The 131,112-nt window shown below is 33.7% G+C and overlaps 7 protein-coding genes and 2 long non-coding RNA genes across 23 annotated transcripts in view; 6 read left to right on the forward strand and 3 right to left on the reverse strand.

The window, feature by feature from the left end:
- Nucleotides 1-886, reverse strand: part of LOC112282090 (uncharacterized) — a 2,485-nt gene extending 1,599 nt beyond the window's left edge. Inside the window, exons 1-2 of one of the 4 annotated variants that reach the window (XM_090250205.1) lie at nucleotides 594-886; nucleotides 1-323 (exon numbers count right to left, since the gene is read on the reverse strand). The exon at nucleotides 1-323 is cut by the window's left edge and continues 46 nt beyond it. In XM_090250205.1, the coding sequence (XP_090106331.1) occupies nucleotides 1-288 (288 nt within the window). In that variant the 5' untranslated portion in view covers nucleotides 289-323; nucleotides 594-886. The other 3 variants (XM_024519291.3, XM_024519292.3, XM_024519290.3) reach the window with 3 other exon arrangements.
- A 54,763-nt stretch (nucleotides 887-55,649) lies between these two features.
- Nucleotides 55,650-61,063, reverse strand: LOC112282567 (MA3 DOMAIN-CONTAINING TRANSLATION REGULATORY FACTOR 4). 6 transcript variants are annotated; one of them, XM_024520309.3, is made up of 6 exons: nucleotides 60,613-61,063; nucleotides 58,880-59,200; nucleotides 58,517-58,611; nucleotides 57,402-58,252; nucleotides 57,033-57,269; nucleotides 55,650-56,817 (listed from the first exon to the last, which is right to left on the reverse strand). In XM_024520309.3, exons 2-6 carry the CDS (start codon nucleotides 59,121-59,123, stop codon nucleotides 56,094-56,096), a joined length of 2,151 nt encoding a protein of 716 aa, XP_024376077.1. In that variant the 5' UTR covers nucleotides 59,124-59,200; nucleotides 60,613-61,063; the 3' UTR covers nucleotides 55,650-56,093. The 6 variants fall into 6 exon arrangements, with proteins under 6 accessions (XP_024376077.1, XP_024376076.1, XP_024376080.1 ...); XM_024520308.3 differs by having other exon boundaries at nucleotides 58,880-59,205; XM_024520312.3 differs by having other exon boundaries at nucleotides 60,609-61,063.
- A 1,889-nt stretch (nucleotides 61,064-62,952) lies between these two features.
- On the reverse strand, nucleotides 62,953-64,113 carry LOC149989219 (uncharacterized). The gene is made up of 2 exons (XR_016502814.1): nucleotides 63,978-64,113; nucleotides 62,953-63,395 (listed from the first exon to the last, which is right to left on the reverse strand). It is a non-coding gene; the product is annotated as an uncharacterized LOC149989219 (long non-coding RNA).
- Nucleotides 64,114-65,887: 1,774 nt separating this feature from the next.
- Nucleotides 65,888-71,482, forward strand: LOC112282220 (scarecrow-like protein 32). 4 transcript variants are annotated; one of them, XM_090250207.1, is made up of 8 exons: nucleotides 66,628-66,768; nucleotides 67,219-67,335; nucleotides 67,561-67,777; nucleotides 67,901-67,957; nucleotides 68,074-68,277; nucleotides 68,414-68,503; nucleotides 68,632-70,239; nucleotides 70,403-71,482. In XM_090250207.1, the coding sequence occupies exons 3-8, from the start codon at nucleotides 67,772-67,774 to the stop codon at nucleotides 70,994-70,996; spliced, it is 2,559 nt and encodes an 852-aa protein (XP_090106333.1). In that variant the 5' UTR covers nucleotides 66,628-66,768; nucleotides 67,219-67,335; nucleotides 67,561-67,771; the 3' UTR covers nucleotides 70,997-71,482. The 4 variants fall into 4 exon arrangements, with proteins under 4 accessions (XP_024375360.1, XP_090106332.1, XP_024375363.1 ...); XM_024519592.3 differs by lacking the exon at nucleotides 67,219-67,335 and having other exon boundaries at nucleotides 65,888-66,768; XM_090250206.1 differs by lacking the exon at nucleotides 67,219-67,335 and having other exon boundaries at nucleotides 66,047-66,773.
- An 8,045-nt stretch (nucleotides 71,483-79,527) lies between these two features.
- Nucleotides 79,528-83,948, forward strand: LOC112282356 (uncharacterized). Of its 3 annotated transcripts, none has more exons than XM_024519863.3 (7): nucleotides 79,528-79,704; nucleotides 80,595-81,092; nucleotides 81,277-82,304; nucleotides 82,420-82,548; nucleotides 82,713-82,913; nucleotides 83,047-83,250; nucleotides 83,390-83,948. In XM_024519863.3, exons 2-7 carry the CDS (start codon nucleotides 80,834-80,836, stop codon nucleotides 83,525-83,527), a joined length of 1,959 nt encoding a protein of 652 aa, XP_024375631.1. In that variant the 5' UTR covers nucleotides 79,528-79,704; nucleotides 80,595-80,833; the 3' UTR covers nucleotides 83,528-83,948. The 3 variants fall into 3 exon arrangements, with proteins under 3 accessions (XP_024375631.1, XP_024375630.1, XP_024375632.1); XM_024519862.3 differs by having other exon boundaries at nucleotides 79,528-79,688; XM_024519864.3 differs by lacking the exon at nucleotides 79,528-79,704 and adding an exon at nucleotides 79,711-80,031.
- Nucleotides 83,949-84,343: 395 nt separating this feature from the next.
- LOC112282357 (uncharacterized) lies at nucleotides 84,344-86,885 on the forward strand. 2 transcript variants are annotated; one of them, XR_012217553.2, is made up of 3 exons: nucleotides 84,344-84,635; nucleotides 85,111-85,996; nucleotides 86,212-86,885. XR_012217553.2 is itself a non-coding variant. In XM_024519865.3 (2 exons), the coding sequence occupies exon 2, from the start codon at nucleotides 85,162-85,164 to the stop codon at nucleotides 85,648-85,650; it is 489 nt and encodes a 162-aa protein (XP_024375633.1). In that variant the 5' UTR covers nucleotides 84,494-84,635; nucleotides 85,111-85,161; the 3' UTR covers nucleotides 85,651-86,885. The 2 variants fall into 2 exon arrangements, 1 of the variants encoding a protein (XP_024375633.1); XM_024519865.3 differs by having other exon boundaries at nucleotides 84,494-84,635; nucleotides 85,111-86,885.
- Nucleotides 86,886-88,103: 1,218 nt separating this feature from the next.
- LOC149989220 (uncharacterized) lies at nucleotides 88,104-90,085 on the forward strand. Its single transcript, XR_016502815.1, has 2 exons — nucleotides 88,104-89,071; nucleotides 89,280-90,085. It is a non-coding gene; the product is annotated as an uncharacterized LOC149989220 (long non-coding RNA).
- Nucleotides 90,086-92,327: 2,242 nt separating this feature from the next.
- LOC112282758 (histone H2A-III) lies at nucleotides 92,328-93,165 on the forward strand. Its single transcript, XM_024520813.3, has 2 exons — nucleotides 92,328-92,608; nucleotides 92,722-93,165. The coding sequence occupies exons 1-2, from the start codon at nucleotides 92,420-92,422 to the stop codon at nucleotides 92,977-92,979; spliced, it is 447 nt and encodes a 148-aa protein (XP_024376581.1). The 5' UTR covers nucleotides 92,328-92,419; the 3' UTR covers nucleotides 92,980-93,165.
- A 955-nt stretch (nucleotides 93,166-94,120) lies between these two features.
- LOC112282757 (histone H2A-III) lies at nucleotides 94,121-95,110 on the forward strand. Its single transcript, XM_024520812.3, has 2 exons — nucleotides 94,121-94,381; nucleotides 94,504-95,110. The coding sequence occupies exons 1-2, from the start codon at nucleotides 94,193-94,195 to the stop codon at nucleotides 94,759-94,761; spliced, it is 447 nt and encodes a 148-aa protein (XP_024376580.1). The 5' UTR covers nucleotides 94,121-94,192; the 3' UTR covers nucleotides 94,762-95,110.
- The last annotated feature ends 36,002 nt before the right edge of the window (nucleotides 95,111-131,112 follow it).

The following is a 131,112-nucleotide window of genomic DNA, read 5'->3' on the forward strand; positions in this document are numbered from 1 at the left end:
CCAGAAGGACAGGGGGCGACCAGTTCTATCGTGTCCTTGAATGAAGAACTTATTCGCCGCAATCTCATCCTTAATCTCGTCTTCTTGAGCGTGGCCCAGAGGGAAATACTCGCGTCGCCATTTCTGGTGCTGTGCAAACATCTTGGACGCTTTCTTAACGTCCATGGACCTCGCCCGCATCAGCTTCAGAACCTCAATTTCCTTGGCACTGCGCTCTTTCGATTCGACAACATGACTGCCGTTCTGGGCAGAGTCTTGGTGATCATCCAGCCCATTTGTCACAGCCATTGCAAACTTCCCCTCTCACTTAGGAGCTGTCAATCCTGGAAGTCAAAATGCAGAAACCACAAATCCTGCAGCCTCAGGACGAGCACAACCACCTTCAAGAACCCCAACACCTCCTCAACATCCCAAAATCTCTCTCATTAGAGAATTTCATCAAAGAATCTATGTTCACTCCTCCCACCACCGCCACGAACAACAAAAACAACAATCCTGCAAACCCGATCAGCGCCGAACTAGAAACCTGATTCTAGACTTCCACAACAACCAGTCCAGTAAGACAGACACTTCGACGACGCACTGAAACCTACTGTAGTCAGGCGTCGAAATAGAAAAATCTGGCCCAGTCTCGAAGGAGAGTTTGAAGATTCGTTCAGCGTGCAATATCTGCGCCAACAATAAGAGGGCAGAAACGCCGAGTCGGTTGACGAATGAGAATTACGCAATAATCAGTACCACTATTTCCGCTACCTACAGGATCTCTCCGCGGTCCTTTGATGCAGTCATCGGTTGAATGTTTCCAGCAGCCAGGGGAATCTAGCTGCGCGAAAGCAGGACTGTATCCATCAAAACTGGCTTCCAATGAAGCTTTTGGCTCGCTGCAATCGAAAGACCGGGCTCTTCACTTACTAGGATGCTGTTTGGGCATCATCGCTCGCCACCCACCCCTCCCTCGAAAGCACCCCCAAAGTTACCGCCTCTCTCGCCGGAAATACTCAACAACGAGAGGACAAGATCTGTATTCTCCTATTATTCTTATTTTTATTAGTTTTCTGCTGTTGGCACAAACAGGAAAATACTAGTGCGGAGATCGATAAGGAAAGCTTACAATCTACAATGTGTTTGAAGGTGTGGATCAATGGAAGCTCCGCACGACGCTGCACCAACGCCTCGTTTCAGTTTTGTTTTTTTTTTAATGAACTATCATGCCTGATTCCATTCTATTCACTTTTGAACTTTGCTTTGCAAATTCTAAAATTTGATTGTCATTGTGAAGTACTCATCTTCACTTAGAGTGATCAAGTCTTGGATGAGGATTTTGTAGAAATTAAGATTAGAACTATGACTAGCTTTCTCCTATCTGTAAATGGCACACCGATTTGGTTAGGGTCTTGAACATAGGAGTTGGCTAGCTTCCACTCTTACCAACCACCCACAATAAATCTACACAAAGTTAGTCTTTTAAAAAATTAATACTCCATTCCTATTCACCTAGTTTCACCTAGTTTTGAAGAGGTCCATTGCAACACAATTGAAATGGAGTGTTTGATGTTGATGTAATATTATTAAATAAGAAATGGATTACCTACAAAAAAAAATTGGAGTTATTGCTAAATTTGGGAAGATAAAAAATATTTCATTTAATGTTTGGACAATGGTTGTTCCAATTGCAATATAAGACTAGCTATATTTTTTGAAATTTTAGATATCTTACATTAAAACCAACAACCTAAAAAAAATTATAATACTATAATTACTAAATCTGTAAATTTTATTATTAAATATATATCTTTTAAAAGTAGAATTTGTCTATAATTCTTTTGTCTTTGTAAAGATACAATGACATTTGCATTATTATTTTAAAAAACAAATTATACAAATTTTAAATTTTAAAAAGTTATCAATAAAATAAAATTTGACTTAGAAGAATACAAGTAATGCTTGGATTCTACCAATTTCAAAATTATGTTTTGCTAACAACTTAACTTTTTATTCTTGATGAATTAATCTGATTATGGAAAGTATTTGAAATCCTCATAAATTGCTACTTTTTAACAATTAAATGCAAATATTGTTTAGATAATTATTATGAAATAAAAGATTATCTTGATCTCAGATAAACTTTGCATTATATATGCAATTTAGTATCATATTTAGAAATATCTAATTATCTATTCTAACTTATTAATAGATTAAATTATATTATTGAAGACAACTTAAAAATTATATGTTGTGATACTTATTAACACAATAAAATATAATATAGACATAAATCATTGAGAATTTGGTTCAAAATATATGTAACATATCTAATGAAATATTGATTAAAATTCATACATCGAATTTTTACCTAATTACATAAGTTATCAAATATAGAAGAGACCTTTGGAAGGATAGAAAATAATAATAATAATAATAATAATAATAATCAAATTAAAGATCTATAATTATAATAATATTATAAAATTTTATTTATATATAGATATATACATCATTTTGAATTGAATCACATAAAATATTAATTTAGTGTATTTAACAATAAATCGTTTTTATAAATTAATGGTCTTTTTTGCAATAAATAATGAGCTAATTAGAATCTTTGAATTTTTTCTAAAAAAAGATAATAATACATGAAATAATCTTCTTTGTAAATAAGCTAACTACTACAAGCAATTCTAATAATTATTATGATTGATAAAGACAATTTCAATGGAATTATAAGATATTAGATTATGTAAAAATTAAATAATCATCTAATCAATAATAAAATATTTAATATAATATACCTTATACTAAATAATATTTGTTATTTTTATTTATTTTAGACACACCATCATATTTTATCCTACACACATAAAGTATTAATTTAACAATCTAATGCTAATTTCTTCAATAGTTATAGTTAAGATTCAATAGTTAAGAATTGAAGTTGTTGAAGCACCAATTCAAGAGTAATTCAATTTTATGTATATCTATATATGTAATAAAAATTAAATTAAATTAAATTAAATTTCTATACTTATTTAATATTACTTGAAATTCTTATTATACTTGTTAACCATGCAATATTAAATAATTTGTCTTATCGAAAAGAAATAAATGAAAATTCAACATCAAATAAATCAGTAATTTGAAATAGAATTATCTTTGCAAATAAAAAGTCAAAGCTTTTTTTTTCTTAATTTAATAATTATAATTATAAAATTAATATTCAATTATCTTTTCCTACATATCAATTCAAATAAAGCTCTTTGTATAGTGTAGTCAATCAATAATAACAAAAAAAGTATAAAATTATTATTTTTATTTTTTTCATTAAATCTCTTTTAAATAGACAAAATATTAAGGATATGAATTTCAAAGAAAGAAATCTTCAATGCACTCTTTGTCAAAGACATGAATTAAAAGATAATGCATAAACTAATTTGGAACTCTAGAAACTTGACTAGAAGCAAGAAAGAAGTTGACAAGAGTGAAGAGGGCTTTAGTCTTGTCTCTATATATACTATCTAACTAGGGGCTACGTGACAATGTTCTATAGGACCTCCAATGTGTGTTGACTTTGTAGGATGCATGCCTTAACTTACAAGGCAAGTTTTTCTATGTGTGGGCCACATAGTTAGCTTGGTCTTCAAGCTAACAACATGTGTGGCACATGGCCAATTCGTTGATGACTTTTTTAATCCAAAAAATCAATTATAGATACCTATAAAGTCAAAGTAATGTCTATAAAGCTTCTAAGAAGCTTCTATAGAAGATATTATAAAATTAATTTATTTTTATTTACTTCTACTTACTTCTACATATTTATACAAGTAATTATTGGCTTATATGTATATGTCCATGACATTACCTCCTCTTTTAGAGATGAGTTCCATGAGGAGTGGTGATCATATGTTGAAGAAATCTATGATGCAACGAATTATATTTGTGACATATTCAGATCTTTGTTTTCTTCGAAGATGATTGATATGGCCTCTCAACCATCGATAGTGTCTCATACCATGGAGGAAAGACCACCCTATTATTTGATTGTTGTTGAGACCTTCATAACTTCCTTCAAATAAAATATTTAGAACATTGTCAGGAGTTGTTCTTACCTCTAATAAAATTACTAAACATCAAGAGTCTCTTCCAAGGTCGTGATATCAAATACGTTGTATCTTACCATCTATTCAAGGAAAAACATGTCATTCTTGAGGATTTCTATCTCGATTGCATCATTTTGAAAGTTGTAGCAATTATAATGTCTCATTTGGTAGGTCATCAAATAAAGGCTCTTTAGTCAAATCCACTGGTTGTTGGTTCTCTATCTTTTTAGCATCACAACTACAAAGAAGCTACAAACAAGGATTGAAAATAGAATGTTATCTTGCCTAGATCTTATTTTTTATATATAAAAGATTTTCATCTTGATTTTGATGGATGTCGTTGATAAAAAGCCTCCACCGCTTTTATTGCATTTGCAAGATTCTTTATTGGCTCTCATTTACATTTACTAATATCATATTTGTACTAATACATAAGATATTCTAATTTATTTTGGTACTGCCTTGAATCTAGGACTTCTTCCACTTTCAACTATTCATTATTGTCTACTTCTATAAGAGGAGGTGGAGTTTGTCTTCTTCTTGGTATGTCTATTGTCTTATATGGTTCAAGAAGAGACATGTGAAATATTAGATGGATTTTCATTGATTCTGATAGTTGTAAATGATATGCAACTAAATTGATTTGTGTAGAAATAGGAAATGGTTCAAGCCTATGATAGTCCAACTTATTACAAAGATAAGTGGTCTTGATATTGTGACAAAGCAACCATACCTTGTCACCCATATAAAATAGTGGTTATTTCTTTTAATAGACATCCATATTAATCTTTTATTATTTTTGAGCTTCTTTTAACTATGCCTTCGTTGTTGCATGTAGCTTTGACAAATGATTTGTCAAATCTTTTACATCAGGATTATCAACTTTTAAAAAGTCAAAAGTATCAAGTCATGGATGATAACCATAATTAGCAAAGAAAGTTGTTTGTTTTGTAGAAAAATGTATCGTATTATTATAAGCAAACTCTGCCAATGGCAAAAGAATTGTCCAATCATCTTGTTGATAGTTGATGGTACATCTTAAATATTGTTCCAAAACTTAATTAATACGCTCCGTTTATCCATGAATTTGAGGATGGAATGCTGAAGATAGTTTTATATCCACTTTTAGAATCTTGAAAAGAGTCCACCAAAATCTAGATACAAATTGAATTCTCCTATCAAATATAATATCCTTGGGTAATCCATGATAGCGATAGATGTTGTCAAGAAAGAGTTTAGTTATTTCTTCATCTGTGATAGAATTTATACATAGTACAAAATGTGCCATCTTGGTAAAACCATCTACTACCATGAATATAGAGTCATAAGAACTTGAGATTAGAAGATCCATGATAAAATCCATAGAAACAGAAGACCATAGTTGTTCTGGAATAGGTAATGGTTTAAGAAGTCTATAAGATCAATGATGAAGATTTTTTGATCTTGAACAAATGTTGCATAATTGAAAAAAGTATTTTACATCCTTTCACATTTCTTCCCACTAAAAATCTCTAGATATAAGCTCCAAAGTCTTGTTCTATCCAAAATGTCCTGCTATTAGAAAGTCATGACGTGCTTGAAGAACACGTAATTGTGCATCTCTTTTTGGAACATATAATCAATCTTCAAAATAGAGTAGGTTTTTTTTGAACTCAAACTTAGAAATATCTTGGGACTTAAAAGAAGGATTCTTAATATTATGAATAAGAAGATTAGAAGACATATTTGATTGGATTTATTTCACAAGGATTAAATCAACAATCAATGTTGATTTTATTATCCAAAGATGAAAATGCTCTAGCTTCAAGAGAATTGTTTGTTAATCAAAAGATGCATTTCTTTCTTTTGGTACAAGATAAGAATATCTAGAAAGAACGTTTGACAAACATTATTATTTTTTGGATCGATATGTAATCTTGAAATCAAATCTTGATAAAGACATGCTTCAATGGGCTTAGCGACGATTTAAAACACATGTTGATATGAAGTACTCAAGATTCTTGTGATTTGATATACGATGATTAGATTAGAAGCACCTTCTAAGTGATGATGCCATTCTTGAAATGAATCCATGATTATAAGAAGTTCTTTATTGTGGATTTCATAATTAATCTCGGCTGATGAAATTTTTTTGGAATGAAAGCTATTGGGTGAAGTTTATCATCTATTCTCATTTGAGTTAATACGGCATCCAAAGCAAAGTTTGATGCGTTTGTTTTAATAAAAAAATACCTTAGAAAAGTTGATGCTATGTAAGATTGATGCAAAAATAAAGGCTGACTTAAAAGTTTAAAAAGATGCTTCAACTTATTTGCTCTACTCAAGTTTGTCTTTGCAAATCAAACGTATAAGTGGAGGTGCAACTCGAGAGAAGTCTTTGATGAAGATGCAATAATAATTGGCAAAGCTCAAAAAGCATTGGACATCTCTTACCATTTTTGAAATCTTCCAATCCATAATCATTTGAATTTCCTTAAGATTCATCATAAGTCCATCATTTGAAATGATGTATCCTAAGAAATCAACTTAAGTAGTATAAAATATATACTTTTCTATTTTGGCATAGAATCTTTTATCTCTTAATTTTTATAACACATGATAAATATGAAGTTCATGTTCATCTGTGTTCTTAGAATAAATCAAGATGTTGTCCAGATAATAGACAATAAAATCATTTAAAAACTCTCAAAAAATATCATTCATTAGATGTTGAAAAGTTGTCAGTGCATTTGAAAGTCCAAAAGGCATGACGTCGTATTCAAAATGTTCATACCTAATACAAAATGTAATCTTCTATTCATCTCATTCTTTAATACTTACTAGATTGTATATTCTTTGTAGATCTATTTTTGTATAGATCTTAGCTTGATTCAATTGACCGAGAAGTCTGGATATCAAAAGTAGAGGGTACCTATTCTTGATAGTGATCTTGTTGGATCCTTGATAATCAATATATATTTGCAATGATGTATCTTTCTTCTTCACAAATAAGATAGGAGCTCCTGTTGGTGATTTGGAATGGCATATGAAATTCTTGGCAAGATTTTCTTTAATATATTTCTTGAGTTCAGCTAATTCATTTTGTAATAATCTATAGATTGGTCCAAGTGGCAGTTGTGCTCCTTCTTGAAGGTCAATTAGACAGTTATAGGGATGATGTTCTGGAAGAATATCTGCATTTTTTTTCTCAAATGCAACTTGAAATTTTTAATATTGGCTGAAAATGCCACTTGAAGTCTTTGCATCATTAGAAACAAGTGTGGCATAAATAACACAAGGTGATTCTTCTTTTATAGCATGCAAGAAAGCTCATGTATCTACAAACATAGATTTAATTGTACTAGACTTTTGATTTTCTACTAGATTAATTTCACTCTTAATTATGCTTTTGGAGAAGTCAAAGGTATAAGAAATCCAATCTATATAAGGATTATATTTTTTTAATTATAATATATCTAAAATAATTGGATTAGAAGGAATTCTAATTATATTAAAGATTATGCAACTACTATGACCATTTATTGCTACATCTATAGAAAGTGTTTCATGAGTAACATCTCCAAAAGATAATGCAAGACCATCTATGACTTTCTATATGAATAGATTTGGTTTTATGTATTAATAGTATTTTATGATTTTTAATAAATTCTACGTCTAAGAAATAAGGTAAGGCTCTTGAATCTATTAAGATGGAAGCTTTATAATTATTAGGTTGTAAATACATATCTATTATTAAATAAAGAGAGGATTTTGAGGAGAGGATAGGACCTTTATTAAAAAATGTACAAGATTTCAATAGCATGGTCTTTATTGTAAATGGACAAATTTGTTTTCTGATACATTGTCTTCTTTGATACATAGGCTCTTTATTTTGTGATTTTTTTGCTTCTTTGGATAATGTTGAGCAGTGTGTTTAGGTTCTCTATAATATATGTATTAAGAAAATAAGTACTTAGAAGACACAACACTTAGCATGAGCAAGGTTATACACAAAGAGAGTATGGAGTAAGATATCTCTCACTTCCAACATCCATTACTTATAGGTGGTAGTTGCTGTCCTAAAAGACAATGTCCACTCTTTGACTTTTACACACATGGCCCTAAGATCCTTTTGACATCTCACGAGTCCCAAGAGTATCCTATGTCCAATACTAATTACTCTTACGTCTTACACACATGTTCTTAGGATCCTTTGGCATCTCACGAACTACGAGGGTATCCTATGACATATACTAATGACTCATACTTAGTCTTCGGATATTCCCTTGTTAATACTTTATCCTTTTGATTTTGACTTTTGGTCCATGACTTCGTCCTATATCCATTAGATGCCCTTACCATATACCAAGAGTCAAACTTTTGACCACTAACAACTTATCTAAGGTAATATCCTATACAAGGTAATATTTTCTACTTTTATTTAAACTCTCCTACTTTGCTATTGGTCAAATGCCTTTTAAGCCTAATGCCTTTGTCAACATGTGGTGTCTATCCTTTACTAATGCCTTTGTCAACAAACCAGCAAGCATGTCCTCTGTTGCACAATACTTCATATCAATCACTTCCATTTCAATCTTCTCTCTTATAAAGTGATGTTAAATGTCAATGTGCTTAGTCCTTGAATGATGCTTTGGATTCTTTTCAAATGCAAGACATCTTTGATTGTCACACTTCATTAGAGTTGCTTCCATTTGCACATCTCCAATGTCCTCCAAAAGTTGTTTTAACCATATTGCCTCCATTGCACCTTGGCTTGCTGCCATATACTCCGCCTCCATTGTTGACCTTACAATTATTGGTTGTCTCTTGCAATTCCATGAAATTACTCCCACTCCAACAAAGAATACATAGCCCGTTGTTGATCTTCTATCATTTGCATCTCCAGCCCAATCCGCATCACAATAACCATGCAAACTAATGTTATCACCTCCAAGGCATAATTTGAAGTTCAAAGTACCTTTTAAGTACCTCATGATCCTTTTGATGGTTGTCCAATGGATTGGTCCAGCCTTTGATATGTGTTGACTCACAACTCTCACCGCATACGCAAGATCCACCCTTGTGCCAACCATTGCATATATAAGTGAGCCTACTGCTCCCTTGTATGGAACACCTTGCATTTGACTTTCAACTTCAGTAAATTCTTCATCTGTGAGCTTCATCAACTTCAAGTTTGCCTCCAATGGTGTTCCAATAGGCTTACACTCCTCTATATTGAATCGTTTCAATACTTCTTTAATGCACTTGCTTTGGCTCATTGTAATGGTCTTCTTAGCACGATCTCTTACAAACTCCACTCCTAAACAATAGTGAAGCTCTCCCAAATCACTCATTTCATACTCCTTTTCTAACTTTACCTTCAACCAATCCATCATCTTCAATGTATTGGTTAAGATAATCAAATCATCAACATAGAGGATGACAATTAATATGAACTCATTTGATTGCATCACATATAAAGAATGATCAGCCTCACTCCTTACAAATCCTTCACTCACAAAGAATGTATCAATGCATTGGTACCATGCCCTTCGTCATTGCTTTAGCCCATACAAGGATTTCTTCAACTTACAAACAAGGTGTTGTTTGCCTTTTTCAACAAATCCTTGAAGTTGATCCATGTAGATGTCTTCTTTCAAACTTCCATTCAAGAAAGCTGTCTTCACATCTATTTGATGCATCTCCAAATCCATTGCTGCCTCAATTGCCACAATGGTTCTAATAGTGGTGAATTTGGCCACGGGAACAAATGTCTCATTGAAATCTATACCAGCAACTTGTGAGTAGCGTTTGGCAACCAATCTAAACTTGTATCTCATAAACACCCACTTACAACCAATTGAAGATCGATTTGGTGGAAGTTGAGTCAATGCCCATGTCCTATTGTCCATGAGTGATTTGTATTCTTCTTCCATAGCATTCTCCCACTTCAATGCATCCGTGGACTTCTGTCACGGACACAAAATATAGACTTGAAATCTAATAAGAAGTTCAAGAAGAAGTGGCAAAACTAGATTAAACAGATGAGTACAAGAACAACACCAGAAAGGTGAGCTAGAACTCCAAGAGATGTGTTGTCAAGACTGAAGAACTCTTCAGCCTCGATCCCTATATATACTCCTACTTAGGAATCTTCTCGAGCTACTTCTATTAACTAGGAAGCTTCTAGAAGGTTCCAGAGGCTTCCTTTCTAGAAAGTTCTAGAAACTTCTCGAGCTACTTCTATTAACTAGGAAGCTTCTAGAAAGTTCCAGGGGATTCTTTTCTAGAAGCTTCTAGAAACTTCTCTTCTAGAAGGTTCCAGAGACTTCTTTTCTAGAAGCTTCTAGAAACTTCTCTCTAAAAGGTTCCAGAGGCTTCTCTTCTAGAAGGTTCCAGAGGCTTGTTTTCTAGAAGGTTCTAGAAACTTCTCTCTAGAAAGTTTTAAGGAATATGTCCCTAACATCACCCCCTCCTTTAGCTTTGAGGTCTCTGAGAAGCAATGTTGTTGATCAGTACCAACGCAAGAAAATGAAGATCTATCGCATAACTTCTGCTATGAACTCCAACTGTTGTTCACGAGGCAAGTGGTTCATCGACCCTTGAAGCCAACGGTAGTGGCCCACGCCTTTGGCTTCTGACCAAGCATGAACTTCCGTGTCCTCATTGTGAAATTGTCCTGCAAACACGCCTTCTGGTTGACCATCGTAAGTAGGCTCGATCTCAAATACGATCACCAGTGATCGGTTACTCGGTATCCTCCGTCGTCGTCATGGTACATGTAGTTCTTCATCTCGGGGTTGCCTTTGTGAGCTACTCGGTTGCGATACTCTGACTGGCATAGTATCTATCTCTTGGCTATCTATATCAATAGACCAAACTACGATCTATCTTGGAGAAAATAACTACATCAACTATGAATTTTGCTGGTGCTCTCCCCTTTTCTTATATTGTTGGGAGAACAAGCTTCAGAAAGAAGCTATCATCGAATTGATTTAGGTTTATCGGGATGTCGTTGATGAAACTCCTGTACCTTTTGTGGCGCATTCGCAAGATTTTCAGCTGGCTCCCACGTTCGCTCATTAATGTCATAGCCACACCAATGAACAAGATATTCTAACTTTCTCCACCTTCGCCATGAATCCAATACCTTTTCAACCTCGTATTCTTCGTGGTTCTCGATTTCAATACTAGGTGGCGGACATTGCACTCTTCCAGGAAAAGATGACTCTCGATAAGGTTCCAACAGAGAAACATGAAAGTCTGGATGTACCTTCATAGAAGCCGGTAACTCCAGCCGGTATGCCACTAGATTAATTTGCTTCTGGATGATAAATGGTCCCAATCTTCGATAGTCCAACTTATCACATGGTCGCTTGGTCTTGATATTTCGTCGAAGAAGCCAGGCTTTGTCTCCAACTTTGAAAGTAGGTGCTGGATTCCGAAATCTATCTGCAGACGTCTTATAGGATTCTTGAGCGGATTGTAATTGAAGCTTCAACATAGTTTGAAGCTCTGATAGTTGCTTCGTAAATCCTTCAGCTGCTGGATTGTTATTTGTTGACGGACTCAATAAATCAAGCTTCGGATGATACCCATAGTTGGAAAAGAATGGTGTTTGTTGAGTCGACGCATGGAGGGTGTTGTTATATACAAACTTGGCTAGCGGTAGATATGCAGTCCAATCGTCTTGCTGATAGTTGATGCTGCATCGTAAGTACTGCTCCAAGACTTGGTTCACCCGTTCCGTTTGGCCATCAGTTTGAGGATGAAAAGCTGAAGAAAGCTTGATATCCACCTTCAATATCCCAAAGAGAGATCTCCAAAACTTTGACACGAATTGGGTACCTCGATCTGATATGATATCATCTGGTAGTCCATGATATCGATACACATTATCGAGAAAGAGTCTTGCTGTGACTTCACTAGACGATGTCTTCTTACAAGGAACAAAGTGTGCCATCTTCGTAAGCCGATCTACCACGACAAAGATGTTGTCAAATGAGTTTGATGATGGCAAGTCCGTGATGAAGTCCATAGAAATTGAAGACCATGGTCGACGTAGAATTGGCATTGGCTGTAGAAGTCCGTAAGGGCGATGCCGAGGATTCTTAGATCTTGAACAGATGTCACAAGAGAGGACAAAATCTTTCACATCCTTCCACATTTGGGGCCACCAAAAATCTCGAGAAATAAGCTCCAAGGTCTTGTTGAATCCAAAATGTCCCGCAGCTGGAAAATCATGGCAAGATTGAAGAACTCGGAGTCGTGCTAGTCCTTTTGGAATATATAATCGCTCTTCAAAGTATAAAAGATCTCCCTCTACCTTGAACTTGTCGTCATTGGTACGTTGTTTGATATCAATGGCTATTGAAACTTTAATGGTCATAGCACGTACCTGGTTTAGGAAGTCAGCATCAAATGATACAATAGTAGCACAAAGTTGAAATCTCTTTGGCTTCAATAACATTGTACATTGTTGATCAAACGCTGCTTCTCCAACCTTTGGTGTAAGATACGATCTCCTTGATAAAGCATCGGATAGTCCTTGCTACCTTCCAGGTCGATAAGTGATAACAAAATCGAATCTAGATAGCGACATATTCCACCGAGCTTGACGCCGATTTAAAACTCGAGCCATCATGAAATACTCCAAATTCTTGTGATCCGTATATACGGTTACTGGATGTGCAGCTCCTTCAAAAAAGTGACGCCATTCTTCGAAAGAATCCACTATAGCAAGAAGTTTCTTATCGTGGATCTCATAATTGATTTCAGTAGCAGAGAACTTCCGAGAATAGAATACAACTGGATGGAGCTTCTTATCTTCACTCATTTGTGAAAGTACAGCTCCCACAGCAAAATCTGAAGCATCAGTTTCTAAATAGAAGGCCTTTGTAAAGTCTGGATGTACCAAAATTGGAGTTATAGTAAATGCTGTCTTCAAATCTTGAAATGCCTTCTCCGCCAAAGGTCCCCATTCCAACTTATCTTTGCATGTTAATCGAGTGAGAGGAGCAGCAACTTGAGAATAATTCTTGATGAAGATTCGATAGAAGTTAGCAAAACCAAGAAAGCATTGTACATCTCTAACCGTCTTCAGAACCTCCCAAAATATGATTGCTTCTACTTTCTTGGGATCCATCTTCAAACCTTCTGTAGTCGCAATGAACCCCAAAAATTCCATCTCTGTCTCGTAAAATTAACACTTTTCTAATTTGGCATATAGTCCTCGCTTGCATAGTTTCTCCAAGACCAAACGAACATGCTCCTCATGCTCTTCCTCGTTTTTAGAGAATATTAGAATATCGTCCAAGTAGATGACAACAAAATCGTCGAGGTGTTCTCGAAAGATGTCATTCATCATATGTTGAAAAACCGCTGGAGCATTGGTAAGACCAAAAGGCATGACATTATATTCGAAATGACCATACCTTGTACGGAATGCTGTCTTCCACTCATCTCCTTCCTTGATTTGTACGAGATTATAAGCTCCCCTTAGATCAATTTTTGTAAAGATCTTCGCATGTCTAAGTTGTTCTAAGAGACTAGAAATCAAGGGTAATGGGTAACGATTTTTCTTTATTACCTTGTTGAGGCCTCGATAGTCCACACACATCTGTAATGATCCATCTTTCTTCTTCACAAATAAGATGGGTGCTTCAGCTGATGATTTTGAATGACGAATGAAGTTCTTGGCTAGATTTTCGTCGATGTACTTTCGTAACTCTGCCAACTCCGTTTGCGATAGATTATAGGTTGGACCGAAAGGTGGTTATGCTCCTTCTTGCAAGTCTATGGCACAATCATATGGTCGGTGTTCCGGTAGTATGTCGGCGTTCTTCTTTTGAAACACGTCTTCAAAATCTTTATATTGCTCCGGTATACTTGCTGTTGAGATCTTCTCCTCGGTAGTTGAAGCCGCATAAATGACAAATGGAGTGCCTTCCTTAGATGATCTTATAAACGCTCTTGCTCCAATGAATAAGGATTTCTTTTTTCGAGGTTTTTTACTAGGTTTTTTCTTGGGTGGTTTTGTGAAAAAAGTCATCTTCCACAACCTCCAATCTATCAATAGATTATGTTTTTCCAACCAAGAAAGACCAAGAATAATAGGATTTGATGGGGTTCTAATAATATTAAAAATAATATAACTACTATGATCTTTAAACGTTACTTCTATAGGTTTTGATTCATGGGTGATGCTACCAGACAATAAAGGTCACCCATCTATGACCTCAACATGAACAGGTTTTGATTTTTGTACTAAAGAGATCTTATGACGCTTTGCAAATTCTTCGTCTAAAAAACAAGCAGATGCTCCTGAGTCTAGTAGTGCTAAGGTTCTCAGTTTTTGAGGGCCGATAAACAGAGGGATTGTAAAACAAAGTGCAAGTTGGGCAGAAAGAAAGGAACCTGATTGTTGTTGGGATATTTCATTGTCCAGCCGCACGGTTCCTACTGTGGCTGGGCATCCTCGTTTTCCTGAACAAATACTCCCCTAGTCTTGACTATGCCTCGATTTTGCTTTTTGGGGCAGTTTCCGACTTTGTGGCCTTCTCCACTGCAATATAAGCATAAATTTTCCTCCATACGTCGCTTTTTTTCTTCTATAGTAAGAGATTTGATACGTACCGCATCAATTTGCATGTCTTCCACCTCTGAATGCGAATTCACATCGCTTGCCGACATAGTTGGAGCATGGCGAATTATGTGTTGTCTTGAGCGTTGATCTTGGCGACGTTGGAATAGGCGATTATTGCACTTCACAGCTTGGCTAATGGCTTCATTGAGCGTTCGTGGATCAGGAAGAGTTAACAGCAAATCCTTCACATCATCTCTTAAACCCCAATAGAATTGACTCATCAACGCTTCTTCATCCCAATTGATGTCGTATACTAATTGTTTGAAATCCGAAGCATAGACTGATATAGAACGCATCCCTTGTCGTAGCGACCGGATCTTTGTTGTAGCCCATCGAACCTTATCGTGTTCACCAAATGCTTCCGCAAATGCTTCCAAAAAGGTTTCAAAGTTGTTTAATATGGATGATCGTTTCTCAAACAAAGGAGCAAACCATGATAGAGCTTGTCCCGTAAGTAAGGTTCCAACAAGCCCAACACGTGACTCCTCCGTTGAATATTGTTCGGGCTGTAAAACTGTTATCAACCTGATTTGATTGACGAATCCTCAAAACTTGGAACGTGTTCCATCAAACTTATCTGGAAGGCTAACTCGAGGCTCCTTATGTTGTAGAACTAGTGGTTCTTGTCGAACCTGAGGTAAAATTATTTCTCCAAGTGCCAAAATTTGAGGGTGGTGTAGTTTAGATTGTGCTATCCTAGATACTCCATCATTATGAAGCCTTGCCACTACTCCTTCAATCTCTGCAGTTCTTTGTGATAACGTAGCGAGGGCATTCATAATAGCATCTAACTTAGACTCCGAACTTTCTGTCATACTAATGTCTTGACCTCCGGCCATTCTAAAAGAAGGATAAAAATGACCCTATAAGAGGCAATATTGGTTTATAGGAGGGTAATCTACAACCTATAAAATGCCTTAAGAATTTCAAGAAGAGGGATAATCCACTCTCTCCAAGAAGAATAAGACTCCAGTATTGTAACAGAAGAAGTATCAGTTTAGAGGAGGGTAATCCGCAACCTCTAAAAAATACTAGTATACCTTCAAGTAGAGGGGTAATCCACACTCTACTAAGAAAGAACTAGCTCTGATATCTCATGTTAGTGTAGTCTCGACAAACTATCACAGACACAAAATACAGACTTGAAATCTAATAAGAAGTTCAAGAAGAAGTGGCAGAACTAGATTAAACAGATGAGTACAAGAACAACACCAGAAAGGTGAGCTAGAATTCCAAGAGATGTGTTGTCGAGACTGAAGAACTCTTCAGCCTCGATCCCTATATATACTCCTACTTAGGAAGCTTCTCGAGCTACTTCTATTAACTAGGAAGCTTCTAGAAGGTTCCAGAGGCTTCTTTTCTAGAAGGTTCTAGAAACTTCTCGAGCTACTTCTATTAACTAGGAAGCTTCTAGAAAGTTCCAGGGGATTCTTTTCTAGAAGCTTCTAGAAACTTCTCTTCTAGAAGGTTCCAGAGATTTCTTTTCTAGAAGCTTCTAGAAACTTCTCTCTAAAAGGTTCCAGAGGCTTCTTTTCTAGAAGGTTCCAGAGGCTTGTTTTCTAGAAGGTTCTAGAAACTTCTCTCTAGAAAGTTCTAAGGAATATGTCCCTAACATCTTCATTGCATCACATAAACTCAACGGATCAACAAGAAGTGCAACATTGGCATGTTCTTCACTTACTTGAGGAAAGTTGTGGTCCTTCCACCATTCACTACGTGGTTTTCTTTCTCTCAAAAGATATCTCCTTTCATTTGAAGAAGAGCCTTCTTCTAGCATGCCATCCTTCTTCCTCAATGCTTGTCTTTTTTCACCCAAAGGTTGATATTCTTCATCATCACCATCACCTTCAATATCTTCATTGTCTTCATTGTTAGTTCTAACAATTGAAGGCACACTATGATGTACCTTCTTTGGTACTTGATCTTGACTTCTATTTCTTCCATCCTCATTGTCATCATCATCTTCTTCTTCTTCTTTCTTTGCTGAACTTGAAGATGTGTCCTCAAACACACCTTTACTCCTATTTGGACACTCTTCTAAGTGCTCAAAAGCACTCTTATGCTCCAAAAACTCTACATCACGACTTTTGATGATCTTCTTGGTTTCTAAACACATTATTCTATATGCTTTGGTACCTTCACAATATCCAACAAATACACATTTTGTACTTTTTGCATCAAGTTTGGACCTCATACAATCTGGTACTTTTACATAAGCAATGCATCCAAAAATCCTCATGTGTGAAACACAAGGTTTCTTCCCACTCCAAGCTTCTTGTGGAGTCATTGATGTAAGTGCACTTGTACGGCACCTATTTCTTGTGTACACCGTATTTACTACAACTTCTGCCCAATATTCATGCCCAAGGTTTTGTGTATGAAGCATACTCCTTGCCATCTCCACAATGGTACGATTTGCTCTTTTAGCAACTCCATTTTGTTGTGGAGTATAAGGAGTAGAGGTTTGTCTTACAATACCTTGAATCTTCATGAATTCATCAAAATGCTTTGACATGTATTCACCTCCATTCTCCATTCTCAACACTTTGATCTTGCACTCACATTGTTTCTCTACAAGAGCCTTAAATTCCTTAAACTTTGAAAAACATTCACTCTTAGCTTTAATGATGTAAATCCACACCTTTCTTGAGAAATCATCAATGAATGTAACAAAGTACCTTGCTCCTCCAATTGATGGTGTCTTCATTGGTCCACAAACATCTGAGTGTACAATCTCCAATAATTTTGTTGCACGTGTTGCAACTCCACTTGGAAATGAAGCCCTTTGTTGTTTGCCTTATATACATCCTTCACAAGCAAGTCTCATGGTATTGTGGCTGAATTGACCAAGATCCAAGCCACTTACCATGGATTGGAGCTCCTTCATGCATTTGGCATTCAAATGATCAAGTCGTTGATGCCAAATTCTAAACTTGTCTTGATCTTGTGGAAAATCAGCAAATACCGCCACTTCAACTCCATTCACCTTTTTGCAATTGATGAAGTAGAGATTTCCATCTCTAAGGCCTTTGGCAACATGTTGGCCATCCAATGTCTTGACAAAACATCCATTCATGTCAAATTGAACCTTACAACCATGTGATACAAGTTTACTCATCGAAAGGAGGTTCTTCTTCATTTTTGGTACATGTAGGACTTCTTTCAATCTGATCCTCTTCATTTGGTCCTTCACAACAATCTCCACTACAATGGAACCAATTCCAATGGCTTGTACCATGCCATTGTCTCTCAACTACACTTTTGTTTCTGGAATTTCTTCATAAGTATCAAATGAACACTTGTATGGTGTCATGTGCTTAGTAGCACCTAAATCTATAATCCACTTTGACATGGCAGCCATGGAGGCTCCTTCTTTTGCCATGAAAGCATACATATCTCCACCAAAACTATCACTAGCATTGTTTGGATTCTTCCTATCTCCTTTCATGGCCTTGTAGCAATTTCTAGTAAAATAACCTAGTTTTTTACAAATATAGTAATTCCTCATATTACTTTTTGAATTATCACATTGGTGAGAATAGCTATCTTTGCCTTGTCTTGAAAATAGAGCCGAATCATCACTTGCAAGCTCCTTTTCTTTCCTCTTGGTCACTTCATGGGCAAGTCTTGACGTGACATAGTTCATGATAAGCTCCTTCATATTGATGGACTCCAATACTACAATGAGATAGTTGTAGGATTTGGAAAGGCTCATGAGCAATGTCAATACAATGTCCTTATTATCAACTGGTTTGTCAACAACTGCTAGTTGGTTAGCAAGTGCTTTTACCTTGTTAACATGAGCCATGAGGTCATCTCCTTCTTCCATCTTTACTGTCAAGAACTTCCTTCTTGTCCAAAGGATGTTGGCAAGGTTTTTACTCTCATAGATGTTGCAAAGAATCTTCCATGCTTTCGCTGGTCCATTACAAGCTATAACATGTGAAAATTTGGCATCATCAAGGTTTATTGCAATCATCCCAAAAGCCTTCCTTTCACAACGTTTGTACTCCTTCTTCATTTTGATATCAGTATTGTCACTTGGAGGGTCTTCACTTTCATCAACAATGTCTCAAAAGTCCAATGAAGCCAACAAAAGCTCCATTTTCTTCTTCCAATGGTAAAAGTCGTCACCCCTAAACTTTTCAATCACTCTCAAGCTCTCACGCTCACTTGAAGCCATATCTAAGGAAGGGATGTGTGAAAGAAAATCAAGAAAAGAAGATATAGAACTCTCAAAATCAACAAGAAGGTGTTGTTGCCTTAGAAATCCAAAATGCCCTCTTTTTAAGTAAACAAGTGATTTCACTCTTGTATCACTCTCAACTTCACATATAAGACTTCTCACAAGTCTTACACTCTATCTAAACCTCTTGTATAATCTTTCTTACTCTTCAATCACCCTTCTTTTTTCACAAAATACTTCTAACGTTACAAAATATACTTCTTGTGAAAATAGAATAATCTCTTAAGAAGTTAAGTACATAAAACCACAAAATTAGAACATCAATGATAAGTTTCAGCAAAGAAATATAACACTAGAGTTCTAAAACATCATTATATGGAGTCTAACATCAACAAAGACTATGAGTGCACTTAACAATAAATAAGAGCAAAATTACATCAACAACTAGATGCATAAGAAGGTTTAGAAGATAACAAACTCAAACTTCAGCAATAACCATAAGATTTACTCCTTACAACAAGAAAGAATTCAAAGTACTTCAAAACTCACAAGTAAAGGTGAGTGGGCCCATAACCTATTAAAAAAACAAGTACTTAGAAGACACAACACTTAGCATCAGCAAGGTTGCACAGAAAGAGAGTATGGAATAAGATATCTCTCACTTCCAACATCCATTACTTATAGGTGGTAGTTGCTGCCTTAAAAGACAATGTCCACTCTTTGACTTTTACACACATGGCCCTAGGATCCTTTTGGCATCTCACGAGTCCCAAGAGTATCCTATGTCCAATACTAATTACTCTTACGTCTTACACACATGCTCTTAGGATCCTTTGGCATCTCACAAACTACGAGGGTATCCTATGACACACACTAATGACTCATACTTAGTCTTCAAATATTTCCTTGTTAATACTTTATCCTTTTGATTTTGACTCTTGGTCCATGACTTCGTCCTATATCCATTGGATGCCCTTACCATATACTAAGAATCAAACTTTTGACCACTAGCAACTTACCTAAAGTAATATCCTATACAAGGTAACATTTTCTACTTTTACTTTAATAATATGCAGAATCCTTCTTCACGACAACGAGTCTTTTTTTGCTTAGTAAGAGGTTTAAAACATATTGCATCAATTTGCATATCCTCTATTTTTGAATGTATGTGTTGAAAAGATATTTGTGTTGCCATCAAATTGTAGTAACATTGAGGCCCATTTGTACAACTCTCATATCAAAATTTAAAAATTCGATTGTCATATTTCACAAAAAAGTTAATTGTTTGACTCAATGTTTGAGGATTAGATAAGTTGAACATCAATTTTTTTACTTCATATTGTAATCCATAGAGAAATTGGCTAATAAATGCAACATCATGTCACTTGATATCAATTGTAAATTGTCAAAATTATAAAGCATATAATGTTACAGATCAATTACCTTGTCGTAAAATATGGATCTTATTGGTTGCAATACGAGTTGCATCATATTCTCCATCCATGGACTAGAATTTCACTAAAAATACATCTAGATTATCCAATATTGGATTTCATTGTTCAAGAAAAGATGAAAACCATGATAGTGCTGAACTTGAAAGATGTCTACTAATGAATTTAACTTGTGATTCTGGAGTTGGATAGCTTTGAGGTTGAAGTTCAATTACAAGTTGTACTTGATTGATATATCTTTGAAATTTGGATCTTGTACCATCAAACTTCTCAAGCAAAATAATTCTTAGTTCTCTAACACTTGAAGGATGTTCCACCATGGGTAAAGGGACATGATTTGGTGCAGATGTTGACGTAGCTCTAATCATCTCTATATCTTCACTTCCTACCATTCTCATTGATCCTTATGGTCGTAAGCTAAATTGATGCATCGCAACCATCAACTTCCTCAATTTCTCTTGCATTTGTACCATTCTATTATTCATTTCAACAAGCTTTGTCATAATAACACTCAAAAAAATATCTAATATCACTCAAGATAAGTAGAAGAAAAGACTTGAGGACAAAGAAAATACTAAGAATAATATCAGTTTAAAAGAGGATAATCCACAACTTCTAATATGCTCATGAGAAAGGAGTAATTCACTCTTAATCAAAATAAGACAAAGCTCTGATATTATAAGTGTATTCTTGTCAATCTATCAAGGATATAACCTAAAAGATGATGCAAGAAGCAATAAAATCCATCTCAAAGAAACAGTAACAAAATAGAAATAAAGAAGTACATATATTAAAAAGAAACTAGAATAGTTTATTGCCAAAAGACAAGAAAACTTGAAACTCTTGAAACTAGACCAGAAGCAAGAAAAGAATTAACAAGAGTGAAGAGGGCTTCACTCTTGTCTCTATATATACTATCTAATTAAGGGCTATGTGATAATATTCTATAGGACCTTCAATATGTCTTGACTTTATAGGACACATGCCTTGACTTATAAAGTAAGTTTTTCTATGTGTAGGCCACATATTTAGCTTGGTCTTCAAGCTAATAACATGTGTAGTACATGGCCAACTTGTTGATGACTTTTTAATCCAATGAATCAATTATAGATACCTATAAAGTCAAAGCAGTATCTATAAAGCTTCTAAGAAGTTTCTATAGAAGATATTATAGAATTAATTTATTTTTACTTACTTCTATTTAATTCTACCTATTTATATAGATAATTATTGGCTTTCATGTGTATGTCCGTGGCACTCTAAAAAGTCACTCTAAAATGATATAATATTGAACTAGAATAATTTTTGCCAAAAACAAGAAGATTAGAAAGACTTGAAACAAGATTAAAGACTAAAAAGGCATTTGCAAGAGTGAAGAAGGCTTCACTCTTGCCTCCATATATACTCTTAATTAGGAATTATGTGGCAATGTCTTATAGGACCTCTAAAATGTGTTGACTTTGTAAGATAAGTATCTTAATTTGCAAGGCAAGTTTTTTACATATACGCCACTTAATAAGCTTGTTTTGCAAGCTATCAATACATGATTAACTTCTTGACTAAGTTTCTAATCAACTAATTAATTACAAATACATGTAAAGTCAAAGCAACATCTATGAACTTCTAGGAAGCTTCTCTAGAAGGTATTATGAAATTAACCTACTTTTATTTATTTTTATCTACTTCTACCTAATCATATAGGTATTCACTAAAATACATATGTATATCCATAATATTATCCGCCCTTCTAGAAAAAAGTTTCATAAAGAGCAATCATCATATGTTGATGAAATCCAAGTTGTGGCAAATTATATTTGCCACATATTTTGATCTTTGTTCTCTTTGAAGATGGTAAATAAGCCCTCTCAGCTATTAATAAAGTTCCATACCAAGGCAAGAAGATCACTCTATTATTTGATCATTGTTGAAGCCTTCATAACTCTCTTCAAATAAAACATTTGAAACACCATCAGGACTTGTTCTTACTTCTAATAAAATCACCAAACATTAAGAGTCTCTTCCAAGGTCATGATATCAAACATGTAATATCTCACCATCTATTTGAAGAAAGGTATGTTGTTCTTAAAGATCTTCATCTCAATTACATCATCTTGAAGGTTGTGACAATCGCAATGTCTCACCTAATAAGTCAACAAGTGAAAGCTCTTAAATCAAATCTATTAGTTGTTGGTTTTCCATCTCTTTAGTATTACAAATATATAGAAGCTACAAAAAAAGATAAAAGATAGGATGATATCTTCTTTGGATCTAATTTCATTTATAGCAAAGATTTGCTAGTCTTCATCTTAATTTTGATGGATGTTGTTAATGAAAAGTGTCAACTTTCTTTATTGCATTTGTAAGATTCTTTGTTGGCTTCCATGTGTTTTCAGTAATATCATATCTATGCCAATAAACAAGATATATCAACCTATTTCCATGCCACCTTGAATCTAAGATTTCTTCTATCTCAAATTCTTGATTATTATCCACTTCTATAGAAGGAGGTGGCATTTGTCTTCTTTCTAAGATATTCACTATCTTATATGGCTCAAAAAGAAATACATAAAATGTGGGATAGATCTTCATAGACTTTGATAGAAATAATCAATAAGCAACAATATTGACTTATTTACTAATAAGAAAAGGTCCAAGACTATAATAATCTAACTTATCACAAGGATAAGTAGTCTTGATATTGCAACGAAGTTGCCATACATTATCATTCACATTGAATTATGGTTGTTTCTTGCAATATGCATCTACATTAATCTTTTGTTGTTCTTGAACTCTCTTTAACTGCATCTTCATTGTTGCATGTAGCTTTGACAAACAATTTGCCAAATCATTTGTCATAGGATTATCAACTTTTAAAAAGTTAAAAGTATCAAGTCATAGATAATAACAAAGAAATGTGTTTGTTGAGTGGAAGAATATACCAAATTATTGTATGCAAACTATGCCAATGAGAAAACAATTGTCTAATCATCTTCATGATAATTGATAGTACACTTTAAGTACTACTCCAAAATTTGATTCATCCATTTTATTTGCCCATTAGTTTGAGAATGAAAAGCTAAAGAGAGCTTTAAATCCACTTTTAAAATCTTGAAAAGAGTCCTCCAAAATCTTAATATAAATTGACTCCATCTATCCAATATAATATCTTTAGACAATCCGTGATAGTGATAGATATTATTAAGAAAAAAAAAAAAAAATTACTTAAAATAGATTTTATACATAGTACAAAATGAGCAAACTTGATAAAATATTCTGCTACCATGAATATAAAATCATACAAACTTAAGTCTAGAAGATTCATGATAAAATCCATAGAAACAAAAGACCATAGATGTTTTGAAATAGGTAATGGCTGAAAAAGTCTATAAGGTCAATGGCGAGGAGTTTTGGATCTTAAACAAATATCACATGATTGTACAAAGTCTTTGATTGCCTTCTATATTTCAAGCCATGAAAAATCTCTTGATATTAGCTCCAAAGTCTTATTGTATCTAAAATATCCAGCTGCTAAAAAGTCATAATAAGTTTGAAAAATATATAATTATGCCCTACTTTTTGGAATGTATAATCATCCCTCAAAATAGAGTAGATTGTTTTTGAATTCAAACTTGAAAGTATTATGAAACTGAAAAGAATTATTCTTGATATCATAGATAAGAAGATTAGAGGATATACTTGATTGAGTTTGCTTAACAAAGGTTGAATCAACAATCAATGTTGGTTTTATTACTTGAAGATGAAAATGCTTTAGCTTCAAGAAAATTGTTCTTTGTTAATCAAAAGATGCATCTCCTTCTTTTGGTACAAGATAAGAACATCTAGAAAGGACATCCAACAAACCTTTTTATTTTTGGATCAATAAATAAACTTGAAATTAAATCTTTATAAAGATATGCTCCAAAAAACTTGGCAGCAATTCAAAATATATACCGACATGAAGTAGTCAAGGTTCTTGTAATCTGTATATACGATGTGAAGAGGGCAAGTCTCTTCGAGAGAACATAGGGTTCTTAATTGTAAGTGGATTATAAAAAAGCACAATTTTACTCAAATGAAGTCAAATATATATATATATATATATAAATAAAAAAAATAAAAAAAGATTAAGTACAAAATTTAAACTAATTTTTTTCATGTATGAAGATACATCCAACCCCTAACTCAAATCTTAAATCTAAACCTTGTCTTATTAAAACACCTATAACTCACTTAACATTATTCTAATCTAAGAAAAATTAATCATGTTGAGCTTAATTCAAGCTACAAACTTCAAATTATTAAAGTCCATAAACAAAATCTTGAAATAATCAGATCCAAATCAACAAGAAAAAAAATTGGCTACTTGTTGTAGTCATTGCCTTTAAAACCTCCATCTACGAATTAGTTTGGATTTCTTTTTTCAGAGGTCTTTTTCTTGTGTGCTAAGGCTTATTGAAAAGTTAAAACTGAGCTCTAGCTTTTTTAAAATTCTCAAAATAAAAAAAAATAAAAAAAATCCAGTAAATGGCATAAAAAGTACCAAATGAATCTTAAATTTTGCTGCCTAAAAACTCAAGTAACCTCCTTCTTACAAATTCATAAGAATCTTTCATATTACAGCTCTGCTTATTGCATGAAATAGCTTATTGAAAAGCCAACAACAAGATCCGGATTTTCCTAAAATTTTAAAATAAAAAGATGAAAATTCAGGAAATGCAATAAAAAAACCTCAAACCAATCTTGAATCTTACCACTCAAAAACTTTAGTAACTCCCTTCTCACAAATTTGTTTGGATCTCTTTCTTTATAGCTCTATTTTTTGCATGCTATAGCTTGTTGGAAAGCTAACAATGTGATCTAATTTCTTTCAAAATTTATAAAAAAAAAAGATGAAAATTCCATAAGTAGCTTTCAAAATTACAAAATAAGCTTAAATCTTATCCTTTTCCAAAATTTCCAATGACCCTTCTTTTTATTCCTTTCAATATCCAGCATCCTTTCTCTCCCCCCGTCCTCCTCATTTTAAAAAAAATTAAAATAATTGATGCCAAAAATCCCTATTCCTAATCTTCTTTCAATATCTATCTTGAATCACTATAAAATCGGATATCTATCCTAAAAAAAAATAACTTGAAGCTCAAATAATCCATTTAAGATAATAATTTTATATTCTAAATTCTATTCAAATTTTTAAATATATTAGTATTATATCTTCCCTCTTATAAGTAAAATTAATCATTCTCTAAATATCTTTGATACACTTAAATTAAATGCATGAAAATAATGGTGACTAGACTTGAGGTGCCTTCTAAATAATGATGCCATTTTTGAAATGAATCCACGATTGCAAAAAGCTCTTTGCTGTGGATCTCATAATTAATCTTGATTGCTGAAAAAAATTTAGAATAGAAAGCCATTGGATGGAGTTTTTTATTTACTCTCATTTGTAATAATATTACATCTAAAATAAAGTTTGATACATCCATTTCTATAAAAAATGTCTTGGAGAAGTCAACATAATATAAGATTGATACAAAGATAAATTCTTTTTTTAAAGCATCATATAATGCTTTGGCTTCATTATTCCACTCAAGTTTGTCTTTACAAGTCAAATGTGTAAGTGGATCTCCAACATGAGAAAAAAAATTGATGAAGATCCAATAGTAATTAACAAAGGCCAAAAAACATTCTACATCTCTTATTGTTTTTGAAATCTTCCAATCTATGATAATGCATACTAGATTATATGCTCTTTATAGATCTATTTTTGTATAAATCTTTATTTGATTGAATTGATTAAGAAGTCTTCAAATTAAAGGTCGAAGATACTTATTCTTAATGGTGATCTTATTCAGTCCTCAATAGTCTACACATATCTATAGAGATCCATCTTTTTTCTTCATAAATAAGATAGGAGCCTTGACTATAGGTTAAAAATGGCATATAAAATTCTAAGCCAAGTTTTCATCAATGTATTCCTTCAGTGCACCCAACTTATTTTGTGATAGGCTATAAATTAGTCCAAATGGTGGTTGAGCTCTTTCATAAAGATTCATGGAACAATCTTAAAGACAATGTTTTGAAAAAATATCTAAATTTTACTTTTTAAAAACGTACTTAAAATCTTGATACTAGCTAAGAATACTACTTGACATCTTTTTACCATCAAAAATAGACATTTCATATATAACAAAAGATAAGCATTCTTATGCAACATGCATGAAAGCTCTCACACCTACTAGTAACGGTGTAGATATATTAGACTTATGTATTTCTACTTGACTAACAAGATTTTGGATTAAACTATCAAAAAAATTAAAGTTACAAGAAATCCAATCTATTTGAAGATTGTACTTTTCTAACTAAGATAATCTTAAAATAATTAGATTGGACAAAGATGTTATTACATTAAATATTACTATATTATTATGATCTTTTATTGTTATATCTAAAGGAATAGTTTCATGTCTAATATCTCCAAAAGATAATAAATGACCATCTATGACTTCTACATATATAGGTTTAATTTTCTTAGCTAACAATATCTCTTGTTTTTTAACAAAATCTTTATTTATAAAACAAGCTAAAGCTCTTGAATCTAACAAAGCTAAGACTTTGTGATTTTTTGGTCCTAAATAAACTTCTATTATAAAATAAGGTGAAAGGTCTAAAAAGAGAATATAACTTTTATTAGGATTTTTGTAAGATTTTAACTATATAGTCCTTATTGTAGCTAGAGAAACTCATTTTTAAGCAAATAGTCTTCTTTGGCAACCATGCTTCTCATTTTTTGGTGGCATTGTTTCTTTGGATAATATTGAACAATATGTTTAGCTTCTCTACAATATAAGAATAAGCCCTCTTGATATTGTCGAGTCTTTTTTAATCCCTAAGAGATTTAAAATATACCATATCAATTTGCATTGGATTTGGTCTTAATGAATAAGTTTCTAAAAACCTAGGATTTTTTGTCATTATTTGATTTGTTCCTTTCCAGCCAAGTTTTATTCTTAACGTCTTTTAAATAATTGATTATTACATGTAATAGCATGAATAATAAATTATTTCAAAGATTCTTCTTTTGCCATTGTTAATAACAAATCTTTCATAGTATCCTTCAATCCATATCAAAATTGATTGATAAGAGTTTTGATATTCTAATCCACGTTGCAAGCAAGGTTTTGGAATTTAGCAATATATATGGCGGCTGACCGTAATCCTTACCATAAAGATAAGAGCTTAGTCTCTACTACTCTTTCTTGATCATTTTTTTTGAATGTGGCCATAAACACTTCTAGGAATGAATTCAAATCATAAAGGAGTTACAAATCTTTTTTCATTAAAAGTGCAAATCAAAAGAAAGTACTTCCTAATAGAAGTACACTTACAAATCCAACTTAAGTAAATCCATCAAGGTATTGGTAGAGATGCAATCTTAGATAGAGCTTGACTTGTTGCAAAAATCCTCAAAAATTTTGATCTTCTTCCATCAAACTTCTTAGGCATATTAATCTTTGTTCCCATTATACTTGTAGAAGCAAAACTTCTTAGATTTGGTTGTGAGGTTGATTTATTTGCTTCCTTCAACTATATAAGTTCTTGATGGAAGCTTTGAATTTTTTCTATAAGTATAGGAATAATATTTCTATGATTTACATTGAAAATACATGAGATTTCTATCCTTCGAGTATTGACAAGCTCATGAAGATCTGTAAAAGCTATAAATCTATTCTTATTTCTATTAAGAGTAGCATCAATAATCTTTCCTTCTATATACAAGTCAAAAAAATTAAAAAAGTGAAATTAGAGGAAGGTAATCTTCAACCTCTAATATTAAATAAAAATTTCTAAAAAGAAGGTTAATCTACTCTCTTTTAAGAAAAGATCACTATTAGAAAACAAGATTGTGTGTTTAAAGGTGGATAGTCCACAACCTTCAAAATACAACAATAGAAGTAGGATAATCTATTCACTTATAAAATAAGACAAAAACAATAAGTTAGCATTCTTATCAAACTATCAATGATATGAATCTCAAAGAAAGAAATCTTCAATATATTCTTGTATCATTAAAAAAAACTAGAAAGTCACTTAAAAATGATATAATATTGAACTAAGATGGCTCTTGCCAAAAACAAGAAGAGTAGAAAGTCTTGAAATAAGACTAAAGATTAGAAATGTATTGACAAGAGTGAAGAAGGCTTCACTCTTGCCTCCATATATACCTTAACTAAGAACTACGTTGCAATGTCTTTTAGGACCTCTAAAACATGTTGACTTTGTAAGACATGTATCTTAACTTACAAGGCAAGTTTTCTATATGTATACCACATAGTTCGCTTATTTTACAAGCTACCAACACATGATTAACTTATTGACCCAATTTCTAACCTATTAATCAACTACAAATACAGGTAAATTTAAAGCAATATATAAATATATATATATATATATATATATATATATATATATGAAGCTTCCAAAAAGCTTCTCTAAAAGGTATTATGAAATTATCTTAATTTTATCTATTTTTATTTATTTCTATCTAATTATATAGGTATTTATTAGAGTACATATATATATATATATATATATATATATATATATATAGTTATATATATTCGTGATACAAAAGTCAATAGAAGTCAAGATACATGTATAAAAAGATTTATCTTTTTCAAGAAACATCAAAAGAACTTCTTAAATATGAATTTATTCTTTAAATAGGTCATGTATCTATAATAATTTTCTATATAATTTCTTACTTTTGAACAATAATTGAGATATTTAGTTTGTAAAATATATGGCTCTTAGAAAGCTTCTACAAGGCTATTATGCTAATTAATTTATATTAAATAAAGTCAAATTTATTTTTTATTTTTTTTTAATATTTTTCTTATATTTTAATTTTAATATAAGACTCTTTAATTTCTTTATTGTTGGTATAATAGATGTCCATATTACTAAAAAAATAAAAAAGTGAATAAAAATAAATAGAATAAAATAGAAATATATTAAAAAAAAAAAAAAAAATTCAAAATATTTAAAACATTAGATAATTGGACTTTTATGATATTTTAAAAAAATATTAAATCTTGTTCTATAAGTTTCTTAATTTAAAAAAAAAATGATTTAAAGAAACCTACTATTTAATACTGAAGCCATAAGCTTTAGTCTTATTAATATTTTTAGTATATTCAAGACTTTCTAAGTCATTTTGCATTAGTAATAGCTATTTTAGTTTCTTTTTATTTTAAAAATATCTCTATTTTTTACTTTTTATTTTTTATTTTTTATAGCAATGTAAGAATGTAATGTCTTCTTTTTTTTTTTACTTATATCCTAAATAATTAAATCAATTCTTTCTAAAATCTTTAAATTTTATAAGTAATATATAATTTTATTTTTTAATTTTTTTCTTCAATATATATAAATAGATTATCTTTTTATAAGTATTTTTAAATGCACATCTTTGATATTAATAATAAAAATACTTAATTTTCTTCTATATACCATCTAATAGTTTATAAAAATAATTATTTATATTTTTCTTTTATAAAAATTTTAAAAATTGATTAAAAATAATAATAATAATAATATAATAAATTATATTTTTATTAAAATTAAATAAAATTATTTAATAAACATATATATTTACTAATATATATATATATATATATATATATATTCATACTAGTAGAAATCCGTACCATTAGTCTTTAAAAAGTTTTAATAATATAATTTGTAGTTGCTAAATCAAAAATTGACCACTACTAAAAAAATATTGATAAAGTATATATATATATATATTTCTTTACTATAATTAGAAAATATAATATTTATTTATTATAAAATTTTAAATAACTAAATCAAAAGAACTTTGAGATAAATTACATTTATATTTTCTCATGTTGCTTTTTTTACAACCAATTAAAAGATATCTTAGTCTCATTATGTTAAATCCCAAGTTATCTTATAAATTTTGTAATTTAAATATTTTATATAATAATTTATAATTTTTATTGATTTTTGAATTGAATAGTTTTAATATAACAAAAACTTGATGGTGTTATTGTTATTTCTTTATTTATTGCATAAAATAGACTTGTATCATATTTGACTACATATATCATGTATCATGTATCATGTTTTATGTACTAGATTATTGATTTTTTAACTTTGTTAAAGTCAGTTGATTACAACTCTTTTATATTGAGACTCAACAATTGACTATATCTGCCACATATATAAAGCAATTTGTATTCAAAAAACTTGCAAATTTTTAGTCTGCAATTTTTTTAGAATCGAAGAAATTAAAGACTATTATATAGCAAAAGCAAGAACTTTGATGCAAGAAATAAGTTGTTAAGTGTGTAGTTACACAAAACAAACAATAAATTCACTCATAGTTTTATTTTGAATATGATGTCATAGTAGATTGCACATATTCGACTAATCAACATTATAAATGGGTCACCACATTGACTCATTTTTAATAGTAACATCTTTTAAAAATGATAATATAACTTGGATGAATATAAGATTTTGACCCACAAACGTCATGCATGCATCTACTATTATAGTTTGGATACAAAATAAAACACCACTTTGAGTTTCAAAGAGCTTTTCAAAATTGTAGCATTAGAATTTTCTTCCTATGACTACTCCTTGATATAGACACATAATCATTACATTGATTGCTCTCCACTATATCTTAAATTATATATATACACACACACATCAATCAATTGATGTATCAAATTTGTAATGCTAGGAACTATTAACCACTAAAAAGCCTAAAAAAGAACCATAAAATCAAGTGCATTCTACAAATAAAGCATATTAAAATGTAAAAAAAAACTATATTACAATAAATTCTATAAGCACAATTTGTCAAAGACATGAATTTCAAAGAAAGGAAAACTCAATATACTCTTGTGCCACTTGAAAAGAATAGATATTCACTCAAAAATAGTATAGTTATGAAATTAGAATGGCTATTGCCAAAGACAAGAAGACTAAAAAGTCTTAAAACAAAACCAAGGACTAAAAAAATATTAACAAGTGTAAAGAAGGCTTCATTCTTGCCTCCAAATATATTATCTAGTTTGAAGTTATATGAAAACATTCTATAAGACCTCCAACATGTGTCTAATTTGCAAGACATATGTCATAACTTACAAGAAAAGTTTTCTATATGTGCACCATATTGTTAACTTACACCATAAGCTACTAATACATGCAATACATAGCTAACTTGTTGGCCAAGTTTCTAACCTATCAATCAACTACAAACATGTATAAAATCAAATATAAGCCTATGAAGCTTCTAAAAAGCTTTTTCATAAAATAATATGAAATCTACTTATATTTACCTTCTATCTAACACTTCTTATTTAAACAAATATATATGTCCATGACACAATCACTTGGAGATAGTTGTATATGCCATATGATTACAACAACAAAAAAGTACAAAACATGACTTTTATTCTACAATATGCTAGTAATTAAGTTTTAAAATATAATAATATTTTGGAGTACTATAAGCATACTAATAATGACCTACAAACTTTTAAGAGACTCTATATGGCCAAACTACTATGTTAAAAAGAAGTATTGAATTTAATTTTTAATTAAAATTTATTTAAATTTTAAAATATTATACCTTTAGATCTTTAGCATGAATCTTGCATTGAAGTTATAGCCTTTAACCATAAAAGAAATCTACATCAAAAAACATACTTGTTAAAATCTCAAATGTGGTATTTGTAAACATGGATATTAATCATCTATAAAGAAGCATAAAGATAATAGATACTACTTGGAGACAACATTATCAATCTTCCACATGGTGCATAATCAAATACAAATTATATGAATATTTATGTAGATTTCAAGCAAAAAGGCTCAACTAAGTGCAAAAAAAAAAAAAAAAAAAAAAAAAAAAAAAAACACTTGAAGACGTAAGCTTCATTCTTTTTAGCTTAAGAGCATATAAAAATATGTAAATAAGGCCTCCAAATGCAAAGTAGAGCACACATCAATAAAAACATATAATAAAGCTTTACTATCAAAGCAACTCCAAAATCAAATAGCAAAATAATACATTGTCATATTGTAATACAACTATATGGTAAAAATATAATCAAAAATAAATTTCTAATTAATATTTAATCATCTTGATTCAATAATAATTCGAGATATTTAAACATGGCTTTTATAATAGCCTCTTAGTTTATTTTCTTGTCCTAATAGCAAGTAGATTAAATATTGGTTAGTAATTTTACCTTCTAAACTATAGAATTTCTTTTAGGACCTTAGAAAGACCATAAATTAATAAAAATAGAATAAAAGAGATAAATAATTAATATGGTTGATACTAAGATTAAGTTGAAGGTAGGATTGGGCTAAAAAATCCCTATGATAGATTGAATCAATATCCAAAGGTCGACCTTATATAAGATAGGATCAAAATCAGACTTCTAGCCACTAAAATAGCCACGTAAGATAAAATAAGGATTCATTCAAAGATTGGTAATTGGAGTTTGTAAGTTAGCTTTAAATTTATTTCAAAAGTATAAGGCTTATTCTCATAGGATTTGGAATGAATTTGCAATTTTTATTCAAAATCAAGGTTTGTATTGGTGACTTAGAATTTATGCAATACAATTAGGGCTAGCATTCTTGGCTAGTTTGTGCAATTGGTATTACATCTATAGTTCAAAGTTTGGTAGTGCTTGGTTAATAAGATGTGCTAAATTTGTGTAAAAATTTGTATTCATCTAATAATGCAATTGAGAGATATCTGGGTTTTGGTACAAGAGGGTATCAAAAGTTGGTAGTTTGAAGTTGGATAGGATTTCTATAATATTTAAAATTCTACTTGTTGGATCAAGGTAAAATTTAGCATGATATTAGAATATTTTAAGATCAAGCTATATACAAATTTTGAATTGAAGTTAAAAATTAGAGAAGAAGAAATTACTATTGAAACATCTATATCAACTTTCGAGTTGGTGGCCAAGTGACATCACTACGGTTTTTGGACTTTTTCTCACAATCTATAAGTTGGATTGGAATGAACTTTTCTAAGCACATAGAAGACTTATAGCAAAATTTGCATGCAAAATTTTGAACTTAGTAGATAGTTAGATTAGGAGTTACAACTCACCAAAACTTACTAACTAGGATTAGGGCTTGCAAAGAAAAATCAAAATTGCCTAATTATAAAAGTAATAAGGCAATTGGAGTTAATGTATGGTTGAAATTACTAAGAAGAGTATTTTTGAGTACTTTGTACTAGCTTTAAGCACTTTTGAACTAAAATTCAAATTGTATTCTTCTTATATGGGTGAAATCTATTAAGATTTTCTAGATATTTATAAAACACAACTTCACCTTCTACAGCCAAGTGTTTGATGCATTTCTAAATAAGGCAATATGTATTACAACAATATTAATCTCAAAGATCTCACATGCTCTCTTAGAAATACCCCAAAGCAATAAGATAATCTTAATTATTGTAGAAATTAATTTTTATTTTGGATTATTTTTTATAATCACTTTTGATGAAGATAATAAGGCATATAAGTAATTACGAAGGATATTTATCTCTTCTTATTTGTCTCTTAAGCTATTTTATATAATATATATATATATATATATATATAATTGAAATCTTAAATTTATCATATTTAATAAAATATTTCATTCTTTGGTATATGTTGCTTTTTTTCTTTTATTATTATATTTTTCATAATTACAAATGTATAAGAAACTATATTGATATATATTCATACTTGCAAAAAAAAAAAAAAAAAAAAAAAAAATGATAATTTTTAATGGATAAAATATTTAAATTTATGTATGTTACAAATTTATTTTATTATTGATAAAATATTTAATTTATATATGTTACAAATTTATTTTATTATTGATAAAATATTTAATTTATATATGTTACAAATTATAGAAATTATATAATTTAAAAAATATTTACATTATATTATATACATATATATATATATATATATATATATGTATGTACACTACTAGAAATCTGTGCAGTTGGCCACAAAAATATATGTTGTTTTATAATTAAACTATCCAAGTTACAAATCTCTTCAAAATCTCAACATTATCCTCCTTGTTGGTCTGTGCTTTTTGCCTTTTACATAAAAAACCTAAAAAGAGTTAAAATTGTAATAATTAATAATAAATAATAATAAATAAAATTTCATAGATATCTACATAATACTGAATGATGATACTTGCGGGTTGGAGGTGGCGCTACAATCGAAGTCCGCCTTACCTGAGGACTTGAGCAGTTTTTGGATCTAAAGGTTCCAAACATGATTACTTGTAATTTGACTGTGTCTTGTTTCAGAACAATTATGTTACAGTGTCGCCGGAATACGCTTGTTTTTCCCAAAAATCATGTAATAGATCAGTTTTTAAGTTTGCATCAACGCCGCTTCAAGCCCTCTGCGCGTATTGTTATCTCTGATGAAGTTTTTGTTGGCGTAGACGGGGCAATTCTACTATTTTAACTGGAGCTCGTGTAAAAAAGCTAGGCGTGATCCCAAGAAGCTCATTTGCGAAGCTAACGACATTGTTCGAGAGCACATGCGGGAAGCGCACATTTGTGGAGAATCATCACTTGATCAAATTGACACCACTTCATCGCAGACAGAGGAGAGTGATAAAAATGATGTGAATGGTGATGAACTTGGAAGTTATGTAGAAGATATAACTCCGCACACTGCAACTTGAGTTGTGATCGAATTCAGGGAGATCAGGAGGTCGCAGAGTTGGACGAAGAAAATTGTCCAACATAGAAGAAGAACATCAGTTTCAGCAAGCAGTCAACCCCTTGGAAGGTAAAACCTTTTTTTCTCTCTTTTTTTTCTGCTCTCAGATGTTCCGAAGGTGCAAAAATTGAATTCACTGACACTTGTATCCCACAATTAATCAAATTATAGTGGTCAAACGATCAAACAAATAATCACTCGATCACTCAGTCACTCATTCCCCTGTTTGGTGTTGTGGATCGAGCAAACATCTTCTCACTAATTATCTAGTGGAAAATTCTTGCTCTCCATGATGTGCTGCTCTTTCTAATGTGACCTTGTGAGGACACTTACATATTGTTGCAACGCCCTAAAGACTTCAAATATGTTAACGTGATTTCAAAAGAGTCCGAGAACTTTTGTTTGCTAATCAAAAAATAGAGAAAGAACAGTTTTCAGAGGATTTAGGCAACCAACTACGCAGTCTTCGGTGAGTTGCAAGATGCTAAATCTCCTGTTTGTGTATAGGTGTCATACATGCACCCGGTGATATAGGTGCCATACGTGCACAGGCTTCACACCTTGTGATCAGCTTAGCTTTGCTGCCACTTACATAAAAGCTTACCCGTATGAGTACTACAAAAAGTTGTGCCGACGGGCACAGATTTGTGAATGTTGAGGGCTTGACCTTCTCTTTTTCTCACTTCTACATATGAAACAACGTGCAAAGTAAACTAAATTCAGCATTCCAGAACTTTAGAACAGTGCAAAGTGTAGAAATTTTAGAACGTCGTTGGAAGTGCGAAATAAGTATAGAGAAGCAATTCTAAGAAGGTGAAGAATTACAAACGACATACTCGACGAGGATGGGATTCAGGGTTCGGCAAGACGAGGCATTCTTCCTTAACTGTAGCTGGATAACCTTGGGTGGACTGTGGAATGGGACTAGACGGCATCGACCGCGACTGCTTCAGCTTTGCTGCTTCCAGTTCGTTATGGATGTCATTGATGCGTTGCAGGAGCCCCTTCAGGTACTCAATCGCAACATGGAGGTTCTATCCTTCTGAACTCCACATGCAAACTTGATCTCTCGCAATTGTCGTCCTCGCTATTGTAGTGGACCGTCATCACGGTCATCAAAGTACACATCATGCTTCCATTGTCCTTCGACGTATCTTAGCCTGCATATATTCAATGGAGAACCTGATTTTAAATATCAATTGAGTTCATGAAGAAGCAGCATCCACAGCATGTCTTCGGCTTGCACAAAGAAATGTCTTCCAGTCTTTCTGAAATTTCGCACTTTGACATTTATAGCGACAAATTACCTTTTGGCAGCTGACTATGGTACAGTAAATTCCGGCTCCCGATGAGCTCGAATGTTTTAGATTTACACCATTCTTTGATTGCTGGTATGTTTGTGCATATGTATCTCCTAGAAATATTCGAAGAGAATCATTTAGGATTCATGCCAGTGAAAGCCTCTCACAAAAAAAATGTTCACAATCTCCAGAACTCGACGATATTTTCTGAAGGTTTCTGGAGCACGGCAGTTACTTGGCCTCATATATTGACCAAAGATTTAGTGCTTGTAGTCGCACGATAAAGCTCGTAAGGGGCAGAGTGGAACATACGGTATTTCGGATGAATATTCAAAAAGAAAAGCTTATAACAGCTAAGATGAATTAATATAAACTTTATAGACTGTTTCATCCTAAAGTTAATTATTTTACTATATGTATGTGTGTGTATATGTATATATATATATATAATTCTTTTTAAATGGTGTTTTTACATGTGAGTATTTTAAGCCAAATTTTTATTGAAATGTCTAAATATTAGCATTACATCAATTACGCTTATAAGAATGATATCAAATTCTATTATCAATTAGAATTTTAATCCTATAATTATTGTAAATTATGTTTTATTCAAAACTTAATTTTTTCTTTTTCTAAAAAGTTAAAAATTATTTGGAACCAATTTATTTTTGATATTTGAGTTGTATTTTTATATTCTTGTGTTCTAACTTTATTTTATATATTTTTTAAGTCTTTATAAAGAAAAATATGTGTTATAAAATAAGTATTAAGCTTTCAAATATAAACAAATAAATAATTAAACTTATCATTTAATAGAATAAAGATTGAGAAAAAAAATGAAACCTACTCTATAATTGAAAAAAAAAAAAAAAAAAAAAAAAAAAAACTTCCTTAATTGCTGAAAGTTTTTAAGAAGAAAAGTCTAATATTATTAGTCACAAACACCAAAAATTTAAAATCAAAACAAAGAAATACTCCACTAAATAATTTTCTATCAATTTTTTATTCTATCCATAGTTGGAAAAGAATTGTCAAGTTGTTGGTATTGATGAGACAATAGATGATTGTTGGCATAATTGAATCCTGACTGGTGTTAAAAGAAAATGGTGAATGACTAGTACTTGCTTGAATACTATCATTATAATTAAATTCCAAAGGTATCAAATATTCATTCTAGACATTATAATGAACTACCACAAATGCTTCCAACATATTTTCCAAGATTTGATTTGCATGTTTTGTTTGCCATTTGTCTAATGATCCAAAGCTATAGACATGACAAGTTGTGTATCTAATAACTTGAACAATTCTTGCCAAAAACTTTGCACAAAGCTTAGATCTCAATCTGAAATGATGACACAAGATAATCTATGGTCACAAAAGTTAATATCAAAGAAAATCTATGCAAGCACTAGGGCATTAATATTTAATTGCATCGTGACCAAGTGAAGTTGCTTCAAGAATTGATCCACAAAGATGGCAATCATGGTATGATTATGAAGTGTCCATAGAAAACATGTAATGAAATTCATAGTCACTTACTTCCAACATGCCATAAGTAGTGGAATTGGATATAATAGTGTAAGAAATGCTGCTTTGCATGCTTTATTACGTTGCCATGACTTGCAAGAGTACACAAAAGCTCAAACATGATGATCCAAACTTGCCTAAAATCATGTTCTTGAGATTTTTTCTAGAGTCTTTTGTTACCCTAGATGTTTAGATATTCAGATGACATATTGTCAAGGACAAGAATTTGATGAAAAAACAATTCAGGTAAGTGAGCCTTCACTCAAAGAGAGGTAACAAAATATATGTAAACAAGTATATATATTGATAGAGAAACTGGAATGGCTATTGCCAAAAGACAAGAAAACTAGAGACCCTTGAAACTAGATTAGAAGCAAGAAAGGAGTTGACAAGAGTGAAGAAGCCTTCACTCTTGTCTCTATATATACTCTCTAACTAGGGGCTACGTAGTGACGTTCTATAGGACCTCCAATATGTGTTGACTTTGTAGGGCACATGCCTTGACTTATAAGGCAAGTTTTTCTACATGTGGGCCACATAGTTAGCTTGATCTTCAAGCTAACAACATGTGTGGCACATGGCCAACTTGTTGACCACGTTTCTAATCCAAAAAGTCAATTAAAGACACCTATGAAGTCAAAGTAGCATCTAAGAAGTTTCTAGGAAGCTTCCATATTAAATATTATAGAATTAACTTACTTTTACCTACTTTTACTTACTTCTACCTATTTCTATATGTAATTATTAGCTTACATGATTATGGCCGTGACACATATCCCTCTTGAAGTATGCACGTCCAAAGTATAATATTATCAGGTATATAAATTTACTTTTTGAAATAGAATAAGCTATGATTAATATTATAATCTTCATATTATATATTGTCCATCTTTAACTAATCGCTAACCATCTTATGATCCCTTCAATAACTTCCTTCCATTCTGCCTCTTTGGTTAGGTTTAAAATGACACTACTAATGGTAGCAACTTCAGCTTTCTCGATTTATTTGACCTTCAAGTCTAATCTCTACAATAAGCTATTTAGCGTAATATGTTGTTGTCCTTGTTTATATTCAAGCTAAATATCAAAAAGCTACAATCATTCTTTTCAACAATGATGTCATGATTTCATATTTTTTAGATGTAAATTATGTAGCAAAGATCGATGGTCAATCCAAACAACCACTAGCTTCTCCAATAAATAGTATTGCCACACCTTTGTGGTGTGTACAATTGCTTATTGCTCTCGATCACATATAGAATAATTTTGCTCTATCTTTTTGAGCTAATATGATTCATACGCCACATGTTGAAGGCTTCTATCAAAGTCTTATTGAAAGACCATTCTAATATTAAAGTTAAAAGCATCAATGTCAAGCGTATAAAGAATATTAGAATCATACGGTTGCAATATTGGAGTAGTAATGAATGTCTCCTTCAATCTATTAAAGGTGCTTTGCTGTCCTAGTTTCTACTTAAATGGAGTACCTTTCTCCAATAAGTTTGTCAAAGAGGCAAAAATGTATACAAATCATTAAATAAAATGATAATAATATCGAGCAAGGCCTAAAAACGAACAAACTTCAGAAGCATCCGCGAGGGTTGGTCAATCTTCTATCGCTTTCACCTTATCTTCATCTATACACACGTCTTCAAAGGATATCATATGCCCCAAAAAGATAACTCCCAACTTTCAAAGTTTATGTTTTGATTGCTTGCAATAGAAGTGACAATCTTGTTGTTAGCACAACACTTCTCATAGGTCTTGCTTATGTTTTTTAGAAATTTTACTACATACAAGGATATCATCAATGAAAAAAATTATATACTTGTTCAAAAGATCTCAAAATAATCTATTCATGTAATCCATGAGAGAGCATTGGTGAGGCCAAAAAATAAAATCGGCCATTCAAAATGACCATAAAGAATACAAAATGCCATCTTTACTATATCTTCTCTTGCAATAGGTGTCTACTAATAGCCACTCAAAGATCCAATTTTGTAAAGTTGGTTGCACGTCAAAGTTAATCAAGAAGTTTATCTATGCATGGAAGTGGATATACATTTTTAATAATCTGCTTATTAAGGCATTGATAGTTGATGCAAAGTTGAAGTCTACCATCTTTCTTGAATGCAAAGAATATAGGTGCTTTCCATGGTCATGTGCTTTCTCAAATAAGGCCTTTCTCTAAATATTTGGCTAATTTTTTCTATAGTTGTTTAAGTTCTTTTGATACTAGGTAATATTGGAATAGAGAGAATTTACCTCAAAAAAGCACTGGACTCCTGGCTATCACTAATTACTTAATTAAGTCTTGAAAAAAGAAAAACCAAATTTATATATCTATATATATATATATATATATATATATATATATATATATATATATTTATGTGTGTGTGTGTATGTGTATGTGTGTGTGTGTGTCACTTTTAGGAGAAATTACACCAAATATATAAGTCTTAAGTTCCCAAAAATATTCAAAATATGATTAAAAACTCTAAATCCTTATATTTCCTTATGGAATATTATTTCCAAACTTCAACAATTCATATCTCCCAATTGAATCAATCAAATTTTATATAAAATATTGATATATTTTTAAAAACTACCACAATATATTTCAATTGTAAATTCATTACGGATCTCTAGATAACACCAAAATCCTAGTAATAGCTTCAAATCCTAGTTTTTATACACCTACATGCAATTTTTTTTATATCTCACAAATTAAGTATTAAAATGCCACAAACTTTGTATATGTAGCTTTTCAATACAATAATCTATCTTTTCTAAAAGGTTTGAGCAAAAAATTCATCCAAAAATTCAAGCTATGGCTCTAATCATTACTATGAATAAAATCATTCACTTACTGCCTTTGATTTGGATTTATTGACTTCAACTCTCTATAATTCTTTCATATGAACTCTAAATTCATTAAATAATATATGAAAAGTGTAGTAAAAAAAGTGCTTTCTTCAATCCAAGTAATTGATTCTTTGTCTCTCTTTGCAAACATGTGTTATGCCTCAAAGTGTGACAATAGTTATGAAATTGACACCTTAACTTTGAGTGCTAATAACTCCTTCATAAAAACCCCAAATCATACAAAATTTGCATCCAATCTATATTCAAAAATCTAAAATTATTGATTCTAGCTTCCAAAGCTCACTAATAAGACCTCGGGTAGCTTCCTTGAAATCCATTGAATATGACATTTGTTCAATAGGAATGAAGATCTTTACCTCTTGCCTTTATTCAATCATATCTTACTTCCATCTTTCCAATAAGCCTCCTAATAGTTTAGATTTTCATCTTTAGACTCCATTCTTCTCTTGAGTTTTATAATAAATATCTAAGTCTTATATAATATAAATACTATAATTAAAATAGATAATCTTCTAAATAAATTTTTTATATCAAATCTCTTTAATTTTACTCACTAACTACTTTAATCTATATCAAGACTTACAAATATAATATATACTTTAATTAGTTTTTTACATACTATAAACAACTACAATACGACAATGATAAATTAACAAACTTGTTGGTTTGATTCTAAGCAATAGTTTTATTTGAAAAGAGTGCCTCGATTAAAAAGAACACTACTAGGTAGGTCAATTGGAAAGAAATTTCAATATTCTCATATAAATTAATGTATCTATTCTATTCATTTGGCTATCTTTTCCACCATTGATATAAGATATGGAACCATCATATATATATATATATATATATATATATATATCAGTTGCTTATGTTATATTTGCCTCTTCATAAATATTGTTTCTATAAATAAGTCTTTAATTATAGATTATTTTATTTCTTCACTTGATACAAATATACAAAAAGTCACTTTGCATCCACCATCTTTGAAAGAGATTGTCCTTGCTATCTAATCAACTTATTTTTCACTTCTAGCCATAAAATATTAAAAATAACATCATATCTTAGCTTTGTTATCTTCAATCTCTTTCTTAAGATGTAGGTGTTAGTCAACCTTAAAATTTCTTCTTCACAAGTCTCACTCAATATATTCTCTTAGTCATTTTTAAGATATATATTCTCTCTCCTAATTACCTTAATTTTAATTGCAAGTCAGTTGGCAACCTCAATCAAGTTATAATTTTCTATAGAGCCACAATCCATTAATACTCGATATAGTTGTCCTTTTGATAGTTCTATTAGATGCACCAATCGACTCTTTTTATAGTTGTCTGATGCCATGTCATTTATCTTTGAGAGAGAGTAGCTATCTCTAGTATTGACCCTTAGCACCTTTACTAGAGAGCCTTGTTTCTCTGCTATATTTTATTATCAACATAGTGAGTTTTGAAATTATGAACTCGCCTTATTTTGTTGGTGCTTGAATTTTGATGTTTTGGACAACCTTTGATCTAATGGCCTAGCTTCCCACAATAGAAATATAATCCCTTTTGTACCAATATTGGTCATTTTTGTAGTGTTAATGATCCTTGTAGAGCATTAATTTCTATTAGTATTGGTTGTTATACCATAGTATTAGATAGCACTATAGAACTTCATGCTATAGGTCATATTCTATAATTTTTGAAATCTATAGCATTGACCAACTCTGCAATCCAAATTGTCTCTTCAAATATTTGAAGATTCTTTAATTCCATCTCTCGCTAGATCCTAGATTTCAAAGCTTGTAGGAATTGATCTATCATCTTTATCTTTGAAATATTATCAATTTGAAGACAAAGAAACTTGAATCAAAGATATAATCTTGTATCGACCTAAATTGTGTAAGACTTGCCAATTGATTGCATTATTATGTTACTTGTTGTCTTGTATGAAAATACAACAGGCATCTTTCTATGGAAGGTGGGATTGTGTTTTACAAGTATGTAAGAATCCTAATATGTATCACCTTTATAAAAAAAAATGGAGTTTGAGCTTTAATTCAAAAGTGCTTGAACTTTAATTCAAAAGTGCTTGAACTTTAATTCAAAAGTGCTTGAAGTTTAATTCAAAATTGCTTAATTCCAATACAAAGTATTCAAAAATATTTTTTTTAATAATCTCAATTATACATAAATTCTATTTATTTTATTACTTTTATAATTAGGCAACTTTAAATTTTCTTTGCAATCTTCATCCTAATGAATAAGCTTTAGAGAGTTATAGCTCCTAATCTAACTATCTACTTGGAGCAAAATTTTGTATACAAATGCCACTATAAGTCTTTTATATATTTAAAAAGAATGTATCCCAATCCAACTTATAGATTGTGAGGAACTGCTTGAAAAATACATTGATGTTACTTTGCATCAAACTTGAAAGTTGATATAAACATTCTAGCAATGATTTCTCTTTCTTTAACTATTAGCTTCAATTCAAAATTGGTGTATAGCTTCATCTTAAAGTCTTCAAATACCATGCCAAATTTCACCTTGATTCGACTAATAGATCTTTAGATATCATAAAAACCCTATCCAACCTCTAATTATCAATTTTTAGTACCTTTTTGTATCAAAACCCAGATATTCCTCAATTGCACCATTGAATTGTTGCAAAATTTCACATACACTTAGCACAATCAACTAACCAAGCACTATGAAACTTTAAACAGTAGATGTGACACCAATTTTATAAACTAGTTGAGAGTGCTAGTCCTAATTATATTGCATAAATTCCAAGTTGCTAATACAAACCTTGATTTTGAATGAATATTGCAAAGTCCCAACATATCCTACAAAAACAAGCCTTATATTTTTGAAATAAGTTCTAAACTAACTCTCTAATCCTAATCTCCAATCTTTGAATGAAACCCTATTTTACTCAAGGCGGTCATTTTAGTTGCCACAGGTCTAATTATGATCCTATCTTATAAATGGTGTCATGATGTAACATGAATAATAGATAAAAGAGTGTAAAAATTATTATAATATAAGAAATCTTAGTTCAAAGTATTAGATCAAATTATCTTAGAAATATAATTAATAGTCAAAAAGATAGTAAAACTAAAAAGTACCAATATTATATTTTATAAAATGGCCTTCTATTTACTTTGTTGGACCATAAATAAGACAAAATAAAATAGATTAAAAAAATAAAGAATATGAACATTTATAAGAAGAATTTAAGAGTTGATTTTAATAAAAATTAACTCAAAAAGAAAAAATTTGATATCTAAGGAGGGCCAGTTATCAACTTGGGTTGAAATCAGACCTTGAGGCACAAAACTGAGCACCTACAATAACTCCAAGTTTCTTTTGTAAATCGAAGAGTGGAATTTGATAAGAGACTAGATAGGATTTCTATGAGCATTCAATTTGTGTGATTTGGACTTGTAATAACTTTATAAGGACTTTATAAAGTCAAGTTTGTTTGAGATGATTTGGATTTTTGTAAAATAAAATAGGGCTAATGTTTTGGATGATTTTGAAAGTTTTGTAATAGATCTACTAATGAAATTTTGTGAGTTAATGGTTATAATTATCTTTAATATGTGTTGTAAATTTTAGCTTGATTTAATAGTTGAATTGAAGGTTATTGAGGTTTAAGTGGATCAAGGTCTTAGAACATAGAATTTTAGGTCCAATGAGGATTTTTAAGATTTCTTGCAATCTACTAATTATATTGGAGTGAAATTTATACATAAGAATAGTAGACTTATTTTACTATGTATATGAAAATTTTGAGATCAATCAAATAGTAAAAAAGAGAGATATTGGCTTTGGAAGATTAGTATAAAGGTCAGAGAAGGAGGCTAGTCAATATCCGACCATGTATTCGAAGTTATTGTCTATTTGGTAATTCCGATCTTCTTTTTTTTTTTTTGTGCTTGTTATCAACTTAAGTATTAAGAAATTTGCAAATTTTGAGTTAAAATTAATGGTTCATTCAGTAGTTATTGAGGCTCAAATTTGTTGTAGAAATTACTTGGAATTGGTTAGGATTTGGTTAGAGTTTGGTTTAGGATTTTAGGGTTTGGTTAGGGTTTGGTTTAGAATTCCGTTAGGATTTGGTTTAGGATTTAGGATTTGATTAAAGTTTGATTTAGGATTAGAATTTGATTAGGAGTTGATTTAGGATTTAGAATTTGATTAGGAATTGATTTAGAGTTTAGGATTTTCTTAGTGTTTGATTTAGGATTAGGATTTAGGATTTGATTAGGATTTGATTTAGAGTTTAGGATTTTATTGGGATTTATTTATGATTTATTTAAGATTTAAGATTTAGTTAGTTTTTGGCCTAAATTTTGATTGAAGTCCAATAGGATTTTAACTAGGATTAAATTAAGATTAGATTGAGATTTATTTGAGATATATTTGTGAATATTTTAATATTTTTTTAAGATTTTATATTGTTTCTTTGTAATTCCTTTAAGGTTTCTTTGAATTTGATTAAAGCTTACTTAATATTAATAGTATTCTATTAGAGTTAGGATTTTGTTATTGTAATTTCTATTCTACCTTACAAAGCCAAGTGTCTAGAGTAATCTTAAGCAAGACTTCACATATTACAACAATGGTTGATCCTTGGATATCAATCTAATCTATTCTAGGAATTTTTTAATCCAATCTCATTTTTAACTTAATCTTAGTATCAACCATGCTAATTATTTACTTCTTTTAATCTGATTTTACTAAATTATGATCTTTCTAAGGCTGTAAAAGAGTCCCTACATCTTAGAAGGTAAAGTTACTAACCAACCTTCAACCTACTAACCATTAAGATAAGAACATAAACTAAGAGGCTTTTATAAAAGCCATGTTTAAATATCTTAAATTATTATTGAATCAAGATAATTAGATATTTAATTAAAAATTTAATTTTTATTATATTTTTACTATATAATTGTATTACATCATGACAACATACTATCTTCTTTGCATTGATGAACCAAAATTGATTCCTAAACTTGATCTTAAGTTCTTTCCAATTACAAAATCTACCTTAAGCTCCATAGTTTTGAACTCTTTGTTGCTACCAAATGGTTGCCAAACCTCTCAAATAGCTAGTTGCATACATAATTCTTTCAGTGGTATTTGCTCCAGATAGTTGGAGGTATTGTCGCATATATCTTCTTCTCTTGAAGTTTCAAAGTATGTAGTAGATTTACTAAATTTGAACCTAACAGATATCGACTCTCTTATTTTAGAGGCTTCTATTTGCCCTTACAAAGTGACTATGTTGCTTAAGAAGTATTGTATTTGAGCTTCTATTTGGAATTGCTTTGATATATTTCTCATGATGTAATTTCCCACTAGACTTTACTTTTGTATGTCTTCTCACCTCTTAGTTGATTTTTTAAGAATAATACATGGTAGACTCAATATAGTATCCAGTGTTACCACAATAATTGACATTGAATTAGATGATGATTATTGACACATTACCAAAGAATAGTCTAATACTCGCTTTGATACCTATGAAACAAAATTGGCCTATTTCAAGTGTCCAAGATCCTTCTAATCCATAGCAATATAAAATTTCTTCACAAAGTAGGAAAAAATGGACCAAAACAAAATTAAACAAAATTAAGTAGAATAGGACACAAAAGACAAAATTGAATAATCAAAATTAGAACAAAATAGAATAAAATAAGAAGATATAAATCAAAATTTTATTAAGAGAAATGATCCAAAGCCATATCTGACCAAATGCCTCAAAAGGTCTTAGCCAATCCTATTTATACTTTATTCTATTACCCTAGACTTTCTAGAATGTTCTTAGATGATAGATTCTACTTAGATAACTACCCAAAATTCCATCTAAAAGATTTTATGGTAGACCCTACCTAATTAAACATTCTAAATTCTATCTAAAAGGTTCTATAGTAGATCTCTTTTAGATAATTGCCCTAAGTCATTTCTAAAAGGTTCTATGATAGATCCCACCTAAATAACTACCTTAAGCTCTTTTTAAAATGTTCCACAATGGATCTCATATACTCCACTAGTTCCAATTTTAGAAACTTGTTATGAATTTAGAATATTGACTGAAAATCTAAACAAAAAGCTCAAGAAGAATAGACAAGAATTAGATTAATCTGATGAGTACAAGAACAACACTAGAGAGGTGAGCTAAACCTCCAAGAGGTGTGTTGTCGAGACTAAGGATCCCCTCAATCTCAGCTCCTATATATACTACAAGCTAGGAAGCTTCTCAAGTAGCTTCCACAAACTAGGGAGCTTGTCAAGCAGTTTCTACGAGTTAGGAAGCTTGTCAAGCAGCTTCCATAAGTTACGAAGCTTTTCAAGCAGCTTCTACGAGCTTGAAAACTTCTCAAGTAGCTTCCACGAGCTTGAAAACTTCTCAAGTAGCTTCTACAAACTACAAAGCTTCTCTAGAACCTTCTAGAATCTTCTACAACTTCCTAGTGTATATCTTTGACATCACTCCCTCCCCCCCTCCCTTTAGCTTCAAGGTCTCTGAGAAGTAGTCCTATTGTGAGTCAATACCAACATAAGAAATTAAAAATTTGTCACATAGTGTCTGCAATATACTCCAATTGTTGTTCGTGTGGCAAGTAGTTCATTGGTCCTTCTAATCAATGATAGTGTCCTACGCCTTCGATTTCTGATCAAGCATGAACTTTCATATCTTCATTGTGTAAATGCCTTCGAAACATTTCTTCGGGAAGATCACCATAGGTAGATTCTACCTCAAACAGAATCACTAGCGACGTGTTACTAGGTTTCCTCCATCGTCTTTGTAGTACATGCGGTTCTTCATCTCGGGATCATCTTCATGAGATACTCGGTTGAAAGGACATGACTGATATGGTATCTATCTCTTAGCTATCCATATTAGATCAAAAAAATAAGCACTAAACATAGAAGAATGTGCTCAAGTTACAGATTTATAGTCTCTAACTATGTCTTTTAGAGGTTCCTTCTCCACCTTCTTTGTAAGGCCAAGGATTAAGAGGCTTCAAGGAGAAGGGACTTTACTGAAAAACTTTCATCAAAAGGGCTTAGGTTTCTGAGGATAGCGTCGATGAAACTCCTATATCTTTTGTGACGTATTGATAAGATTTTCCAGTGGTTCTCATGTAACCTCATTGATATCATAGCTGCTCCAATGTACTAGGTACTCCAATTTTTTCCACTTACGCTGCAAATCTAGTACCTTTTCTACCTTGTATTCTTCATGGTTCTCAATTTCAATACTAGGTGGCGGATATTGCACTCTTTTAAGAAAAGACGACTCTCGATAAGGCTCCAACAAAGAAACATGAAAGATTGGGTGTACCTTCATAGCAACTGATAATCCCAGACGATATGCCATTGGATTGATTTGCTTCTAGATGAAAAATGGTCCCAATCTTCGATAGTCCAACTTATCACATAGTCACTTGGTTTTGATATTCTATCAAAGTAGCCATATTTTATCTCCAATTTTGAAAGTAAGTGCCTGATTGCAAAATTTGTCTATGGACGCCTTGTAAACTTCTTGGGCAGTTTGCAATTGAAGATTCAATGTAGATTAAAGCTCCGATAGTTGTTTCACAAATCTTTCAGCTACCAGGTTGTTATTGGTTGACGGACTCAACAAATCATGCTTCGGATGATATCCATAGTTGGAAAAGAATGGTGTTTAAATCACCTATTTTAAACCATTAAAAAAAAAAAAAAAAAAAAAAAAAACTGTAGATAGGTATTTTTTTATTATTATTAAGAAGACATATTCCTCCTTCTTCTCTTGAGCTAACACTCTGACATGCACATTCAATAAAAAGTAACTAATTTTGATTTTAAATCATGATTCTTATAATATTTATTAATTTAATTTTAACTTTTAAATATCTTTATCTATATGTAATTATGATTTTCTATTATCTCAAATTTCAATAATTTTGACCTTGCAAATCTTTGTTAAATAATTTTTGAGTAACAAAAAAAAATTAAAAAATTATATTTTAATATTGGTATTATTTATAAATATCAAATAAAAAAATTAAAATCTTATTTAAAATTAAAACCAATTGTATTTTGTAGGGATTTACTTGTCGCAATATGTGGCATAAGAAAAGGTGTCCTTACAATAAAAACAAAAAGTCCATCTAACAATGTTATATTCCATGAAGTCTTGCTTGAAAATGCTTTGGGCACTTAGCTATAGAAGATAAATTGGAAACAGTAACAACAAGGTCCTAATAATTCTAATAGAATCCTACATAAATTCTAATTAAATCTTAACAATTTTAATAAAATATTAATCAAATCCAAAAGATGTCTTAATGAAATTAAAAAATAAACATAAAGAAATCATAAATTAGCCATAAAAAATATTATTTTTAAATAATCCTAAAAAATAATAAAAATAGAAATTTTAAATAAGTTCTAAATAAATCCTAATAAAATTCTAAATAAATTCAAATAAAATCTTTAAAAAATCTTGATAAAATCATTAAAAAATTCTACTAAAATCCTAAATAAATATTAATCAAATCCTAAATAAAATCAAATCAAATCCTAATAAAATCTAATAAAATCCTATACAAATTGCAAGTAAATCCTAACTAAATTCCTATAGTTGTTTTGAAATTCCAATAGAAATTAATTTAAATGTTGATTTCAAGTAAAAACAAATTCACATTTCAATCTTTAAGCAAACAACAAGTATACAATTTTTGAAGAAAATCAAACTTATCAATTGGAAGAAGAAGCTTCTAATACTCTTGGATGTCAATTGTCTTCCTTCTCCAATTTGAATGTTGATCTTTATGTAGCAATTACTTCTTGTTGAACCATATAATTGCTCTCTAAATTAGCCAAAGCATCGATAAAGCAAGTTCAAAATGCTCTTACAATGATTTGCTCCAATTGAATTGGACAATTTTTTAAGATTGTAGAAAATCTCACTAGTCCTAAAATTCAAATATACAAGACTCTAATCTAATAAAACTCCCATATCTTTTAATCTAACAATTAAATTGACGTCAAATTTACAAAAAATAAATAAATACATACATATTAATAAACTTATAAAATTTCACTTATAAATTTACTATAATACCTACAAATTCCTCAAATATATAAGCCTCTTTTTATTTTTCAAAGCTTCAAAACTTTGAATACATCTCTCATTTTAAAAATCTCTTAAAAATTCAATATACATCCAAATCAGTTAAAAAAATATTAAAAAAATCTTCTAAAGTTTGTTTTCAAATTCCTCTCTCTAATCTGTTCAAAAACCCTAGAATTACCATAGGTACATAGTTTTGTGTCTTAAGGTCCAATTTCAATCTTGGCTCACAACCAATCCTCTCTAGGTATCAATTTTTGGTTTCTTAAAGACATTTTTGTTGTAAAATACTCTAAGCTCCCTTCTAAAGATATCTATATTATTTATTTTTCTAATCTTTTTTTTTTGTCTTATCTATGCCTATACAAAGTTAGTAGAAGCATTTTTATAAAAAGGCAGCATTAACACTTAAGATTTTTACTATCTCCCTATCTTTTATCCATATTTTGCTACTATATCTTTCAACTAGGCTCTTCTATAATAGAAACCATTTTTTTATCTTTTATAATATAATTGTATTACAACATAACAATAATTACACAAAACTATGTACAACATAACAATAATTGACACATCTTGATTTTGAATTTATTTTTGGAACTTGTGACAAAAAACACTCACTATTATCTAAATATCTTTTAATTCTTTTTAAAATAAAAAAATAATAATTAATAATTCTAAAAAATGATTTAATATAATTTTTTATTTCTTATATTTTAAAAATAATTATAAATTAGCATAATTATTATAATATGTAAAATATTTATAATATATTTGGATAAAATAATACCATTAATTTAAATTAATTATTAAATTATTTCTAAATTTTTAAATATATTATTCAAAAAAATAATAATATATTATATAGAAATTATGCTAATAAAAAGATTTGATAATGCCAAAGATATCACATCATGTTATTATTCATACTCACAATCAAAAGTTTGTTTTACTTTTCTTAACCAAAGTGTTCCATAATGTAATCATCACTTTAATAGCATACTTGTATGTTTATTATAGTGCATCGTGTGCAACTCTTGAGAAGATATATAGATATATATATATATATATATATTGTAAAAAAACTTCTAAAATTCAAATGAAAAACTTAATATTTTCAAATGATTTATATACATTGGCCTAAATCAACTTCAAAAGAATTTTATATATATACATACTCTAATGGAAATCCATGTTATTGGCCATATTTTAAAGTTGGTTTTTCCGCAATGCACATTATGTGTAGTTTATGTTCCGTCTGCTAAAATAGCAAGCCTTTTTAAAGAGGCGTGCCTTGTTGCTAGAGGATGATTTTTTGTCACCTGTAATATTCCCATCACTTTTTTCAGCTGCTAAATAGGAAGGCAGTCTTTCTAAAAATTATTTGATCACTGCAACGCCACTTTCAATTTTTAGTTGTTGTCTAGGTGAGTACAAACTTGTTGTTCTTTATGTGTTTGTACCTCCAAAATTGATTGTTTTTTCCAAAATGGGGTTTGGATCTGTATATAAAACTTGCACCTTTAATTAACACAACCACAGCATCTCAACTTTTGTTCAACTAATTTTGTTAAACCAAAGTTGAGATGATAATGAAAACAATGAAAAAATACTGTACAACCTTGTCTCAAGAGAACGACAATCCCTGAAAATTGACAGTAGTATAAACATATTAAAGACATATCAAATGCCATAATTTTAAACCATTGTGTAAGTTATACTTTGAACAGGAAGCAAATCAAACATAGTAGTACACTATTTTTTATTAGCCTCACTAAAATTACATGCTCATGAGAACAAAGCTCATTGAAGCACCACCTAGTCTGTCCATATTCAAGTCTTGTGTAGGTCGTACGCAGCACTTCGCGAGCAACACAACCGTCGTCGGACAAACAATTTCTAGACAAACAATCCTTGTTTGTGTTACTTTGCTTCTACAACTTCCCTCCTTTCTACAATTGAATTAGCGCTAAACGTTCTCCATGGCAAGTTCAACGGCCCTGCCTTAGATCCACGTGGGGTCGCAAATGCTTGCGAGGGTGTGTCCATTCATGCAGTTTCTCCCTCTTGGCGCCGGATCACACTCGCTTGTCTGGGAAGCGTATTGGGATCCCGCCTTGCCTTGTTGTTCAAACCTCACTGCCCTTTGAGATTTGTTTATTCCCCTCCTTTTTGAATTCTTGCGGAGAATCTAGCGTAAATTGAGAGTCAATATTCAGAGAAAGCAGTGAAAGAATTCCATGTCAATTTTAACCTCTTTTTACTTCGATACATACACCGCAGGAGCTAAGCAATGTTCCAGTTATTTCCTTTTGTGACATTGTTCTCTCAAAGCCAAGGAATATCAACTTTAATGGTATCAAGACTTCATTTACTTACTCACTCACTCACTCATATGCACATGTGAAGTTGCATATGAGTGCTCAATTAATATTAAATGTGATTGAGAGTGGCATTGCAGTGATCAAATAATTTGCGATTGAGTTGCTAAATTACCACGTAACTTTACAAAATTGTACGCAAAGAGTGTGTGCAACTCGATCATATCCCGTGAGCACCAAAAAGTGAAAGGATGTGATGGACCCACGCTTGAATTTGATCTTTCTATTCCTGCACCGTCCTCATAGCGACCTAGACTCCCTCCTCCATGCATTGCAACGCATCAGATCCTGATGAGAATCAATTGCCGAAAGTAGTTGCTACGCATTCCTAAAATACAAATGCAATTACTCTTTAACACGTCAAGCATGCTCAATAACAATACTAAACATTGATTCAATGTAAGAGCAGTATCTTAAAAGCTCCCTTAAATAGTTTTGATCTGATTGGAAAAATTAGAAACACAGTGGTTTTAGATTTTCTGATCAGAAGCATATCTGAATTACAATTGCAGAGTGGAACTGGAGCTCCTATAGAACTATTGACAGCAACTCTTGATGCACACGAAACAAAACCACACCATCGATGTTTTGTTAACGTCGCTTGTGCTCGGCAATCGGCGTGAGAGCGAGGCATTGGTCTTATCAATGCCCGCGGCAAGGAGGCCCTTTTGCGATCCAATGTTTTGCCAAAATATGAGCAGTTGCGCTTCTTGCAAGGTCACAGCCACCTAGCCATCACTGTCTTAGCCGCCTACGCCACAGGCTTCATTTTTGAGGTCATTTCCCGCGCTAGTCAAGCTTTGAATGTGACTCCCATTGAGAGAATAGTTGAATCCATCGAGGAAGAAAGCGGTTGACAGAGAATACAAACAATTGCGGATGATGCGAAGCCACTATTGTTGATGAAAAAATGCTCCGGGAGATCAGAAAACCACAATCACGGAAGCTGAATCTAAGTTGCCAAAAAGTTGAGAGACGTATTGACAACAATAAACCTTCTATGTCGTTTGTAAAGAACAACAATAGAAGTTGATAGCAAGCATAAGTTGCTGCGCAAACTGAGAACAATCCTGCAAGCTAGTACTGGCGATTTGAAGGTGATGCGGGATATCGGGAGATTGTTTTTGAAGTCACTGAATCTAATTCAACAAAATATTAGTAGTTGTATGGATACCAATGTGGTCTTTGCAGTATAAACCCCAAACTATTCGATACATGGCCACAATTCATACATATTTACGACATCATATACACACTGGTCCAAGAGATTCAATAACACATTTCAATAACACCACTAATCTTTGCTCACATACAAAACCTGCATTGAATCTTTGACTATGCTCAGTTTGTTGCTACCGCCTTGCTCCTACACAGACTAGCCAAGAGGTGCAGTGGCAATGCTCCGAACGCAAATCAAACGCGAGAGCGTACCATAGCATTTGTTAATAATGATCATCATCATTGTGTGCAGTTGCCTCAGAGCGGCAACAGCCTGTGCTTGTTCTTCGATTTGCAATTCCTCAGTAGAGTTTGTGTTCTCAATTTGATTGTGAATTTTGCTGCGTATGCTCCATCCCCTCATTGATGTGAAACTGGTCCAACGTTCATCATCTGGTTCATCTCAGTCTCATACTTTTGTGGATCCCCGATTGTATTAGTCTACTTCCAGCCGGCAAATTGTGCATCACATTGATCTGCTCTCAACTCAGTCACAATTTGCTTTCCTGCGCTCAAAATGCTACTTCTAGAACCTACAACCTTAAGAAACAAATCACAATGTTTTGCAACCTTCAGAACAAATCTTTGCATCATCTTGCAGCCATGCAGCAATTCGGAAACGCCTAGTAATTTAGTGATCTCAGCACTTTGCTTGATTTTTTATTGATAAAAGTTGAGTTAACTCTATACTTCTGCTTCACTTTTGACAAAAATAAAGATGCACTCAGCCAATTAGAGAGGGTTTTTGTCTCCTTTTGTTTGTCTCCTAAGTTGTTTTATATGATAGACTACTTAAACCTATGGCAATGTGTTAAAATGTGTTAAAATATACAAAAATGTTTTATAATAGAGATTAGGTATATCTCCAATAAAAATAATAATAAAACAATGTTGAGCTTTTAGATATGTAAAAGTATACATATTTACTTACATTTATTTAATGAATGTGGTTATTAATTAATAACAACAAATACTTGTTTTAGAATTGTCTTGGTATCATACTTAGAACAATTGATTTATGAAGAACTCTATGTGTAATGCTTTCAAAAAATTGTAATAAAAAGAAATAATCCACCTCATCAAAATCCCTACCTGATCCAAAAAAAAAAGTTTCTTATTATTTTTTTAACAAAAATTATAAGCCTTAAAGAAAAAGCCTTTAAAAAAATCATCATAAATATATATATATATATATATATATTTATATATTGGACTAATGTGTTTCAGTGATGGTAGATCTGTATTCTGCTCCTTCTGCAAGGGAATCAATGTGATGAGAGTGGCTTCGAATTTGGAAATGGCATTGTGATGGGAGCAATGTGGATAGGATCGAATGTGCAGGTGGTTGAGAATATGAAAGCCTTGCAAGTGGTTCCAAAGCTCATGCTTGAGGTGGTGGAGAGAATTGATGAAGCAATCAACTTACAGGCATCCAAATAGCTTTCCAGAAAAAAAATGTTTTAAACTAATCAACATACCAGCAAAAAAATGTTTTAAACTAATCAGAACATTGTTTTATCTCGGGTATTTATCCCCTGAACTGTTTAATATATATATAGATATATATATATATATATATATATATATATATATTAATTAATTAATTTAGAAGGGACTCAAATTAACTGTACATTTCTGTCTATCTTCCAAGTGTCTATTACTTCGTGATAGTAAGATTTGAGGGTTCAGAAGAAGATTCAAATTGTGAATAGAATTGTACTCCTACTCGTTACTTCATGCATCCATTTGTGAAGAGCCACAGGGTCACCAGAATATTTGTTTAGGAGAAGATTTCGGGTGAATAAATGCCACTTGCAAAGTGGTTTGACATTGATACTACAAACTCTAATTAATTTGAATTACATTTGCCTAACCAGAGGGAAGGCGCCTATAATTTCTTTTCAATTCAATTGTGATCTAAATTTTAGAAACTTTCTTGCTAGATATTGAGTCTGATCTATGCAGCAACTGAGCAAAAGAGACATCTCATGTGACAAGCCACCCACATAAGGTTCAGCAGTAACACAAACCATGAAACACAACAATGAAGATAAAAGACCGCGGTTCACGAACAAAACTTGATTGTCTGTGAAAATGAGAATCACTTGTGCACACTGCTCAAAACAAGGGCCTTTGATTGCCACCTAAATCAAGTTTGCGCTGAGAAAAGGCAAACGGACCAGCAATGCAAAAGCATCATTTCCCTGTGCTGCAAGGAGATCTAAGGAACTGCTCCAAGCAGTACCTTGATCTACAGTAGAAGGGCGATCCACCGGAAGATGATAAGAATTTTGTACTCGCCACCACCAGAACCTTGTATTAACATGGTAGAGGTCGGTAGGTGCGTTCAACTTACTTCATCGAAATGTAAATGCCTTAGGTGAGCACTCCGTCATTACAGTCCGGGTGAACAGACACCACGCAAGAGGGGTAGCGGTCACCTTCTCATCAGTACCTGTGACCGTCACCGTCTGCATATTCAGAGGCCTTCACTTAGTGACATTAGAAGCAGATTCGGTTTTACCAAAAGTGGACTTCAACCAGCCCTCCTTCTTGGCCTGTTCCACATACCCATTTGCCTTCTCTCTTGCGTTTGGGTTATCAAGTGCAAGATCATCAATTGAATCTATCACACGACTGAACCCCTTCAGCATCTGACTAGTGGTGATGAGTCCCTCGTTCGCACATTCCTTTAATAATGTGAGAGGACGATCGTTATTCTTCTCTATCGCCATCACCAAAGCTTTTTTCACCACTTCGTGATGGAAAAAAGACATATCCAGATCTCGAATGCATCTGCAAGCCTCAGCTAGTTCACCACCTGCCGCATACTCCTCTAGAAGAGACTTAATTTTTTCCTTGGCGTCTTCCAAAGCCTGTCCGGTTCCACCACCACCCCAGCAACGTAGAATTCGCTCTCCTGCATGGCGTGCACAGAGCATAGACTGTGCCATACGTACAATCTCCTTACCAAGAGAACCATCAGCGAGCTGCTCGCTAATCTCTTCAAGATACAAAGGGGGGAGAATATCATCAACTACAGCACGAGCCAGAAACAAAGACAGCTCGTTGGCTGCGTCTGGAATATCCAAGGCCGTATCTTCTGCGGACTGGAGTAGCAGCGTATATGCCCTTGCTATGCTAACAAGAGGAATCACCTCTGCGTACAATTCAGAAACCAAAACAGAAGCCATTTCCTTCTCCCGGTTCTTCCTGTTCAGAAACAATCACCGCACAAAGAATAAGCAACCAGCACAAAGCTCTCAACGCAAAAAGATGGAAGGGATGTAGGTTGCAAAAATTCCAATTCGAAACCATGACACAGCACATGGACTCTGGTGACGCGTGACCCAAACAGATACGCAAAAAGCAGTTTAATCAGATACCTAAGTATAATTACAGCGAAGAAACTAATTAGATATACAAACCTGTCCATAGCCAACGTAATAAGCCTCTTGACAAACGCAGCATGATAATCAGGAGCTGCAAGATCCTCCAAGCTTATTATCACTTCACCAATATCATCAGACAGGAAGTATTCTTGAATAATGTTTGAAGCCTTGGCTTTAAAAGTACGGGACTCCTGCGACTCCGCAGAGCCCATTGCGAGTTCTGAGACCACTGCCCGTGAAAATGGAGCGCTAACCCAGCCCTCCTCAACGGCCCTAGAGCAAGACACAAATTATGACCATGGGTCATATGATGCGATATCTGAATTCCATTCCAAACTTGAAGGATATTTCAAAGGAGTACAAAAACTATAAGCAATATAATACAATTTGATCAAGTAAACTTACTTCGTTGTGAACAACTCCATCCTCTCCTTGGCCTGGGGAATGTCAAGAGCAAGATCATGGATAGAATCGGAAAGCCTGGTAAAGCCTTTAGACATTTGACTTGAAGTGATTAGGCCCTCCTCCGCAGCTTCTTGAAGTAAAGACCAAATTTTTCCTTCAGCTGATCTTTCCTCCATAGCCAATACCAGTGCCTTCTTCACTAGTTCGTGATGGAAGAACGGCACATTCAATTCCCGGATACATCGACAGGCCTCAGCTTTGTCACCGCTTTCCACATACTCCTTGAGAAGGGAAACAATCTTCGCCTGCACCTCAGCAACTGTAGTGTGTGTGCTACCACCCCATTTACGCTCGATTACTTCTGCGTGGTGAGGCGCCGATAAATAGTTCTTTTGAGTCTTCTGAATCACTGCAAGTCCTTGTGAGCCCTCTACCAATACCTTTTGGGTCTTGGAAAGAAATGCCGGGGGCAAAATGTCATCCACCACGGCACGAGCTAAAAAGATTGCCAAGATATCAACGGCATCTGGAATGTCCAAAACAAGATCATCCACAGCCTCCAAGAGGTTGGCAAAACCTTTGGCCAGCTGTTCAGGTTCAATTACATCAGCGTACAGCGCTGAAAGGAGCACAGAGGCCATCTCTTTCTCTTTGTCATGGCGGTCCATAGCCATTGAAATTAACCTCTTCACAAAATAATGGTGGTAATTGGGGGAACCAACATTACTCAAATCACTGGCCATACTTGCAACGTCACCTGATGCAAAATACTCCTCAATAAGGCTGATTACCTTTTCTTTGTATTCTTCCAAGGACTGTGACACTGGTGCCCCCACAAGCTGGTAGGGCTCCTGAAGTCGGAACATTCAGAAATATCAATAAAATCACATGACCAACTATCAAAGTTAAGTTACAATTCAAATGACAACTAACTACCACAAATGTATTTGATAAAGGTAGTTTGAACAAGGAACAGCTCAAGGCCCACAGATATATTCATGAAGCGAAATCCTTGCAGGCAACAATGAGTACCACGTTTGTAAAAACCATTTGCAGACGGTGTAGCAACTACGGCGAACACCAAGGCTAATTCTTAAAACGAGTAAAACTCACACCTCTTCACTGTCATAATTGGGATCATTGCGGTCCAACTCAAGCTCACCGTCAGCAGCTAGCAGTTTTCCCCAAGTACCTTTCCCACCAGCACCGCCTGTCGCATAATTTAAAAAGCAACATGATGAATAGACAAAACTATCAACCACACGATAACAAACAAGCGTACAGTCAGTAGATGCTAGTCTCCGCTTCACGGATGTCAACTTACACCCAGGTCAAAATACAAAAAGGCTGTACCTGATTCCCAAGCGAAGGACCACGTGGGTGTTGATGCTGGCTATAAGATAGGTGAACCGCAAAATGCAAAGGAAACGTATATGTCGAGTGCAACAGGTTAACGCTCAATCCACAAGGAATATCACCTTTTTTAGGCTTGCCGTTCTTGCCGGAATGAGAATGACGATCTTTCTTGGATTCCATACTGCCAACAGAAACGAGCTTCGCGCCAGATTTCTCATGTTTCTCGGCAGGGTCAGGATTTTCCTGATTCCCGTGTGATACTGTTCTTACCAAATTCTTCTCTTCTGAAACTGCATCTCGTCCTTGAGATAATGATACCATTAACTTCCGCTGCTCATCAGTGAGAAACCCAGATGGCGTTGACATGTTACAATGAATGTCCAGAACCGAATAAAGTTCTCAATCAGTGGTGCGAAATGAATCGCAGATGACGCTTTCCCCAGCTTCACTAATCAGAGAAAAGGAGAGATCGTGAGAATCTTCACATAGGAGATAGTATGTTCTAAATTTTAGATAGACACTGCCCGATCTGTAAATGATCCATAAGTACAATTCTGTAACACAATATACATGCCCATGGGTCAGGAGAAACGTGAAGCATAAATTTACACACAGCGAAGTGAACTTCACTCTGTGAAATTTGCAAGAGACTACAATCAAAAAAAAATCAAAAAGCAGCACGAAGATGTTGGTGTCGGCCCCATTTTCCACGACGTGACACGACTATATTAATGCCCATTATCTGGAAGATAATGAGGAGACCAGCACACCAGAGGAAGGACGTCCTCAAATGCCATGAATCAAGTGACCATGTCCACTGGACTGTGGTCCGAGACCCTGCTCTCAGTACTCTTAAATGAACACAAATCTCTGTCATTAAACACTTGCACTAAACCCCCGAAGATACGATCTGAAATCTTTTCACATACTTTGCGGTATTTATCAGATGTGTCTTTCGTGAGAATACCGAAGCAACAAACTCTACACTTACTGTCTCAATATCTACTTGAGCAATAGGCAATCCGCTCAGACTTTCTACCAACTGACAAATGTCGTCCTAGAAGGTGGACTTCGGAAACTTTTGTAACTGGGTTAAAGGAATTTAGCTAACACGGATATATACCTCCGTAAATAACACGAAATCTACACCTGCGCCCCATAGTTCTGCACACTAGGCAAAAGGAAAAACTAATGCCAAAGCTGGAACCATCTCAATCAATACCTTTCAGTCACAACTAGCGTAAAGCCCTGAAGGGAGAAGGCGAGCATTTTTTTCCCGCTGCTCAACCATTCAACAAGCCTAATTTCCTTCTCCATTCATCGGAGGGGGGGAAAAAAAATCATGCTGTACAGCACACAACTACACCAATTCACGAAGTACGCAACCCAGAGGACAGCACCGTAACACCCTTGCCAAACTGCAGCAAGTGCGATCCAGACACTAAACACAATCGACAAAAAAAAAAAAAAAAAAAAAAAAAAAAGCAATTGTGTGGTATGCATAGAGCTTGGATCCGAGCTAAATCGCACAAGTCAACTAAAACAAGGAGCGCATCCCAAGTCTAGCCCTCCTCACTCAGAACCAAACCCGCTCAAGAACCACGTATCGAATCAAGTATACAAAACCAAAACGGACGTGAATTCATCTCAGCCTAGGAGCCACAACTCACCCAAATCACCCTAAACCCTCGTTCCAAAATGTACACAAGGTCTCCACAGCGCAAAAAAGTGACCACATTTCACCCACATTGTAGCAACAACAACACCACCCACCTCAATAAACCCCAAGGACACCAAAACCCACCATAGATACTGATCCCAAAGAACACATTCGCCTGTACAGGCACTCACTCACAATGCAGAGAATCCAAGGTAAGAGACAAGCTGTCGACGTCGCCAACTAAACCACCTCCCCTCCCCACACACACACACACGATTATTTCTCCGAATTCAACTCCTGTGCACACAATCACCGACTGCGGTGTGTAACTGCAGTGTGTAACGCTACGCAAGAATCATGGACCCAGTGGTGGAGATACAAACTGAGCCGACGGCGATGGAATGGTGTGGAAGAGTGGAGTGATTGTTAGTTAGGGTTTGCTGCTGCTACTGTTGGGGACAGGCGAGGGCCATGATCCATCATCATACCATGAGAACGCTGCTTCCCTGATTGAGCCCTAAGAGAATCTAGTTACTGGGTATTGTTCTAAATGCGGCTAGCCCCCCTTCGTTTCACTTCCTTTCATTCAGCAATTCCGCCATCGCTACCCTGGCCCTCCTCCCTCTCTCATTCCAGCTCTCTCCTCTCTCGCTTCGTCTTCGTCTTCCCCAGAGGAGCCCATCTTTATTCATCCATGTTCTCTTTTCATTCATCCTACTCTTCGTGGGGGTATCTTCATTCATCCATTTCCTTTTTTCATTCATGCCCCCCAACGTGGTTTTATTGCTTTGGACAATGGGTGCACAACCTTCACTATTTATGGTACTTTCAGTTGTTAGGCTTAACATTGTCATGTTCCCTTTTCTCTTATTTTTTGTCTATTTTTTACTAATTGTTTCATGTCATAAATTTATTTATAGTATATATATATATATATATATATATATAATATTAAACCATTGAATATGGTTACACAAAATAGAATACCATGAAAACAAAGTTGTGATCCTTGCTCTAATACATTTCAAAATGTGGACAAAGATTATTTGTAAGTCATGGTTTAGAAGGGCCCAGCAGTATCCTTAATGATTCAAGACTTCATTTGCAATTCTGTCCTACAATTTTGTTTTAACATGCATTTGCAAGATTTTTTAGAAGTCAGTGGAAATTCTCGAGAATTTAGATCATAGATTACAACAAGGCTTCTTCAAAAATATCAATAATGCTGCTTATGACGATGAATAATACTACTTAATGATTCTGCCATGGCTCGAGAACTTAAGCCGCTAAGAGTTGTTTACAAATGTTGGTAAAAATTATTAGAAAAAAGATTGTATTTGCATGAACGTTAGTTTTTATCAAATAATGTCTTCAAGAAATTAATGTTTTTGTAAGAATTTATTCATTTCTAAAATAAGAGTTTAAATAACACAATCATTGAAACAAGATGTGATTATTTTTCATTAGACATTTTGTGAAGCAACACTAATCTTGACATGCTTGTTTCATGTAAAATAAACAAAATATTCAAACAAAACCATAATTCATTTGTAGTTATAATTAGTTAACTTCAATTTTAATTTCATCAAATTAAAACAGAAAAAAGAAGTATATTGATTTATGTGACATTCAGGTAAGCCATATTTAAATAGATAAAGTTTGAAAGGATTTTAGATTAGTTTACTTTGCAACATTCATACAAATATAATAAAAATAAATTAAAAATATGTGAATTCAGACAGAATTTATCTGAAACAATAATAATTATTAAGAGTATCTTGATAAAAATAAATAAAAAATAAAATAAAATGTGATGTGTTAAAAAATGCATGAACAAATATGTGAATATGTGAGTATAAATTTTATTTTATTGAAGCTCAGAAGATACACAACAAAAATATTGGTTACAGTTTGGGACTTTGTATTTGAGAATACAGTATTTTATTAATTTAAGAATATAACGAATATTGTGTTTTAACATCAATAACTATATATATTTAAATAAATAATTTTATAAAATTCTCACATAACTTTAATATTTTATTTTATTAAAAAATAAACTAATAATATATTAAAGTAAAAATTATGTATATATGTATTGATTAATTTATGTGTCTAAATATTTATAATATTTATAAATTTGTATATCAATGTATATCAATTGTCAAAAAAATTTAATTACAAAGATTCAATGAATGTTCATTTTTATGCAAGTTTTTTGTAAAGAAGATGGTGAAAAGTTGTCAAGAACATAAATCTAGACAAATTTAAAAACATACAATATATTCATGTATTACTTAGTAAAAGAAAGAAATCAAAGATAAGTCATAATTATAAAATACAAAAAAATAATTAATTTTTTGAAAATACAAAAAACTTTATATTTTAGATTTAGTATTATAATATTTAAAAAATTAAGTTATGTTACAACAAATCACTTAAACACATTTATCTCTAGAAGCAAAGGACTCCAAAACTATTACTGATTAATTTTTAAAGAATTTAAATACCTACTCTAAGACTAAATAAGGTAATAACGACGTGGCACACTAACATCCAAATTTAGGGTTTTATGCCGTGCGCTCACATTTAGGATTTTCGCCGTTTCACGTGGAACCCCTAAACCCACGAAGGTGACGAAGCTGACCAACCCAAGACCGTGTCGTCATCACCTCCGCGGCCTAAGGCCACTGAGGAAACCAACCGGGGAACACACGTTCCCCATACAGGAACGTGGGAACTGGGGTGGGGGGTCACGAGAGTTGAGAGCCTCGGTGAGGTCGGGAACTTGGCTCGCGAGGTTCGGAACCAGCGTGGCTCTGCCATTGATGACCTCCAAGACGATTAGGGCACGACGATTCCGAACCAGAATATCCTTCGTGTAGTTCATGGCCTTTCTGTGTGACACTTGGGCGCAAGTGGCCAATTTTGCTGAATTTGCGCATTTGAAAATATCTTCCAAAGTTGCAAAACTTACCCTAAAAAACTTATATTTTTTTTAAAAAAATCGGAAATAATTACCAGTATATTCAATTAAGTCTTCCACGAGACTGGAATAATAAAATTAATAACGATGATAATAGTTGATAATCTTGACTAAGAGAGAAAGAAAGAAAGAATTGTTACAAAAAAATTGGTTTTAATTGTAGAATAATTATTGTAATCAATTAATTTATTGATTATACCAAATTTTCAACACACAAATATACACTGATTTTGAAATTTTCAGAGGCATAAAACAAGTTCAACAATTCATTACAATATCTTTTTTTTATAGCAAACAAACTCAGTTTTGTTTTTTTGTTTCTTTTTGTTTTTGTTGAAAAATTACTCTACTTAGCAATTCGTTTCTTTATTAATCTTCACCTAGACATATTTTTTAATTAAGATGTGATAGTTCCAACGTTTGAAAAGTAAATTGAAGATATATTCATTTTTGATAGTCGATTGTAAGTGTTATAAAGCGTATGTGTTTCATGAGGCACCCTAAATAAGTAAAATATCCACTCCAAATTTAAAATACTTGAGGCCCTTAGAATGCTTGTTGAAATGGAACTTACCAATATTTCGTATACTTTATGGTGACAAATAGGGATAGCTTCAAAGGTAGCTATTATTTAAGGTACTAAGGTTTTATTAGTAGTTGTAAAAATTAGATTAATATTTTTATGAAGATGTCATTTGTTGTATTAAATTTGACTCACACTGTAATATTAAAACAAAATTTATGTCAAAACTCTTCAGCATAATATATTTACAAACATGTACATAAGATTCCAATCCTTATTATTTTTATTATTTTTTTTATTGTCATTATTATGTGTTGTTGACAATTTTCTATAAATATCAATTTTGTATGTGTGTGTGCGTGTTTTTTTTGTTTTGTTTTGTTTTTTTTTTTTTCCCTTCTTCCTTCACCCTGTTTTGTTGTTTAAAAACAAATCTTGTTGGGCTGTCGATAATAATTATGTTCTAATACATGGACAATCAACAAAACTGCTATCCAATTTCCCAGTCTTTGCATCAGTTCATGCATTCAAACCGAACATGTTGAATGTCCTCAGTTAAAAACATGGTGTGTTGTTGCAAGTATTAATTTAATGAACACCTCATGCACACATACACACGTACACATGCATTCATTTCATACAAGGATGAATTTCTCATGAGAAACAATCAACAATAAATAAATAAATAAATAAATGACACAAATAGAGTATTATATAGAACAGAAATTTCCTTTATACAATCAGCTACATTATTAATTTCTATAAATAGTCACTATCTACAGTATAAAAGTACAAATATAAATTAAAACTCACACGAGCTTCCATTGTAAAAACACGGCTTTCATTCATACACTCAGAATTCCACGAACGAATGACAGAAGAACATTCATTCCTACGGACGCAGCTGAGAACTGCCGCGGGATGACGTGATTGTGCGGCATCGGGTGACGCTCAAGGATTCGAGGAGAGGCTCCTCGCTCCGTCTTCGATTTGCCGAGCAGGGCCCCTATTTCAGCAGACGCTCATCGCCTTGCAACGCTACACACCGCACCGCAAAGGAAAGGATGGGAAGAAGAAGAAGGGAGGATTGATTGTGATTTGTGCACGCTGCAATTTCACGATACCGGCAACCAGCGCTGGGGTGCGAAGCAAAGGGATTCGGTGATTGGATCACCACCACCACCTCGCCATCTGCTTCACCCCGCAATCGTGAATCTGTTAGTTGTGGAGGCGAGGCGCAATAGTGCATTGTCGACGAAGCGTGGAGGGAGATGCTAAAAATAGTCGCGGCGCAAACGTGGAGTGCAAAACTCCTTCTCGTCAGCTGCCTCTACCCCCGAGATAAGCGACGCAGCCCCGACCAGTCACCAAAAGCGGGACGGCGTTGCGGTCGCTGCGTGCAATCGCGCTGCGGTTGGTCGGACCCTGAACGGCGGTGGGGCCCCGACAGCAGCTAATCGATAGAGGTGAAAAATGAGGGGCGGAGTCCTGGCACCCTCGCCTAACACTAGGTTGTCCAGATTCGACCGGTTGCGGCGAGAAAGGGTGGACAAGAGGGTGTGCTTAGGGCTATCAATAACCGCGGGACCGGATCATGTCCTCCCGCTAGCAGCCGAGTTGAATGGCTTTAAAAACAGCACAAGCTCTGCGGATGAGAGATATGGGCCCTGCCCTCAGCTTCCGTAGGATGGAGTTTCAAGCGGAAGAAGATCTTCGGGTCGGGTGCAGCAAAACTATTCGGAATCTTCGAAGCAAAAGAGAACGGCTGGATAGAGGGCCTGATCAATGCCCCCCCCCCCCCCCTCCCCACTTGTATCTGTCACGGCATCGGTGTGCAGTCACAAATTGATTGAGCCCAGATTTATCACTTTCATCTCTACAGGAGAGAAAAGAGAAAAATCTTCGTCCGTGTCTTCATAGAACTGGGGGTATCGGATCTCGAGCTTCTCAAGTTTCTGTCCATGTGGGCACATCCTCATCCGGGTGCTGATCCGGAGGAAGGAGGGGAAAGGGGGTTAAGGGAGTCAACCTGTGTGTGCGTTTCTGAGTGCGTGTATATGTGTGTTTGAGCAGCGTTTATCGTGGAGGGTCCCATGGATTCCGTCCCATCATCTTGCTGACGCTGGGTGCTTTCATCGCTTGTCTGTGTGGCTGAATGGAGACTCCTGTCCTATGGATTCCTTATCAATGAGTGAGAGAGAGAGAAAGAGAGAAGGCCATCTGCCGATCAAGGACGCACCATTTGCAGTGGTCGGCAGCCTGAGGCGTGAGGATCAGGGGCTCTTTAGTGGGTAGACATGGATGCGCACGGCAGAAAATCTAGTTGTAGGGGTAGAAATGGTCTCCTCTCTGTCTCCGATGTCGAACATTGGCAGTTAATCCCTTTGTCAAGTTTTTCCCGTCCTGCGTGCAAAGCCCCCTTCCCCTGGATGGGCTATTAACTCCGGTCACACTCGCTTCCGTGACGTTGTGTTGCTACCCGTTGGCTGCTCAACTACGCAGTCTTGCGAGGAAGAGTAAGCAGCGCGAATCGGCTCTTCATTGTACTATCCCCCTCCTGTAAGACGACGTTGTACAGTGTTCGAGAAAGGAATCATCCGAAGCCCACAGTTATCTTGCTGCTTGTCCGTGGATCATCATCCCGCTCCCCTCATCCTGTTCTCGTAGCCTCTGGTTCAGATTGATTCGTATTCGTCTCTGCAGTTGGACTAACAGGGAGCGACGATTTCCTATCAACATGTTGGGATGTGCGGAGACATGCATCAGCTAGTACAACCAGAGAATCTGATTCTTCGACCCTCTGCCAGAGCTATTCGAAGAAAGCACTCGGTGTGAAAAACATGTAAGGTGCTGACACCATCCTCGCCACGATCATACAGGGAAAACACTTTTTCTTTCTTTCTATGTATCTATCTTCCCATATCGGATGAAACCCTGGTTGTTCTTGCCGTGTAGCAGAGGCGTAGGGGCGAGCATGGTGCATGCTTTTGACGCATGCGCTCGATTCCTCTGTGCCAGTACTGATGCTTCGAGAGTACAAGTAGTTCGCCTGATTCCGCATGATATTATAGGATCTATTATGTTTCACACATCATCGACGAGATGTTCTTTCTCCACGATTGCTCAATCTGCTGTCGGAGGTCTGGTAGCGGGTGTGGGATTCTAGTCCATTGGGATGATTGCACTCAAGGATTGAGTGTCGATGTCTGAGGTTAGCCAGTATAGACTGATTCTTCAGAGTAATTTTGAGGTGTGCGAATCAAGACATAATTTAGCAGATCTGGTGACGCAGAGCCAGATATGTGCTTCTTGGAGTCATGTCGTGAAATCGGCGTCGAGTCTTAGTTTCATTCAGCATATGCTCCGATTATGCGCCTTGGAATCTTAGGAATCTATTCGATCCAATTAGGTCAGAGGACCTGCTCCATCCTTCGGCAAAATTATCTTTAACTAGCGAGCACCCTAGTCACATGATTGTTGCCCAATTTTAACTAAGAATCAAATTTAGCAAGAACATTATACCCTTTCGTTTTGGAATGAAGGATGGGCGTGATTTTTATTCGTGTTTTGTGCATCTACCCTTTTCCAGTTTGAACACATCGCGTGACCTAATTGGTAAAATGGCACTCTGCAGGTTGTCGAGAGGGACGGCGCAAGAATATAACATTATCCCTACAACGATACAGTAAGCCTTCAATTACCAAGCCGACATGCGCCGGCCGTAACATATTAGCAAGAAGAAGCGAAGCATGGAGGATGATGGGTCTTCCGAAATCTTGTTGACTCAGGACTCCATTGGAGTCGCGACGAAAGTTGCCGGCTAATTGCTGAATTCAATTAACACCATGAGGGTGACTGCTCTGCACTTTCCCCACTTACCACTGAGTTTCTTTGAATGTAGCGTGGTTTAGGAATTAGCTGCGGAAGTAATCGTCACTCTAAACTGGTCTCTAAGCTCTTTTCGAAATTGGCAGACATCACGCCGAGCGGATGGCCTTCCGCAGGCTCCGTGTCCATCCAGCACAATGCAGGTGTTGACGCTGGCCCCCTTCCAATCGCTAATATGGGTTATTCTTCTTCTTCTATTCTGTTGTCGTCTGATGAGTCTGATGGAGTTTGTTTCTTGCATTGGTATAAATGATCCCAGAGGTTTGCGGTAGGTCACTCTTCACATCCTGGAGATGGAAGTGTATACGGATCCGCATCTTCGAACCTCGCTATGTTTGCGAAAGATATGGGAGGAGCGGGCCAGCACATCATGGACATGAGTAGAGGTAATCTGGATCGGCGCGGTGCTGCACAAACCTGGGTCAACCCGTATTCCAACCCAGAGTTTGAATACGTTTATCTAGTGAGTCATTCAATCTCCCGTACACACTGCACTTGGGACAAAGCTGTTCATCGAAAAGCTCTGTAAAGATTTCGCTGCGTGTCTGATATCTCTACGTTGCAATTCTAAAAATCTGGGTTTGTTTTGGGGGTTTCAGGGCTCTCCACAGACATCGCAGGATTCTCAGACACCGCTTATCCTAGATCCTGGCATGTCCTCTGTCTCGAGTGGCTCTCAGGTTCTGCAGGTTGAGTGATTCGTCTCCTCCTCAATGAGACTTGTGATGCATTGTATTTTACGTTCGGTTTGCGATTTACCAGCATTTTACTGGAAATCTCCATATACTTGGTACTGATTGTAAATGTTTTGTGATAGCCACCAACTGGAAATGTTCACTACAATGCCAGTTATGGACGCACTTCGCAGTCAAAGTATGCGGTGCAGCCCAGCTCGAATTTTCAAGGTCATCTTCATCCTGCTCAGCAGTTTAGCGCCCCACCCATGCATCGTCACAAAGCGCCAGAAATGCACACGCCGTTCTCCCAAGAATTCTATAACGTGCAGGATGAAATCGATATGCAGTCATACGAGGACATTTGGCGAAACTTGGAATCAGACTTCCTCGCCCAAACATCGGCGCAGTACGACGCGACTCCCGGAGACATCAACATGGTCGATGCAGTGTACAATGTCAGTCAATCCACACCAGGCATTCCATTTCCAGTGCCAAATCAAACACAGCCTGTCTCCAGACCTATTGCAGATCAAAAAACCTGGAACATGCTTTCGAATTCTGTACAGAACGAGGCCGAGAGCTCTAGCAACGTTCGAACCAGATACGGCAATGCTTCCTCGTCCACACGACATCCGTTTGGATTCAATCCTCCGCGACACTTCGCTGAGCAGGCTCAACCTCATCAGCGCTCCGAAGTCGCCCAGAATCGTGACCTGAGTTTTCATCAGTCTGTGATGGAAACCAGACCGGATTTTATGGATATGGTCATGGATGATTCAGTCTCTGATGGGATTTCTATCACCGGCTCGAGTGATAATCAACTCCGCCATGCACAGTCACCGAATTATGGATTTGGTTCGCATGGATATGCAGGTACAGCCTCGAATTTTGGAGAGCGTCAGCACTCAGCCGTGCAACAATCCTTTCAACCTGAAAACAATTCCAGGGAGCAGATGCAGACCAATCATCAATACAACAGGTTTCCGGAGCATAGGGAAGCGTCTTTCAGTTCGGGAGGAGATTTGTATAATGAGACGAAATCCGGAGTTGAGAGTGATTTCTCCACTTTGATGGCACCGGGACAATCAGGATTGCGAAGCCTGGGTGAATCACGTTGGGCTGAGCAGCTTCTGAATCTCTGTGCAGCTGCTATAGCCAGCAAGAACATCAGCCGAATGCAGCACCTCATGTGGGTGTTGAACGATCTAGCCTCCGTGGTTGGCGATGCCAATCAGCGATATGCAGCTTACGGACTCCGTGCACTGTTCTGTAGGATTACGGGGAGGATGGAAGCCGCCAAGACGTATTTGCGTCCGAGGCACTACGATCAGGAACAAAGCTACGGTCCCAAAATGGTGCACCGTGCTCTCGTGAAGTTCCACGAACACGTCCCCTGGCATCAAAACTGCTATTCCGTCGCGAGCCAAACCCTGCTGGAAGTCTGCGCGGGAAAGAGCAGGTTGCACATCATCGACATCGGCGCTGGCAAAGGCATCGAATGGCCCATCTTTATTGACGCTCTTGTCAGCCGCTCTGGCGGACCGCCGTCCATTCTGAGGATGACCATGATCAGGGACCTTCAGCGGGAAGAGCCCAACTTGCGAACCCGGGGCGGCTCCGAAGCCGCTGATTTCATGACGAGGTTGGTGAAATTTGCCAGCCTTCTCGGCTTGCATGTGGAAGTGAACATGGTGCGAAAACCGCTTGAATGCGTCACTCGCGAGGATTTGAAACTCAGAGATGGGGAGGTAAATGACATACACTAGCACATCTCCACATCCTCAAATTTACATGTCCCATGTTAAACGTCAAATTCTCGTAGTCAAATTGCCGTTTGCATTATCCTTGGGAAGGATGGTTTAGGGTTAGAGGCTTTTAAGGATCATGAACTAACTCCAAATTACTGTGCAGATTCTAGCCGTTGTCTGCCAATTTCGCCTTCACCGGTTATCAGAGGAACTCGACTACCAGTCGTCTCCACCGGACCTGTCCCCCCGGGACAAATTCCTTGACTTTTTATTCACATTAGATCCTCACATCTTCATCCAGAGCGACAATGACAGCGATCACTGCTCCCAGGACTTCTTGACGCGTTTCCAGAACGCGGTCTCCTTCTGGTGGAGATGCTTTGAGTCGATTGACGTTGGTTACAACGGTCGCGACCCGGACGAGCGTCAAATCATCGAGTACGAGGGTGCCATGATGCTGCTCAACATGGTGGCATGCGAGGGCATCGCCCGCATCGAACGAAATGAGTCGTATCCGCAGTGGGCGCGGCGCATTAAGCGCGCCGGATTCATGCCGCGCGAGCTGAGCGAAGAGACGAAGAAAGTTTCTCAGAACCTGGTTGCTAACCACAGCGAATTTTGGGAGACAGCATTCATTGAATCCAATATGGTGAGCCTTCTGTGGCGCAAGCAACCCACGACCTTCACGTCAGTCTGGAAATCGTCTAGTTGCACCAACCCCAAGCACTCATGTAAGTGCAGCAAGCTGCACAACTAACTTCCCGATTCAGTTCCCTCTAAATTCTCACTTTCTCACCATGTTTGTCTGCACATTTTACAACTGTAAATCAATTTTGACAGTGGAATTTTTAAAAAGTAAAGTGCTTGAATCAGCTGGTGTGAAGCTACCGTTACAATTATTCCCAAAAGTGAGTTTCAAGGTGCTGCACTTGATGCAGCTGATGCATTCTAGCTTGGCTGGAAGTTCAATGATTGTAGGCATAGAAGTTATTCTTTCTGAAGTGTTTTTACTTCCACTGGTGGTGGTTAGGAATGTGTACGCGGTGTCTGTTTTAGGCAGAGGGCTAGTGCAGCAATGCTGAAACCCACGTGTGGCTATGAAACTTACGGATGCTCCGTGTTTGTGGAATCACTTGGAGATATTTGCAGCAGAACAAATTCAGTAGTTGTGGTGCACTGTTTTGAAAACGAATGAGTTGAATGTCATTCCTCTGACTGAAAGCAATGGAGAAACTTGTTGTCACTGCGTGATTGGATTGGCATACAGAGAGACCCAGTTGTCATCCGTGCTGGTTTCCTGCATGTATTCATTACATTGATGATGAGGTTAGAAATTAGTTGGCCTGCATGGTGATTTCGAAACGGTGAACTTAGCACTTTCATTAACTTGTCTCTATCTAGTTGTGTGCCGCTTCGCATTGATCGGTATTGCTCTCGCTGGGTTGACCACTAGTATTGGTTTTAGTTAAACCTGTCTAAAGTGAGCGCTTAGTAAAAACTGGATGAATGGTCAAATGCACAAACGCTGGCTCACTTCAACATCGTCTCTACAGAGTCTGCCGTTCAACTGTGCTTGGATGATGAACGCTTTCTCGCAATTACTATTCAAGCTTGTCATATTTGAATAAGGGATCATTATCCATGCATGTCTGGACAATTCAAATTCTCATTAAAGGACCCACAGCACGACGCCACTTTCTGATGCCATCTCAATCAATTAGTATGATTTCTCACTAAATTATGAAGATGGTGTACTGCTGCATTCACGACAGTAAAATTCATGTGGAACAAAAAAGCATTCAAAAGTGCCGTTCCCAAATCAGTTTGACAACCTTCAAAGGATTTCAGGTAATTCGCCAACAGCCACATTGTTTGAATCATAATCACATAACGTTGTATCACAATATTGATTCTGAACATCAAATTTAGCACACAACTCTAGTCATTTTTCAAGAAAAACCAACAAAACAACAATCGAAAGAGACAAAAGTTGCGGAGGGGAGAGATGGCTATAGATATATACATATCCATTTCAGGTGATTGTTGTATATTCATTGCAAAGCGCTCTTAGATGCACATGGCAGCTCGTCTCCCAGTCCCTTCAAGCCGCTGTCCCCCAAGTATCACTCCATCCCCACCATAGCCACTCACTGCGCCGTGGCCGCCACAGGCAACAGAACTCCACGCTGGGCAGCAGAGAAAGAGGAGCCTAGAACGGAGGAGGCACCATCGAGAGGCTGTCCTCTGTCCCCGCACATTGATGACACCGATCACCATGTGAGGATGCCCAGAGGTTCCCATGGAGCCCAGTGCTGCCAGTGTGTGTGAATGTGTGTGTGAGAGACCAGAACCTGCCTCCTGTGTGTCTGTCAGTCCTGTCAGGGTCTCCCTTGGGCTGCTCGCGGAGGACACTACAATCTTCAGCAGAGCGCCTTTGGAATCATCACAGTCAGACCCGACTTTGTTTCTTTCCACACAGCTCCTGCCAGCTGCAAACCCGGGTTGGCGTCAGAGGTGCTGGATCTCGGTATCTCAGTTAGTACTTACTGTGGACATGATATTGCTACCTCCAGAACGATTGGGGAGTTTGCTGTGGAGGGAGTCCGACAGTCCTGATAGATCCCCTTTGTTTCAGTTTGATTTCGCTTCTGGTTTCCAGGATAGAAACCAATGACTCTTGTACAAGACGAAGTTATCTGCAATTAAATCCAGAGTTACTCCATCTTCTTCTGCTCCTGCTTCTGTTTCATCCTCTTTATTCAATTGCCAGGTGGACGTTCATTCCACGCTCCGCTCTAATCCAATGGAGTCAGAAACTCCAGGGTGGCAGGGACCTAAGATTCGGGGTGCTAACTTGCCGAGCAGGCTCCTGAGGGGAGCTGGAAGGAGGAATAGAATAAGGGTGGCAGCTGGAACGAGAGAGCAACGACAGCCGCATACGAAGTCCATGTGCTTTTTGTTGCTTGTGGGCTCGGTCTCTCCAGCTCGCAGTCAGTCTCCTTCGGGGGAACGACCCACCAGCCTGCCCAGATGCTTCACAAACCCATTTTCTCCAAAGCCTCCAAAGCAAACAACAGGGCGCCGATAGAGGATAAGCGACACACCGGACTGGTTCCTCCTCGTGAGCAGAGAAGTGTTCTCTCTTTCGTGTCGGGGACTGTGCGATGATGATCCACCACTTTCGTTCGTTCATCAGAAGTGCACCGAAACTCACCCCTTCCACCATCTGAACATCGCTGGTGATTCGGTGAATGAATCAGAAGCAGCGTAGTGAAGTTCTGAGATTCTCCTCCGCGTGGTGGTGGTCGTGGTGGTGGTGGCGTCTGAGCCACAATCCCTCCTCCACGGAAGCCCGTCTCCGCGTTGGAGTCGAGTCCTGGTATTCATCGGTTATAGGTGTGGCACGGTCACACATCTTCCCTGGCCACAATAAAACTAATGAGTTCTTGTGCGATCATATAAACCCACAATTACAAAAACATACGCACATGTATGGATGTATGTATGTATGTATGTATATGTGGGAATTGATACCTTGACATTTATTTTTACTAAATTGACCGGGTTTTAGTTAATTGACCTAGGTTTGGATGTAGGAGTTCCTTAGTACATGCATGGTAGTGTGAAGACAACTTCACCTCAAGATTACACCCTACGTTATTATCATGTACAGCCAAAAAGTAAATCAAAAAGTAAGCCAAACATAGGTCAGGTGACTAAAATCTAAATACATATAGTAAAAATCCCGGTCAACATATCAATTCCCGAAATATATACATACATATATATATATATATATATATTCACATACATGTATTCTATCAATTGTGATTTGAGAACACTTGCTTTCACACTGCATTATATTGCTAATTTTTCATGTCTTCCTATCTTTAATCAAGCACATTGAAGTTGGACTAGTTTATCACACTTGCAACTACAATTTTATTCTATTATTATTATTATTATTATTATTTGTTGTTTTAAGTGATGTTACAAACAGATTTTTTGGCATATTCATCATTTGTTATTTTAACATCATTATTGATCAGTGTTTTCTTGATTATCAATTTTTTTATTTTTTTGTTAAACCAATTTCACTTTTATTGTGAAACCGTTGCTTTTGAAATGTGGGAGTAAACTATAAGGCACATTTGAGGTTGTGTAGATGTTGATTGATAGAAGTTTTATTTTTTTCTTGTCTTTGCACAATTTCATGTTTTAGTTTTGTGCAACTCTAACAATTGACATCCATTTAAATATTATAAACAACGACCAGATTCCTTTGTGTCAGTGCAATAAATATGGGATGATTAAAATAGAAACCACAAATAAATAAAAATATTAATGATTCTTGATGTCATTTTTTCAATCATTGTTTGGATTGATATTAACACTTTAAAGTTTGTCTACTCTTACGACAAATGACATGAAAAGCCAGACATTTGTTTTATGTTTTTTGTTTGTTTAACAATGTAGTGTTATGATTTTTTTTATATACATATATGTTTTTCATAATGTAGTTTAGTTTATCAAGTGGATGATGCATTCATGCACTAAAGAAAGAATTTCATGCTTTGCAATGAATTTTACAATGTCTAACACATATATTTTGAATCATTGTTTTTTGAACCTCAGTTTTGAAGCACAGCACATGAAAATAAAATAAACTTTTTTTATGATTGAAAACATAGTATTTCTACTGATTTCTGATAAATAGCAATAAAATAATAACAAACAATAATCCAAACAAGTGACAATCTACCAGGAACAAATCACTCTCCATGCATGAAAAATTCCACAAACCTGTCAAGATGAAGCAGATAATTGAATTGCTTACTTCTTGAAATCAGTGTCTGATTTTCATATTTAGTATACACAGTGAAGATGTCTAAAAACACATGTTCTGGCAGTATTGCAAAATGTCTAAACATCATTAAGCAAACCCATGTGCTTTCTCAGGAAGCAAATATGTATGTGCACTTATACATTTATTGTTACTCAGCACATCATTAAGCAAACCCATGTGCTTTCACAGGAAGCAAATATGTATGTGTACTCACACATTTAATGTTACACAGACAGAATTGAATGATGTGAAGGTTTTTCTATTTTTTTATTCAAAAAGTAAACTTGTATGATGACCTAAATCTAAAGAAGAAGAAGCAGACGAGAGGAATGAGATTAATAAAAATAAGAAAAAGATACAAAAAGGAGAGCACGGGTTTAGGCACCAACCCATGTGCTGACGTGGGAGTTATCCGGTTCGTGGGCACCCAGAAGTTGCCAACATGGAAACCGCCGAAAGGCACGTCACCCCGTGCGAAAGCAACGGGTTTCCATAACCGGTCAAGTTGGGTGATCCGCGATAGAATCTTACGAGATTCCCCAGAAGGTCATGCACTCGCTAAGATTCCATGCACATGAAATAACAGGTCACCGGGAATCCTGCTCTATGTTATCCCAAATCCTAGGTTTCTGTTCTCACAGCACCCTACGGCTTGTCAATGTTTGACGTGGCATTGCTGACGTGTATAAAATTCGACAGCCATTCATCAGAATTGGGTCGGGGATCACCCCCCTGTGGGTCCCGACCACTTGTTGTCGAATGGGAATGACTCGCGCCAATTTGTAGCATCTGACGTGGAGATCAGTTGGATGAGCTGGACGACACTGGAGATGGCTGAGTCGGCTCCTCATTCGCGCTATTTGCGTCAGAAACGAATGTTCTAGAAAGTTCCAGAAGCCAAAGTCCAGTTTAATTTTAAGCAATGGCTTCATCGTGTGTGCCAGCCTCACAAACACACAAGCCAGTGAACCCTTCCGGCTGTTATGATTTCGAACATTGTAGTTCCTAATTTGCAATGATTAGAATCTCGAGATTTTCCTGTTTACTATAATCCTCCGATGTTGATGATGAGGAAATTGTCTGGAGGAACCTTTTGCCCTCTAAGGCTACTTTCACTCAGTTATCCTTTTGAACTCAAACTTCAGATCACCAGCCTAACTTACCAACAAGGGCACATTCCACACGAAGTTTGTTGGTGTTCATGCAGCGTGGCAACGTTCGATGATTTCTTAGTATGAATTCTCACAAATATTATCGAACTCCTCAGCTTGATGGGATTTGTTTCTAATTTGCGTCCTTATTACTGGATTAAAAAGGTAGAGAAGGTTTGATTCCTTGAGTACGTGTAAGTCTGTATCCGTTGGAAAGAGTTGAAATAAAACTTAAGAAGAGACGACAAGTCGAAGAGGAGTAAAGAGAAGAACCAAAAAAGTACATGCTGAACAAACCACTGTTTTGGAGGGAGAAAGGTAAACGCTTCAGGACAATTCCTTCGATAAAAAAACAATGGCCGATTGCAACGATAATGATTTGAATGTGTTTGAAAGGAGACACTGGTTGGCAACAAAATCCCCGTTCCTCCGCTCGATACAAAGTGGGGGCTAAAGTTAACCGGTTGGGAACGGAGAGCTGGCAGCGGAGGGCTCTGGAAGTCGTTCGTCTCACCGTACAGTCGTCAGAGACCGTTTTCAGTGGCCCTACCTGAGTGCATGGGACAGTGAGGCACTGCGAGTACAGTTCAAACTGCTGCGATGCAACGGGCATCCGTCACGAGAGGACTGACAGAGAATCCACGTCGTTGACACCGTGGGGAGGTGTGAGATAGCTGGAAACATTCTATCCACTCTTGCACTGAACGTTTGCGTTTGTTTTTTCGTGCTTCTCTCTCCAGGATTACCCGAAGGCGACCAGATTAAAACAAACTGTTCGAACCTTTTGGAGCTAAAAAAACAAAAATCCCTCGATATGAATGAACATATATTTCAAATATTACTCGTCTACATGCCCAGTCTTGATTCTTGGTGTTCCCAATCTTCAGGTTCAATGGCGAGTGACATGCCTTGGAATCGAAAACCCATGCGTGAAGGGGTAAAAATAAAATTGGGGCACTTGTTGAGGATTTAGCTGCCGAACACTTACAGTGGGGACACGATCTCAGGCACCCCGAACTGGTGCGATCTAGTATTTTGGACTGTTTCAATCGTTGACTAAGTTAACTGTTGATTAGCACCCGATTCACGGGATTAGCTGCTTCTGTGATTCATGCAGGCAAGCTAATTCTGGAGCTGAAGCGGATATTTGGTTCAATGCATACATGTTTATATTGTGGTTATTTATACCAAACATTAAACTGATTTGGTGAGATGATCCATAATTTTCGTATAAGAATCTGCCGCTTTCATGGGAAGGTTGATGTCTGAAGCCGATTTCTGACGATTATATTGGAACATACGCATTTTAGGTTTTCAGTCTGCTGCATGAAATGTGCAGTAGGGCAGAGTTAACTGGTCAGGGGGCTTTCTCTGTGACATATTTGAGTGTACTCAGTTTGTACTTCAAATGACACAAAAGTTGCATTGGATGTACTGAATCAGACCACGGACGCTTTGTGGTGAGTTTGTCTGAGGGACAGAATGCCTAACCCGTACTGAAAATACACAGTGGCGAAGGAGAATGTGGAATCCTGAGTGGGTTCCCACTATGAATGGGCAGTGCTTTGTGTGCAAAAAGAGGATGGTTAGAACCTGACTGAAGAATGTGGCTATTGCAAGGAGCCACCTACACGTTTTACGCACGGATATTGCAAATCGCAGCTTCACGTCCAGGTGATGCATGGTGTGACCTTTTCCTCAGATTGCCGAGGAACCTGCCGCTGGGGGCTCATCAGACAATCGCCAGAACCACGTCATATTTTTCATATCCAACTCAATGGGAAACCAATGCCAAACCGAAATTATCTGCCATTTTAATTATTGGAGGAACGATTCCACGAGAGAATGAGGGGTCACGCTAGGGCATGCATCAGAGACCCATGTGGGCAGCTGCTTCTGTGGAAATTGGCACTAGATTGATACCCAGGAGGAGTTGGTACCCATCAGTTTTCCGCATCCTCCCTCTCCCCGACATCCCCCTCACAGCGGCATCATGGCTTGGCTGGCGATGCCAGAGCAGTCCAGCAGAGCGCGCACCTTTCGTCATGAATGACCTTCTATTCTCATGTCTCACAGACTGTCGCTCTGTTTCCGCATGGTCAATGGCTTTGAGTCCATGCCCTCATGGATTTACTCAAATCCACTTTTGAGTTTCGTGTGGGGCGACATTGCTTTTTCTATGGCTGGAAATTTGGGTGGAGAATCACGCCGTCTCGAGCTCAAGTGTTGCGGTTCTGACGCATCACCAACTGTTACTCTCAGATCATTACAATTCGCTACTTCCGGACGAACTCTCCGAATCTTGTCAGGGCATCGTTGCTCTCGTGCCACAAATTCATTAAGTAATAAAAATCGGAATCGAACAGCATGGATTATGCGTGACTGCTGTGGCTCCTGAGTTCCACCTCTAGTGTCGCCCTCAACTCCAGGAATTATAATATTACTAACCAGCACCCCTGCAATCTGAGCAGGAACATATTGCAAAGCCCGATTGCTATAGTCTTCGAGGCACTAGAGTGTGTAGGAGCGTTGCTTTAAAAGCTCCAAAGCTTGAAACTGCATCAAGCAGAGAGATTAACGGCCAGAGGTTTTGCATCCGGCTTCCTATATTCGGGTGCATTAGCATAAGGTTAGCATAAGGTCCATCCCTACCCAGACACGGAGGTTAGAACTAGCCACGATTATGGCTAGCTCGTTGTTGGATTCGCCCCGTTGGAATAGCATCTTCTAGAGCTCGATCGACCCTATGGCCGCGGACTTGAGGGGTTTAGTTTATTGTGTTTATGAGGCCAATTTTGGCGCATCTGGGGTTGAGTATCGCGTCCTGCGGCGACGGAGTAGAAAGCTTAGCCCTAGCGGTGGTTTTTGAAGAAAGGGTGGGGGGGTCAATTTATGTCTATCTCGCATCCTCCCCTGTGTCCCTATTACAAGCACACCTACTGGGCCCACGCGTAGATCTTGCAGCATAATCAGGGCGCGAGGGTAACTGGTTGGGCAAGGGCGGGAGGGGTGGCTGGACTTTTCACCCTCTGCCCTCCATCTTTCTCGTCTGCTATTAAAACTTCAAGTCCACTGTCTCTGTAATTTCCCAGCGTAGTGAAGTCCCGGGTCAGTTGACGAAGACCAAAGCGAGCTTCCTCTTTCTCGCATGGTTCCGTGTCTCTGCTCGACTCTGCAAGTCGGTTCAGCAGTAAGTGCGGGCTGTATCCGGTCGGTCGGGCCGTGTTTTTGAGTTCACTACTCGTGAGATAAGTGTTGGAGTGAGTTTGGTGCCAGTAAGTGTTGGGAGGGGGGCTTGAGTTTGCGGATGGAGGTGACTGTGCTGGCTTCTTGGTCGACAAGTTTGTTCAATTCCTTCTCTGGCCTGGACGAGACGTGCTGTGATGCAATGGGACCTACGTGGTGACGCGAATCCCAAAGGATTGGGGTTGAGGATCGGCTGCTTGACGCAGGTCTGTAGAGAAGCTGGTATTGAAATTGGTCGTAATTCTTTGAACTTAAGGATCAGTTGTAGTAATTGGAGATTCATGTTACGTTCGTTCTTAAGTAGAGGACAGAGGTGGAGGGAAACAACACTTCCTCAGTAGATAGCTCTAAAGTGTGCGTGTGCATATATATATATATATATATATATATAGATTTCCCTCTTCTTCCTCTCTCTCCCTCTCTCTGTCCACATTTTGTCAAACGGGAAGTGTCTTTTAGCTCCCTATGTGCTGTTTGTCACGTGAGTCGTGTTCTATTGTTGAGTCAAGGTACAGATAGAAGCTCTTGAAGTAGGCTGCTATCTCCGAGGTAATCCTGCTAGGTCTTTCTAGTAGTATTTGCGTGGTATGAATTCTTTTTTTCAAGTTGCTTCCGCACGTCATCAATGTTATTAGATTGTTGGAAGATATCTCCAGCCCCCCTGTTGCTAGTGATGTTATCTATATTCAACTTCTCTAGGGCCAGGCCGCTTCTATAAATTGTTGCCCTTCGTTTTGGTGATCATTTGTGGTCACCTTCCATCGTTCGATTAACCAACTCAAGACGATATTGATTTACTATTGTTCTTTTCCGTATTTGTTAAAACACATACGGCCACTCGCTTAGGGCTGTAATGCTCCATGGACTCCGTCTAGATCTCTATAGAATTCCTCTAGGGATCATCACAAAGTGTTGATCTGTCAGGTCTTTTTGGATCCCTGCATACTAGTGCTCTCTCGAGCAATCTTGTGCAAGAAAACTTTCTCAGAATTTTTGAGAGTCAGCGTTGCCGGTGCTATTAATGAAGCAATTCGGGATTAGGATAGTCAAGAAAAGCAGGTGTGGCATTGAGTAAACGATTGATTGTAACGGATTCGTTTGCTTGTGTACAGGGTGGCGCTTCTGTGTTAACGGTTTTCCAGCATAATCCGCCATCTAGGAGCTCTATTTTCCAGTAACACACATCTCAGTAACTCTATGAAGCAGTGCGGTTCGTTGCAGCTGATAGCTTCGATTCAGTTTGAGAAAAGGGCGGGGTTACATTGTGAGCTGGTGTAGCGAAAATCGAATGCGTGGAGAACGTATCAAGTTTCGACTGAGCATAATCGCTGAAGTGTAAAGGACAGTTATCATGGGTGCAGGGAGGGGTAGCCTTGAAACTCTGAAAAGAGCTGGAAGGACCCTTTTCTTCCTTGTTAACATGTTTGGATCATTGTTCGTGTCCTCTGGCCCTGTTCTCGTCTCCATTGCAGACGTATGTACCGTCTTCTCCGCTTTCACATGCTGCAGGTTATGTTTCTCATTCAGAGCTGATTGGGCAACATACAGCTTCCGGGGATCTCTTGTTGACATCCCTCTACTGTCCTTGGGGCGTTCTTTTGCTGCTCTCTGTAAGTCCACCAGTCTCTGCAGACACACACATACTTCTACTCCCTGTGTCTCTAGAAATCTTTAGCTTACTCAATTGTCATGACCCTGCGTTGTAAGCAGTGTATTCGCAGTTTTCCACAGCTGTAGAAGTTTTCTTTTGACGTTGTTTACTCATTCTAACTCAACGTTTCGATGCTATTTCAGTTTTTTATGCCGTTTGTGCCATCCCAAGCCTATGCCACGGTCCATATTTGGGTATCACTATCGTTTCTGGGATCGGTTCGATGGTGTTTCTCTCCGTGAAGGCGTCTATGTTTGATCATTTTGAGGTTTCCACGGGATTACCTGTTTCACCTGGAGAAAGGAGACACAAGATCACACTGCCACTGCTCTTGGTCTCATCGGCTTTATTTTCTTTGTTACACATTTTTATAGCTTACCGGACAAGGTGTCAGGCTCGCCGTAAGCTCTCCTTTGATAGATTAGACATGGGCTCATCAGCCAGAAAAATGTCCATGACTCTTTACCAGCACGTCCCTCGGGTTTCCTCGCCAACTTACTCTCGAACGAATGATTTAGAAAGAAATGTGATGATAAATCCACTACAGGATGATGATAAGGATGTACCTGCTTACCTGCTTGCTGACTATAATAGCCTATTCATGGATTTGAAAGGGCTGTCTATACATTACAAGTTGGTCGAAGTCGGTACATATACTGAAGTGTCTTTCAAGGGTCCATACGAAAGAGACGAATTGCCACAATATTCACAGAGCTTGACTTCGGAAAATTCATCAAATGTAATGACTGCGTGGAACCCTCTTGTGCGGTCATCTACTACTGGATCCATGCACTTATCCGTCCAGGTACCCCTGTTGAGTGGTTACGCAGGTGATGATTATTCAGTGTACGGATCCACAAGTTGGAGGAACGGTCCCGCAACGCTGAATGGATGGCAAGCGATCTTGCAGGAAACCCATCAAGGGTCCGGGGTCGCATCCACTGTGCCATTCGTGAACGGGGATTTTGATGGAAACTCACCAGGAGTTATTTTCATTCATGGTTTTGGAGGCGGCGTGTTTTCATGGAGGCATGTAATGGCCACCGTGGCCAGAGAGGTTGGTTGTAGAGTTGTCGCCTTCGATCGGCCGGGTTGGGGACTGACCTCACGGCCCCAAAGGTCTGAGTGGGAGCCGAAAGGGTTGTCGAACCCTTACGAGTTACAGACCCAGGTATTTAAGTGTATTCCGTATACAATGCTGATAATTGTCTTCGTGGTGCTTACAGGCCTCCTTGAAAATGTGAAGCATATCATGGTTTTTGACACAATCGTTTCCAATGGAGCAGGTGGATTTGCTTTTCGCCTTTTGTCAGAGGCTAGGCTTTACTTCGGTTGTTCTTGTGGGTCATTCTGACGGTGGCGTGCTTGCACTCATGGCTGCTGCAATGGCTCTGGAATCAAGAGACTCCATTCAGGTTAGATCCGCGATCTTTCGCATGCTTTCTCTCTTCATTTCTTTATTTCTTTGTTCTGTATTTTAGAATTTATTCGTGGTCCTTCAATTTATCCTAATTATCATCGCCATGCTAATCTAGGGAAGTGTTGCTAATATTGCACACTGAAACCTCGGTCGGTGCAGGTTCGAGTTGAAGGAGTGGTATTAGTAGGTGTTAGTTTCGATAAGGAGACTGTGTCATCTACTGCTCGAGTGTTGTTGCAAACACGCCTTGGGCGTCACATGTTAAGACCTCTTTTACGCTCCGAAATAGCGCAAGTTACTACTCGTCGTGCCTGGCATGATGCCTCAAAGCTCACGTCAGAGACGTTGGATTTTTACAAGGTTTGTATTCGCTGTTTTTTGTCGTTTCCTTTTCTTTGAATTGGTCTATCACCAACGACAATCTTATTGGAGGTCGTGTCGCCTGACACCTCAAGCACTTCTATGATAGTAACAGATATCATTGTTGCTGCAGGCACCTCTTCGTGTAGAGAACTGGGACAAGGCCATGTCGGAAGTCTGCAAGGCCACCTCTGCTACTGCAGTTTTGTCCACCTCTAGTGCAGCTGAGTTAGTGCGATGTGTATCGAACTTGCCAGTCCTGGTTGTAGCTGGAAGTAAAGATAACCTGGTGCCCATAAAGACTACCCAGTCCTTGGCATCACAGCTTCCGAACTCGGTATGTCACTCCACTTCGTCAATGTTAACTGTTGCCAATGTTGGGATGATGAAACGTGCACTCTCAAGCTTCACTTTTGGTCATTTGATGTTCTTCCGGCTTCAGTTAGGTTCTAATCCTCTTCCTGATGATTCTGCAGAGGCTTGTGCTAGTACCAAATTGTGGTCATCTACCGCACGAAGAATGTCCGGATGCTTTACTTTCAGCAATGATTCCTTTCATGACTAAGCACCTTCATAGCAATGCTGTTCATCCAGTATCAAGATCAGGATTATAACTTATCCTGATACATTTAGGTAGCGAGAGTAGACTACACGATTTTGTACCAAGTAGCAAGTGTAGATGTAGATTATCTGAAGACCTTTTCATAGACGCCTTTGTGAAGACCCCCATGATTAGTGGACCGGGCTGAGTAATGTGTATCCCATTCTTCTTAGCTTGTTACAATCTGTAGAGTGTTAGACGTCGCAGAGGTGTTCCATTCTTAACCAATATTGGCCATCCTCTCGATGTTCAGAGGAGAGAGCTTACACGACTGGGGGAGCGTGAATCATCAACTTGTATTTTAGTGTAATTTAGCAGCAGCCAGCTAGCGATGAAGATTGATGGGCATGTTTGCGGCAGACAGTGCCTGCAACCCATAGTTTTCCTGTACAATGATCTCGGTCATAAAAGTAAAGTAGAATACTTCACCTTCACTCAATTGTGTGCCCTTCTTTAGACTCTCTTTCAAAGATCTCCTCCGATATATGAAGCCATTCGCGGCACAGACCTGGCCGATGAGCCGCTGGCACTGTGACCCACTGTGGTGAACAGTGCAGGTTCTATCTGTAGGAAAGTTGGATCTTCTTGACTTTCGCCACCTTGGCTGTCTCCTTTCTCCTTCGTCGGATTCTTTTTTTGGGTTGTCGTGTTGACGACTCTGAATTTTCTCGCTTGACGCAACGAAAAGGCTCAACATTTCTAATGCCGACGGCCTTAGTCAAGATTCACTACGCGACTCGCATGTAAACCTTGGCAGCGACCCTGCGGTCTTTCAGCACAAATAGGTTGACGACATTGATGATTGATAGCTGTTCTAGATTTGTCGGGTTGCTCTGTGTCTCTTGCTTGTGCATGTAGTTGTCGAGCCAGGGCCGTTTTCCTCAAGTTGCAGTGGGGATGTCAATCCAAATTGGGTGTGAGATCGGTCGTGGTCTTTGTACGTTCCTAGACTTGAGCAGAGAAATCCAGAAGATTTTAGTACGAGTTTGTAGACTGCGAGGAGTTCCACATACTTTGACGCCCGTAGCATGAAGTCGTTTTACTTTCGAGAGTAGGTTACAACGTTTGTGGCTTAGGCGATCGCTGGGTTTTTTCCTCGACACCGCTGGTTCTTCCTGCAGGCAAGTTCTCCAATTGCCTTCAGAGAGTGAAAGAAACTTGCTGTTTATCGATAGGAATTAGCGGACGATTGTTACATACTAAATGTCGGTGGTCGTCGAATTCATAACCCTGACATTTTTGGGAGGAAAAAAACTGTGAAGGATTGTGCTGCCATAGAAGATGTATTCGTTCTTGGCCGCAGTCAGTTAACATTTTTTTGGATGCGGATTCGAGAACTCCTTTTCTTACGGGAACTCCAAGATCCTCCTAGTACATGTTCATTGTACAAACTTATTGACCAAAATTTGAAACTCGATACGTGAAACTGTCGAAAGAACCGAAGACCTAGGCAATCTTGACACCAACTTCTCCGCACAGATACAAGCATAGTCATTATTGAAGGTTGTGGTTTAGAAGATTTAATACCACGAGATTAGAGCAATTACTCGAAGAAAACGGCTGTTGATCTCATGAATTTGATTGTTAGTTCTACAGATGTGGGAGAACCAGCAAGACGTTTGAAGGCGCTTGTAGAAATCTGAGAAGATGTCTAGCAATGACTTCAATGGGCAGGGATACAGTGACGGAAGGGGTCTTGGTGGGCCTCACGACCACTCAGCTACAGGCAATTTGCCGATCTACTTGCTCTTCCTCATCATGCTTGGCTCGGGAATCGTCACTCTCATTTTTCTCTGGATCTGCTTCCAGTATATTTGCCACAGGAGACGCGTCAGGGGCGCAATTCGGGATGACCAAGAGCGGGTCCTATGGGCTGACGGGGCTTGGGAAGCAGGCGGTGCGGAACGAGCTCGCTACGATGCAACATCCTTGGACGTCAAGGAGAAATTGGGTCCCAACGTCAAGGCTTGTGACGCCAGCGTTGAGCTGACATACGTGGTGATGGCGGGCGAAGAACACCCAACCTTTCTGGCACGCCCCCTCAGCAAATCGTTTGAACTCCCTTCTCCTTCCTCTCCGAAGACAACCCACAACGCTCAAGCAACTATAAGTCCGAAAAAGTCCTCTCCCTCATGACGCACTCACACTCTCCGATGCTCAGCACGTTTCGACGCTTTATGAAGAGAGGCTCCACTACAGGCAATTCTCAAAGGCTTGAATCTCTTTCTGGTGTGCAATTTATGTGAACCGACAAACCATTCGCTAGTCAACCTTATTTTCAATAACTCTCTTCTGCGGCGCATGTTCAAACCTCTGAGTAGTAATCACGGAACTTGTGAATTACTGCCATCATCGAAGGCTCTTAGTGTGACCTGTCTGGATCACAGTTCAACTTGGTTCTCATGACGGAGGCGCTTGATTGTGTTGGGTTTGTTCCGCTCTCTAGGGGTTGCTACTCATGTTGAAACTGCACCAGATCCTGGTAAGCAATTTCTTCTGGATTTCCATTGAATGAGTGTATGTGTGTGGGCACCTGAGAGTATAGAGCTTGTTCAGCCACTTCGCCTTCCTCCTGTGTAAAATTCCAAAACCACCCTCATCGATTTGGCACACACTTTTAGAAAAAAATTGCGGTCAGTTTCCATGAACTTATGTCACGTATGCTCGATGTATGTTGAATTTGTTCCATCCCCGAAGCTGGCATTGCGCTTGTCTCCAAACGCAGCCAGATTCTGTCGAACGATCTGCCGACTTCCCTGAGCTTCATGGGCCTGCTTGATTGCACGAAGATGAGTCGATCAGGACTAAAACTGTCCGGCATATGGGTTCCATTCAACATCGGCTTAATCCCCACGGAGCATCTGCGGGGAAGACAATTGGGTGAACATACTGCTGCATTGGAATTCGCACTAAGGGACGCATCGAGTCCTTGTTTAATAAACATGCTGCATGCGACAATTCTCGCATCCAGGGTTGTATACCCCGTAATTTTAACATCTCGCACACCTGGTTCATCATCCCCACCTCAGGAATCCATCTTCCCCGAACGCGTCGCAAACTCTACATCACCCATTCCCTGTGCACTTCGGTTTCAGTCAGTTGCCATTGCGACGGCGATGGTCTGCGTTGCGACGAAACGGGGGTGCGTCGGGGTGGTGTGAAATCGGTGCGTTTTATCCGTTGTATTGTTGTCTACGCGTATAATATACTATTATTCTCCACTCTTGTGGAAGATGTGGGAGGGAGATGTATTCTTAAGTGTGTTAGTGCTCTTTTGGTAAATGTGTTGGTATTGGTACACTATGTACTTACAACAGCACTCTCTCTATTGTACTAGTTTGAAATTTGATTATCACATGCAATTTTTAATTTGTTTGCTGTGATGTTGTCGTTTGATGCAGTTAGGGTTGGTAATTTTGTTGATGTTGTGGTAGAGCTTGCTAAGATTGTCTAAGTAGGATAAAATAAAATAAATAAAAATAACTTCATGTCTTTAGGAATAAATATATAAGTAGAAAACCTTGTCCAATTAAATTAAACAGAGAATAAGAAAATTTCAAAATTATATTATTTTATGTTTATTTTTTTATCTTAAACAGTGCATGCATGTTAGAAGGTTGTAACGTATTTGAAATTTATCTAAACAAGTGTATGAGGTGTTTTTTTGGTATCTTCATTTTTTCCAAATAGCATCTTATATAAAGATGCCAAAAAGTTAAGTAAAAACTTATAGACAAGTTATAGCTTTTTGAAGATTAATGCTCCTTATAATTCCCCCTTGGTTGTTGGTGCTTCATTATAGTTGTCCTTCCCCCTCCAATGGGTGATTTTTTATATCTGATGCATATGTCATATAGATCTTTTATGGCAATCCAAATGCATCTCTTGTAGACACAAATATATATACTTATATATATATATATATATATATATCCAAAATAAGATGTTTATGTTAATTAGATAAGTATGGCTTTAACAAGCCAAAATAGTCGGAGAAATAAATGTCTTGTCTAAGCAAACATAGTGATAATCTTGGAATATGTGTGTTTTGCAACAATATTGAATTGAATCTATCTATGTTATGATTTGTGGTATTGATATGGTGTGTGTTAATATTGACTACTTGATTTGCAATGTTATGAGTGATGTGTTTGTTTAAAATGTAGATTTTTTTATTTTTTATGTTTTCGGAATCTTAAGTTGAACATTAGTTAATTATCTAAAGAGAAAATATTTGGTTAATGCATTTAAAGAATTAACATTTTTAAAATGCATAAAATATTTATTTTTTGGAAAATTCATGTTTGTTCATGTAATTCTGAAATAAATATATTATTTTAATATTATATTATTATAAAAAATCAAGTTATATATGTATTTATTTATCAAAAAGTAGAGGTTGTAGTATAATACATGATTATTTTGTGATAAATATATGATTTGATAATAACTTTGTAGCATACCTTTTATTGTTGTAAAAACTTTATCATATTTTTTGAGTTTTGTAACTAACAAATAACAATTATTGTAGTTAAGTTCTAAATTTGTAACTATTTTTGGTGAAACTTTCAATTTTCTTTATTTTTAAAATATATAATTTATTTTTTAAATGTATTTTTGTTACAATATTATAAGAATAATTAATTTTATTGTTTCAATACACACTTAGTGTAATATCCAAAAGAATTGTGTTTGTATTGCAATGTTATTTTAATTTTTTTATTAATTATAGTTCAATAAAAGTGTGTCTTTATCTTTCCAACAACTTTTGATTTCTATTTCTTTGGATAGCAAAGTTGAAACTCTTGCAACAACTTGCACTACACTTCGTTCGGGATATACAATTTCTTCTCTATTTACTACATTTAAATTCATATTTTAAATAAAATAATTAATAAAATTAAATTTTGTATCTACATATTAAAATACGATCCATCAGATTCTGTAAAACAATTTATGTCAACTCTTTGATTAAGTTTTAATCTTGCTATATGTTTTAAAGACTTCAATCAAATTTTAAAAAATAAAATGATTGCGTCTTAATATCAAATAAAATAATTAATTTCTATGAAATACCAAAACATAAAGCATTTCAGAATATGTTTTCAAACGCAGTTTGTTGGTTGATGTTTGGTATTGTTTTGTTTTCTTTAGTGTTTCGCTAATACCCAACATAGTAATCTATTTTTTCATCCAAAGAAATTTCATTTGAACATGAGTATAATTAAAAAAACAAAACAAAACTTTGTAAAATCACACTTGCAAATTACTGCAGCAAAAAGTATGGAAATAGAAGTCCGATACAGGCCACTTTTGCAGGTGGGCGGTGGGGAAGAAGCGCCTGCACAGCAATCTGCAGGGGAAGCGACTCTTTGATGAGCTCTGCAGACGGCTATGAAAACCACGTCTCCAGCACCATTCGCATCGCACGCGGTGAAGATTGGCGGACAATTGCGAGGGCACTTCAGTGCTGCATTGCGTCCTGTAGAGAGGAGTGCAGAATTTTGTAATTCCTTAGTGGCTAAAATCGGATTTGCTATGTTGGAGATGCGAAGAGGTTTGCTCCGATGTGTCTTTCTCCTCACCACTTGACTTCTCTCTCTCTCTCTCTCTCTCTCTCTCTCTCTCATCCACGGATACGAATCTGTTGTGACAATTTGCTATTCATCAGTTCAATTCGATATCTGGAGACTGTCTCTGTTGTCGTCAATCTCAGCGTATGTCATTCCCGCACTAATTGAGTCGTATTTTTGTTGGGTACAAAGGATCTCGTTACAATAGCAAGGGAGGGGGGAGTACACAATCTCATCGGAGAATTAGGATTCAGTCACTCTTGGCTTACAAACGCAGCTAGGGTTGTATTCCAGCCAACAGACAGAAAATTAATGGACCCGATTGGGCTTCGTCCGCGCTCGGTAGCGAGTGCCGACCCTTCCTATTTGTGCCGGTTCTGTGAACACGGCGGAGCGTGTGCAAGAGCTCGAACAGGCACGCCTCGGTGTGGTAATCTTCTGGTACCCTAAATAGCAAGCAAAGTTGCGTCCAATTCCTTCGTCATTTACGCTACTGTCGTTGGGATGGGGGGGTTCTTTCAACGGCGTTAAGGTTTTCCACGAATGCCGCTTTCTCGGCCTCGATGCGAGGCGTTAGTGAGGCAAGAATCGAATTCACTGAAAACTCCCAACGTCTGCATTTTTCTTATTCCATCGCCATGGCTCCGCAAGCGCCTCTTCCTCGTTCTCACAAACGTTGGACTCTGAAACTAGTTCAGAGCAATTAGGGCTGGCGTCATATCAATTTATTATTTTATTTTTATAACTTAATTATTTTATATTCTTTAAAAAATACGTTGATTCCATTCATGTGCAAGTAATTTAAACCACGAATCTAAACATAGTAGTGATTTGTGGTTTAAATTACTTGTTGCAGATTTCTTTAAATAAATGCAATTGTAATGTTATGATGACATGGAAATTTTGTATTACAATGTTCAGAGGATGCAAATTCATATATATAAATAGTCAAATGCAATACATTTCCAATATACTGGAAATATTGTTTACATTCCATCGTATTTTTGTAATGATTTATATCTTACCAACAATGTGATATTTGAATACATGAGATCCATTTCAACCAAGAATGATTTATTTATTGTTAAAATACATATTTTAAGTATCAATAAAAAATTAAAATATTATTTTTCAACTGTGTTGTTGCTGTTAGTATGAATGATAGGAATATTAATAGTATGTTCTTTTAATGTGATATTTTTAATGATGCCTATTAGTAAAAATTAAACTTTTTGTTAACTAAAAAAAACATTAATCATTCCATCAAACTTATCAATCAAGTAAATTGAATTGTTTTTTGTTCATAGTTTAATAATTGCTAAAAATTTGAGAAACTTATTGCAATGAACACAATATTCAAAACATTCATTTATTCCTTTACAAGTTTTACATAATAAAACATATCATAATGTGTTCAGTATAAATACTTGTTTGTAGTTGTCTATGCTACATGGATGTAGAGAAGTGTTAGAATAATGTACATGGTTTATTTGTTTAACTACTAATTTCTATTGTTTCAACAAAACAATTATAGTGTATACTATAGACATTGTCACTATCATTTGTGTTATTTAACAATTTTTGATCTTTGTGTGAGATTATTAAAGCGAGCTTCATAAAGGCAGATAAAATCCACAGATAATATCTTTATTCCACCCACAAAAAAGTTGTGGTGTAATACTTTGGAAATCAATTCAGTACTCACAAGTTTGATGTAAACCCCACATGTATTTATGAATATATATATATTTTTTTTGAGAAGATAGAAAGCTGATAACACATTTCACAGTTTGTTTTTACAAATGTGTAACCAATCATAAATAAAGTAATTCATAAATGTTAGCATTCCAAAAGAATTAATTATTTACATGGTTATACAAGATAGTCATAATTTGCATACACAAATTTATATATATGAATTAAGTTGTACTTTTGGTAATCCTTTTTACACATGTTGATTTTTATTTATTTTTTTATATTTTTCATATATTAGTCTCTAGTTACTAATCTTAATTAATTACACTAATCATTTTATTTTAGACAAAGCTTTATCAACAATGAAATCGTTTAATATTTTGTCATTGTTGTTATTATTATTATTATTATTATTATTGAATATTTAAAATCATATTATTATATATTGCTTGGTCTTAATTTATTTCTTATGGATTCATAATATAAGTATTATAATGTCAATTAATCTATATAAGAAGGAAGCACAATTCTAAGACAAAGACATAAAAAGCCCTCTCATTTGCAAAAATCAAAGAAATTCTTAGCCAACAAAAATTATTGCATCACATATAAGTATTATAATGTCAATTAATCTATATAAGAAGGAAGCACAATTCTAAGACAAAGACATAAAAAGCCCTCTCATTTGCAAAAATCAAAGAAATTCTTAGCCAACAAAAATTATTGCATCACATATAAAAAGACCTCCAATTTATTAATGGTACAACAAATCATTTTATTTGTTTGCATGTTCCCAATGGCACAAGTTTCTATTAGTTTATAATAAATACTAACTAATGTATACATCTATATATATATATATATGGAATTGTTAAATAGATCCAAGCATTTACTAAATCAATCCACCCATCCTAACCACCATCAAAATATTCTCCACTATTGGATTTGTACTCCTTAAAAACAAATGAAAAAATGGTTGGATCTACTGCTAATGATGATGAGTGGATCAATCTAGTATCTAGTAGATGTTTAGATCAATTCAACAATTTCATATATATATATATATATATATATTTATATACACACACATGCCTATTATAGTTATATATAAAAATCAAATTGGATATATAACTTTAATATAGATAGCAAACCAATATAATTGTTTTCAATGGTTCAACTAACTTTTGGATTATTTCATAAAAATAAATCTCAAAACACATCCAAATAGTTGGCTTCTTCAACTCCTCGACAATGGATTCTAAAAACGAGATCATCCATATCCACACATCCATCATCAGAACAAGAAGCATCCACCGCTTCGAAGTCTTCAATGCCAAGCAACGAAACGAACGACCACCACACCTCTCTCGAGGACTGGCGGGAGCGGGGACTGAATTTGGAGGGAGATTCGAACTCACCTCACCGCCCGAAGCTTCGCGATCCCCAGCATTCACATCCGCCTGCCGAGACGTGCGCTTTACCATGGGAACGCGGTCTCCTGCTTATAACCTCAAGCCTTCCCTCTTCCCAGCATATCGTGTTAGTGTCCTCGTTTCTTTCAGCGCCTTGTTTTGTTCGTCTGTGCTTTCTGCGCGTTCGTTTATTGTTGTGATAGGGTTACAGTTTCCCTCTTCGTCATGTCAGGAAGAGGAAAGGGTGCCGGGGCCGCCGCACGGAAGAAATCGGTTACCAAGTCTGCCAAAGCTGGGCTTCAGTTCCCCGTCGGTCGACTTGGCCGCTATCTGAAGAAGGGCCGATATGCGCAGCGTGTCGGATCTGGTGCCCCTGTGTATTTGGCCGCCGTGCTGGAGTATCTGGCTGCTGAGGTAAATGGTCACTTTACTTTTTAGCTTTCATGATCTCCTCTATCAGCGAAGTGATCACTAGTGCAGTGGCTGTTTTCGGTGCCTAAATATGTTCTGTCCACTGTCACATGCAGGTCCTTGAGTTAGCAGGGAACGCTAGCAGGGACAACAAGAAGAGTCGGATCATTCCTCGTCATATTCAGCTTGCAATCCGGAACGATGAGGAGCTCGGGAAGCTTCTGTCTGGAGTAACAATTGCCTACGGAGGGGTTCTCCCTAACATTCACAGCGTCTTGCTCCCTAAGAAGACTGCTGGAGGGACTGGAGGGGAAAAACCTGAGAAGCCTGAGAAAGAAAAGAAGGAGAAGAAGGGAAAGGCCGACAAGGAGTGAATCAAATCCTTTACTTTCTAATTCAACTGGTGTTTTGAAACACCCCCTATATCTAAATTTTTTCTCTCCTATCTGCGTACGATGTTTTATGCCCTCTTGCAGGGCATTGCAATGTGCTGTGTAGATAGCCGTCCTGCGGCAGTGTACTGCTAAATGATGATTTTGCGTTGCTCCTGTTACCATTGATTTGTGCACCTTCGTACGATTCACCAATTCTTTTTTTAAATCATGTATTGGTTTGGTTGTCTTGTTTTTCCTGAGACGGGTTTACATCTGGGAAAGCAGCCAAATCAGAAACGATGACCTCGACTCTTCAAGTTTCGGGGTTCTGGTGGTGGAGCTGCTATCTCGACGTCATTGAATGCTCCTACTTTGCCTTGAATATGGAAATAGCACAACAGGTGGCAGTTGAATATTCTCTTGTAAGTAGTTCACGGATATCAGGGTGTGCGGTAATTATGGAAGGCATTGGAGATGTAATTTAGAAAATCAAGTGACACAATCGTAGACTTCAGTTACCAGTTTGAATCCTTATCTGAACTGAAGTAAAGCGGACCACCATATTCACACCATTTCATCTGAGTATTTTACTGAATTCTTCACATTTCACTCTACACGAAAAACTTAACCCTAATTTAAGGTCGCAACGCTATACCGAAAATTCTAATCTGAATATAACTGGTCCACTCTTCACTGTATCCACGTCTGAAGCAGCTTAAAGCCCTGGATTATCAGACAACCTATATCAAATTATCTTGATACTCAGGCCGCTATGGCCATCTCGAAGTGAGTACATATCGTAGTCAGTGTAAAGCCATCAAGGGTCCTTCGTCAAGCTTGACTCGAAACCTTAACAATTTCCGGGAGACCAAATCCTTCAGACGTGATCAGTGAGGAGCAGAACACTTCGAAGGCGGATTAATCATCGCATCTTCGTCGACCTTAATGTGGCGGGGTTGTAAATGGGCGGGAAAACCAGCACTCGAGACACGAAAATTGAAAATCGGAGGGAGAATTGGGCATGCTTCAGCGGTTCGAAATTGGGATGCGTTCTCATCGGTTCCCGATGCGTTCCCTTGGCTTTGAGGTCGGGGAGTTATAAATACGGAAGGGGTTGTCCACGAGGTCCATTCCAACATTGGTCTTCTCCTGTGCTTGCTTGCAAGTTTGATTGTTTGAGGTTGTCTTCTACCTTCTCTAGGGTTTCTTCGCCATGTCTGGAAGGGGTAAGGGTGCTGGTGCCGCTGCGCGGAAGAAGTCCGTCAGCAGGTCTGCTAAGGCTGGCCTTCAGTTCCCCGTTGGTAGACTTGGCCGTTATCTGAAGAAGGGTCGCTATGCCCGGCGCGTGGGGTCTGGGGCCCCCGTATATTTGGCTGCCGTCTTGGAGTACCTAGCTGCTGAGGTGAGTTTTAGTGTGTCTTTGGTTTGAATTGATTCTTGGATTTCCTCCCGATTTCGTTTGGGATGTTGCTACGATTTTGTGCTGCAAGCAGAGGCCTAATTCGATTGCGTGACGTCCCGTAGGTTCTGGAGCTGGCCGGGAATGCTAGCAGGGATAATAAGAAGAGTCGTATCATCCCACGCCACATCCAGCTTGCCATCAGGAACGATGAGGAGCTTGGGAAGCTCTTGTCTGGAGTCACGATTGCGTACGGAGGTGTTCTGCCTAATATCCACAGTGTCCTTCTCCCGAAGAAAACTGCTGGCGGAGCAGGCGCAGACAAGTCTGAGAAACCCGAGAAGGAGAAAAAAACGAAAGTGGAGAAAGCGTCCAAGGGTTGATTGGACCTGCGATCTTGACTATTACACACTACTGGTGTTTCATAACACCACCTAAGTATGAATTTTATTCTCCTAGGCGGTGGGTTGAACTGTGTGCCTATTGGTTGTCCGATGTTACCTTATATTTCTATTAGATTTAGTGTTACTCGATGTTTTTGCGACATAGACTAGTTTTTCAGCACCAAGGCATTCTCCCACTGCGTAGCCCATTGGTTATTTATTTTGAGAATGTTAAGTATTTTCTATTGTGTGAGAAGTTGCCTAATTGTCGCCGCAATTACTGCATAGAGCCTACGGATCCAAAGTTAAAATCCTCTATGAAAATGAACGCATTCTTCTGTGTAAGTTACATACTGTATTCCTTCTTGTTGTTCCATGTAGTACTTCATCCAGATTGAACTCTCAGCGTCGGTATTTGCCCGTGGCTATACGAAAATCTCTTCATTTGTAAAATGTTCTGATTATATGTTGTCTCATGTACAGTATACAGTAAACGTCTTCGAACTGTCGCTTCCTCTCTTCCATTACACTATATTTCTGCTTGAAAATTTTGACTAGATTCTGGGCAAAACTGTTGCAGTTACCCCTTAGTACGGTGAGTTGCAATTCTACGTGAGAAGTGGGAGTGTAAGTCTCTGTTATAAATAGATGAGGTAAATAGATGAGGTAAATACTTAATGCTTTTCTTTTATCCAAAATCTTCTTGATAGGTTGAATATGTTCTTTTTCAACATTAGTGTAGAATATAATATCATTTTTTAACAAAAAGTGTACCTTGTACTAAATTTAAGAATTATAAATAATTACTTTGATAGATTAATGTTTTTGAATTTTCTTTATTCTCATTTGTGACTTAAAAAATTATTATTAGAGATGTAAACAAAAGATTGTGACAAAAATCTTTACTTTAATAGCATTTCAAATGAATTTTGTTCAAAGCTACTATTAAATTGAAATCAAAATTTATCATAAATTCTCATTATACATAATAAATTTAAGAAAATATTAAAATAACCCAAACCTTTATTAAATCAATGTATTGTCAATACCATCATTACACTTCTCCTTCCTTTATCCCCCTTCCCTTTGTTTCCAACCTCTTGTTCCTTATTTCAACCTCCTTGTCTATATTCTTGGTGCTTGTATCTTGTCCATGGACCTTTTGCAAGATAACCTAAGAAAATTAAACTTGATTCTATTATTTGATCCTTGAAGGACCATACAAGGCTATAGATAATATTAACAAATTGTATGTTAGCTTGGAGTATATCTCTTGCCACAAATTATGAGTTTAGTTTTTGCAAGCAATATTGGTGCATTCAATGGCAACAAAACCAATGTGCCTACAACTTGATTGTTTCATGTTGATTTGTTGTTTTTAGTAGTAAAATAATAATAAAAATATGAGATTTTTTGTCTATAGCAATGTTGCTTCTATTCCAATAACCAAGATGTCTATGTTCTAATGTTTCGTGAACAGAGCTTGACACCACTTTACATTTTATGCATACATCAATAAATAAGCTCTCTACTAAGTAGTCCATCTAACAAAGTTTGTGTAACCTTTCCAATTACATTGATACCACAAAAAGAAAAGATGATGTAGCATCATTGTGCTTATTTGCTCTCAAGCCTTGAATCAATGTTGCATGGATGGAATTCATACCTACAATCAAGGTAATGTCTCACAATTACTTTCTTCTACTTGTTTAGGAAACTCCAAAATAGGTGTTTTGATAATTAAAAAACCACTTAGAAACTATCAACTCAGATCAATTGTAGGACACGAAGACTTAAGAAAGAGTGTAATTGCATGGAAATAGAGATAGATTGCATCTAACCTTTGGAGTTATGAATGAGAAGAAAAACATATGTTGGTTGTGGCTTATAACTTGACCTTGATTTGGTGTAGAGAAGCCCAACAAAAGGAGTCCTACCAACCTGCAACATATATTGAATTCATGGTTGCATCTACTTTTAGATAATGTATTTCTATCTTTTATTTCTATAATAAGCTCTCAATTTTCTATGTACAATGTTATATGTAAGAGTCCTATAATCTTTATTATCATGGATAGTACAATGTAGACACCATAAGATGCTTAAGAAAAATTTGGCTTTTGAGCACAAATTGAAGTTAACAAAGTTATTTAAATATGTCAAAATTTATTTTAAATACCAAAGGATTATACCTAAAATTACAAAAGGTTATAATCAAAAATAAATTTATGTCCAATTTTACAATTGTTAAACTTGATTATACATGCAATTTATATTTGATATTTCTATGTTTACCATGTGTCCAAAAAATACAAATGAAGAGATAGAGTTTTATAAATAGCTTCCAAAATGAATTATCAACCATTTCTTCCTCTCAAAAGAAATGTCACAGTAATTCTTTTACAATGAGAGGTGTATCATGCCTCTAAAGTACATTGAAGTATTATGCTAGTCCCTAAATTCTAAGTGGAGTCTTCCACAAGATAATAACCTCATTGACAGTCTTTGCTTTAGATTATAGGATTAATAAAAAGATTTTTGCAACATATAAGTAAGATCTTATAAGAAGATTTAGCTTATGGTTGTCAATGTTGAGTAAAAAATATATACACACATTTCTATTATTATGCTTGTTGAAAAAGTACTAAGAAGAATATAAATCTCAAAAAACTAAAAGATCAATACACTCTTGTATAACTTGAAAAGAATTAAAAAATCACTTAAAGATTGTATAATATTAAATCAGAATGGCTATTGCTAAAGACAAAAAGATTAGAAAGTCTTGAAACAAGATTAATGACTAAAAAAACCATAATAAGAGTAAAGAAGGCTTCACTCTTGCTTTCATATATCCTATCTAATTAAGAGCTATATGGCAACATTTTATAAGACCTTTGACACATGTCTTAACTTGCAAAGAAACTTTTCTATATATGTGCCTTATAATTAGCTTGTACTAGAAGCTACTAATACATTCAACATATGATTAACTTATTGGCTAAGTTTCTAATCTATCAATCAACTATAAAACAAGTATAAAGTCAAAGCTGTATTTAAGAAGTTTTAAAGAAGTTTTTCTATAAGATAATATCAAATTAATTATTTTAATTTATTTCTATTAATTTATATCATTTAAATAATTAATAAGATAAATATATATGTATTTGACATTCCTTCTTCATCTCTTCTAAAAATGGATTCTATGAGGAGTAATGATCACATTATAATGAAATTCAAGATGCAACAAATTGTATTTGCCACCTACTTTGATCTTTGTTTTCTTTGAAGATAATTGGTAGATCTTCTTAGCCATCAATAATGGCCTATTCTAAAATGGAAAGACTACCCTATTATTTGATCACTAATGAGGTCTTTATAATTTTCTTCAAAAAAATATTTGTAATACCATCAAGATTCATCCTTATCTCTAATAAAATCACCATACATTAAGAATCTCTTTCATAATTGTGATACCAAATATATTTGTGTATTTCACCACCTATTTGAAAAAGAACATGTCGTTCTTAAGGATCTTCATTTCTATTAGGTCATCTTAAAGATTGTGACAATTTAAATGTTTTGTTTGATAAGTCAACAAACAATAGGTCTTGAATTAAATTTCTTGATTATTGATTCTCAATATCTTTAGTACCACAAATATATAGAAACTACAAATATGAAACTTCTATTTCTTATTTATTTTATAGAAATTTTTTTATATTCTTCATCTTGGTTTTGATAGATGTTGTCAATGAAAAACATCAATTTTTTTTGATGTATTTGTAAGATTTTTGGCAAGCTCCCATGTATATTCATTAATATCATATCTATACCAATAAATAAGATATTTGAATTTATTTTGGCACGTCATTGAGTCTAAGACTTCTTCCACTTTGAATTCTTGATTATTATCTATTTTTTCAAGAAACGGTTTTTTTCTTCATTTCAAGATATTTATTATTTCATATTGTTTAAAAAGAGAGACATAAAATACAAGATGGATCTTCATAGACTTTGATTGATGTAATTAATAAGCAAGTAAATTTATTTATTCACAAAATAAGAAATAGTCCAAGCCTATGGTAATCCAACTTATGACAAAGCAACTAATCTTGATACCTTGTTGCCAACATGGAATTGAAGTTGCTCCTTATGACAGGCATCCGTCTTGGTCTTTTGTTGTTCTTGAGTTTTTATTAATTATGCCTTCATTTTTGTATGTAGTTTAGATAAAAAATTTGCTAAATCTTTTGTTACATGAATACCAACTTTTGAAAAGTCAAAAATATCAAATTATAGATGATAACTATAATTAGTAAAAAAGTATTTATTATATAGAAAAATATATCATACTATTATAAACAAACTCTATCAATGGTGAAAGTGTTGTCAAATCACTTTATTGGTAGTTGATGGTATACTTCAAATATTATTCTAAAAATTAGTTTATATACTTTATTTGTCTATTAATTTGAAGATAAAAAGCCAAAGATAGTTATATGTCTACCTTTAGAATCTTAGAAAGAGTTTTCCAAAATCTTGATATAAATTGAGTCTTCTTATTGGATATAATATCCTTAAGCAATCTATGATAGGAATAGTTATTATCAAGGAAAAACTTAGCTATTTATTCATTTAAGATAGATTTTTTAAATGATATAAAATAAACCATTTTCATAAAATAATCTACTATTATGAATATAGAACCATAAGAATTTGAGATTGGAAGATTTGTGATAAAATCCATAGAAACAAAAAACCATGGTTGTTTTAGAATCTGCAATAGCTAAAAAAGTCCACAAAGTTGATGATGAAAACTTTTTATCTTGAAAAAATATTACATAATTATAATAAATCTTTAATTTCCTTCTATATTTAAGATTATATATATATATATATATATATATATATATATATATTTTAAATATTAATCCCAAAGCCTTGTTGTATTCAAAATGCCCAACTATTGAAAAGTGTTAAGGACATAAATCAAGATAAAAAGAATCTCAAAAGATTCTTATATAATTTAAGGAGAATAAATATTCACTCCAAAAGTTTTATAATATTAAGATTAGAATGACTATTGCCAAAGACAAGAAGAGTATATATTCTTGAGACTAAACTAAGAATAAAAAAACATTGGCAAGAGTGAAGAAGGATTTACTCTTACCTCCATATATACTATCTAATTAGAAACTCTATGGCAATATTGTATAGGACCTTTGATACATGTTTAATTTGCAAGACATATGTCTTAACTTATAACATAAGTTTTATATATGAGCGCCATATTATTAACTTGTACCACAAGCTAAGTAGATATATAATACATGGTTAACTTGTTGGCCATGTTTCTAACATATCAATCACTTATAGACATACATAATAGTGAAACTGCATTTATGAAGCTTTTATAAAGTTTTTTTATAAGATATTATTAAATTAATCTACTTTTATTTATTAATAATATTTAAATAAATATTAGAGTAAATATATATGTTTGTGACATTACACCTCTTTGTAAAGACAAGTTCTACAAAGAGCAGTGATTATATGTTTAAGATGTCAAAGATGTGATAAATTGTATTTACAACATATTCTAATCTTTGTTCTCTTTAAAAGTAGTTGATAGGTTATCTCAATCAGTGATAATGCCCTATTTTGGGTAGAAAGACCATTCTATTATGAGATCATTGTTGATGCCTTTGTAACTTCTTTCAAACAAAACATTTGTAATACTATTGAGAGTTCTTACTACTTTCAATAAAATTATAAAATATTGGGAGTTTATTTGAAGGTTGTGATGCCAAATGCATTATATCTCACCATCTATTAAAAAAAAAACATGTTATTCTTAAAGGTCTTTACCTTGATTATGTCAACTTGAAGGCAACCCTTATTTTTTTACAGTAAAAATTACTTTGTTCTTTATCTTAATATTGATAGAAATTATTAATAAAATACATCAACCTTCTTTATTGCATTTGCAAGATTCTTAGGTGGTTTCTATGTATGTTAACTAATATTATATCCGCTCCAATGTATGAAATATTCTAACTTATTTTGGTGTTGATTTGAGTCTAAAACTTCTTCAACCTCAAACTCTTTATTATTATTTACTTCTATACGTGAGGTGTCATTTGTCTTCTTCTTGATAAATATATTATCTTTTATGTTTCAAGAAGAGACACATGGAATATAGAATGGATCTTCATTGACTCTAATAGATTTAATTAATAAGCATCTAGGTTAATTTATTCATAAATAGGAAAAGGTTCAAGCTTATGATAATCCAAATTGTCACAAGGATGAATAGTCTTGATATTTTGATGAAGTAACCATATCTTATCACCCATGTTGAATTATAGTTATTCTTTTTGATATGCATTTGCATTGATTTTTTTGTTGCTTTTTAGCTTCTTTTAACTACGCTTTCATTATTGCATGTAGCTTTAATAAATGATTTTCCAAATCTTTTACCATAAGATTATTAACTTTTAAAAATTTAAAAATATCAAGTTGTAGATGATAATCATAATTGGCAAAAAAAGGTATTTATTGAGAAGAAAAATATACCAAATTCTACGAATTGCAAAAGGGTTTTCCAATCATCTTGATGATAGTTGATGGTATATCTCAAATATTGCTTTAAAATTTGATTCATCTATTCTGTTTATCTAGTAGTTTGAGGATGAAAGGCCAAAGATAATTTTATATCCAAATTCAATTTCTTAAAAAATATTCTCTAAAATTTTGATACAAACTATGTTCTTCTATCTAATATAATATCATTTGATAATCTATGATAGCAATAGATGTTGTTAAGGAAAAGTGTGAATCACTAAATTATTTCACTTGTACATTTAGTACAAAAAATATAATTATTATACTTAAAATCATAAATTTTTTGAGTTATTAATAGAATTCTTAAATAAATAGAAAAAATAGATTGCTAATAGTAGATTTGCAATCTAGGATAGAATTTATTAAGACAAATTTCCAATATGAATAGGTTTTTTTTTTAAAGTTAATTAATACTAGATGATGGTCCAATGGAAGTAGCTATTGTTATTGCAGATTCTTAATTAAGATGAGAAGCTAAAATAGATTAATTAATTTAAACTAATTCAAATAAAAAAACTTTAGTTATTAGTAGTTCAAAAAATTTTAAAAAATTAAAAATAAGTAAATGTATACAAAGAATTAAGTTAGAAGCAATATCAAAGGAATAGAAAAAGAAAAAAATTGATCAAGGAAAATCAATAAATGAGAAGAGGAAGAGAAAAAGAAGATGAGGAGAAGGGCGAGAGGCTGCTCCTGAACCCAGACAGCTTCCTCACGGATAGCGGTCCGGGCCGCCCTAGATCCCCTCCAATTCTTTTTTTCAGTTTTTGGTTGTTGGAGTTCTGAGCTTCTATCGCTCTGAAATTTCTTCTTGAGCGTGTTTTTCTTCTGTACGTGTGTGGCTACAATAGAAAGCCACATCAAGTGTTTATGTTGATAGATGTTTTCCAATTCCTGGAGTACGGCAGCAATTGGTCTCTTTGGTGGTTGCTGTGGCGGCTAGGTGGTCGATTGCAAGCTTTGCAGCACATCGCTTGGACTAAGAGCTTGTCTTCGGTGGCATGGCGTTCGGTGGATGACTTGAATGCTGATCTTCGACCTGCAGTTGCTTTCGGGCGGCCATTTTGTTTTTGGTTCTTTTCTTGGTTTTTTGATTTGTTCCCTTGTGCGGGTTTACGTTGTGAGCTGGTATGTCGAAGTCTAAGACGTAGAGGACTTATCAATTCCAAGGTTGCATATTCGTGAGGAGCAGCAGCAGCACTTCCTTCCCTCTCTATGATCAGTGAGGAGTTGACCAACAGGCAATCGAATCCGTCGTGAGACGATGCAGTGATCTGGAAGCCCTTTCTCTGTCGTGGCGTCATCTCCTTCACTGCTAGATCCATCAATTGACCCTCAATTTGCCTCTCGCCGTGCCGTGTAGACAGAGATATCGTCCATTCTCTTCAATGGTGGGAGAACCTCGTGTGTGTTTTCTCCTGTCTTTTTTTTAGCGCAGAGTTGCCGGAGGTGAAGCAGTTTTGATACGCTAAGATGGTGACTCAAAGTTCAGCATTCGAGTCAAAAGGAGCTTCAATTAATTGATCAAGGCAGCTTAATGTAACAATCCCGTCTGGGTTAGGCTTTTCAGCCGGATTTTGTGATGAAGGCATGGGTGCAATCGGGTTATAGAGAGGCAGACACGTAGAGTGTCGGGACAGACTCTGGCCTTGAGATCGTATGAGGGATATCACAGCGCCAGTAGTTCTGTTGAGCGGATTTTTTTCTGCTCTGTCTCAGGAAGTAAGAAGAGATCAGAGATTTAGAACTCGAGGTTGCAGAATTGGTGTATTGGAATAGGGTCATTGTTGGGTTGGAGGTATAGTTCACGGAGTGTTCTCAGTAGGGCGCAGGTCCCTTATAAATAATCAAAACGTTTAAGCGAAGATCACTAGGGCTCTTCAATTTATTTTTTGTTGGTGTTCTTGTTGACAACATTAGAGCTCTTGTCTGTTATTGACATCAATGTAAAGAAGAATCGAATCGAGATTGAAGGCTCTGTGAAAAAAATAAAATATTTTTGCGTCTGATTTATCAACCACTTCTCCAAGCGGGAATTGCGATCTCTCGACATTCTGGCGGTGCTGAAAGTTGAAAGTGGCTCTTTGGAGGGAGTTGTGGACATCTACAAGTGAGTTGTGAAGGCAGTGACCCATTCCATGGCCATGCTGTTGATGTTTTCACAGTGAACAAAAATCTTCTGTTTTGTGCCTACAGCGACATTGCATGTGTTGAAACTCGGTGTTTGATCATAGGCAGGGTGGTGGAGCGTGCAAATCGAGGTGAAGTTCAACTCATAGCAGGTTGACCAAGAGCAAAGTCTTGAAGCTTGAGTGAGGTTCTTGTAGGTGGATACGTTCACATTACAAATAGGTTAGGTTGACAAAAAATTAGGTTAGAGGAATTTAGGTCTAAACGGATGACTTTGTATTAGATGCAAACTAATGAATTGGATGAATATTTTAATCAAGGATGAAGTTTGGCATAGATGAATTTTAAGCTTAGATGAGAAGTTATTTGTGGATGAGAAGTTATTTACGGATGATAATTTATAATTGGATGAATTCTTATCAATGGATGAATTTTAATTTAAAAAATAAAATAAAATAATCTAAAAATAAAATAAAAAAAACTTAATTAAAAATTAGGAGAAGGAATTTTTAGGCATGCATCATGTAAATGATTTAATGGTAGAAATTGATTGAGTAATTTGGTGATTTAAAAAGAATAACAAGTGATTCAATTAGGAATTAAATAGAAGTTATAACTTATGAAAATTGCATAGTTAATTCACTTGTTGTAAACTTGGAGAAGTATTCAAGTAGAAGAAGTTATTTATTTCACATTTGGATGAATTAAGGAGGTTAAGGTTGAATTAATTATAATTTAAATAAAAACTAGAAATTCTAGAATTTTCGTAATTAATTCATTGGTAGTGAACTAAAATAAATTTCCATTTGATGGAGATTTATTTTAGCTCACAAAATGTTTAGTTGTTTCTTCATATGAAATAAATTTTGTACATGGTATGAAATGTGTCGTTTTGGTGAAATGATCTATGATTATGAATATAGTGTGATATAAACTAGAACTTTAAAGATATTTAATAAAATCTACAGAAACAAAAGGCCATGGTTGTTTTGGTATAAGTAATGATTAAAGAAGTCCATAAGATTGATGACAAAGAGTTCTTAACCTTGAACAAACGTCACATGATTGTACAAAGTCTTTCAGAGCCTTATACATTTGTAACTACTAAAAATCTCTAGATATTAGCTCTTAAGACTTGTTGTATCTAAAATATCATACTGCTAGAAAGTTGTAACGAACTTGAAGAATATATAAATATGCTTATCTTTTTTGAATATATAGACAATCTTTGAAATATAATAGGTTATTTTTGAATTTAAACTTGGAAGTATCATGAGACTTAAAAGAAGTATTCTTAATATCACAAACAAGAAGATCATAAGACATACTTGATTAAATTTATTTGAGAAAGGTTGAATCAATAGTTAATGTTGATTTTATTGCTCAAAGATGAAATTGCTTGGGCTTTAAGACAATCATTTTTTTATTGTTGAAAAGCTGCATTTCCTACTTTTGGTTCAAGCTAAAAATGTCTAAAAAATGCGTCTAACAAATCTTCTTTTTTTTCAAGTCAATATGTGATATTGAAATCAAATCTTGATAATGACATGCTTTAATAAGCCTTGTGGAGATTCAACATGCGTGTTGATATTAAATACTCTAGGTTCTTATAATTTGTATATACGGTGATTCAATTGGAAGTACCTTCTAGATAGTGACGCCATTCCTAAAAAGAATCTACAATTGCAAGTTCTTTATTGTAAATTTTATAATTCATCTTTATTGCTGAAAATTTCTTGGAATAAAAACCGAATAGATGGAGTTTGTCATCTACTTCCATTTGTGACAATATTACACTCAAGGCAAAGTTTGACGCATTTATTTTCATAAACAATATTTTAAAGAAGTTGATACAATACAAGATTGGTACAAAAATAAATTCTTCTTTCAAAGCATTAAACAATACTTTGGCTTCTATACTCCATTCAAGTTTGTTTTTATAAATCAAATGTATAAGTGAAGCTATAACTTGAGAAAAATTCTTGATAAAGATAAAGATTTAATAAATTCCAATAAATATTGCATATCTTTTATTGTTCTTGGGATCTTCCAATCTATATTAGTTTGGACCTTCTTGGGATTTATCATAAGGCCTTCTTTAGAAATGATGTTGTCAGGGTAGAGAGAATTTGCCTCAAGAAAGCATTGAGCTCCTAGCTGCCACTAATTGCTTAATCAAGTCCTTGCCTTCATCTATCTATGTCTTATTTTCATCCTTTCCAATAAGCCTCCTACTAGTTAATATTTTCATCTTTAGGCTCTAATCTCATCTCAAGGCTTTAGACTAAATATTTAGGTCTTATAATCTTTTAAAATGCTATAATCAAAAAAGATAAAACTCAAAATAAAGTTTCTTAAATCCACTCTCTTTAAATTAATCTATTAACCATTCTAACATACACCAAGACTTATGAATATATTATATATTCTAACTTATTTTTACATACTATAAATATTTACAATATGACAATGTACCTTATGAACTCAATTTGAATAGTATTGAATATACGCTTTTTCATCTTGGCATATAATCTTTCATTTTGAAGTTTTTATAATACACAACAAATATGAAGTTCATATTCTTTTGTATTCTTAGATTAGATGTCACATACATACATGGATATTCCAGTAAATACCTATATGATTAGATAGGAGTATTTAAAAGTAGATAAAAGTGGATTAATTTCATAAGTCTTTTTAGAAAAATTTCTTAGAAGCTTCATTAATAATCTTTGGCTTTATATATGTTTGTAGTTGATTGATAGGTTAGAAACTCAGTCAAAAAATTAACCATGTGTTGGTAGCTTGCAGAACAAGCTAACTTTGTGATGTTAATATAGAAAACTTGCCTTGTAAGTTAAGATACATGTCTTGCAAAGTCAACATGTTTTGGAGGTCTTATAGGACATTGCAACATAGCTCCTAGTTATGTGTACATATGGAGGCAAGAAAGAAGTCTTCTTCACTCTTGTCAATGCCTTTTTAGTTTTTAGTCTTGTTTTAAGACTTTTTAGTGTCCTTGTTTTTGACAATAGCTATTCTAGTTCAATATTATATCATCTTTGAGTGATTTTTTAGTTCTATTCAGTGATATAAGAGTATGTTGAGGATTTTCTTTCTTCAAGATTCATCTCCTTGATAGTTTGAGAAGAGTGCTAAGATACTATTTTTATCTTATTTTAGAAGTGAATGGATTATTCTACTTCTATTGTTGTTATTCCTCTTCATCAAATTTTTTTATTAGATGTTGTAGATTATCTTTGTTTAATTTAATTTTTTGAATTTATTTGAATTATCTATAGAAGAAAAAATTATGAATCCTATTCTTATCAGAAGTGAGAATAGATTTCCAACTGTTGCACATCTCCATGAGTTTGTGAATACTCTAAGAGTAGAAATTTCATATATTTTTAATGTGAATCATAGAGGTACTATGCCTACGCATATGAAAGAAGTTTAGAGTCTACAACAAGAAGCTGTGCAATTGAAGGAAGTAAGTAGATTAGCCTTACAACTAAATCCAGGGAGTTTTTCTTTTATAAGTATGATGGGAATAATGATTAGTATGCATGAGAAGTTTAATGGAACAAAATCAAAATTTCAAGGATATTTGTAAGAAGTCAAGTTTTATCTAAGGTTGTATCTTTTCTAATACCTCGATGAATTTACTCAAGTCAGATTCATAGGAGTACTTCTATCAAGAAGTATTCTCTCTTGATTTGCATCTTTAATAAAAAAAGATTTTCATCTCCTTTATGATTTGAATTCATTCCTAAAAGTTTTTACGGCTACATTTGAAGAAAGTGATTGAGAAAGAGTAGCAGAGACCAACTTCTTATCTTTATGGCAAGGATCATGGTTATTCACCATATATGCTGCTGAATTCCAAAACTTTGATTGTGACATGGATTGGAATGAAAAAGTCCTTATCAATAAATTTCGATATGGGTTGAAGAATAATGTCAAAGACTTATTATTGACAATGCTAAAGACAAAATCTTTGAAACAATTCATTACTCAAGCCATTACATATGATAATTGATTATTTGAAAGATGTTAAGAACAAAGATATGGCTAGAGAGGAACAAATCAAATAATGATGGCAGCTTTTAAGTTTTCAAAAACTTATTTATCAAAGCCAAAACCAATGCAAATTGATACAATATATTTTAAACCTCTCATAGAGCAAGAAAAGAGTCGACTACATGAAGAGGGCTTACGCTTATATTGTGGAGAAGCTAAATATACTACTCAACATTGTCCAAAGAAACAATGCAATTACAAAATGAGAAGCAAAATTGCCAAAGAAGACAATGTGTTGGAAAATAAGTTGCTCTAGTTATAATAGAAATTATGCGGCTGAAATTATATGCAACATCTAATAAAGATCTTATTCTCTCTTCCACTTCTTCACCTTATTTTATAATAGAAGTCTATTTAGGACCAAAAAATCACAAAGTTTTAGCCTTGTTGAACTCAGGAACCTAAGTCTGTTTTATAGATGAAGACTTTGTCAAAAAATAAGATATATTTTTAGTTAAGAAAATCAAACTTGTGTATGTAGAAGTAATAGATGAACATTTATTGTCTTCTGATGATGTTATATATAAAACTATTCTTTTAGAAGTAGCAACTAATGTTTATAATAGTTTAATTATATTTAATGTGATTAAATCTCCTTCTAATCCAATTATTTCAAGATTATTGTGGTTAGAAAGATATAATCTTTAGATAGACCGAATTTCTTGCAATCCTAATTTTTTCCATAGTGTAGTTCAAATTTTGGCTAGGCAAGTAAAAATCCATCAGTCTAGTACATCCAAACCGTTATTCATAAGTACGAGAGTTTTCATACATGTTGCAAATAAAGGGCCATCTTTTGTTATATATGCTATGCCCATTGCTGATGATAAGAAGATATTAAGTAGTATTTCTAGCTAGTGTCAAGTTTTCCAAGAAGTTTTTGAAAAGACAAATACAGATATTCTTCTAGAGCATCATCCGTATGATTGTGCCATCGATCTTCAAGAAAGAACTCAACCACCATTTGAACCAATCTATAATCTATCACAAAATGAATTGGTTGCACTCAAAGAATAGATTGATGAGAACTTAGCTAAGAACTTTATATGCTATTCTAAATCTCAAGTTGGTGCTTCTATCTTATTTGTGAAGAAAAAAGATGGATCTCTGCGGATGTGTATAGATTATCGAAGACTTAACAAGATCACTATCAAAAATAGATACTATCTATTTTTTATTTTAAGACTTCTTGATCAATTAAATGAAGCAGAGATCTATACAAAAATAGATCTATGAGAAGTATATAACCTAGTCCGCATCAAAGAAGAAGATGAATAGAAGACCGCTTTTTGAACTAGGTATAGACATTTTGAATATGATGTTATATCTTTTGGACTCATAAATGCATTAGTTGATTTTCAACATCTAATGAATGATGTCTTTTATAAATTTCTTGATGATTTTATCATCTATTATTTAGATAACATTTTAATCTATTCTAAGAACATAAAAGAGTATGAAATTCATGTTTGTCATGTATTACAAAAACTGAAAGATGTAGGATTATACGTGAAGATGGAAAAGTGTGTATTCTACACTATTTAAGTTGACTTTTTGGGATACATCATTTCCAATAAAGACCTTATGATAGATCCAAAAAAGGTCCAAACTATCATAGATTGGAAGATTTCAAGAATAATAAAAGATGTGTAATACTTTTTGGGCTTTGCCAATTATTATCAAATCTTTATCAAGAACTTTTTTTTTAAGTTACAACTTTATTTATACGTTTGACTTGTAAAGACAAATTTGAGTGGAATAAAGATGCAAAAGCATCGTTTGTTGCTTTGAAGAAAGAATTTATTTTTGCATCAACTTTGTATTGGATGAATTTTTTTAAGGTATTTTTTTATGAAAATAGATGCATCAGACTTTGCCTTGGATATAATATTGTCACAAATGGGAACAAATGATAAACTCCATCTAATAGCTTTCTATTCCAAAATATTTTCAACAGTCGAGATTAACTATGAGATCTATGACAAAGAACTTCTTGCAATTGTAGATTCATTTTAAGAATGGTATTATTATCTAGAAAGCACTTCAAGTCTAATTATAATATATATAAATCATAAGAACCTCAAGTATTTCATATTGGCAAGTATTTTGAATTCTCTCCAAGCTTGTTGAACCATATCATTATTAAGATTTGATATTAAGATTACATATCAACTTGAAAAATAATAATATTTATCAGATGCTCTTTTTAGATGCTCTTATCTTATACCAAAAGAAGAAAACATATCTTTTGATCAACAAAGAACAATCTTCTTGAAGCTAGAGCATTTTTATCTTTGAACAATGAAATCAACATAGATTATTGATTTAACCTTTATCAAATAAATTCAATCAAGTATATCCTTTCATCTTCTTGTTCATAATATCAAGAATCTTTTTTCTAAGTCTTATGATGTTTCAAAGTTTTAGTTCAAGAATAACCTATTCTATTTTGAAAGATGCCTATATGTTCTAGAAGAAGAAGCATATTTACGTGGTCATCAAACTTGTCACAATTTTCTAGTAGCAAGATATTTTGGATACAACAAGACTTTAGAGCTTATATTTAAAGATTTTTGGTGGCCACAAATATAGAAGGTGGTAAAAGACTTTGTTCAATTATATGATATTTGTTTGAGATCAAAAACTCCTTGTTGTTGAGCCTATGCACTTCTTCAACTATTGCCTATACTTGAACAACCATAGTCTTTTATTTCTATGGATTTTATTACAGATCTTTCAAGTTCAAAGTCATATGATTCTATATTCATAATTGTAAATCACTTCACCAAAATGAAATATTTTGTACTATGTATAAAATCTATTTCAGGTGAAGAAATAACTAAGCTTTCAATTGACAATATCTATCGCTATCATGGATTGCCAAAAGATTTTATATTAAATAGGGGAACTTAATTTATATCAAGACTTTAAAAAATTCTATAGAATTTTTATGAGTGACATCCATCAAAATCAAGATGAAGAATATCAAATCTTTACTTTAAAAGAAACAAGATCAAAAGAAGATAACATTCTACCTTCTATTCTTCTTTGTAGCTTTTGTTTAATTAAGTAGATAGAGAACCAACAACCAGCAGATTTAATTCAAAAGATTTTATTTGTGGAGTTATCAAAGAAGATATTGTGATTTTTCCAACCTTCAAGACAACAAAATCAAGACAAAGATCTTCAAGAATGACATGTCCTTTCTTGAATAGATGGCAAGATACAACGTATTTGGTATCATGACCTTGGAAGAGACTTACAATGTTTGGTGATTTTATTAGAAGTAAGAACAATTTATAATGGTATTTTAAATATTTTATTTGAATGAAGTTACAAAAGCCTCAACAATGACTAAATAATAGGGTGGTCTTCTTATCCTAGTATAAAATACTATCAATAGTTGAGAGGGCCTATCAATCATCTTTGAAGAGAATAAAGATTGGAATATGTCGCAAATATAATTTGCCACATCTTGGATTTCTTCAACATATAAAGATTTCTCTTTGTAGAACTCATTCCTAGAAGAGAATAATATCATGAACATACATAAGTATTCTATCAAATACCTATATGATTAGGTAGGAGTATGTAAAAGTAGATAGAAGTGGATTAATTTCATAAGACCTTTTAGAGAAGCTTTTTAGAAGTTTTATAGATGTTGCTTAATTTTACATATATTTGTATTTGATTGGTAGCTTAGAAACTTGGTCAATAAGTTAATAACATATTGATAGCTTACAAAATAAGCTAACTATGAAGTATACATATAAAAAACTTGTCTTACAAGCTAAGATATGTGTCTTGCAAAGTCAATATGTTTTAGAGGTCCTATAGGATATTGCCATGTAGCTCCTAGTTAAGAGTATATATGGAGGTAAGAGTGAAGCCTTCTTCACTCTTGTCAACGCCTTTCTAATTTTTAGTCTTATTTCAAGACTTTCTAATCTTCTTGTTTTTGGCAATAGCCATTTTAGTTCAATATTATATCATCTTTGAATGACTTTCTAGTTCTTTGAGTGATACAAGAATATGATGAGGATTTTTTTTTTCGAGATTCATGTCCTTAATATTAGATTAAAATATCTTGTAATAGCAAATAATAAAATCATCAAAAAACTCACAAAAACATCATTCATAAGATGTTGAATAGTAGTTGGAATATTTGTGAGTCCAAAAGGCATGACATTATATGCAAAATATCCATACTTAGTTTAAAAAATAGTCTTCTATTCATAAAATTTTTTTCATGCAAACCAAGTTGTATACTCTTTGTAGATCTATATTTGTATAGGTCTTTGTTTGATTGAGTTAGTCAAGAAGCCTTAAAACCAAAGGTAAGGAATATTTATTTTTAATGGCAATCTTGTTAAGTCCTTGATAGTCTATGCACATCTACAAAGACCTCTCTTTTTTATTTACAAATAAGATAGGAGTTCATATTAGAGATTTTAAATAGGATTTGAAGTTTTGAACTAAGTTCTCTTCAAGATATTCTTTTAATAGAGAGAAATCTATTTTTCAATAAGTTGTAGATTGTTTCAAATGGTGGTTAATTTCTTTCTTGAAGATCAATTAAAGAATCATATAATCTATACTTTAAAAGAATATATGTATTTTTTTTCAAAAACATCATAAAAATCTTGATATTAACTAAGAATATTAATTGATATTTTTTTATCATAAAAAATAGATATAATATATATAAAAAAAGATAACTATTTTTGTTGCATGTATGAAAGTTTTTATACCTATTAATAAGGATTTGGATGTATTAGACTTATGTATTTCTATTTGACTAAATTTTTTTTGAATTAAATTAAAAAAAATTTAAAATTATGAAAAATCTAATCTATTTAAGAATTATATTTTTTTAATTATGATAATCTTAAAATAATTGAATTAGAAAAATATCTTATCACATTAAATATTATTATGCTAGTATGATCTTTATTTATTACATCTAAAGGAATAATTTCATAGATAACATCTCCAAAAGACAATGAACAGCCATCTATGACTTCTACATGTATAGGTTTAGTTTTCTTGACTAAAGATATTTTTTTGTTTTTTGATAAAGTCTTCATTTATAAAACAAGTTGAGGGTCTTGAATCTAATAAGACATAGACTTTATAATTTTTAGATCTTAAATATACATCTATCATAAAATAAAATGAAGAATCTAAAAAAAAAATAGAACCTATATTAAATGTTATACAAGATTTAAATTCCATGATTCCTATTATAGTTGAAGTAACTTATTTTTTGACACATTCTCTTTTTTAGCAATCGTGATTTTTATTTTATAATTGTGTTGCTTCTTTAGATAATGTTGAGTACTCTACTTTGCTTCTCTACAATATAAGTATAGATCTTTTTGACAATATTGAATCTATTTATATTTAATAAAAAGTTTAAAATATACCATATCAATTTACATTGATTCAAGCTTTAATAAATAAGTTTAAAAAAAAATAGGAATTATTATTGCTTTAATTATTTTTTTCCAATCAAATCTTTATTCTTGATGTTTTTTAAATAATTGATTATAATATGCAATGGCTTAAGAAATAAATTATTACAAAGAATATGCTTTCAGCAATATCAACAAATAAATCTTTGACATTATTCTTTAGTTGTCAAGGACATATATTTTAAAGAAATAAATTTTCAATACACTTGTATGTCACTCAAAAGAAATAAAAAATCAATCAAAGATGATTTAGTATTAAACTAGAATGACTATTGCCAAAGACAAGAAGACTAGAACATCTTGAAATAAGCCTAAAGATTAAAAAAAACATTGATAAGAGTGAAGAAGGCTTTACTCTTACTTCCATATATAATCTTAGCTAGAAATTACAAGGTGATATCTTATAAGACCTCCAAAACATGTTGACTTTATAAGACACATATCTTAGCTTGCAAGAGAAGTTTTCTATATGTGCGCCATATAGTTTGTTTATTTTTGAAGCTATCAACACACCATTAACTTTTTGACCAAGTTTCTAACCTACTAATCAATTACAAACTTAAGTAAAGTTAAAACAATATCTATGAAATTTATAGGAAGCTTCTCTAAAAAATATTATGAAATAAATTTATTTTTATTTATTTCTATTTATAATTGATAAATATTAGAGTAAATATGTATATCTATGACATTATTCCTCTTTTAAGGGAGAAGTTCTATAAAGAGTAGATATCATCTTTTATAGATCTTGTAATTTTTTATCTTAATTTTAATGGATGTTACAAATAAAAAGCCTCAAGTTTTTTTTGTTGCATTTATAAGATTCTTTATTAGATTCTATATGCATTCTTTAATGTCATATTTATGCCAATAAATAAAATATACTAATCTATTTTGACATTGTCTTAAATCTAAGACTTCTTCTACTTTGAATTCTTCATTATTATCCACTTCTATAAGAAGAAGTGGCATTTATCTTATTCTTGAGATATTCATTGTCTTATATGACTCAAGTAAAGATATATGGAATATAAGATGGATCTTTATAGACTTAGATAGAAGTAATTGATAAGTAATGTAAAATAGGTAAATAAACTTTGTCGGAAGTTACTAGTTGATTATTGACAATCTTGAGAATTAGACTGATGGTTAGACAGTTTAGTTGATAACAATAGGTTTTTAGTAGAATAAATGGTTAAGAATTCAAAGGGTCATAACCTTTGGAATTCATTGGCCAACGGATCATCTTTTTGGTAGGATAAATAGGTTGAGGAAAGAGAGATCTAGAGCCAGACTGAGAGCCATAAGCCAGGGTAAGCTTGGTGCTATCTCTTTGTTTTCTTTATTATTTGCTTATGAAGAATGGTGATTGAGAGAAGTATTGTTGAATTAATAATCGTAGAATGGATTATGGGTTGAATTAAGATGGAAGTAGTAAGCCTCGGTGTTTTGTAGTTTGATACTTAATTTTAGATAACCAGAATACAATCAATTGTAACACCAACAAACTTTCCCCATGTTCGAATCCACCTCTATTAGTTCAATTGCTTTAGTCTACTGAAGCTTGAACACAATGAGAACAACATCTCGGCTTACGACTCTTAGTCTGGCTCTAGATCTCTCTTTCCTCAACCTATTTATCCTACCAAAAAGATGATCCGTCGGCCAGCGGATTCCAAAGGTTATGACCCTTTGAATTCTTAACCATTTATTCTACTAACAACCTACTATTACTAGCTAAACTCCCTAACCATCAATCTAATTCTCAAGGTTGTTAATAACCAACCAGTAACTTATCACAAAGTTTATTTACCTATTCTACAAGCAACATCATTGATTTGTTTACAAATAATAAAAGATTTAAGCTTACAATAGTCTAACTTGTCACAAAAATGAGTAATCTTGATATTGCGACAAAATAGCCATACATTGTTATCTACATTGAATTGTGGTTGTTTCTTATAATAGCTATTTCTATTGATCTTTTGTCATTCTTAAGCTTCTTTTAACTATGCCTTTATTGTTGTATGTAGATCTGATATATGATTTGTCAAATCTTTTACCACAAAATTATCAACTTTTAAAAAGTCAAAAGTATCAAATCATAGATGATAACTATAATTGGTAAAAAAAGATATTTGTTGAATAGAAGTATCAAATTATTATATGCAAATTAATATACCAAATTATTATATGTAAACTCTATTAATGGCAAAAGAATTATTCAATCATCTTGATGATAGTTGATGGTACACCTTAAATATTATTCCAAAATTTGATTCATTTGTTCTATTTGTCCATTAATTTGAGAATAGAAAGCTAAAAAGAGCTTTATATCTATCTTTAGAATCTTAAAAATAGTTCTTTAAAATCTTGATATAAATTAAGTTCCGCTATTTAATATAATATCTTTGAGCAATCCATGATAGTGATAGATGTTATTAAGAAAAAGCTTAGTTTTTTTTTCACCTATGATAGATTTTGTACATGGTACAAAATGAGCCATCTCGGTAAAAAAATTTACTATCACAAATATAAAATCATACAAACTTAAGACTAAAAGATCTGTAATAAAATCTATAGAAATAAAAGACCATAGTTGTTTTAAAATAGATAATGATTGAAGAAGTCTATAAGATTGATGTTGAGGAGTTTTTGATCTTAAAAAAATATCACATAATTATACAAAGTCTTTAGCTACTTTTCAGATTTGAAGCCATAAAAATCTTTCAATATTAGCTCTAAAATCTTATTATATTTAAAATGTCTAGCTATTGAAAAGTCATGATGAGCTTGAAGAATATATAATTATGCTTCATCTTTTAAAATATATAATCATCCTTTGAAATAGAATAGATTATTCTTGAACTTGAATTTGGAAGTATCATAAGACTTAAAATAATTATTCTTGATATCATAAATAAGAAGATCAAAGAATATACTTGATTGAATTTACTTGCAAAAGGTTGAATCAAAAATTTATTGCTTGTAAATAAAAATGCTTTGGCTTGAAGGGAATTATTCTTTGCTGATTAAAAACTACATTTTTTTTGGTACAATATAAGAATATCTAAAAAATGTATTTCATAAACCTTGTTATTTTTTGGGTCAATAAGTGATCTTAAAATCGAATCTTAATAAAGACATGCTCCAATAGGCTTCACAAAAATTCAAAATATATACCAACATAAAGTACTTGAGGTTCTTGTAATTAGTATATATAATGATTGAATTAGAAGTACCTTATAGATAATGACGCCTTTTTTGAAATGAATCCATAATTATAAGAAGTTGTTTTTTGTAGATCTCTTAATTAATCTTTCCTACTAAAAAATTCTTAGAATGAAAAACTATTGAATAGAAGTTATCAATTACTCCTATTTGTTATGATACTATATTATAATAAAATTTGATGCATCTATTTTTATTAAGAATATCTTAAAAAAATTAATGCAATACTAGATTGATATACAAATAAATACTATCTTCAAAGCTTCAAAAGATGCTTTGACTTCTTTGCTCTACTCAAGTTTGTCTTTACATGTAAAATTTATAAGAAAAATTACAACTTGAAAAATATTCTTTATAAAGATTTGATAATAATTGATAAATTTTAAAAATTATTATAAATCTTTGATTATTTTTGGAATCTTTTAATTTATAATAGTTTTGACCATCTTAAGATCCATTATAAGACTATTGTTTAAAATGATGTATCTTAAGAATTCAACTTAAATAGTATAAAATATGCAATTTTTCATCTTGGCATATAACCTTATATCTCTTAGTTTTTGTAACACATAATGAATATTAAATTCATGCTCTTTTATATTCTTAGAGTAGATTAAGATGTCATTTAAATAATGGATGAAAAAATTGTCAAGAAAATCACAAAAGACATCATTCATTATATGCTGAAAAGTAGTTGGTGCATTTATGAGTCCAAAAGGCATGACATTATATTTGAAATTCTCATACCTAGTTCAAAATGTAATTTTCTATTTGTCTCTTTTTTTGATGGATACCAAATTATATGCTCTTCATAGATTTATTTTTATATAGATCTTTCCTTGATTCAATTAATTAAGAAGTCTTGAAATAAAAAATAGAGGGTACTTATTCTTGATGGCAATTTTGTTGAGTTCTTAATAGTCTATACACATCTGCAAAGATCTATATTTTTTCTTCACAAATAAGATAGGAGTCTCAATTGGAGATTTAGAATAGCATATCAAGATTTTTGCCAAATTTTTATCAATGTATTCTTTGAGTGCAACCAACTTGTTCTATGATAGGCTATAGATTGATTCAAATGATAGTTGAGCTCCTTCTTAAGGATCAATGAAATAATTATAAAGACAATGATTTGGAAGAACATTTGTATTTTTTTTTTTCAAAAATGCCTTGATAATCTTGGTATTGGCTTGGAATGCTACTTGAAATCTTTTTTCCATCAAAAATAAGTACGGCATATATAATAAAAATTGACCTTTCTTTTGTAACATGCATAAAAGCTCTTGCACCTATCAATAATGGTTTAGATGTATCAATCTTATAGATTTATATTTACTTAGCAAAATCTTAGGATAAAATATAGAAAAAATTAAGTTTAGAAGAGATTTAACATATCTAAGGATTCTACTTTTTTAACAATAATAATCTTAAAATAATTAGATTAGGAAGAAATTTAATTACATTAAATATTACTAAACTATTATGATGACTAGTTTCTATTTTTACAAAAATAAATTTATGTGTAATATCTCCAAAAGACAATAAAAAAACCATCTATTATTTTTACATGTATAATTTTGATTTTCTTAAGTAAGATTTTTTTTTTTTTTTTTTTTTTTTTTTTGTACAAAGTCTTTGTCTATAAAACAAACTAAGACTCTGAAATCCAATAAGGCTAAAATAATATAATTTTTGGGTCATAATTTTTTTTTTATTATAAAACAAGGTGGAGAATCTGAAGAAAGAATAAGACCTTTATTACAAGTTGTATAAGATTCTAGCCACATAGTCTTTGTTGTAATTAGAGAAACTCATTTTTTGACACATTATCTTCTTTTGCAACCATGCTCTTCATTTTGTGATTCTGTTTCTTCTTTGGATAATATTAAGTAGTGTGCTTGGATTCTCCATAATATAATTATAAACCTTCTTGACAAAAATGAATCTTATACTATTCAATAAGAGATTTAAAACATAGCATATCAATTTGCATTGGTTACAACATTGATAAATAAGTTTTTTAGAACTTGAAAGTTGCTGTCATTACTTGATTTATTCTTCTCCAACCAAATATTTTTTTGATGCATTTTAAATAATTAATTATTGCATGTAATATCTTGAGTAATAAATTATTTTAAAGATTATTCTTTTAGCATTGTTAATAATAAATCTTTGATATTGTTCTTCAACCCATAACAAAATTGATTAGTAAGGAATTTATCATTCCAATCCATATTGTAAGCAATATTTTGGAATTTAACAACATATATGGTGGTTGACTATGATCTTTTTTCATAAAGATAAGAACTTGGTCTTTGCTATTCTTTTTTGATTACTTTCTCTGAATATGGTGTAAAAACTTCTAAGAATGAATTCAAATTATAAAGAAATTATGAATTATTCTCTATCAAAGGTGCAAACTAAGAGAGAGCACTTCTAAATAGAAGTGCACCTATAAACTCAACTTAAGTAAATCTATCAAGGTATTGGAAGGAATGCAACCTTAGATAGAGGTTGATTTATTGCAAAAATCTTCAAAATTTCGATCTTATTCCATCAAACTAGTTGGGCATACTAATCCTTATTCCCATCATGCTTACAAAAAAAAAACATCCTAGATTTGGTTGTGAGATCAATCTATTTGCTTCTTTTAAGTACACAATTTCTTGATATAAATTGTCAACTTCTTCTATTAGTATAGAATTAGTGTTTTTGTACTTGGAGCTAATGATGCATGAAATTTCTACCCTAGGAGTATTGACAAGTTTGTAAAGATTTGCAATAGTTGCAAATCTATTCTTACTTCTACCAAGTAAAGCTTCTATAATTTTTTCCTCTATTTCAAGCAACTTAACAAATTCACAAGTAAAATTTTAAAAAATAATGCACAACCTCTAATGTTAAAAGAAGGATAATTTTCTCTCTTTAAGAAAAAAAAATCAGTGTTAGAAAATTAAATAGTTTGTTTAAAGATGGATAATGTGTAACTTTTGAAATACAACAATAGAAGTAGAATAATTTACTCACTTCTATAACAAGATAAGATTAATGAATTAGCTTTTTTGTCAAATTATCAAGGATATGAATTTCAAAGAAAGAAATTCTTAATACACTTTTAAGTCATTGAAAAGGACTAGAAAATTAATTAAAGATGATATAGTATTAAATTAAAATGACTATTGCCGAAGACAAAAAGACTAAAAAGTCTTAAAACAAGATTAAAGAGTGAAAAAGAATCGACAAGAGTGAAAAAGAATTTATTTTTGCCTTTGTATATACTCTTAATTAGGAGCTACGAGGCAATATCCTATAGGACCTCCAAAACGTGTTGACTTTACAAAACACATATTTTAACTTATAAGAAATTTTTTTCTATATATGCGCCATATAATTAGCTTATTTTTTAAGCTATAAATACGTGATTAACTCATTGAATAAGTTTCTATACTACTAATCAACTACAAATACATTTAAAGTCAAAGCAATGTCTATAAAACTTATAAGAAGCTTTTCTAAAAAATATTATGAAATAAATCTACTTTCACCTACTTTTATTTAATCATGTAGGTAAATATTAAAGTAAATATGTATGTCCATTATATCAATCCATATCAAAATTGATTGATAAAGGCTTTGTCATTTGAGTCCATGTTACAAGTAAGATTTTAGAATTTAACATGTATAATGGCTGATTGTGATTCTTGTTGTAAAGTTAAAAGCTTAGATTTTGTTACTTTTTTTTATTACTTTCTTCAATTTTTTCCATAAACTTTTCTAGGAATGAATTCAAATCATAAAAGAATTATGTATCTTTTTTCATTAAAGATATAAATAAATAAAAAAAATACTTCTAGATAGAAGTGGATTTATAAATTCAACTTGAATAAATCCATTATGATAGTGGAACAAATGCAATGTTAAATAGAACTTGATTTATTATAAAAACCCTCAAAATTTAGTTCTTATTCCAACAAACTTCTCGAGCATACTTATTCTTACTTCCCTGGTATTTGTAAAAGAAAAACTTCTTTGATTTAGTTATAAGATAGATCTACTTACTTTATTTAATTACAAAAATTCTTGGTGTAGACGCTAAAATTCTTTCATAGGGATAAGAATAATGCTTCTATAATTGATATTGGTGATGCATGAAATTTCCACCCTAAAAATTTTGACATGCTTGTGAAGATCTGTAATAGTTACAAATCTATTCACTTCTACTAAGTGTAACATCTATGATTTCTCTTTCTATTTCAAATAAATTAATAAATCTACAAGTCAAATCACAACAAAATAATCTACAATCTCTAATTTCAAATGATTTTTTTTTCAAAGAAGGATGATTTGTATTTTTTTAAAAAATTAAAAAAATAAAATTTTAAATAATAAAGAATATTAATTTAAAGGTGAATAGTCCACAACCTTCAAATATAATAATAAAAGTGAGATAATCCATGTATGTACCACATTGTTAGCTTGTACTACAAGTAATCAATATGTATAATATATGGCTAACTTTTTGACTAAGTTTGTCACCTATCAATCACCTATAGATACTTATAAAGATGAAACCACATCTATGAAGCTTTTAGGAAGCTTTCTTATAAGATATTATCAAAATTAACCTACTTTTATCTATTCATAATATCTAAATAATTATTAAAGTAAATATGCATATCCATGACAAAAAGTTATGATGAGGTTGAAGAATATATAATTGTGCTTTACCTTCTAGAATATATAATTGTCTCTAAAAATAGAATATATTATTTTTAAAATTAAACTTTTAATTATCATCAAAATTAAAAGAATTATTTTTAATATCATGAATAAGAAGATTAGAAGACATACTTAATTGAACTTGCTTGAAAAAGATTGAATCAATACCCAATATTGATTTCATTACTCTAGGATGAAAATGCTCCAACTTCAAGATAGTTATTTTTTGTCAATCAAAAGCTATATTCTTTTGGAAGTAAGATAAAAATGTCTAAAAAAGATATCTAGCAAACCTTCTTATTTTTTAGATTAATGAGAGGTCTTGAAATAAAATCGTAATAAAGACATATTTTAATAGATATAGCAATGATTCAAAATATGAGCTGCCACAAAATATTTGAAATTCAAGTGATTTGTATATATATTGATTGGATTGGAAGTGCTTTCTAGATAATGGTGCTTTTCTTCAAACAAATCCACAATTGCAAGAAGTTCTTTGTTGTGGATCTTATAGATGATCTTAGTTGCTAAAAATATCTTAGAATAAAAAGCTATTGGATAGAACTTATCATTTGCTCATATTTGTGACAATACCACACTATAGTAAAATTTGATGCATCTATTTTTATAAATAATGCCTTAAAAAAATCAACACAATACAAGATTGATGCATAAATAAATGTTGTCTTTAAGGCTTTGAAAGATACTTAAGCTTCTTTATTCTACTCAAGTTTTTCTTTACATGTCAAATGTGTAAAAGGAGTTACAAATTGAAAAAAAGTTTTGATGAAGATTTGATAATAATTAGCAAATTTTGAAAAATATTATACATCTTTGACTATTTTTGAAATCTTCCAATCTATAATAGTCTAGATTTTCTTAAGATCCATCATTTGGCCATTGTTTGAAATAATATATCATGAGAAGTCAACTTAAGTAGTGTGTAATATATACTATTTTATCTTAGCATATAATCTTGCATCTCTTATTTTTTATAATATACAATGAACTTGAAGTTCATACTCTATTGTGTTCTTAGGATAAATAAAATATTATCAAGATAATAGACAAAAAATCATCAAAAAACTTATAAAAGACATCATTCATTATATTTTAAAAATAATTAGTATATTTATGAATCCAAAAAGCATGATGTTATATTTTAAATGCCTATACTTGGTTTTAAGTATAATTTTTTATTTATCTCTTTTCTTAATGTGTATTAAATTATATGCTCTTTGTATATCAATTTTTATATAGATCTTTCCTTCATTAAGTTGATTAAGAAGTTTTGAAATCAAAGATAGAGAATATCTATTCTTGATGGTAATCTTATTGAGTTCTTGATAATCCATAAACCCTAGCAAAGATCGATCTTTTTTTTTTTACAAATAAGATAGGAGCTTTTGTTAAAGATTAGAATTGACAGATGAAGTTTTTAGCCAAGTTCTTATCAATGTACTCTTTGTATGTAGCCAACTTATTTTATAATAAGCTATAGATTATTGTGAATGGTGGTTGAGCTTAAAGATTAATAGAATAGTTATAAAAAGATTTTTTTAAAAAAAAATGTCTTGATAATCTTGGTACTATCTTAAAATACTAATTGAAGTATTTTTTCTATCAAAAATAGGTGCTGTGTATATAACAAAAGTTGACCTTTCTTTTGTAGCATGTATGAAAGCTCTTACATCTATCAATAAGAATTTGATTGTATTAGATTTATGGATTTTTATTTGACTAGCAATAAGAATTTGATTTATTAGATTATTTGAAAGTTATATTTTTCTAATTAAAATAATATTAAAATAATTGAATTAAAAAAAGATATAATAAATTTAAATATTATTAAGCTTTTATAATCGTTAGTTGCTACATCTAATCAATTTTTTTAATAGATAATGTCTTAAGAGGATAATAAACAACCATCTATGACTTCTACATGCTTGGATTTTTTGTTCTTTATTAAAAATATTTTTTATTTTTTAATAAAAGATTTATATATAAAATAAATTGAGGCTCTTAAATCTAATAAAAAAAAGACTTTGTGATTTTTTGGTCCTAAATAAACTTCTATTGTAAAACAAGATAAAAGGTTTGAAGATAGAATAAGATCTTTAGTAGGTATTATACAAGATTTCAATTGCATAATCTTTGTTGTAGTTAGAAAAACTCATTTTCTAAGTCATCATCTACTTTCGCAATAATGCTCTTTATTCTTTGATTACATTGCTTCTTTAGATAATGTTGAGCAATGTACTTATATTTTTCACAATACAAGCCTAATTCTTCTTAACAATGTGCTTAGATTCTCTTTAATATAAGCTTAATTCTTCTTGACAATGTTGAGTCTTTTCTTACTTAATTAGAAGTTTAAAATATATCAAGTCAATTTGCACAGGTTCTAGCCTTAATGAATAAGCTTTTGAAAACTTAGTTGTTGCCATAAGTTGATTTATACTTTTCCAACGACACCTTTGTTCTTGGTGCTGTCATATGTTAATACAATTATAGAGTGAAAGATAAAAAAATATAAGTTTTATTATAGAAGAACTTAGTAGAAAGATAAATTAGCAAAACAAGGATAAATGATAAGGTAGTTAAAACTTTTAGTCTTAATGTTATTTTTTTGTAAAAAAAACTTCTATTTATTTTGTAGAAGCATAAATTAGCAAATCAAAGTAGATAAAATAATTAATTGATTTAAGCATCTATAATAGAGAGTTAAGAATAGGATTTAACAAAAATTATCTCAAAATATTTAGAATTGATATTAAACAAGGACTTGGTGTGAATGAAGATCAAAATAAGATACTAAAGCACAACACCTTACTTTTACAATAGTTTTGTACATTCTTTGAGTAATTAAAGAATAAAGATAGAAAACAAATTTATGAAAAGATTTTTGGAATTTGATTTCATGTGATTTGAAGGCATATTGAATCTTTAAGGACTTTTCAAAGAGAGAGATTTAGTTAGTAGTTTTGGATTTTGAAAAATAAAATGAAGTTTATAAACTTGAAAATTTTATAAGTTTTGTAGCACATTGACAAGTAAAAATTTGTGAGGTTTTCATTGTACTTTTTATAAATTTATTTGAATTTATTTCTATAAATCTCTTTATTAAACTGAAGGATATGATACTTTTATTGAATTAAGATCTTAAATACTTAAAATTTATGGTCAATGAGGATTTTTTCAATTTTGCAAAATCTGCCAATTGTCCAAAGGAAAAATTGGTGATGACTATTTGGACTTAAAAATCTCTATACCAACCAATTTTTGAAGTAATTAAAAAATTCACTAAAGAGAAATCATTTCTAAAAGTTAAAATTTTGGATGTGTGTTAATTTTTTGTGGATTGAAGTGTGAGTAAAATTTTATATGAAATCAAAATTTTGATTATTATTTATTGAGATTTTAAAACAACTATAAAAATTAGTTAAGATTTATTTAGAATTTTCTTAGCATTGGTTTAGGATTTAATTAGAATTTGATATTTTATAGATTTGATTTAGGATTAATTAAGATTTTATAAGGATTGATTTAGGATTTGATTAGGATTTGATTTAGATTTTTTAGATTTTATTTAAGACTATATTAAAATATATTTAGAATTTATCTAAAAATTACTTAGGATTTATTTAGAATTTTTATATTTAGTATTTTTTAAGGATTTTTTGTCATTTTTTTATAAATTTTATTTTGATATTTCTTTAAGATTCATTTTTTTAAAGATTTTATTTTATTATTTCTTTATAATTTCTTTATAATTTATTTTTATATATTTTTTATAAATTATTTAAAATTTCTTTTGGATTGATTAAAGTTTAATTCTATTTATCAAAAATTAATTAGAATTTTTTAAGATTCTATTAGATTTGGTAGAATCTTATTATTGTATTTTATATTACCTTTCATAATTAGGTTCTTAATACATTTTAGGTAGGAATTCACGTTATATTGTAGCATCTTTCATTGAATCAATTATTTTAATGAATTTGCTTATAACATTGTTAACAATTAATTTTTGATATTATTTTTTAATACATATCAAAATTGATTAATAAGAGCTTTGTTATTTCAATCCATGTTATAAGTAAGTTTATAGAGTCTATAGTACATATAGTTGTTGAACATGATTTTTGTCATAAAGGTAAGAAAATAGTTTCTATTATCATTTCTTAATCACTTTCTCTAAATATTGCCATAAAGACTTCTAAGAATGAATTCAAATCACAAAAGAGTTGTAAATTGTTTTCCATCAAAGATACAAACCAAAAGAAAAAACTTTCAGATAGAAGTGCATCTATAAATTCAAATTGAATATATCTATTAAGCTATTCAGAAGGATATAATTCTAGATAGAACTTTATTTATTATAGAAGTCTTCAAAACTTTGATCTTGTTCTATCAAATTTCTTCAACATACTTATCTATGCCTCCTTCATATTTGTAATAGCAAGAATTTTTGGAATAAATTATAAATTTGATCTATTTGGTTCTCTCAATTATACAACTTAGCATAAAGTCCAAACCTCATTGTTGACTTCTTCTATGGACATAGGAATAATACTTTTATGATTTATGTTAGAAATATGTGAAATTTCAATCATAATAGTATTAATAAGCTCATGAAGATGTCAAGGATAAGAACTCGATGAAAAATCAATTCAGACAAGTGAGCCTTCAGTCAAAGAAAGATAACAAAATATAAATAAATAAGTATGTATATTAAAAGATAAATTAGAATGGCTATTGCCAAAAGACAAGAAAACTAGAGACCCTTGAAATTAGACTGGAAGCAAGAAAGGAGTTGACAAGAGTGAAGAAGGCTTCACTCTTGTCTCTATATATACTATCTAACTAGAGGCTACGTGGCAACGTTTTATAGGACCTCTAATATGTGTTGACTTTGTAGGACACATGACTTGACTTACAAGGTAAGTTTTTCCATGTGTGGGCCACATAGTTAGCTTGATCTTCAAGCTAACAACATGTGTGGCACATGGTCAACTTGTTGACCACGTTTTTAATCCAAAAAGTCAATTTAAGACACCTATGAAGTCAAAGCAACGTCTATGAAGTTTCTAAGAAGCTTTCATATTAAATATTATAGAATTAACTTACTTTTATCTACTTGTATATATAATTACTAGCTTATATGAGTATGTCCGTGATATTACTCCCCTTTCTAAGGACGAGTTCTACGAGGAGCGGTCATCATATGTTGAGAAAATCTATGATGCGACGAATTGTATTTGCCACATACTCTGATCTTTGTTCTCTTCGAAGATGATTGATAGGGCCCCTCAACCATCGGTAGTGTCCTATACCAGGGTGGAAAGACCACCCAGTTATTTGATCATTGTTGAGGCCTTCATAACTTTCTTCGAATAGAATATTTGGAACACCATCAGAAGTTGTTCCTACCTCTAGCAAAATCACCAAACATCGGGAGTCTCTTCCCAAATCGTGATACCAAACGCGTTGTATCTCGCCATCTATTCGAGGAAGAACATGTCATTCTTGAAGATCTTCATCTCGATTGCGTCGTCTTGAAGGTTGTGATAATTGTAATGTCTCGTCCGGTAGGTCAGCAAATGAAGGCTCTTGAGTCGAATCCACTGGTTATTGGTTCTCCATCTCTTGAGCGTCACAACTACAAAGAAGCTACAAACAAGGATTGAAAGTAGAATGTTATCTTGCCTAGATGTTATTTCTTTTATAAAAAAGGTTTTCATCTTGATTTTGATGGATGTCGTCGATGAAAAGCCTCCACCGTCTTTCCTGCATTTGCAAGATTCTTTATTGGCTCCCATGTGCGTTCACTAATATCATATCCGCACCAATGGACAAGATATTCTAATTTATTTCAGCACCGCCTTGAATTTAAGACTTCTTCTACTTCAAACTCTTCATTATTGTTCACTTCTATAGGAGGAGGTAGAGCTTGTCATCTTCTTGATATGTCCACTGTCTAGTATGGTTCAAGAAGAGACACGTGGAATATTGGATGGATTTTCATTGACTTTGGTAGATGTAAACGATATGCAACTGGATTGATTTGTGCAGAAATAGAAAATGGTCCTAGCCTTTGATAGTCCAACTTGTCACAAGGACGAGTGGTCTTGATATTGTGACGAAGTAATCATACCTTATCACCCAAGAGGAATGGTGGTTGTTCCTTTTGATAGACATCAGCATTGACCTTTTGTTGTTCTTGAGCCTCTTTTAACTGTGCCTTCATCGTTGCATGTAGCTCTGATAAATGAATCGCCAAATCTTTCGCAGCAGGATTATCAACTTTAGAAAAGTCAAAAGTATCAAGTCGTAGATGATAATCATAATTAGCAAAGAAAGGTGTTTGTTTTGTAGAAGAATGTATCGTGTTATTGTAAGTAAACTCTGCCAATGGCAAAAGAGTTGTCCAATCATCTTGTTGGTAGTTAATGGTACATCTTAAATATTGCTCCAAAACTTGATTAACACGCTCCGTTTATCCATTAGTTTGAGGATGGAATGCCAAAGATAGTTTTATATCCACTTTTAGAATCTTGAAAAGAATCCGCCAAAATCTTAATACAAATTGAGTTTTCGTATCTGATATAATATCCTTGGATAATCCATGATAGCGATAGATATTGTCAAGAAAGAGCTTAGGTGTTTCTTCACCTGTGATAGATTTTGTACATGGTACAAAATTTGCTATTTTGGTAAAATGATCTACTATCACAAATATAGAATCATACGAACCTGAGATTGAAAGATCCGTGATGAAGTCTATAGAAACAGAAGGCCATGGTTGTTCTGGAATGGGTAATGGCTGAAGAAATCCAAAAGGTCGATGACGAGGAGTTTTTGATCTTGAGCAAACATCACATGATTGTACAAAATCTTTGACTACCTTCCACATTTGAGGCCACCAAAAATCCCTAGATATCAGCTCCAAAGCCTTATTATATCCAAAATGTCCTACTGCTGGGAAGTCGTGATGAGCTTGAAGAATACGTAAACGTGCTTCTCCTTTTGGAACATATAGGCGTCTTTTGAAATAGAGTAGGTTGTTCTTGAATTCAAATTTAGAGGGATCATGAGATTTAAAAAAATTATTCTTGATATCATGAACAAGAGGGTCTGAAGACATACTTAACTAGACTTGCTTTAGAAAAGTTAAATCAACAGTCAATGTTGATTTTATTGCTCGAAGATGAAATTACTTCGGCTTCAAGAGAACCATTCTTTGTTGCTCAAAAGCTGCATATCTTTCTTATGGTGCAAGATAAGAATGTCTAGACAAGGCATCGGACAAACCTTGTTGTTTTTTTGGCCGATAAGTGATGATGACTCGAATCTTGATAAAGACATGCTCCAACAAGCTTGCCGATGATTTAATATGCGTACTGACATAAAATACTCGAGGTTCTTGTGATCCGTATATACGGTGATTGGACTGGATGCGCCTTCTAGATAATGATGCCATTCTTGAAAAGAATCCACAATTGCAAGAATTTCTTTGTTATGGATCTCATAATTGATTTCTGCTACTGAGAATTTTCTTGAATGAAAGGCTACTGGATGAAGTTTGTCATCTATTCCCATTTGTGATAAAACCGCACCGAGAGCAAAGTTTGATGCATCTGTTTCCATAAAGAATGCTTTGAAAAAATCAACACAATATAAGATTGATGCAGAAACAAACGCTATCTTCAAAGATTCAAAAGCAACTTTCGCTTCTTGATTCCATTGGAGTTTGTCTTTACAAGTCAAACGTGTAAGTGGAGCTGCAACTCAAAAGAAGTCTTTGATGAAGATCTGATAGTAGTTGGCAAATCCCAAAAAGCATTGGACATCTCTTACCATTTTTGGGATCTTCCAATCTATAATAGTTTGAACTTTTTTAGGATCCATCATAAGTCCATCATTTGAAATGATGTAACCTAAGAAATCGACTTGAGTAGTGTGGAATACACACTTTTCTATCTTGGTATAGAGTCTTGCATCTCTTAATTTTTGTAACCCACGATGAACATGAAGTTCATGTTCTTCTGGATTCTTAGAATAGATCAAGATGTCATCTAGATAACAGACCACAAAATCGTCCAAAAACTCTCGAAAAATATCATTCATTAGATGTTGAAAAGCTGCTGGTGTATTTGTAAGTCTAAAAGGCATGATATTGTATTCAAAATATCCATACCTAGTTCGAAATGCAATCTTTTATTCATCTCCTTCCTTGATACATACTAGATTGTATGCTCCTCGAAGATCTATTTTTGTATAGATCTTAGCTTGATTCAATTGATCAAGAAGTCCAGATATTAAAGGTAGTGGATACCTATTCTTGATGGTAATCTTATTGAGTCCTCGATAATCAACATACATCTACAATGATCTATCTTTTTTCTTCACAAATAGAATTGGAGCTCCTCTCGGAGATTTTGAATGGCGTATGAAATTCTTGGCTAGATTTTCTTTAATATACTCCTTGAGTTCAGTTAATTCATTTTGTGATAAACTATAGATTGGTCTGAATGGCGATTGTGCTCCTTCTTGAAGGTCAATTGAGCAATCATAGGGATGATGTTCTGGGAGTGTATCCGCATTCTTTTTTTCGAATACATCTTGAAATTCTTGATATTGGCTTGGAATGCCACTTGAAGTCTTTTCATCAGTAAAAACGGGTGTAACATAAATAATGTATGGTGATTCTTTCATAGCAGCATGCAAGAAAGCTTTTGCACCTATAAATACGGATTTAATTGAACTGGACTTATGACTCTCTACTTGCTTAACTACATTGTTAGTTATACTTTTAGAGAAAGTAAGAGTTCGAGAAATCCAGTCTATTTGAGGGTTGTATTTTTCTAACCACGATAAATCTAAAATGACTGGATTAGAAGGAGATCTAATGATATTAAATACTACAAAACTATTATGACTATTGATTATTAACTCTATAGGAAGGGTTTCATGAGTAATATCTCTAGAAGACAATGGACGACCATCTATGACTTCTACATGAACAGGTTTAGTTTTCTTTACTAAAGATATGCTATGTCTTTTAGTAAATTCTTCATCTAAAAAATACGCTGAGGCTCTTGAATCTAACAAGGCAGAGACTTTGTAATGTTTAGGTCCTAAAATAACATTTAATGTAAAACAAGGAGAGGGCTTTGAGGAGAGAATAGGACCTTTACTAGATGTTGTACAAGGTTCCAACTGCTCGGTTCCTATTGTAGCTGGACAAACTCGTTTTCTGACATATTATCTTCTTTCATAACCATACTTCTCATTTTGTGATTACGTCGTTTCTTTGGACAATGTTGAGCAGTGTGCTTTGATTCTCCACAATATAAACATAATCCTTCTTGACAACGACGAGTCTTTTTTTGCTCAGTAAGAGGTTTGAAACGTACTGTATCAATTTGCATATCCTCTACTTCTGAATGTATGTGTTGAAGAGGTGTTGGTGTTGCCATTGAATTATAGTAATGTTGAGGTCAGTTCTCAGATCAGAATTTAAAAAGGTGATTGTTGCATTTCATAGCAAAGTCAATTGCTTGACTCAATGTTTGAGGATCAGGTAAGTTGAGCATTAATTTTTTTACCTCATATTGTAATCCATAGAGAAATTGGCTAATAAGTGCAGCATCATCCCACTTAATATCAGTTGCAAGTTGTCAAAATTGTAAAGCATACAATGTCACTAATTGATTACCTTGTTGTAAAATATGGATCTTATTGGTTGCAACACGAATTGCATCATGTTCTCCATACATGGATCAAAACTCCGCCAGAAAAGCCTCTAGATTATCCAATATTGGATTTCATCGTTTTAGAGAAGATGAAAACCACGATAGTGCTGAACGTGAAAGAAGCGTACCAATGAATCTAACTTGCGATCTTGGAGTTGGATAGCTTTGGAGTTGAAGTTCAATCACAAGTTACACTTGATTGATAAATCCTCGAAACTTAGATCTGGTGCCATCAAACTTCTCGGATAGGGCAATTCTTGGTTCTCTAATATTTGAAGGACGTTCTACCATAGGAAAAAAGACATGGTTTGGTGTAGATGTTGGAGCAG

Source organism: Physcomitrium patens, chromosome 5, assembly GCF_059467195.1.
Source record: "Physcomitrium patens ecotype Gransden chromosome 5, ASM5946719v1, whole genome shotgun sequence".
NCBI lineage: Eukaryota > Viridiplantae > Streptophyta > Bryopsida > Funariales > Funariaceae > Physcomitrium > Physcomitrium patens.

Coding starts and splice junctions, on each gene's coding strand:
- LOC112282567 (XM_024520309.3), bottom strand. CDS start 59,123: ATGTCAACGCCATCTGGGTTTCTCACTGATGAGCAGCGGAAGTTAATG. Junction 58,612..58,879: donor GAACGGCAAGCCTAAAAAAG/GTGATATTCCTT, acceptor ATTATGCGACAG/GCGGTGCTGGTGGGAAAGGT. Junction 58,253..58,516: donor CCAATTATGACAGTGAAGAG/GTGTGAGTTTTA, acceptor TTCCGACTTCAG/GAGCCCTACCAGCTTGTGGG.
- LOC112282220 (XM_024519592.3), top strand. Junction 68,278..68,413: donor AGTTTGAATACGTTTATCTA/GTGAGTCATTCA, acceptor TGGGGGTTTCAG/GGCTCTCCACAGACATCGCA. Junction 68,504..68,631: donor GTGGCTCTCAGGTTCTGCAG/GTTGAGTGATTC, acceptor GTTTTGTGATAG/CCACCAACTGGAAATGTTCA.
- LOC112282356 (XM_024519863.3), top strand. CDS start 80,834: ATGGGTGCAGGGAGGGGTAGCCTTGAAACTCTGAAAAGAGCTGGAAGG. Junction 81,093..81,276: donor GCGTTCTTTTGCTGCTCTCT/GTAAGTCCACCA, acceptor ATGCTATTTCAG/TTTTTTATGCCGTTTGTGCC. Junction 83,251..83,389: donor CATCACAGCTTCCGAACTCG/GTATGTCACTCC, acceptor ATGATTCTGCAG/AGGCTTGTGCTAGTACCAAA.
- LOC112282357 (XM_024519865.3), top strand. CDS start 85,162: ATGTCTAGCAATGACTTCAATGGGCAGGGATACAGTGACGGAAGGGGT.
- LOC112282758 (XM_024520813.3), top strand. CDS start 92,420: ATGTCAGGAAGAGGAAAGGGTGCCGGGGCCGCCGCACGGAAGAAATCG. Junction 92,609..92,721: donor TGGAGTATCTGGCTGCTGAG/GTAAATGGTCAC, acceptor TGTCACATGCAG/GTCCTTGAGTTAGCAGGGAA.
- LOC112282757 (XM_024520812.3), top strand. CDS start 94,193: ATGTCTGGAAGGGGTAAGGGTGCTGGTGCCGCTGCGCGGAAGAAGTCC. Junction 94,382..94,503: donor TGGAGTACCTAGCTGCTGAG/GTGAGTTTTAGT, acceptor GACGTCCCGTAG/GTTCTGGAGCTGGCCGGGAA.